The sequence below is a fragment of the Pleurodeles waltl genome, chromosome 11 (genome assembly GCF_031143425.1).
Source record: "Pleurodeles waltl isolate 20211129_DDA chromosome 11, aPleWal1.hap1.20221129, whole genome shotgun sequence".
Taxonomy (NCBI): Eukaryota; Metazoa; Chordata; class Amphibia; order Caudata; family Salamandridae; genus Pleurodeles; species Pleurodeles waltl.
In genome coordinates this window covers 849,781,814-849,925,992 of record NC_090450.1, presented here as the reverse complement: position 1 = coordinate 849,925,992, position 144,179 = coordinate 849,781,814, and positions in this window count along the sequence as shown.

Below are 144,179 nucleotides of genomic sequence, written 5' to 3'. Positions count from 1 at the left end.
TTCATATGTTCAACTTTTATGAGATAGGTACTTGCCTAGAAAGACCATCAGCCCCAGAGGATCCTGCATGCTACATCACGCACAACTGGAGATTGGAATAGTCTTCACAATCAACTACAGGAGGCTGTACAGGACAACAAGATCCATTGCCCAGGTTGAACTTAAAGCAATGAACAAATAGAAGCTCATATGCAAATCAACCTCTGACCCACTAGAGAAATGGACCCAGCTCCTTTTGGCTGAATAAAGACAACCCCCCTGGAAACTTAAGCCTTCTCTAAGTGTCTCTACTGGGAGGCCTACAGCCCAACTTATTGCAGCAAAAATGAAACCGAATCGCGAGCTGCAGCTACTCCAAACCTCCTCAAGTGCCCCAATGTGGAGGTTTACCCTTTTCAAGTTGAGATCTTTATATAAAAGAGAAACTCAGGAGTGAGCTAAGTCAGAAACAGACTGATATTGGCATAAACTTCCCATAGCCCCTAAAAGAAAGGATGCTGGAGAATTCTAGAGGCTGATGAAACACAGTACAGGTTCTTGGCTATCCCCTGCATCATTTAACATCTCAAAAGTATCATAGATTGTTTATCCCTAGAAAATGTTTGGCGGCACAAAGACAGTATGGGTGAATCATGAAAGGAAGTTGACTAACTTGAACGTCATGATGCCATTCTTCTGGATGATGTGGAAAAAATAATTGCTTTAGGGCATTGTGATGGGGTCCCTAGCCCCAACAGTCATCCGCAGGCAATTTTTAAAGAGAATCCAGAATACTGGGCCAAACATCTGTGCCACCTTGACAACTACGCTCTTTTCTACCAGGCTATCCCTGACAGCTGGCGGGAGTCGATCATAGCCCTGAACTACAAAGCTGGTAAGAAATAATTACCATCAAATTACCAGCTAATCCTTTTGTTAAACGGAGAAGCAAAACAACTCACCAAGCTCTTGTTGGCTGAGATAATGAAATGGGCAGCAGAAGACACCCTGGTTCTGGTGAACCAATCAGGGTTCGTCAAAAATACAGTTACAGTTACCAACATCCTAAAGCTTACCTTCCTAATTGATCAATCAGGTCATACTTCGCTCTCTCAATTTACATCTCTGTTTTGTGGATTTCTGCTCTGCCTATGACACAGCACAGTGTAATACCCTGTTTTGCAAGCTATTGAGTTGAGGAATCTCCCCATTACTCCTCAGAGCCATCCAACTACTTTGCACCATCAGGTGGACAAGGGTAAGGTTGGGCACAGGTACATTAGTTTCAAGGAAAATATACGTGGACTCAAACAAGGATATATTCTAGCCCCATTCATGTTTAATCTGTTTTTGGCAGAGCTGACAACTACCCTTAATAACGTAAATTTGCAAACCCCTACATTATCTGGATTTAAAGCCTCTCACATGCTGTATGCTGACAATTTCGTTCTGATCAGCAACACAAAGGCCCGCCTGCAATGGCTAATCAATGCAACTACAACGTACGGGGGAACGCATGGCCTTCATGTTAACCTTAACAAAGGAAAGTCTATGTTAGTCAGCACAAGAAGAAACTCACCACCAACATTTCATCTGGAAGGCTCAACCCTGGAATCAGTGACAAGATGTAGGTACCTAGGGGTATTTTTCTACTGAGGAGGCACATTTAACAAGCAGTGTTACTCAAGCCAAAGGAAAAACAATACCCTAATATCTGCTTTTTGTACTTTAAGGAACACTCTAAAAGGCTTGTCTATTCCACCTCTACTACAAGTCATGGCTTCAAAACATGTTCCTTCCATAGCAGATGGAGCTGAGGCTCTCAGGGGCAGAGCAGACAAAGTAATTGATGCTATAACCGGCACTTACCGGCAGATGTTCAACCTTCCATGCCACACTTCACCAGCTCAAATATGACTTGAATTTGGACCACGGAGGCAGAACTTAAATGGCCTTGGTGCCTATATAAAAGAATACTTGCTACAAGCTAAAAAAAAGTAATGAGACACATTAAGCAGTGCCCTGTGGAAGGCCCTATTCATGACCCAGGAAACACCAGGGCACATGAATACTTGAACCTGGCGCTTACAACATTCCAGACGGTAACTCTAGACCTTAACTGCCCTGTTTTTAATAGAGCCAATAACTCAGCAGCCAAGAAGCTCTCCTCACTTAATGACAAAGCCCTGTTGTCAAAGAGATCACACACCATATCTACGTAAACTGTTTGAGTTAAGGGCAAAACTTAAGCTGCTGAGCTTCAGGCTAGGCAGGTTTCCCACACTCTCCCATCTGGCTGAGAAAAACCACTGTGTCCGCATATCCGCTGTGTCAATATAGAAAGGGGATCTGGCATATAGTTTGCACCTGCCCTGCTTTAAAAACAACTAAATGTTTGTGATAGGCAGGCTCTAAGCCCCTTTAATTCTTATTTTAATTACAATAGATTTCACAAGCACATCACAAGCACTGTGCTGGAGAAACCTAAATAGGAGGAAGGTGCAGGCACAACCTAGTTACAATAGTGTGCATGTTTCTGAAGATAACAAGAGTCATTTTCCCATATGTCAGGCCACCAGACGCTATAAGTGAAGGCTGGCCTGTCCAAAAATACCATTACAATCTAAGATAAAGGCAAAGATACTCTTTTTGTACCATTCAGTTTCATCCCCTAAAACAGAATTAGCCCTTGTAAAATGTACTAACTATTTAATTAAGGTAGCTTCTATAGCTCAAAAGGAGTCTCTTGGCACATACCTTAGCTTAGATAGACTTTTCTGTGGAAAGAGTGCTTTTTTCTTCTTCAAATTATTTTCTGAACTTTAGCATTGCTGTCTGGTGTCTAATTTCTAGAGAATTTTGGTTCCATAGCTCACCTCCCTGACATCTGGAAACCTAGCCACCCCATTTTTAGTACTTTAATTTTTTTCATAGCAATGCTCTCAAATTTATGTCTGGTATATGTAAGAATAATGGGCCAGATGTAGAATATTTTTAAGAGGTCACAAATGGTCTGATTTGCAGAATTGGGCCTTTTGCAACACTTTAATAGCATTTTTGTATGTACAAAGGTACTATTTGCAATTCAGTAACCTATTAACAAATCACAAATAGAGTTTGTGATTTGGTACTAAGAAGAGGCGTGTTTAGGGCGTCTCTTCCTAATACCGAATCACACTGGTATGAGTGAATGTTTTGCAACCAAAATGCGGTCGCAAAAAATTTGCCTTTTACCACCTAGTTCAAGTAGGCAGTAACACATTTGCAAATGGAAAGAGGCTCCAAAGGGAACCTATTTCTCTTTGAGAAAGGATGTAAAAACATTTTTAAGAGCAGGAACATGGATGTGTCAAAAAATAAGATTTTTTTTTCATTCCAAGGGACTTCTGCATACTCTTACAAAATGAAAAAAAGAAACTTTTCATTTTTATTTTTGAAACACATCCCTGTTCCCTTTAGAAAAACGGGTTGCATTGAAAAAAAATGATTGCTTTATTTAAAAGCAATCACAGACATGGTGGTCTGCTGACCTCAGCATCTGCTGATCCCAGCAGGCCACTATCTCTGTGATGTTTGCCATTCCCAATGGGTCGCACATTGCAACCTACCTCATAAATGTTAATGAGATGGGTCTACTTGCGACCCACTGGGAATCAAAAAACATGTTAAACACACTTTTGTACATATATGTTTACCATTACCAATTAGCTAATTGGAAAAAAAAATCTTTGGTAATCACAAATACTAACATTTGTACATCTGGCCAAATATGCCTTCAAGAAACCCCCACTCATCCCAAATTCATGTCTGTGATTCCCTGCTTTTGTTAAGGGAGTGGAGATTTCTGCATGGAATGTTATTCTTAAAATTACCAGACAGGAATTACAGGGTGATACCATGAAAAAATTAAGTAATAAGCAGACTGAGTTAAAGAAAATGCGTTTCCTCTGGGGACACCAGTGTAGTTATGATAAGTAGTATGAGACTGAATCAGATTTTTTTCTGGTTAAGTATGGCTCTTACAGTGGAGTTTCGGATTTTTTGTAACCTGTTCAGAGATTTTGGAGGAAGGCCTCAATATACAGAGTTACATAATCCAGTTGTGCTTGGACAAAAGCATTAACTATAATAATTTTGTGTGGAAAGTTAAGAAAGGGCATAATGAGTCGCATTATAAGCAGCTATAAAATGACCAAGATTTGATGACATTTTTAATGTACTTCTCCAAGTTTATTTTAGTTTGGAGTCAATGACGACCCCCAAGTTGCTGAGTGAAGATGTTTCAATTCGGCAATCAGCTAAATGAAGGCATATGTTCATTAAAGTTTGACACCGGATAAAGTAAATGAAAAGCATCAGTCGAACTACAGAATGCTTCGGCTGTGATCAAGTATGGGCCATGGTAAAGGACACTGGGCCTGATTACAACTTTGGAGGTGTTAACCCGTCCCAAAAGTGACGGATATACCACCAGCCGTATTACGAGTTCCATAGGATATAATGGACTCATAATATGGCTGGTGGTATATCCGTCACTTTACCGTCACTTTTGGGACGGATTAACACCTCCTCCAAAGTTGTAATCAGGCCCACTGTGTTTTGTAATGTTTTGTGACTTCCCTGTGCATTATACTCAGGGAGTGTATTTGATGGATTTAATTTTTAAAAATAAAATTGCTTTGTTTGGTGGGGCAACTCTTTCTTATGGTGAATTGTGTTATTTGCAATGGTGGAACATTTCAAGGAATATCGATCACTTTTTAGGTTTGGCCTTGTCTTGCCAGACTATTGATTTGCAAGAAAACATACATAATATACATACATGGAGTGCCTTTTTGTCAGTGGGCTTCAGCCATTGGTCTCTTGAAATGTAATTCACATTTTGATTGCCCCTATCATATCATATAGCACGGGGCAATAGGTCAACCCACTTTAGCCTTATGATGTCTTCAGTTTCATTGACTGCACAACACTTGGGCAAAAACTTTATATTTGCATAAAATAGTTCCTTTCTCTTCAATGACAAAGTTCTTTCAAATTGTGCTTTTTAATTTGTAGTTCTCTATATAGTCTTTAGTAAACAGCTATTTATTTTGCGTGTACATCAGATGACAAGTTAGATGGTAATTTATTTCGTGTCTGCCTGTAAAGTTGCTGTTATAAAAGGTTTAAGTGACATTCTGACATTATAGCTGCCTGCAGTGAGCACTTAGGGGCATATTTATAGTGCCCTAGCGCCACCTTGCGCCACATGAATATAACTATTTTTGACGTTAATGTGTCCCAACAATCTGAAATCCGCGCGCCCTATTTACAGGGTGGCGCACAGCATGAGTTGTGCCTCTCTGTAACACTTTGCGCTACATTATGCCTGCACCAGACATAGGTGGTCATTCCAACCTCGGCGGTAAAAGGCGCTTACCGCCAGACAGAAGACCGCCATAACACCGCCACGGTCGTGGTAAACCGCCACGGTCATTCTGACCCACAACAGGCAAACCGCCAAAATACCGACATCCACAAAAGTCCGCCACACCAAAGGTCAACGATAAACTGGCGATGACAAAACCTCCACCGTCACGCCAACAGAAATACGCCCATGCCATTACGACCCACGAATCCACGCAGCGGTCTTTCAACCGCGGTATTCTATTGGCGGTACACACCGCCGCGGTCGAAATACACATACTCGTACAAAACACTATCACATTGGACAATTCGAAATACCCACACCTGATACACATACACACACCACTCCCACACACCCAATCCAATATAAAACACACACCCACATCACCCACAAACTTCCACTCCTAGAGATTCGTGAACACACACCGAGAAAAGACATCCGAGCACTCAGACGCCCAATTCACTGTCACCCTGCAATATTAGTACGCACTTCACACAACACAACAATACACATCACCACACCTAGCACCACACAATCCATCCCACACACCACCCACACCACCCCATGGCACCTCAAAGACACCCCAGGTTCTCAGATGATGAACTCAGGGTCATGGTGGAGGAAATTGTACGAGTAGAGCCACAGCTGTTCGGGACACAGGTGCAGCACACCACCATTGCCAGGAAGATGGAGCTATGGAGCAGAATAGTCGACAGGGTCAACACTGTGGGACAGCACCCAAGAAATCGGGACGACATCAGGAAGAGGTGGAACGACCTACGGGGGAAGGTGCGTTCTATAGTATCAAGGCACAACATCGCGGTGCAGAGGACTGGCGGCGGACCCCCAACTCCTCCCCCAGAATTTACAACATGGGAGGAACAGGTCTTGAACATCCTGCATCCTGAGGGCCTCGCAGGAGTAGGTGGAGGAATGGACTCCGGTAAGTCTCATCTTCACTACTTCATCCCCCCCACCCAACCTGCATGCCAACTCATACCCCCACCCTCACCCCCACCCCCATCACAACTACCCCTTGCAAATGTCTCACCATCACAACCCACCCATCCCAAAACTTAGCCCTGCATGCGACCCCAAAGCATGGACACCCATCACCAAAGCATGCCCAATGCACATCCCCATCACCCCCCCAAAACACTGTCACAACAGCCCCCAAAAAGGAATGCCAGCACTGGGGTACACGGGCACCCACCCATTGCACGCCATTGGCACACACAGAAGCAATAACCATACTTTTATACCCCTGCAGGATCCGAACGCCAGGTCACTGCGCAGGAGGGTCCACAAATGTCCACTCCACCCCCAGAAGAGGCCCACAGTGATGACAGCAGCTCTGTCTCACTGCATCTAGATGACCAGCCCGGTCCATCGGGGACCTCGGGACAGTCGGTTCCCCTCAGACAGTCACAGGCCACAGCAGACCTTCCCCCTCTGGGAACACCAGCACAGCACCCACCCAGCGGGCCCATACCTCTGTCCCCAGGACACGTCAATCAGCGGTGTGTCCACCACTACAGGGAACCCAGGCTAACCCACCACCCCAACAACAACAGGGACCTTGGGGCAGTGGTAGTGGGCACACGGTCCAGGGGACAGAGGCCCAGGGAAACAGGGGAACTGGGAGGGCTGCTGTGCGACAGGGGGGGGACAGGCCAAGGGAACACACTCTCCACGAGGCCCTCTCCTCCATCATGGGAGCATACCACCGCTCCCAGGAGACGATGGTGACGGTCCTGGCCAGGTTTCAGGAGATCCAGCTTCTGCAGGAGCAACAGTATGTGGGGTTCAGGGAGGAACTAAGAAACATCAGTTCCGCCATGGGTACCATCGTAGTGGCCCTGAATGAGTTAATCATCACATTGCGGAACACTGTGGCACCTCAAAGGGCCCCTGTCACTAGCATGGACCAAGAACTGGCTACCACCTCCGCCGGCGCTAGTGGACAGGAGGCCCCGACACAAGACCAACAGGCCACCAGAACCCCACCCCCTGCAGAAGGAGAACCACCCCGCAAGCGGGCCCTGAGATCCAGGAAGAAGACAGAGTAACATGTCAAGACCCCCGCCAGCAAAGGATACCGCCCTGATTATCATCCCACTGTCCCACATTGTCACCCTGTCCAACCTTAAACTGCCCCTGCTCCACTTCCCACAGGCTTTTGGACAATGCACCTGTGAACCTGATAGTCTGGACTCTGCCATGGACAATCCTCCACCATCACCCCTCACCGATTTGCAACCACCCATCCAAATTAGAGCACTTGAATAAACACACTTATTGCACATAAACAATCTGGAGTCTGTCTGTGATTTTAACAAATGTATTAGACATGACAGTGCCAAAATTTATATTCACATTGTGATGCCAACAAACCGCTGTCACACAGCTGTAGTCCATGGGGAAACAAAGCAGATGTCACGCAGTGGGGCCCACAGCTCTGAAAACGGAAGGGAAAGTCACAACACTGTTACCATACACTGGGGGAAAAAGTCAGACAGTAGAGAGGAAGGAGTCTTTAAGTAAATGTAATATGCCGGTGTGTACTCTTACCTGTGTGTCACTGAAAATATTGCTCTATTACTGTGTTCCTGTTGTCTATGTCGTCCTCTTCAGCTTCCTCTTCTTCACTCTCCACAGGCTCCACAGCTGCTACAACACCACCATCTGGACCATCCTCCTGCAGAAAAGGCACCTGGCGGCGCAAAGCCAGGTTGTGAAGCATACAGCAGGCCACGATGATCTGGCACACCTTCTTTGGTGAGTACATTAGGGATCTACCTGTCATATGGAGGCACCTGAACCTGGCCTTCAGGAGGCCAAAGGTGCGTTTGATTACCCTCCTAGTCCGCCCATGGGCCTCATTGTAGCGTTCCTCTGCCCTGGTCCTGGGATTCTTCACTGGGGTCAGTAGCCAGGACAGGTTGGGGTAACCAGAATCCCCTAATAGCCACACATGGTGCCTCTGGAGTAGACCCATCAAATACCGGATGCTGCTATTCCGCAGGATGTAGGAATCATGCACTGAGCCAGGGAACTTGGCATTAACATGGGAGATGTACTGGTCTGCCAAACAGACCATCTGTACATTCATTGAATGATAACTTTTCCTGTTCCTGTACACCTGTTCACTCCTGCTGGGGGGGACCAAAGCCACATGTGTCCCATCAATGGCACCTATGATGTTGGGGATATGTCCAAGGGCATAGAAATCACCCTTCACTGTAGGCAAATCCCCCACCTCAGGGAAAACGATGTAGCTCCGCATGTGTTTGAGCAGGGCAGACAACACTCTGGACAACACCTTGGAAAACATAGGTTGAGACATCCCTGATGATATTGCCACTATTGTTTGAAATGACCCACTTGCTAAGAAATGGAGTACTGACAGCACCTGCACTAGAGGGGGGATCCCTGTGGGTTGGCGGATGGGTGACATCAGGTCTGCCTCCATCTGGGCACACAGTTCATGTATAGTGGCTCGGTCAAGCCTGTATGTCAGAATGACATGTCGTTCCTCCATTGTCGACAGGTCCACCAGCGCTCTGTACACGGGAAGATTCCTCCATCTCCTTGCATTGCCCAGCGGACGGTGCCTAGGAAGGACAACAGCGAGCACAGAGTCAATCAACCCACAGGTACGTTCCCACAGCTTGCACACAACACGATTCACTATTGTAGGAAGTTGGCTCTGTATGCACTATTTCAAAGTAAGGAATAGTATGCACAGAGTCCAAGGGTTCCCCTTAGAGGTAAGATAGTGGCAAAAAGAGATAATACTAATGCTCTATTTTGTGGAAGTGTGGTCGAGCAGTAGGCTTATCAAAGGAGTAGTGTTAAGCATTTGTTGTACATACACACAGGCAATAAATGAGGAACACACACTCAGAGACAAATCCAGCCAATAGGTTTTGTTATAGAAAAATATCTTTTCTTAGTTTATTTTAAGAACCACAGGTTCAAATTCTACATGTAATATCTCATTTGAAAGGTATTGCAGGTAAGTACTTTAGGAACTTTGAATCATTTCATTAGCATGTATACTTTTCACATAAAACACAATAAGCTGTTTTAAAAGTGGACACAGTGCAATTTTCACAGTTCCTGGGGGAGGTAAAGTAATGTTAGTTTTAACAGGTAAGTAAGTCACTTACAGGTTTCAGTTTTTGGTCCAAGTTAGCCCACCGTTGGGGGTTCAGAGCAACCCCAAAGTTATCACACCAGCAGCTCAGGGCCGGTCAGGTGCAAAGGTCAAAGAGGTGCCCAAAACACATAGGCTATAATGGAGAGAAAGGGGGTACCCCGGTTCCAGTCTGCCAGCAGGTAAGTACCCGCGTCTTCGGAGGGCAGACCAGGGGGGGTTTTGTAGGGCACCGGGGGGGACACAAGTCCACACAGAAAGTACACCCTCAGCAGCGCGGGGGCGGCCGGGTGCAGTGTGCAAACAAGCGTCGGGTTTCCTTTAGTTTTCAATGGGAGACCAAGGGGTCTCTTCAGCGATGCAGGCAGGCAAGGGGGGGGGTCCGCGGGGTAGCCACCACCTGGGCAAGGGAGAGGGCCTCCTGGGGGTCACTCCTGCACAGAAGTTCCGTTTCTTTAGGGGCTGGGGGCTGCGGGTGCAGGGTCTTTTCCAGCCGTCGGGAAATGGAGTTCAGACAGTCGCGGTCAGGGGGAGCCTGGGGATTCCCTCTGCAGGCGTCGCTGTGGGGGCTCAGGGGGGGGCAACTTTGGTTACTCACAGTCTTGGAGTCGCCGGAGGGTCCTCCCTGAGTTGGTTGTTCTTCACCAGTCGAGTCGGGGTCGCCGGGTGCAGTGTTGCAAGTCTCACGCTTCTTGCGGGGAGTTGCAGGGGTCTTTAAATCTGCTCCTTGTAACAAAGTTGCAGTTCTCTTGGAGCAGTGCCACTGTCCTCGGGAGTTTCTAGTCTTTCTTGAAGCTGCGCAGTCCTCAGAGGATTCAGAGGTCGCTGGTCCCTTGGAAAGCGTCGCTGGAGCAGGTTTCTTTGGAAGGCAGGAGACAGGCCGGTAAGTCTGGAGCCAAAGCAGTTGGTGTCTTCTGTTCTTCCTCTGCAGGGGTTTTTCAGCTCAGCAGTCCTTCTTCTTCAGGTAAGTTGCAGGAATCTAAATTCTTAGGTTCAGGGAAGCCCTTAAATACTAAATTTAAGGGCGTGTTTTGGTCTGGGGGTTAGTAGCCAATGGCTACTAGCCCTGAGGGTGAGTACACCCTTTTTGTGCCTCCTCCCAAGGGGAGGGGGTGACATCCCTAATCCTATTGGGGGAATCCTCCATCTGCAAGATGGAGGATTTCTAAAAGTTAGAGTCACTTCAGCTCAGGACACCTTAGGGGCTGTCCTGACTGGCCAGTGACTCCTCCTTGTTGTTTTCTTTGTTTCCTCCAGCCTTGCCGCCAAAAGTGGGGACCGTGGCCGGAGGGGGCGGGCAACTCCACTAAGCTGGAGTGTCCTGCGGTGCTGTGACAAAGGGGTGAGCCTTTGAGGCTCACCGCCAGGTGTTACAGCTCCTGCCTGGGGGAGGTGTTAGCATCTCCACCCAGTGCAGGCTTTGTTACTGGCCTCAGAGTGACAAAGGCACTCTCCCCATGGGGCCAGCAACATGTCTCTAGTGTGGCAGGCTGCTGGAACCAGTCAGCCTTCACAGATAGTCGGTTAAGTTTCAGGGGGCACCTCTAAGGTGCCCTCTGTGGTGTATTTTACAATAAAATGTACACTGGCATCAGTGTGCATTTATTGTGCTGAGAAGTTTGATACCAAACTTCCCAGTTTTCAGTGTAGCCATTATGGTGCTGTGGAGTTCGTGTAAAACAGACTCCCAGACCATATACTCTTATGGCTACCCTGCACTTACAATGTCTAAGGTATTGCTTAGGCACTGTAGGGGCACAGTGCTCATGCACTGGTGCCCTCACCTATGGTATAGTGCACCCTGCCTTAGGGCTGTAAGGCCTACTAGAGGGGTGACTTATCTATACCTGCATAGGCAGTGAGAGGCTGGCATGGCACCCTGAGGGGAGTGCCATGTCGACTTACTCGTTTTGTTCTCACCAGCACACACAAGCTGGCAAGCAGTGTGTCTGTGCTGAGTGAGGGGTCTCCAGGGTGGCATAAGACATGCTGCAGCCCTTAGAGACCTTCCTTGGCATCAGGGCCCTTGGTACCAGGGGTACCACTTACAAGAGACTTATCTGGATGCCAGGGTGTGCCAATTGTGGAATCAAAAGAACAGGTTAGGGAAAGAACACTGGTGCTGGGGCCTGGTTAGCAGGCCTCAGCAAACTTTAAATTCAAAACATAGCATCAGCAAAGGCAAAAAGTAAGGGGGTAACCATGCCAAGGAGGCATTTCCTTACACAACCCCCCCCCAAACGAAAGAGGATGAGACTAACCTTTCCCAAGAGAGTCTTCATTTTCTAAGTGGAAGAACCTGGAAAGGCCATCTGCATTGGCATGGGCAGTCCCAGGTCTGTGTTCCACTATAAAGTCCATTCCCTGTAGGGAGATGGACCACCTCAACAGTTTTGGATTTTCACCTTTCATTTGCATCAGCCATCTGAGAGGTCTGTGGTCAGTCTGAACTAGGAAGTGAGTACCAAAGAGGTATGGTCTCAACTTCTTCAGGGACCAAACCACAGCAAAGGCCTCCCTCTCAATGGCACTCCAACGCTGCTCCCTGGGGAGTAACCTCCTGCTAATGAAAGCAACAGGCTGGTCAAGGCCATCATCATTTGTTTGGGACAAAACTGCCCCTATCCCATGTTCAGAGGCATCTGTTTGCTCAATGAATTGCTTGGAGTAATCTGGAGCTTTTAGAACTGGTGCTGTGCACATAGCTTGCTTCAGGGTGTCAAAGGCCTGTTGGCATTCTACTGTCCAGTTTACTTTCTTGGGCATTTTCTTGGAGGTGAGTTCTGTGAGGGCTGCCACAATGGATCCATATCCCTTCACAAACCTCCTATAGTACCCAGTCAAGCCAAGGAATGCCCTGACTTGAGTCTGGGTTTTTGGAGCTGCCCAGTCCAGAATAGTCTGGATCTTAGGCTGGAGTGGCTGAACTTGGCCTCCACCTACAAGGTGTCCCAAGTAAACCACAGTTCCCTGCCCTATCTGGCATTTGGATGCCTTGATAGAGAGGCCTGCAGATTGCAGAGCCTTCAAAACCTTCTTCAGGTGGACCAGGTGATCCTGCCAGGTGGAGCTGAAGACAGCAATATCATCAAGATAAGCTGCACTAAAGGATTCCAACCCAGCAAGGACTTGATTCACCAACCTTTGGAAGGTGGCAGGGGCATTCTTTAAACCAAAGGGCATAACAGTGAACTGATAATGCCCATCAGGTGTGGAGAATGCTGTCTTTTCTTTTGCTCCAGGGGCCATTTTGATTTGCCAGTACCCTGCTGTTAAGTCAAAGGTACTTAAGAATTTGGCAGCCCCTAATTTGTCTATTAGCTCATCAGCTCTAGGAATGGGATGAGCATCTGTCTTGGTGACAGAGTTGAGACCTCTGTAGTCCACACAAAACCTCATCTCTCTCTTTCCTTCTTTGGTGTGAGGTTTGGGGACTAAGACCACTGGGCTAGCCCAGGGGCTGTCAGAGTACTCAATTACTCCCAATTCCAGCATCTTGTGGACTTCCACCTTGATGCTTTCCTTAACTTGGTCAGACTGTCTAAATATTTTGTTTTTGACAGGCATGCTGTCTCCTGTGTCCACATCATGGGTACACAGCTGTGTCTGACCAGGGGTTAGGGAAAAGAGTTCAGCAAACTGCTGCAGGACCTTCCTACAGTCAGACTGCTGTTGGCTAGAGAGGGTGTCTGAGTAGATCACTCCATCCACTGAGCCATCTTTAGGGTCTGATGAGAGGAGATCAGGGAGAGGTTCACTCTCAGCTTCCTGGTCCTCATCTGTCACCATCAACAGATTTACATCAGCCCTGTCATGGAAGAGCTTAAGGCGGTTCACATGGATCACCCTCTTGGGGCTCCTGCTTGTGCCCAGGTCCACCAGGTAGGTGACCTGACTCTTCCTTTCTAGTACTGGGTAAGGGCCACTCCATTTGTCCTGGAGTGCCCTGGGAGCCACAGGCTCCAGAACCCAGACTTTCTGCCCTGGTTGAAATTCAACCAGTGCAGCCTTTTGGTCATACCACAACTTCTGGAGTTGTTGGCTGGCCTCAAGGTTTTTACTTGCCTTTTCCATGTACTCTGCCATCCTTGAGCGAAGGCCAAGTACATAGTCCACTATGTCTTGTTTAGGCTCATGAAGAGGTCTCTCCCAGCCTTCTTTAACAAGAGCAAGTGGTCCCCTTACAGGGTGGCCAAACAGAAGTTCAAAGGGTGAGAATCCTACTCCCTTCTGAGGCACCTCTCTGTAAGCGAAAAGCAGACATGGCAGGAGGACATCCCATCTCCTTTTGAGTTTTTCTGGGAGCCCCATGATCATGCCCTTTAATGTCTTGTTGAATCTCTCAACAAGGCCATTAGTTTGTGGATGATATGGTGTAGTGAATTTATAAGTCACCCCACACTCATTCCACATGTGTTTTAGGTATGCTGACATGAAGTTGGTACCTCTGTCAGACACCACCTCCTTAGGGAAACCCACTCTGGTAAAGATACCAATGAGGGCCTTGGCTACTGCAGGGGCAGTAGTCGACCTAAGGGGAATAGCTTCAGGATACCTAGAAGCATGATCCACTACTACTAGGATGTACATATTTCCTGAGGCTGTGGGAGGTTCTAGTGGACCAACTATGTCCACACCCACTCTTTCAAAGGGGACCCCCACCACTGGAAGTGGAATGAGGGGGGCCTTTGGATGCCCACCTGTCTTACCACTGGCTTGACAGGTGGGGCAGGAGAGGCAAAACTCCTTAACTTTCTGGGACATGTTGGGCCAGTAGAAGTGGTTGACTAACCTCTCCCACGTCTTGGTTTGTCCCAAATGCCCAGCAAGGGGAATATCATGGGCTAAGGTCAGAATAAACTCTCTGAAACCGTGAGGCACTACCACTCTCCTAGTGGCACCAGGTTTGGGATCTCTTGCCTCAGTGTACAGGAGTCCATCTTCCCAATAGACCCTATGTGTTCCATTTTTCTTGCCATTGGACTCTTCAGCAGCTTGCTGCCTAAGGCCTTCAAGAGAGGGACAGGTTTCTTGTCCCTTACACAACTCTTCCCTTGAGGGTCCCCCTGGGCCTAAGAGCTCAACCTGATAAGGTCCCAGCTCCATAGGCTCAGTTCCCTCAGAGGGCAGAACTTCTTCCTGAGAAGAGAGGTTCTCTTTTTCTTGCTGTGTTGCAGCTGGTTTCCCAGCTGACTTTCCTTTCCTCTTGGTAGGCTGGGCCTTTCTTCCAGACTCCAGCTCTACTTTATCACCCTGAGCCTTGCACTGTGCCCTTGTCTTGACACACACCAGTTCAGGGATACCCAGCATGGCTGCATGGGTTTTCAGTTCTACCTCAGCCCATGGTGAGGACTCCAGGTCATTTCCAAGCAAACAGTCTACTGGGATATTTGAGGAGACCACCACCTGTTTCAGGCCATTGACCCCTCCCCACTCTAAAGTTACCATAGCCATGGGATGTACTTTAGTCTGATTGTCAGCGTTGGTGACTGGATAAGTTTGTTCAGCCAGGTATTGGCCAGGGGAAACCAGTTTCTCTGTCACCATAGTGACACTGGCACCTGTATCCCTCAGGCCCTCTACACTTGTCCCATTAATTAAGAGCTGCTGCCTGTATTTTTGCATGTTAGGGGGCCAGGCAGCCAGTGTGGCTAAATCCACCCCATCCTCAGAGACTAATGTAGCTTCAGTGTGACACCTGATTTGCTCTGGGCACACTGTTGATCCCACTTGGAGACTGGCCATTCCAGTTTTAGCTGGATGGGAGTTAGAAGTGGTATCTTTCTTGGGAAAGGCCTTGTCTCCAGTTTGGTGTCCAGACTGACTACAGCTACGACACCAGGCCTTTTTGGGATCAAAGTTTTTACCCTTGTACCCAGAATTGTTTTGTGAATAGGCTCTGGGCCCACCCTCCAGTGCAGGTTTTTGGGGGCCTATAGAAGACTCTTTACCATTTTTGTTTTTGGCTGTCTCACCACCCTTCCCCTGGGGAGGTTTTGTGACCCCTTTCTTTTGGTCACCCCCTGTGGAAGTTTTGGACACCCTAGTCTTGACCCAATGGTCCGCCTTCTTTCCCAATTCTTGGGGAGAAATTGGTCCTAGGTCTACCAGATGCTGATGCAGTTTATCATTGAAACAATTACTTAATAGGTGTTCTTTCACAAATAAATTGTACAGCCCATCATAATTACTTACACCACTGCCTTGAATCCAACCATCTAGTGTTTTTACTGAGTAGTCTACAAAGTCAACCCAGGTCTGGCTCGAGGATTTTTGAGCCCCCCTGAATCTAATCCTATACTCCTCAGTGGAGAATCCAAAGCCCTCAATCAGGGTACCCTTCATGAGGTCATAAGATTCTGCATCTTTTCCAGAGAGTGTGAGGAGTCTATCCCTACACTATCCATTGAACATTTCCCAAAGGAGAGCACCCCAGTGAGATTTGTTCACTTTTCTGGTTACACAAGCCCTCTCAAAAGCTGTGAACCATTTGGTGATGTCATCACCATCTTCATATTTAGTTACAATCCCTTTAGGGATTTTCAACATGTCAGGAGAATCTCTGACCCTATTTATGTTGCTGCCACCATTGATGGGTCCTAGGCCCATCTCTTGTCTTTCCCTTTCTATGGCTAGGATCTGTCTTTCCAAAGCCAATCTTTTGGCCATCCTGGCTAACTGGATGTCCTCTTCACTGGAGTTATCCTCAGTGATTTCAGAGAAGTTGGTCCCTCCTGTGAGGGAACTAGCATCTCTGACTAGTATTTGTGGAGTCAGGGCTTGAGAGGCCCTGTCCTCCCTAGATAGGACTGGTAGGGGGGAATCTTCCTCCAAGCCACTATCCTCCTCCTCTGTGTTGCCATCCTCAGAGGGGTTGGCTCTTTCATACTCTGCCAACAGCTCCTGGAGCTGTTGTTTGGTAGGTCTAGAGCCCATTGTTATTTTCTTGATTTTACAGAGTGACGTTAGCTCTCTCATCTGTAGATGGAGGTAAGGTGTGGTGTCGAGTTCCACCACATTCACATCTGTATTAGACATTATGCTTCTAAAAGTTGGAATATTTTTTAAGAAACTAAAACTAGTTCTAGAATCTAATTCAAACTTTTAACAAACTTTTAAACTCTAAAAGAAATGCTAACAGGGACTAACACAAGGCCCTAGCAGGACTTTAAAGAATTTAGAAAAATTTCAAATTGCAAAAACAATTTCTAATGACAATTTTTGGAATTTGTTGTGTGATCAGGTATTGGCTGAGTAGTCCAGCAAATGCAAAGTCTTGTACCCCACCGCTGATCCACCAATGTAGGAAGTTGGCTCTGTATGCACTATTTCAAAGTAAGGAATAGTATGCACAGAGTCCAAGGGTTCCCCTTAGAGGTAAGATAGTGGCAAAAAGAGATAATACTAATGCTCTATTTTGTGGTAGTGTGGTCGAGCAGTAGGCTTATCAAAGGAGTAGTGTTAAGCATTTGTTGTACATACACACAGGCAATAAATGAGGAACACACACTCAGAGACAAATCCAGGCAATAGGTTTTGTTATAGAAAAATATCTTTTCTTAGTTTATTTTAAGAACCACAGGTTCAAATTCTACATGTAATATCTCATTTGAAAGGTATTGCAGGTAAGTACTTTAGGAACTTTGAATCATTTCATTAGCATGTATACTTTTCACATAAAACACAATAAGCTGTTTTAAAAGTGGACACAGTGCAATTTTCACAGTTCCTGGGGGAGGTAAAGTAATGTTAGTTTTAACAGGTAAGTAAGTCACTTACAGGTTTCAGTTTTTGGTCCAAGGTAGCCCACCGTTGGGGGTTCAGAGCAACCCCAAAGTTATCACACCAGCAGCTCAGGGCCGGTCAGGTGCAAAGGTCAAAGAGGTACCCAAAACACATAGGCTATAATGGAGAGAAGGGGGGTGCCCCGGTTCCAGTATGCCAGCAGGTAAGTACCCGCGTCTTCGGAGGGCAGACCAGGGGGGGTTTTGTAGGGCACAGTGGGGGACACAAGTCCACACAGAAAGTACACCCTCAGCAGCGCGGGGGCGGCCGGGTGCAGTGTGCAAACAAGCGTCGGGTTTCCTTTAGTTTTCAATGGGAGACCAAGGGGTCTCTTCAGCGATGCAGGCAGGCAAGGGGGGGCTCCTCGGGGTAGCCACCTCCTGGGCAAGGGAGAGGGCCTACTGGGGGTCACTCCTGCACAGAAGTTCAGTTTCTTTAGGGGCTGGGGGCTGCGGGTGCAGGGTCTTTTCCAGCCTTCGGAAAATGGAGTTCAGACAGTCGCGGTCAGGGGGAGCCTGGGGATTCCCTCTGCAGGCGTCGCTGTGGGGGCTCAGGGGGGGCAACTTTGGTTACTCACAGTCTTGGAGTCGCCGGAGGGTCCTCCCTGAGTTGGTTGTTCTTCACCAGTCGAGTCGGGGTCGCCGGGTGCAGTGTTGCAAGTCTCAAGCTTCTTGCGGGGAGTTGCAGGGGTCTTTAAATCTGCTCCTTGTAACAAAGTTGCAGTTCTCTTGGAGCAGTGCCGCTGTCCTCGGGAGTTTCTAGTCTTTCTTGAAGCTGCGCAGTCCTCAGAGGATTCAGAGGTCGCTGGTCCCTTGGAAAGCGTCGCTGGAGCAGGTTTCTTTGGAAGGCAGGAGACAGGCCGGTAAGTCTGGAGCCAAAGCAGTTGGTGTCTTCTGTTCTTTCTCTGCAGGGTTTTTTCAGCTCAGCAGTCCTTCTTCTTCAGGTAAGTTGCAGGAATCTAAATTCTTAGGTTCAGGGAAGCCCTTAAATACTAAATTTAAGGGCGTGTTTTGGTCTGGGGGGTTAGTAGCCAATGGCTACTAGCCCTGAGGGTGAGTACACCCTTTTTGTGCCTCCTCCCAAGGGAAGGGGGTCACATCCCTAATCCTATTGGGGGAATCCTCCATCTGCAAGATGGAGGATTTCTAAAAGTTAGAGTCACTTCAGCTCAGGACACCTTAGGGGCTGTCCTGACTGGCCAGTGACTCCTCCTTGTTGTTTTCTTTGTTTCCTCCAGCCTTGCCGCCAAAAGTGGGGGCCGTGGCCGGAGGGGGCGGGCAACTCCACTAAGCTGGAGTGTCCTGCGGTGCTGTGACAAAGGGGTGAGCCTTTGAGGCTCACCGCCAGGTGTTACAGCTCCTGCCTGGGGGAGGTGTTAGCATCTCCACCCAGTGCAGGCTTTGTTACTGGCCTCAGAGTGACAAAGGCACTCTCCCCATGGGGCCAGCAACATGTCTCTAGTGTGGCAGGCTGCTGGAACCAGTCAGCCTTCACAGATAGTCGGTTAAGTTTCAGGGGGCACCTCTAAGGTGCCCTCTGTGGTGTATTTTACAATAAAATGTACACTGGCATCAGTGTGCATGTATTGTGCTGAGAAGTTTGATACCAAACTTCCCAGTTTTCAGTGTAGCCATTATGGTGCTGTGGAGTTCGTGTAAAACAGACTCCCAGACCATATACTCTTATGGCTACCCTGCACTTACAATGTCTAAGGTATTGCTTAGACACTGCAGGGGCACAGTGCTCATGCACTGGTGCCCTCACCTATGGTATAGTGCACCCTGCCTTAGGGCTGTAAGGCCTACTAGAGGGGTGACTTATCTATACTTGCATAGGCAGTGAGAGGCTGGCATGACACCCTGAGGGGAGTGCCATGTCGACTTACTCGTTTTGTTCTCACCAGCACACACAAGCTGGCAAGCAGTGTGTCTGTGCTGAGTGAGGGGTCTCCAGGGTGGCATAAGACATGCTGCAGCCCTTAGAGACCTTCCTTGGCATCAGGGCCCTTGGTACCAGGGGTACCACTTACAAGGGACTTATCTGGATGCCAGGGTGTGCCAATTGTGGAATCAAAAGTACAGGTTAGGGAAAGAACACTGGTGCTGGGGCCTGGTTAGCAGGCCTCAGCAAACTTTCAATTCAAAACATAGCATCAGCAAAGGCAAAAAGTAAGGGGGTAACCATGCCAAGGAGGCATTTCCTTACACAACCCCCCCCCCAAACGAAAGAGGATGAGACTAACCTTTCCCAAGAGAGTCTTCATTTTCTAAGTGGAAGAACCTGGAAAGGCCATCTGCATTGGCATGGGCAGTCCCAGGTCTGTGTTCCACTATAAAGTCCATTCCCTGTAGGGAGATGGACCACCTCAACAGTTTTGGATTTTCACCTTTCATTTGCATCAGCCATCTGAGAGGTCTGTGGTCAGTCTGAACTAGGAAGTGAGTACCAAAGAGGTATGGTCTCAACTTCTTCAGGGACCAAACCACAGCAAAGGCCTCCCTCTCAATGGCACTCCAACGCTGCTCCCTGGGGAGTAACCTCCTGCTAATGAAAGCAACAGTCTGGTCAAGGCCATCATCATTTGTTTGGGACAAAACTGCCCCTATCCCATGTTCAGAGGCATCTGTTTGCACAATGAATTGCTTGGAGTAATCTGGAGCTTTTAGAACTGGTGCTGTGCACATAGCTTGCTTCAGGGTGTCAAAGGCCTGTTGGCATTCTACTGTCCAGTTTACTTTCTTGGGCATTTTCTTGGAGGTGAGTTCTGTGAGGGCTGCCACAATGGATCCATATCCCTTCACAAACCTCCTATAGTACCCAGTCAAGCCAAGGAATGCCCTGACTTGAGTCTGGGTTTTTGGAGCTGCCCAGTCCTGAATAGTCTGGATCTTAGGCTGGAGTGGCTGAACTTGGCCTCCACCTACAAGGTGTCCCAAGTAAACCACAGTTCCCTGCCCTATCTGGCATTTGGATGCCTTGATAGAGAGGCCTGCAGATTGCAGAGCCTTCAAAACCTTCTTCAGGTGGACCAGGTGATCCTGCCAGGTGGAGCTGAAGACAGCAATATCATCAAGATAAGCTGCACTAAAGGATTCCAACCCAGCAAGGACTTGATTCACCAACCTTTGGAAGGTGGCAGGGGCATTCTTTAAACCAAAGGGCATAACAGTGAACTGATAATGCCCATCAGGTGTGGAGAATGCTGTCTTTTCTTTTGCTCCAGGGGCCATTTTGATTTGCCAGTACCCTGCTGTTAAGTCAAAGGTACTTAAGAATTTGGCAGCCCCTAATTTGTCTATTAGCTCATCAGCTCTAGGAATGGGATGAGCATCTGTCTTGGTGACAGAGTTGAGACCTCTGTAGTCCACACAAAACCTCATCTCTCTCTTTCCTTCTTTGGTGTGAGGTTTGGGGACTAAGACCACTGGGCTAGCCCAGGGGCTGTCAGAGTACTCAATTACTCCCAATTCCAGCATCTTGTGGACTTCCACCTTGATGCTTTCCTTAACTTGGTCAGACTGTCTAAATATTTTGTTTTTGACAGGCATGCTGTCTCCTGTGTCCACATCATGGGTACACAGCTGTGTCTGACCAGGGGTTAGGGAAAAGAGTTCAGCAAACTGCTGCAGGACCTTCCTACAGTCAGACTGCTGTTGGCTAGAGAGGGTGTCTGAGTAGATCACTCCATCCACTGAGCCATCTTTAGGGTCTGATGAGAGGAGATCAGGGAGAGGTTCACTCTCAGCTTCCTGGTCCTCATCTGTCACCATCAACAGATTTACATCAGCCCTGTCATGGAAGAGCTTAAGGCGGTTCACATGGATCACCCTCTTGGGGCTCCTGCTTGTGCCCAGGTCCACCAGGTAGGTGACCTGACTCTTCCTTTCTAGTACTGGGTAAGGGCCACTCCATTTGTCCTGGAGTGCCCTGGGAGCCACAGGCTCCAGAACCCAGACTTTCTGCCCTGGTTGAAATTCAACCAGTGCAGCCTTTTGGTCATACCACAACTTCTGGAGTTGTTGGCTGGCCTCAAGGTTTTTACTTGCCTTTTCCATGTACTCTGCCATCCTTGAGCGAAGGCCAAGTACATAGTCCACTATGTCTTGTTTAGGCTCATGAAGAGGTCTCTCCCAGCCTTCTTTAACAAGAGCAAGTGGTCCCCTTACAGGGTGGCCAAACAGAAGTTCAAAGGGTGAGAATCCTACTCCCTTCTGAGGCACCTCTCTGTAAGCGAAAAGCAGACATGGCAGGAGGACATCCCATCTCCTTTTGAGTTTTTCTGGGAGCCCCATGATCATGCCCTTTAATGTCTTGTTGAATCTCTCAACAAGGCCATTAGTTTGTGGATGATATGGTGTAGTGAATTTATAAGTCACCCCACACTCATTCCACATGTGTTTTAGGTATGCTGACATGAAGTTGGTACCTCTGTCAGACACCACCTCCTTAGGGAAACCCACTCTGGTAAAGATACCAATGAGGGCCTTGGCTACTGCAGGGGCAGTAGTCGACCTAAGGGGAATAGCTTCAGGATACCTAGTAGCATGATCCACTACTACTAGGATGTACATATTTCCTGAGGCTGTGGGAGGTTCTAGTGGACCAACTATGTCCACACCCACTCCTTCAAAGGGGACCCCCACCACTGGAAGTGGAATGAGGGGGGCCTTTGGATGCCCACCTGTCTTACCACTGGCTTGACAGGTGGGGCAGGAGAGGCAAAACTCCTTAACCTTCTGGGACATGTTGGGCCAGTAGAAGTGGTTGACTAACCTCTCCCACGTCTTGGTTTGTCCCAAATGCCCAGCAAGGGGAATATCATGGGCTAAGGTCAGAATAAACTCTCTGAAACCCTGAGGCACTACCACTCTCCTAGTGGCACCAGGTTTGGGATCTCTTGCCTCAGTGTACAGGAGTCCATCTTCCCAATAGACCCTATGTGTTCCATTTTTCTTGCCATTGGACTCTTCAGCAGCTTGCTGCCTAAGGCCTTCAAGAGAGGGACAGGTTTCTTGTCCCTTACACAACTCTTCCCTTGAGGGTCCCCCTGGGCCTAAGAGCTCAACCTGATAAGGTCCCAGCTCCATAGGCTCAGTTCCCTCAGAGGGCAGAACTTCTTCCTGAGAAGAGAGGTTCTCTTTTTCTTGCTGTGTTGCAGCTGGTTTCCCAGCTGACTTTCCTTTCCTCTTGGTAGGCTGGGCCTTTCTTCCAGACTCCAGCTCTACTTTATCACCCTGAGCCTTGCACTGTGCCCTTGTCTTGACACACACCAGTCCAGGGATACCCAGCATGGCTGCATGGGTTTTCAGTTCTACCTCAGCCCATGCTGAGGACTCCAGGTCATTTCCAAGCAAACAGTCTACTGGGATATTTGAGGAGACCACCACCTGTTTCAGGCCATTGACCCCTCCCCACTCTAAAGTTACCATAGCCATGGGATGTACTTTAGTCTGATTGTCAGCGTTGGTGACTGGATAAGTTTGTCCAGCCAGGTATTGGCCAGGGGAAACCAGTTTCTCTGTCACCATAGTGACACTGGCACCTGTATCCCTCAGGCCCTCTACACTTGTCCCATTAATTAAGAGCTGCTGCCTGTATTTTTGCATGTTAGGGGGGCAGGCAGCCAGTGTGGCTAAATCAACCCCATACTCAGAGACTAATGTAGCTTCAGTGTGACACCTGATTTGCTCTGGGCACACTGTTGATCCCACTTGGAGACTGGCCATTCCAGTTTTAGCTGGATGGGAGTTAGAAGTGGTATCTTTCTTGGGACAGGCCTTGTCTCCAGTTTGGTGTCCAGACTGACTACAGCTACGACACCAGGCCTTTTTGGGATCAAAGTTTTTACCCTTGTACCCAGAATTGTTTTGTGAATAGGCTCTGGGCCCACCCTCCAGTGCAGGTTTTTGGGGGCCTGTAGAAGACTCTTTACTATTTTTGTTTTTGGCTGTCTCACCACCCTTCCCCTGGGGAGGTTTTGTGACCCCTTTCTTTTGGTCACCCCCTGTGGAAGTTTTGGACACCCTAGTCTTGACCCAATGGTCCGCCTTCTTTCCCAATTCTTGGGGAGAAATTGGTCCTAGGTCTACCAGATGCTGATGCAGTTTATCATTGAAACAATTACTTAATAGGTGTTCTTTCACAAATAAATTGTACAGCCCATCATAATTACTTACACCACTGCCTTGAATCCAACCATCTAGTGTTTTTACTGAGTAGTCTACAAAGTCAACCCAGGTCTGGCTCGAGGATTTTTGAGCCCCCCTGAATCTAATCCTATACTCCTCAGTGGAGAATCCAAAGCCCTCAATCAGGGTACCCTTCATGAGGTCATAAGATTCTGCATCTTTTCCAGAGAGTGTGAGGAGTCTATCCCTACACTTTCCAGTGAACATTTCCCAAAGGAGAGCACCCCAGTGAGATTTGTTCACTTTTCTGGTTACACAAGCCATCTCAAAAGCTGTGAACCATTTGGTGATGTCATCACCATCTTCATATTTAGTTACAATCCCTTTAGGGATTTTCAACATGTCAGGAGAATCTCTGACCCTATTTATGTTGCTGCCACCATTGATGGGTCCTAGGCCCATCTCTTGTCTTTCCCTTTCTATGGCTAGGATCTGTCTTTCCAAAGCCAATCTTTTGGCCATCTTGGCTAACTGGATGTCCTCTTCACTGGAGTTATCCTCAGTGATTTCAGAGAAGTTGGTCCCTCCTGTGAGGGAACTAGCATCTCTGACTAGTATTTGTGGAGTCAGGGCTTGAGAGGCCCTGTCCTCCCTAGATAGGACTGGTAGGGGGGAATCTTCCTCCAAGTCACTATCCTCATCCTCTGTGTTGCCATCCTCAGAGGGGTTGGCTCTTTCATACTCTGCCAACAGCTCCTGGAGCTGTTGTTTGGTAGGTCTAGAGCCCATTGTTATTTTCTTGATTTTACAGAGTGACCTTAGCTCTCTCATCTGTAGATGGAGGTAAGGTGTGGTGTCGAGTTCCACCACATTCACATCTGTATTAGACATTATGCTTCTAAAAGTTTGAATATTTTTTAAGAAACTAAAACTAGTTCTAGAATCTAATTCAAACTTTTAACAAACTTTTAAACTCTAAAAGAAATGCTAACAGGGACTAACACAAGGCCCTAGCAGGACTTTAAAGAATTTAGAAAAATTGCAAATTGCAAAAACAATTTCTAATGACAATTTTTGGAATTTGTCGTGTGATCAGGTATTGGCTGAGTAGTCCAGCAAATGCAAAGTCTTGTACCCCACCGCTGATCCACCAATGTAGGAAGTTGGCTCTGTATGCACTATTTCAAAGTAAGGAATAGTATGCACAGAGTCCAAGGGTTCCCCTTAGAGGTAAGATAGTGGCAAAAAGAGATAATACTAATGCTCTATTTTGTGGTAGTGTGGTCGAGCAGTAGGCTTATCAAAGGAGTAGTGTTAAGCATTTGTTGTACATACACACAGGCAATAAATGAGGAACACACACTCAGAGACAAATCCAGCCAATAGGTTTTGTTATTGAAAAATATCTTTTCTTAGTTTATTTTAAGAACCACAGGTTCAAATTCTACATGTAATATCTCATTTGAAAGGTATTGCAGGTAAGTACTTTAGGAACTTTGAATCATTTCATTAGCATGTATACTTTTCACATAAAACACAATAAGCTGTTTTAAAAGTGGACACAGTGCAATTTTCACAGTTCCTGGGGGAGGTAAAGTAATGTTAGTTTTAACAGGTAAGTAAGTCACTTACAGGTTTCAGTTTTTGGTCCAAGGTAGCCCACCGTTGGGGGTTCAGAGCAACCCCAAAGTTATCACACCCGCAGCTCAGCTCCGGTCAGGTGCAAAGGTCAAAGAGGTGCCCAAAACACATAGGCTATAATGGAGAGAAGGGGGGTGCCCCGGTTCCAGTCTGCCAGCAGGTAAGTACCCGCGTCTTCGGAGGGCAGACCAGGGGGGGTTTTGTAGGGCACCGGGGGGGGACACAAGTCCACACAGAAAGTACACCCTCAGCAGCGCGGGGGCGGCCGGGTGCAGTGTGCAAACAAGCGTCGGGTTTCCTTTAGTTTTCAATGGGAGACCAAGGGGTCTCTTCAGCGATGCAGGCAGGCAAGGGGGGGCTCCTCGGGGTAGCCACCACCTGGGCAAGGGAGAGGGCCTCCTGGGGGTCACTCCTGCACAGAAGTTCCGTTTCTTTAGGGGCTGGGGGCTGCGGGTGCAGGGTCTTTTCCAGCCGTCGGGAAATGGAGTTCAGACAGTCGAGGTCAGGGGGAGCCTGGGGATTCCCTCTGCAGGCGTCGCTGTGGGGGCTCAGGGGGGCAACTTTGGTTACTCACAGTCTTGGAGTCGCCGGAGGGTCCTCCCTGAGTTGGTTGTTCTTCACCAGTCGAGTCGGGGTCGCTGGGTGCAGTGTTGCAAGTCTCACGCTTCTTGCGGGGAGTTGCAGGGGTCTTTAAATCTGCTCCTTGTAACAAAGTTGCAGTTCTCTTGGAGCAGTGCCGCTGTCCTCGGGAGTTTCTAGTCTTTCTTGAAGCTGGGCAGTCCTCAGAGGATTCAGAGGTCGCTGGTCCCTTAGACAGCGTCGCTGGAGCAGGTTTCTTTGGAAGGCAGGAGACAGGCCGGTAAGTCTGGAGCCAAAGCAGTTGGTGTGTTCTGTTCTTCCTCTGCAGGGGTTTTTCAGCTCAGCAGTCCTTCTTCTTCAGGTAAGTTGCAGAAATCTAAATTCTTAGGTTCAGGGAAGCCCTTAAATACTACATTTAAGGGCGTGTTTTGGTCTGGGGGGTTAGTAGCCAATGGCTACTAGCCCTGAGGGTGAGTACACCCTTTTTGTGCCTCCTCCCAAGGGGAGGGGGTCACATCCCTAATCCTATTGGGGGAATCCTCCATCTGCAAGATGGAGGATTTCTAAAAGTTAGAGTCACTTCAGCTCAGGACACCTTAGGGGCTGTCCTGACTGGCCAGTGACTCCTCCTTGTTGTTTTCTTTGTTTCCTCCAGCCTTGCCGCCAAAAGTGGGGGCCGTGGCCGGAGGGGGCGGGCAACTCCACTAAGCTGGAGTGTCCTGCGGTGCTGTGACAAAGGGGTGAGCCTTTGAGGCTCACCGCCAGGTGTTACAGCTCCTGCCTGGGGGAGGTGTTAGCATCTCCACCCAGTGCAGGCTTTGTTACTGGCCTCAGAGTGACAAAGGCACTCTCCCCATGGGGCCAGCAACATGTCTCTAGTGTGGCAGGCTGCTGGAACCAGTCAGCCTTCACAGATAGTCGGTTAAGTTTCAGGGGGCACCTCTAAGGTGCCCTCTGTGGTGTATTTTACAACAAAATGTACACTGGCATCAGTGTGCATTTATTGTGCTGAGAAGTTTGATACCAAACTTCCCAGTTTTCAGTGTAGCCATTATGGTGCTGTGGAGTTTGTGTAAAACAGACTCCCAGACCATATACTCTTATGGCTACCCTGCACTTACAATGTCTAAGGTATTGCTTAGACACTGTAGGGGCACAGTGCTCATGCACTGGTGCCCTCACCTATGGTATAGTGCACCCTGCCTTAGGGCTGTAAGGCCTACTAGAGGGGTGACTTATCTATACCTGCATAGGCAGTGAGAGGCTGGCATGGCACCCTGAGGGGAGTGCCATGTCGACTTACTCGTTTTGTTCTCACCAGCACACACAAGCTGGCAAGCAGTGTGTCTGTGCTGAGTGAGGGGTCTCCAGGGTGGCATAAGACATGCTGCAGCCCTTAGAGACCTTCCTTGGCATCAGGGCCCTTGGTACCAGGGGTACCACTTACAAGGGACTTATCTGGATGCCAGGGTGTGCCAATTGTGGAATCAAAAGTACAGGTTAGGGAAAGAACACTGTGCTGGGGCCTGGTTAGCAGGCCTCAGCAAACTTTCAATTCAAAACATAGCATCAGCAAAGGCAAAAAGTCAGGGGGTAACCATGCCAAGGAGGCATTTCCTTTCAACTATGCATTGAATGGTTTGTATGAGTGTTGAGGAAAGGCCTAGGTATGTGTGACGCAGTAGAAATTAAGCCATGTGGGCCCTTGAAATGGCGGCTGCCTGACCTGTGAAGTGTGACAATGGGATGTGAGGTCAATGCGCTGGCGTGGCACACCGTGGCGGTAGGCGGTCGAAGACCGCGGCGCAAAGACGCTTTGGTTAACATTGAACCCTATGGGTTTCACGAGCCAATGACGATGTGCGCCGGCGGTCGCGGTACGCACCGCCGCGGTACGCACTGCCGCGGGCGTGACCGCCATTTTCTATCTACTTAATCACTCGATACCTGATCTTCCACAGGAGAGGACCTACACTGCAAGTGCTGCTGTGACCTCGGTCTGGAAGAGACAATGGCTGCTGCAACTGGGGAAAGGGCCCCTGCCTTCACTTCTGAAGAATTGGAGAAACTCGTGGATGGGGTCCTCCCCCAGTATGCACTACTCTACGGTCCTCCAGACCAACAGGTAAGTACACTGGGACCATGCTTTGTGGGCAATGCCTGGGTTGAGTTGGGTGGATGAAAGATGGTGGGGAGGGGAGCAATTGAGGCATGCATCAGACGACAGATGAGAGCATTGGCCACATGGCAAGGGTGGGGATGGGGGGCCACTCACATCGAGCATGCAGAAGGTGATGATTTATTTTCTCCCCCTGTACATGTCACATAGGTCAGCGCCCACCAGAAAGTCGCTATTTGGCGTGCCATTGCCAAGGACGTCCGGACCCTGGGGGTCCACAACAGACGGGGCGCCCACTGCCGGAAGAGGTGGGAGGACATCCGACGCTGGAGCAGGAAGACGGCGGAGGCTCAGCTGGGGATGGCCTCCCAATGTAGGAGGGGTGCCAGTCGTACTTTGACCCCCCTGATGTCCCGGATCCTGGCGGTGGCCTACCCCGATTTGGATGGGCGCATGAGGACATCACAGCAGACACAAGGGGGTGAGTACACTCTCATTCTGGTGACTTTGCGCGCAGTGGAGGTGTCTGGGTGGGGGAGGTGGGCTGTGGGTATCCCTAGGCCAGGGCGATTTCTGTAGGCTAGGCCCCTCCGTAAGGCATGGCCCTGTGCCCCCGCCCCCCAACTCTGTAGAGTGCCAAGTACAGCTAATCATGGCCCTGTGTCATCTATGTGTGCAGTTGTCGTCCATAGGCTTGTAGGCCATGTCCCACTGATTGAGTAGTGGACCCCAAGTGCGCAGCGTAGTGCAGGGGGCTTCTGTGTCTGTCCGCCAACTGTGTCGCCTATGCATGCACTCAACATGTCTTTCTTTCTCCCCCCCCTTTTTTTTGGTCTTCCTGTTCATGTGTGCATTAGCATCATCAGGCGGAGGAGAAGTGGCATCGGAGCACGAGGGAGCTGCATCCCACATGTCCCTGGAGGGCCATGCAACGGACTCTGAGTACACCAGTGGGACGGAAGGCGAGGGGAGCTCCACAGCGGGGACTCGTGCTGATGTCAGTGGCAGCGACTCGTCCTCTGAAGGGAGCTCCCTTGTGGTGGCGGCAACATCCGTGCTCCCCGCAACAACAGGTACAGCCGCCACCCAGCGCACCAGCACCGCCCTCTGAGCAGACCCTCAGCGTTTGCCCCGTGCCCGCTCACCCAGGAAGGTGGGCATCTCCTTCGCCCCAAGCACCTCAGGCCCTGCCCCTGTCACCCCTGCTGCCCTCAGTGAGGAGGTCATTGACCTCCTGAGGACCATCATTGTTGGGCAGTCTACCCTTTTGAATGCCATCCAGGGTGTAGAAAGGGAGGTGCACCGGAGTAATGCATACCAGGAGGGCATTCATTCGGGTCAGGCTGCCCATCAGCGATCGTTCAACGCTCTGGCCTCAGCACTGACAGCAGCAATTGTCCCTGTCTCTAGCCTCCCCCCACCAACTTCCTCCACCCAGACCCAATCCCCTGTACCTCTACCTATCCCAGACACACCTACAGACCAGCCTGCACACACCTCAACACCCAAGGGAAGCTCATCCAGACATAAGCACCACACATCACACAAGCAACATCCACATGCAGACACACCAACACCCACTGCCTCCACTGTGTCCCCCTCCTCCTCGTCTCCCTCCTCCCTCCCTGTGACGTCTCCACTCACACTTGCATGCACAACATCTTCAGCCACTACGTCCATCTCCAGCACACCCACCAGAACACTCCGCACACGTGGAGTCACCACCCCCACTACCATTTACACGTCCCCTGTGTCCTCTCCCAGTGTGTCTGTCACCCCCTCTTCCAAACCACACAAACGCAGGTAGCCACCCACCCAACAGCCATCCACCTCACGACAGCCTCCAGCCCAAGCACCTGCACCCAAAGACACCAGACTTCACACTCCTACAACCACATCCTCTTCCTCCACTCCCATACCCACTACACCTACCCGTCCCTCTCTTTCCAAATTGATTTTCCTTTCCAAACTTGACCTCTTTCCAACAACTCCCCCACCCCGTCCATCTCATAAGACTGCAATCAGCACCTCAGCCACCACCAAACCAGGACCTATCAAGACTGTTGTCCAAGGACTGTGGAGTCCCCCACCCTCAAGGGCAACTAGTTCTGCTAGGAGCCAAGGCACGGCCAGCCCACCCCCGGAAAAGCACCCAAAGATTACCAGTGCCCGGCGCCAGAGGCCAAGGACACCAGGGACCAAAATCCCTACCCTGGCTCCGGCTGGAAGTGGGGTGCCACCTGGCACACCGCCAAAGGTGGGAAAGGGCCACAGACGACCAGGGAAGGGTGGGAAGGGCAGCACGCCCGACAAGTCCGGCAGCAGGCCAGCTGCCCAGGAGCCCCACCAGCCTCATCCCAGGTGTGCAGGAGGACACCCAGAGGCCCGGTACGGCAGCCCAGGAGGGCCCCGCAAGCCAACAGACAGATGGGCAGGAAGGACCCGCCAGCCACATGTCAGGTGGCGAGTGACATCCATGCCTGGGCCGGAACCGCTGCACTGGACACTCATCTCAAGCACCGCTGAACTGGGCCCTTTCACTCAAGCACCGCTGCACTGGGCCCTTCATCTCAAGCACCGCTGAACAGGGCACCGCCGTCTCAAGCACCGCTGCACAGGGCACCGCCGTCTCAAGCACCGCTGCACTGGGCCCTTCATCTCAAGCACCGCTGAACAGGGCACCGCCGTCTCAAGCACCGCTGAACAGGGCACCGCCGTCTCAAGCACCGCTGAACTGGGCCCTTCATCTCAAGCACCGCTCCGCTGGGCACCGCCGTCTCAAGCACCGCTGAACAGGGCCCTTCATCTCAAGCACCGCTCCGCTGGGCACTGCCGTCTCAAGCACTGCTGAACAGGGCACCGCCGTCTCAAGCACCGCTGAACTGGGCCCTTCATCTCAAGCACCGCTGCACTGGGCACCGCCGTCTCAAGCACCGCTGAACAGGGCACCGCCGTCTCAAGCACCGCTGCACTGGGCCCTTCATCTCAAGCACCGCTGAACTGGGCCCTTCATCTCAAGGACCGCTCCGCTGGGCACTGCCGTCTCAAGCACTGCTGAACAGGGCACCGCCGTCTCAAGCACCGCTGCACTGGGCCCTTCATCTCAAGCACCGCTGAACAGGGCACCGCCGTCTCAAGCACCGCTGAACAGGGCACCGCCGTCTCAAGCACCGCTGAACTGGGCCCTTCATCTCAAGCACCGCTCCGCTGGGCACCGCCGTCTCAAGCACCGCTGAACAGGGCCCTTCATCTCAAGCACCGCTCCGCTGGGCACTGCCGTCTCAAGCACTGCTGAACAGGGCACCGCCGTCTCAAGCACCGCTGAACTGGGCCCTTCATCTCAAGCACCGCTGCACTGGGCACCGCCGTCTCAAGCACCGCTGAACAGGGCACCGCCGTCTCAAGCACCGCTGCACTGGGCCCTTCATCTCAAGCACCGCTGAACTGGGCCCTTCATCTCAAGGACCGCTCCGCTGGGCACCGCCGTCTCAAGCACCGCTGCACTGGGCCCTTCATCTCAAGCACCGCTGGCCCATTGGCGGAAGGGGCAGTGCCGCATCTGTGTCGGGCAGGGCTGCACGAAGCACTCTGGGCACCAGTCCCCCTCCAGAACCAGTGGACACTGTCATCCACTTGAGAGACTGTGGCTTTGCACTCCCCAGGATGGTACAGTGGGCAAACCACCCACTGTATGGACTTGAGAGACTGTGGCTTTGCACTCCCCAGGATGGTACAGTGGGTAAACCACCCACTGTATGGACTTGAGAGACTGTGGCTTTCCACTCCCCAGGATGGGACAGTGGCCATGGAGGCCCCTCGTGGATCTGGCATCGTGTACTCATGTGGCTGAGGTGCCCCCCCTTCCCTTCCCCCTGAGGTGCCTGTAGTTTTTCTATCTGATGCCCCTGCAGTGTTCTCTCCGTTGGTGTCAGGTATCCTGTGTGGGCCTTGCCCATGTGATTTGGGCCCAGTGGTCCACGGACAATGACTGCTAAAAGTATCTGACTTATAATATATATGTATATATTAGTTTTAAATGTGTGATATTTTTATATGCCAATAACACAATATATTCGACTGTTTATGATCATTTCATTTTGTCTTTGCATTCTTCCGGGGGGTTTGGGGGTTGTAACAGTGATGTATTGCTATTCATTGATGTGTGTGTTGTAGTGGGTGAGGGTGGTGGTGGGTGTGTAGCGTATGTGTGCCCGTAATATTTTCTCCTCCCCCCTCCCCTGTGTCGTAGGTGCAGTACTCACTGTAGTCTTCTGCGCCGGCGTTCGTGCTCCTGGTAGAGGAGCAGGAATACAATAGCTGGTAGGATGTGTAGTTCGGGTTCCATGCTGTCCAGATTCCTCGTGGAGTGTATGGAGGTGAGCGTTTTCTGTTTGAAATGTCTGTTTCCGCCGTGTTTTTATCGGCAGGGCTACCGCCCCGGAAAAGGTGGCGGATTGGTGGGTTGTGATAGGGTAGGTGGTACATTGACTCCCGCCTGTCTGTTGGCGGAGACCGCTGCGCTGTTTGTTTGTCCCGCCGTGGCGGTCGGAGTGTTAATGTGGCGGTCTCTGTTGGCGGTTTCCGCCAGGGTCAGAATTCCATTTTTTTTAACCGCCAGCCTGTTGGCGGTTAGCCTCCGCTTTAACACCAACCGCCAGGGTTGGAATGACCCCCATAATGTATGCAACGGGGGCGTTCCCCGTTAGGGGAGCCAGAAAAATGGTGTTAGGAAATCTATCTCAAGAGCAGGCGTTAAAAGGGGGCTTCCATTCTTTAGAATGGGGCCCTGTGTACTCTGCAGGAGTAGCGCCAATATTTTGGCACTGCTCCTGCAGAGTACATCACTAGAGTCATGAGAAATGACACTATTGCCCCCTTTCCTGCACCATGGTGCACCGAATTTAAATACGGTGCACACATTGTGGCGGTAGGGGGTGCTGAGGTGCTAAGGGGCGCAGGGAAGGTGGCGCTGCACACAGTGCAGCGCCACTTTCCATAAATCTGCCCCTTAGTTGGGTGATGATTTCTTCTTGCCAGTTTCATAAAATATGCTATTATAAAAATATGGGACACATTTAGGTGGCAGTCTCCTTTATTTGTAATGCATATGCTTCAAATTACAAATGTAAAAAGAACTTGACTATTGCATCAGCCTTTCCAATGCTTGTCTGGATATGAGATTCTTTTTTGAAACAACTAGCTTTTTTCAATTTGTTAATCTTATTGTGGTATATTGTTTTCTTTTGCCTTTTCCTTTACTCGTTGCGATTTTTTGGGCAGAAATAAACACATTTACTGATTGCTGTGCAGCGAATTCAAGCCCCATATTTTTCCAATTCACTTCTCGTGGAAAAAATCAACGAACCCTTGCAGAGGAATTTCATTGTATAATTCACCCTGTATGCTGAAGTGCATAAACAAGGAAAAAAGGCTGTTCCTGGAAAGCACACACACTACCTAGGACAGACATCTGAAATGTATCCCCTTGGATTACTGCAAACTGCATTCTTCCATAATTAAAACAGCTCCTTGTCCATCTGCTACACTGGCCGACTGCCATCTCACAGGTTTCATGGCTGTTTACAGGAGGCATGGGTGACAACCCAACTTAAACTCACACTGAGATCATGGGAAATATAGAAAATCAAAGTGAACACCCTTTTGAGCAGAAAAGTCACTTGGCATTAGTAACATGCCATTAATAATACATGATTCATTTATAATGGCAACACTCTAGTTGCCAATTACTGGTTGAGCAGCAAACTGTCCCTTAGGCGTGTATCTGCCTGCCTTAGTTTTGTGAAATTTATGTCTAGAGAAGCACAGCACAGCATCACTTTTCTTTGAGACTTAATTAGCAGATACCTTTTATTTTCTACCGATCAGGAAATATTGAAAAATGTCTTTCTACAGCCACTGTGTGCAAACATTTCTTACATTGATGGAAGGTTACATTATAATAGGATTAAACTGCAAGCAACCCAATTAAAACGGAAGTGAGATTTGCTGTGCTTGCAATCTCGCGGTGTTCATATTCAGAAAATTTAAGAGGGAGAAACACTGACTTCTTGATATCTATCTCTTTGGTAAGTTCCAAACCAGATGAAATGACTGTTGGCCTTCACTACTAGAATGGAAAAGTAGTATTTGTGTGAATGATACGACGAGTAGACGTAAAATACTTGAAATCCTCTCATTTAGGACAAAAATATTTAATAGTCAAACATACAATTTGCAAATATGCTTCTCAAAAGATACTGCAAGACCCTAAATTACACCATTATCTTCTATTCTGTGAACTGGCAAGTGTAAGCCACATTTTTGTGGTTTCCTTAGAGTTGTCATTTTAAGGATTTTGAGTGTCGTAGACAAGTAATATTTTAGGGCCCCTTTACATAAAAAATTATTACAGATATCTTGATCATTTTAGAATATATGATGTCAAACAATACTAATGTTATGTTAAACTTTAATTTAACAAGGTCACTATTAGAAATTGGGTTACTGTTTGACCGGGTGTGACCCCTGGTCAGGCAGCAACCACAATCTTAGTCAGGGTAAGGCACAAGCAAATTAAGCTGCACTCACCCTCTGGAAACTTGGCAAAGAGTAGGCAGGCTTGATTTAGAGGCAATGTGTAAAGTATTTGTGCACTATTTGAAACAATAAGAGTGAAAACACCACACAAAAAGATTTCATATCATGTTAGAAAAATAGATCTGAATTTAATAAATAAAACAAGACCAACTTGGAAAAAATCCAATAAGTAGAACTGAATACATTGAATTTCAAGCTTTAAGTAAAAATAGTGTCAAGAAGAAAGAAGCTCTATTGGGGCTATCTGGTCATTCTGGACCAGGACAAAGGCAAAAGTTCTGACTGACTGGATGGAGTTCGGGCAAGCTACAGAGGCCCACTGAACCAAAGTACCCAGAATCACGGTTGTGGAGCATTGAGTGGACCTGTGTTTAAGAAGCATCGTGCAGCCAAGGCTATGCATTGGTTCCAAGATGCTGCAAGGCAGTGGGCTGTGGTGCAAGGTCCTGTTGCATCAACTCCAGGAGCCTGTTGAATGGACTTGTGATGCAAAAGCCAGTGTCAAGGATGCGTTGCGCAGTCAAGTCAGTCAGTTTCTATCAGGATGAAGCTGTGATGCAGAGGTTTGGCCTCATCCTCAAGGCTGCCGTCAACAGGTGACAGGATAGGTGTCGCACAGTGGTGGCTTAAAAGGTGATGCATCAAACCCAATTTGCAGGATAGGGAACAATGCAAGTCTTTTACGATGGATCCAATCCACACAACAGTGAATATGCATCGTTTCTGCTCCAGGATGCGCCGTATAGCAAAGTAGATGTATCAGTTCTGCTCGAGTATGCATAGTTCAGCAAAGGATGCATTGGTTCTGCTGAGAAAACACCTGAAGTCCACTTCCAAGGGTCCAGGATTGGGGTGGCACCACTTGGCAGGGTAGACCCACAGATCTTTTGTGTCCCTGAGCTTTCAGATCAGGAGGTCAGCCAACTAGTCTTTGGAGTCACTTTTGGTTCTGTGAAGAAGCCCAGCAGAGTGCAGTCTAGCAGAGGGGCAGTACTTGCGCAGCACAGCAGAGTATCCACAGGTCCAGAAGTGTACTGAACTGGTGGGGTCTGTGGTCCATTTCCTATACCCAATGGTTCCTTTGAAGTGGGTGAGACTTCAACGAAGTGCACAGAGGTCCTCCCTTCCTGCCCTGGCTCCAAACTCACTACAGGGGGCTATGCAGTGCATTGTGTGGGGACAGGATACTGCCTATTTGGTGTAAGTGAGGCTGGGTATAGCTCCCCCTCTCATCCTGCCACACTGTCCCATCAAGTTATACCAAAGCTCCCATTGTGGGTAGCTGTCTGGAAGAAATACATAAAGCTCAGCTGTCACCCACCCCAGAAATGTGATCATAGACAGAAGAAAATGCCAACTTTCTAAATATATAAAAAAAAGTGATGGACTGAAAGCTTGAATTAGTCTGAGCCACTGGTAATTTATCGGGCTATATCCCAGTACATCGTTATTTTGCATACCATACCATCTCTGTTTGGATCTAGCCATAGGCAAATCAGTCTTGACCCTGCTCCAATGGGAACAGTAGTGCCAAACTGCCAAGCCAGTTCCTCATTAAACAAGAACACAAGCAATGCAGGACTGTGCTCATCATCTGTGTATATATTAGTTTCAATGACACAGTGTGCACGGGCCCCACGTCTGGGAATACCCATCCCAATAGTGAGTGGGCATGCATGAATATTATTTAGTGAATATGTTTAAATTTCAAAGTTCACTCTGGCTTGTAATCAGATTTACAGCCTAAAGAACTTGGCTTTGGATATCCAATTCTGTCACAAATTGTTTCTTTTTTCCTGGTTGCCATAGACTCTTGTTCTGTCATATGGGTTTTGCTAGGAATGGATTTCTGACTTATTTTAGCTCTACTGGACTTTTTTGCTTTGGACCATCCAGCTTTTAAAACCTCTTATGTGAGTGAGTCCAACTCACTCCACCTGTAGTAAAGTACGTAATGTGCCTGCTTTGTAAGGTAAGGTCCACTGGAGCGCAAGCCCATGGGCTGGTTGCAGATGATCATGTGTTTAAATGCATGTGCACATATGTTATGCTTTATTATATTTACATGGTATGCACTTCTGCAACAAACTAACAGCCTCACATTGGCTGGACTTATAAAAAGTTAACATATGCATCCCTTGATAAAAATATACCAAGTGAAAATATAATATTTAGTTGACCATATTTGTACTCCTTTATATACATTGAGTTTGGATGTATTTCTCTAACTCAGCCTTTAATTTTATTCAGACTTTTGAACTACCAAGCTGGGTAAATTTAATTATTCTACTAACCAGCAAGTACATCCATGTCTTCCCCATAAAAAGACCCATTTGGAGGTGATTAAGCCTGTTACTAAGATATAGTGAGGGTTGGTGCAGAACACGTATGGTTAATTGCATTGACACTGACTGGAAAGTCAGCCTCCTCCTCTTTGTCCCACCCATGCTCTTACTGGCAAGCCTTGACATGTCTGCAAACAAAGGGCGGCAACCAGACTTCAGTATCACTGAGAAGAGGGGCTCTCATTTTAAGTTTTGGTGGGAAGAAGTTAGACTGTTTTGTCAGTTAAGAACAGATATGAAGACCCTCTGAAACTGTGACTATTGCCTAATTGCAATCTCAATTTTGAAAAGTCTCAAAATGTTGTGCAGCAGAGATGGGACAGAAGTGGAAAGTTAATGTGTCATTTTTAGATTAGGAAGCGTTTCCCACTTTCTGGAATTTACAATGCCTACTTTAAAGCCCTTGCACTAGAGAGAGACTTTGAAAAGTACTGGAGTCTGCTAGTCCCAAGGTCCTTGTGCACAAACCACTGCCTGGTATTTTGGGACAATCTGGACCTGTACTGACTTGGATTCTGTGGATCTGTGTCTTAAGGACTGTCTGACTGGCCATGCTTCTTCCTGTGCTGGACAGTAAACAGGTGGTCTTCCAGGAACCTCTGAACACTTGTCCTGTAAGAAAAAAAAACTCCTAAGAGTCATTCCTTGACTCTTCCTGGACAAACAAGAGCTCTGAATGACGCCAGGAGTCTGTGGAGGTTGGAGAGTACAGGTAGAGTAGGTGATCTGCCTTCAGAGTTGCAGGATGCCACTGAAGAATACCCCAGGTGAAGGGGAAGTACCAGGAATGCAGACAGAGGATCGATCCTAGGTCTGGTATAGCCACTGATGCTGCAGAGAGGCTGCTGGTTGTTGGAGTGGCAGGAGAAGTCTGAACAAAGATGAAATGAGCTAAAGATTAGGATTTCAGGTCCTAGGCTTTTCCTCAATGGAGGGAGAGCAGTGGATTAAGCAGGCTACTAGAAGATACATACATTTTAGAGGGCAGTAGGACAAAACTCAGCACTCTTCCTTTATTGAAGGAGGCCCATTGTGACCAGAGAAAACAGCATTGGCTGCTTACCCTCTCAGATCCAGCTACTGAGCAGGTTCCCAGTGACACAGGTCTACCAGGAAGGCCAGCAACCCAGAAGAATTGTTGCTTGGTGGGAGCGCATGTTTTACTAACCTTGTTGTGAGTGCTATGCTCCTGAAGCAGGACTGGGGCACCAGGGAGATGACTGCTAGATGGCACATATGGTACTCACACCCATATGCTGCTTCACCCTTAATGAAGGCTAGTACTCTAGAAGTCACATGTATAACCATGCTCCTTTAAAGAGCTGGCTGGCTCACTTGCTCCCCATGTCAGTGATTGAGGGAACCTGGGAGCCAGTGCTTAACTTGTTTTGGGGGTTTCCAGTGCTGGGCACCAGCACTTATTTTTGAGGGATGACACTTATTTTTCTGCCTCAAGCATTTACTGTGAGCACAAGACAAATATGGGAAATAAGGAGTAATAGAAAAACAAAAAAAGTGTCACACAGGGAGAAAGCAGAAAGGTGCAGGATGGAGCTAAAGGGCAGGGAGTGGCTGTAAATAGATTAAAGAGGCCCAAGTTGGCTTCAGGTTTATGCTACCTCAGTATTCCGTGCTCGCACATTCAATTGTAGCAGCTGTGTGTTTCAGAGGGTAGCTTTGGAGAGCTTTGGACACCGGCACGTTTTTATTTACAAATTAAGCACCTTGCTATGAAGACTCAGGCCCTCATTACGAGTGTGGCAGTCTTAAGACTGCCACACTCACGTTGCCCGTCTTACCACTGCGGTTACGTGGGTAAAGACCACCGCATTACATGTTCGACAGTTTGGCCAAAGCCAAACTGCCACAATGCCCCCCCGTCCCACCAGTGCAGTCAGACCCGCTTGGCTGACAGTGAGCTTGTCCTGGCCGGCGGATGTATTTTGAGGCTGAAAACTGCCAGGGTTTTCATGGCAGTGCGACCCCATCCCCATTCCTGTTGACGGCACACCCCCCAGATGTCCATACACTTGCATACACCCCCCACATGCCCACACACTCCCTGACGTACACTCCCACCCAACCACACGCATATGAACAAACACCCCCACACAGCAACACACTCCCTGACATACACCCCCACCCAATCGCACAAATACAAACACCCCCACTCCACATCCATACTCACCCCCACTTCGCATCCATACACTAACCCACCTAACCCCACACTTGCAAACACACACCCCCACCTGACCACACACTTGCAAACACTCCCACCTGACAGTACGCATACATACAAACACCCCACTTTCTCACAGACTGACAAACACCCTCACTCACTCACATACTGACATATAAACACCCCACTCATCTGCACACCTTTATACACACACCCCCACTCATCCACACACCTTCATACACGCACCCCCATTTATCAGCCCACCCCCTGACATACACCCCCACTCTCTTGCATGCACCCATACAAACACCCCTACTCGCATGAATCCCAATCCGCACACCTACACACTCCTACCCTGACAGCTCCCTCCCCTCTGCTTCCATTCAGACACACACACCCTCCAGATGCACATACATACACACACAATCACTGTAGGAGGCTGGCCTGGTTTGTAGTGGGTACCTTGGGTATTTACACCTTACACCAGGTCCAGGTTTAGGGTCCCTTGCTTCAGTATAGAGGAGATTATTCTCACAGTAAACTCTGTGGCTGTCATTGACATCCCCATTCTGCTGTTTGATAGCTTGCTGTCTGAGACACTCTAGTGTGGGACTAGTCTGCTGTGCCACACTCAGTTCCTCCCTGGCAGCCCCCCTGCACCCAAAAGCTCAGCTGCATCAGCTTCAAGCTCCTCTGTTGTAGCTTCTGCACAGGGATAAGACTCCTCCTCATCAAAAGGGGAATCATCTGGAGTGGGAGTGATAGTGGACAAGGGTTTGCCCTTTCTACCCCTAGTTTTTGGGAGCAGTTGGTCCATTGTTCCAGGATCCATGTTTCCCTGTCCTCTTTGCTTCTTGGCCTGAGCCCTAGTTAGAGCAAAGATATGCCCAGGAATGCTCAGCATTGCTACATGGGCCTCCAACTCCACCTCAGCCCAAGCTGAAGTCTCTAAATCCTTGCCTAGCAGATATTCTATAGGTAAGTCAGTGGCTACCACAACTTTCTTTGGACCAGTAACCCCCCCAGTTGAGATTCACAACAGCCATGGGGTGGCTAACAGTGTTGCTATGGGCATCTGTCACTTGGTACTGATGAGCAAGTAGCTGCTGCTCAGGGGCAACCAGTTTCTCCATCACCATATTGACACTGGCACCTGTGTCCCTGAACACAATTTATTAGGGGTAATTGCTTGTACTTATCCATATTAAGGGACAAGCAACTAAAGCGGCAAGGTCAATGCCACCATTAGAAACTAAAACAGCCTCCGTGGTCTCCCTAAGTAGACTAACCCACACTACATTGCCAATGATGGGCCCAGCTACTCCTTTTGACTGGCTATTAGTAGTGCTTTTCCCACCACCGCTGCTATTACTAGGGACACTAGTGGAATCAGTGGGGGTTATGGTGGTGGGAGGTTTGGTGTTTCTTTTTGGACAAGTGGGATCACTTGCCCAATGACCTTTGTCTTTACAGAGATTATTCTATGGCTTTTTACTAATGTGAAAAGAGGATTTGTGCCCACCACCCCCAGGGGAGTTTTGTGGGCTTGATAAAGACTCAGAAGATTTTTTAACTTTGTCCCAATCCTTGTCATGAGACTTACCATCCTTCTTCTTGCTGTCCTTGTCACCCCCCTGTAGGAACGTTTCTGTTCACCTTTGTTCTGACCCATTTGTCTGCCTTCTTCCCCAATTCTTGGGGAGAAGTCAGATCTGAGTCCATAAGACACTGATGCAACCAGTCAGACACACAATTATTCAATTTATGCTCTCTCAGAATTAAGTTATATTGGCATTCATAGTCAGTCACCTACCTGCCATTTAACCAACCTTCTAGGGCCTTCACTTAACAGTCTACAAAGTCTGTGCAATCTTGTGATGACTCCTTTCTGGTCTCTCTGAACTTTATCCTGTATTGTTCAGTGGTTAAACCCAGAGCATCTAAGAGTACACTTTTAAGAAAGTGGTGGGCATCTGCATCATCTTTCCTGACAATAAGGAGTCTGTCTCTCCCCTTGCCAGAGAACGATAGCCACAGGATAGCAGCCAACTGAACTTGAGGGGCCCTCTGAACTTTACAGGCCCTCTCAAGTGCAGCAAACCACTTGTATATGTCATCTCCATCCTTGTAAGGAGGGACAACTTTATGCAGATTTCTGGAATCATGTGAGGGTTTCCTATCATTAGAATTCCTGAAACTGCTGCTGTCACCATTGGGAACTAACCCCAAACCCTGCCTTTCCTTTTCCACAGCCAGAGATTCCCTGTCTAAGGCCAACTGTTGCTGCTGTAGCCTAGACTGGCCTCCTCTAACCTCAGCTTTCTGAGTTCCCTGCCTAAGGACTGGTCCTCAGGGTTAGAATTGTGAGATACTTCTGAGACAGAAGTAATATTGTAATTTGCAGATGCTGATCTGTCTCTAACTTGAGCCACCCTAGTGGCTTGGCCTCTACGTGTGAAGGGAGCCATACCCAGTTGCACTAAGGGGCCTATTAACAGACAGATCAGTGGAAGGACCCTCCTCGGGATTATCAGTGTGCTCCTCTGATCGTAGTTATATCACAATGATTAGAACACCTACTTGGTTACCAATAGATCCAAAGGGATTTTTTTTGTATGTCATGAATGTAACATCTGCAGCTTTGGTGTAGATAAGATTAAAAACTTTTGCTATAATACCGGCAAAAGATATGAAATTAGACATTTCATTAGTTGCAAAACAAAGTATTCTTTCTATATTGTTGGCTGAAATTGTGGTAAAATCTATGTTTGCAGTACAATCAGGCCCCTTAATCTTCGGATACAGGAGCATATTCATGCTATAAAAAAACAAGGATATTAGATATCCATTGGCACTCCACATGATGGAACTACACCCCGAGGATGGTGAGATCTGGTTTCATGGGGTGGACCAGGCATCACCCAACTTGAGAGGGGGTGATAGAGAATTGGCCCTACGGCGTAAAGAGGCGGCGTGGATATGCCGCCTATGGGCCGTTGATATGGGTCATAATACTGATGAGGAATTTTATTGTTTTCTTTAGTTTATAGTATTTTTTTTGTAGTTTAAGTATTATAGTTACTCAATTCCTGTTGCTTTCTATAGATATGGTGGTTTTGGTACATCATTTTTGGTTGATATTGGGGTTTTTAGTTAATAAGTATTAGTGCAGTTTTTCTTTTCTGGAGTGCCGCTTGATGGCAGGTCTAGTGATTGCAGAAAGATTGGGATCTAACGATTTTGTTACCACATGTTTTCTAGTTGTTATTAGTATGCATAACAGAATATAGTTTTGACCATTTTTAAATGGCCGCTCTGTTATGCATATCTGGTATCCTGATACACTGGCTCATTGTTGATGGTAAGATTACATATGTGGTTTTGGCTATTATAGTTATCGCAGTGTTGTCAAACATATATCCTACTCTTGGAATACTTCTTTGACAACTGCATAATACTATTTGTATTGTTAGTTTGGCAATTTTTCTTGTTCTCTTGTATATTAGTATTCGGTATTTTTCATTTTTTAAATTATTATTTTGTTTATTGCCCTGTCTTTGATGGTTTATGTATATATGGGATTAGTTATACTTGTTATGCGAAGCGCTATTCTTATATTCTATTTTCAATTGGTACGCATTTTTTCTTTGCTATTATAAGATGGCCGCCACTTTTGTGTTTTGTTTTCCGCACGCTGACAAGCCGTCTGGTCATCATGGGAACATGCGTACACATCGGACCTATTGGAAAGGGAGGTTCTGTTTAAAACCGCAGCATTGATGATTGCGCAGTTTCACTTTCTGCTTTAACAGCGGGGAACATTATGGTCGCACTTACATGCAGTCATATTCAAATCTGGAGAGGTAAGCAGTTTTCATACGGCATTTGAGGTGAGGTAATTAATATAACAACATGAGCAAAATGACCTGTAATTTATGGTCTTTTTCCCATAGCATTTGAAATATAAAAACTAAATATACCATTGATGTGTAATAACTGTGGCTATCGCATGCTTTTTTGTAGTATTAAACATTTTTCTTATTTCTTGGGTGGTTGGTCTTGGTGTGATTTGTTGTTTTCTTTGCTTTTCCTTTTGGTAGGATTGGCCCTTAATTAGGCCATATCGTATGGACATGAGGGATCCTAACATCTATTTTGGTGATTGCCATAAAAGTTATAAACATACAAGGTATGAACTTCCCACATCGTTAGCTGGCTACTATAATCTATGCCAAATATATTGTCACTGTAATTACCAGCTATTTACATCATTGATATACATTTGTACATATTCTGGTGGGTTCATTCAGTTTTATGTAACTAGTATTATTGTGGATGGCAATGAATGATATAGTAAGGAGCATTGGTGGTTTTAGTTGTATTTAATTGTAGATAAATGTTGAAACTAACTTCTTTCTGTTATTTATGGAGTTAGTTTTTAAGAAATTTTATATGTTTGTTATTATATGTATGAATATATATTTCTTGTTTTTTCATGGATTATGTTTTTGTGTCTATTTCTTCTTTTTGTGGTGCATGCATGTGCATATATATGTTTTCATTTGTAATTACATGTAAGGGGAAGCAATAATTGCTGTTCTTTGTTATATATTTATTGTGTTTATTTTTCTGTATTTTGTAATATTGGATGTGAGTGTCCCTTGCCTTTTCTTTTTCTTGTTCCTTTATTTGAGGATTAAGTTGATTTTTGCACTGTTAAGGATGGTTTGACTTATTTTCATCTTTTTAAAAGAACACTTTTTTTCTTTATTAGTATTTACCTAATGTATTTCTGTTCTCTATTATATTGAGGATGTTATTTCTATTGTATTACAGCCCTGAAGAAGTCCTGTGTTGAAGACGAAATGCGTTGGCTGATGTTTTTATGATTATGTTTCAAGAAAAGTTTAATAAAATGAAGACAACAATGTGACGTTATATAATGTCTGGACTTTTGTGACACATCTAAATAAGTGGTGCACTATTAAAATATTGTTCATTTGTTATCCCCTAGGTTGGCACTTTGGCGGCAGGTGCTATTATAAGTGCACACATGGAATGACTAAATTTTGTCTTGTATTTGTTGTGGGGTTTATATTTTAACAAGTGATAGGGGTAGGTGCAGTGTCCATTTGGACCCACTGCCAATCACATATCAGGTTGCTCCTCTGAGCCTGCCTGCTAGGAATCTTCCTCTACTCTCCCCTCTGTGTGATCCTGACCAGTGCTAAGTCCCTGATCATCTTTCAGGAGAAGATTTAAGAGGAACTCCTTATTGGGGTTCTTCCCTATCCCTAAACTTAAAGTGTAGATTCTCATAGGTAGTTTTTACAACTCTAAGGGTGGCTTCTACAGAAGACATATTGAAAGAGAAAAAGTTTAGGAAAGTGAGTAAAAAGTTAGTAAACTAACAAAGCTATCTTTTTAGAGAAAAAAATAAAACTTTTCAGAAACTTTGTAAAACGTTTGCAAAGTTTAAAGCATTTTTTAGAAAGTTAGAAATTAATTCTAGGCATATAGTATGTGTAGCTCTAAGCATTGAATCAAGCTTTTCTTGTGAAAAGCACCAGTAACAAAGTGGTAAAGCAATTGCGAGTACTTACCCCATCACTGCTACCAATGTAGAAGGCTGGCCTGGTTTGTAGTGGGTAACTTTGATACATACACCTTACACCAGGTCCAGTTATCCCTTATTAGTGAAATGTAATAGTGTTCTAGCAGCTTAGGCTGATAAAGGTAGCTATAGCAGAGCACCTTAGGCTGAACTAGGAGACATGCAAAGTTCTTGCAATACCACTGATAATTACACAGTACTTATACACAAGTAAAGACAATACTCAGTGTTACCAAAAATAAAGGTAGTTTATTTGGGTGACACAAGGCCACAAATATCTTAGAGGCAATACTCCTTCTGGAGGTAAGTATTATACACAATATATACACTAGACACCAAAATAAGGTAAGTAATTAGACATAGGATAGTGCAAACAATAGGAAATGCTATAGAATGCAATGGGAGAAAGTAGGTCTAGCGGCAACACAAACCATATACTAAGAAAGTGGAATACGAACTCCCCCTAGACAAGTGTAGTGTGTAGAGAATCACTGGGAGAGTAAGAATACACTAAAGGTAAGTAAATTACCCCACCCGAGCCCAGAAAATCAGGAGTAAAGTACAGCAAGTTTCCTTAGGACACACTACAAGTCATGATTAGAGTTATTGCAAGAACCAAGCAAGACTGCAAACAACAAAGGGTGGGTTCCTGGACCTGAAGACCTGCAAAGGAAGGACACCAAGTCAAGAAGTCGAAAGAACTTCCAGGAAGGAAAGGAGCCCCTGCCAACCCAGAAGAGGGTGCAAAAGAAGATTCCCTGCTTGGACGAAGACTGCAGAAATGCACCCAAAGAAGATGTCAGCAGGTTCCTGCATGACGCACTGGATGTGCCACGCTGAGAAGTTGATTGCAGTTGAGTTTTGGCACTGGATTCCTCCAACAAGCCTTGGTTCTGGCAAAGTCGTGTTTTGGGTCAAAGAGGTGCTGTCTGGACCCAGGAGGGACCTGGGGCCTCAATTCTGTGTGGGGAGAAAGAGGAGGCTCTCAGCTCTTCAAAGAGCCCTCAGAAGATCAGACAGCACCCATGAGAGTCCCAGGACATGGGGCCAAAGGAGGTGCAAAATAACGTTGTTGGAGCACTACAAAGGAGGGTCCCACACCGCTGGAGATCAACTCAGTGAGTTGAGCATCGCAGGATACAGTGCTGGGGACCTGGGCCAGGCTGTGCATGAAGGAAATTTGCAAAAAGTGCACAGAGACCTCAGGAGGTGAAGAAGACGCCGTGCTCCAGGGTACTATTGTTCTTGGGGAAGGCAAGGACTTACCTCCTCCAAATTGGGACAGCAGGACCTCATGACAGTCTGTGTCAAAGGGGTCCACCATCTGTGCTCCAAGGAGCATGCTCGTTGCCAGGAGAGGAGTCAAAGAGAACCGGTTGTCGACATAGAAGGTGCCTGCTTGAGCAGGGAAGTGACTCCATCCCTCCACGGGAAAATTCTTCCGTCTTTCTGGTGCAGGGTGAAGATAGGGAGTCCCCAGAGTGGGCACACCATTGAAACTTTTGCAGTTGCTAGCTAGAGCTGAAATTGCAGAGGAAAAGTACCCTTTCTGGATACTTTGTTGCTGTTACAGCGATTCCTGGAGCAGTCTGCAGTCGATCCGAGGTCAGAGGATGAAGTAGTGGTTGCAGAGGATTCCTGATGGAAACTTGCAAGAAGAATCTGAAGAGAAACAGACAGGAGAGTCCCTAAATAGCCCTGAGAGGGGGATTGGCTACCTAATCAGGTATGGACCTATCAGGAGGGGTCTCTAACGTCACCTGCTGGCACTGGCCACTCAGGTGCCTCCAGAGTGTCCCCACACCTTGGAAGACAAGATGGCTGAAGTCTGGGACACACTGGAGGAGCTCTGGGCACCACCCCTGGGGTGGTGATGGACAGGGGAGTGGTCACTCCCCTTTCTTTTGTCCAGTTTTGCGCCAGAACAGGGACTGGGGGTCGCTGAACTGATGTAGACTGGCTTATGCAAGGAGGGCACCATCTGTGCCCTTCAAAGCATTTCCAGAGGCTGGGGGAGGCTACCCCTCCCCAGCCTGTAACACCTATTTCCAAAGGGAGAGGGTGTAACACCCTCCTCCCAAAGGAAATGCTTTGTTCTGCCTTTGTGGTACTGAGCTGCTCAGACCTCAGGAGGGCAGAACCCTGTCTGTGAGGTGGCAGCAGCTGTAGCTGCATGGCAAGCCTCAGAGAGCTGGTTTGGCAGTAGTGAGGGTCCATGGTTGTGCCCCCAGGATGCATGGAATTGGCTCCCCAATACCAGATTTGGAATGGGGGGACAATTCCATGATTTTAGACACCTTACTTGGCCATATTCGGAGTTACCATTGTGAAGCTACATATAGGTGTTGACCTATATGTAGTGCACACATGTAATGACATCCCCACACTCACAAAGTCCCGGGAATTGGCCCTGAGCTATGTGGGGGCACCTTTGCTAGTGGAAGGGTGTCCTCACACTTAGTTACTTTGCACCTAGCCTTCATTAAATGAAGGTTAGATATATAGATGACTTATAAGTTACTTATGTGCAGTGAAAATGGCTGTGAAATATTGTGTGCACTATTTCACTCAGGCTGCAGTGGCAGTCCTGTGAAAGTGTTTGTCTGAGTTGCTTATGGGTGGCAAAATAAATCCTGCAGCCCATAAGGATTTCCTGAAACCCTAATGCCCTGGGTACCTAAGTACAGTATACTAGGGACTTATAAGGGGGGTCCAGTGTGCCAATTGAAATTGGTAAATGACAACACTAGCCTATAGTGACAAATTTAAAAGCAGAGAGAGCATAAGCGCTGAGGTTCTGGTTAGCAGAGCCTCAGTGACACAATTAAGCACTATACTTACACACACATTAGGCCATAAACTATGAGCACTGGGGTCCTGACCAGCAGGATCCCAGTGAGACAGGCAAAAACATACTGACATACAGGTAAAAATGGGGGTAACATGCCAAGAAAGATGGTACTTGACTACACTGACGCACGTCCATACCGCTACACATACACACACACCACACATGCACACAACACCCTCCCTTCCTGGGTGAGGTGGTTGTCTAGGAGGGGTGGGTGTTGGCATTTCCACAAGCAGCGCCTCAGCGCCATGCAGGAACCACTGTGTCCTATTACTTTTTGGTGTGGCGGTGCTGGCGGTGGAACTGCTTCTCACCCGCCATTGGTCAGTCCGATGGTGTGGGATTTCTGCCCTTAAATGTGTAGAAATTCTTGGGTGATTCCAAATACGTCAGTCTTTGGACTGCCAACACTGGTGGTCTTTGGGTGCCGGGACTCCTTCCAAAAGACCGCCAAAGTCGTAATGAGGGCCTCAGTTCATGCTGAGCATGGGCAGGACAAAGAGGAGGAGGTTGGCTTGTACACCAGTTTAGCAAATATGTGCCAGGTGCAGGAGAGACCAGGACTATGAGGATTGGGGCCCTTATTACAAGTGTGGTGGACTTAAGATGTCTCACTGGCCATGGCATTCATACCATCATGGTCCCGGCGGTAATGACCGTCACATTACATGTTCTGCAGTTTGGCCAAAGCTAACACAGTGCGCCCTTCCCGTGGGTGCGTTCAGACCAGTGATGCCAGCGGTGAGCTCCTCCTGGCCGGTGGCATGTCTAGTGCCGGAGGCCGTATTTCGAGGCTGAAAACTGTCAGGCTTTTTGTGGCAGTTGCCCTGCCACACAAACCCTGGGGGTAACACACCCGTTGATGGGAATCCCTGTCCCTGTCTCCGGGACAGCCCCCCAGACGTCCACACACTTGCATACACCTCCCACCTGCCCGCACACTCCCTGACATACACCCTACCCAACGGCACACATACGAACAAACACCCCCACACGCCTGCACTCTTCCTGACATATACCCCTACCCAACTGCATGCATATAAACAAACACCCCCGCACAGTCCCTGACATACACCCCCACTTGCACGTACCTGTACAAACACCTCTACTCACATGCCTTCCAATACACACGCCCACTCACTTGCATCCTGACACACACCCTCCCCTCTGCTTCCATTCAGACCCACACCCTCCATGCACACTTCTATACACATACCCACACACGCACACCCACACCGCTATACATACACGCACACACCACCCACATGCACACAACACCCCCCCCTCCCCTTCCCCCTTCTGGATGGTCCACCTACCTGTCTATGCAAGGTGGTTGTCCAGGAGGGGATGGATGTCAGCGTTTCCACCATCAGTGTCGCACTGCCATGAAGGAACCTCCATGCTGTATTACGTCTCATAATACATCGGGCAGAGTTCTTTTGGTGTGGTGGTGCTGGCAGTGGAAACTCCTCTCAGCCGCCATCGGTCAGGCCAATGGTGTCGGATTTCCACCCTTAAATGGGTGGAAATCCTTGGTTGACTCCAAATACAGCAGTCTTTGGCCCGCCAATGCAGGCGGTCTTTGGGTGCTGTGACTTCGGTGGTCTTTCCAAAAGACCACCAAAGTCATAATGAGGGCCCCAGTTTATGCTGTGCATGGGCAGGAGAAAGAGGAGTAGCTTAGCTCATACGTGCCGGGTGCAGGAGAGACCAGGAATATGAGGACTGGGGCCCTCATTACGAGTGTGGTGGTCTTAAGATGCCATACTGTTGGTGGCATTTTTACCATCACTGTCCCGGAGATAATGACCGCCGCATTACATGTTCTGCAGTTTGGCCAAAGCCAAACTGTCTCAACGCGGCCTGTCCCACCAGTCGGCGTAATCCCCTCCTAATGGCAGCAGCTGTATTTTGAGGCTGAAAACTGCCCGGATTTTCGTGGCGGTTGCCCCGCCATGAAAGCCCTGGCAGTAACGCACATGGTGATAGGAATCCCTGTTACTGTCACCGACACACACACCCCAAGATGTCCACACACTTGCATTCATCCCCCACCTACATGCCCTCACACTCCTTGACATACACCCTACCCAACCGTACACATACAAAGAAACACACCCACAAGCCTGCACACTCCTTGACATACACCCCTACCCAACTACATGCATAGGAACAAACACCCCAGCACAGTCCCTGACATACACCCCCACTCACACCTACCCGTACAAACACCCCTACTCACATGCCTCCCAATACATACACCTACTCACTTGCAAACTGACACACCCTCCCCCCTCCGCTTCCATTCAGACCCAGACCCTCCACGTACACATACATACACACACACACACAATCATGCACACCCATACCGCTACACATACACCACACACCACATACATGCACAGAACAACCCCCACCCCTCCTACCCATTTCAGATGGTCCACCTACTTGTCTGTGTGGGGTGGTCGTCTGGGAGAGGATGGGGTCGGCGTTTCCACCGCCAGTGCATGCTGGAACAGGAGTTCTTTTGGAGTGGCTGTGCTGGCGGTGGAACCACCTCTTACCCGCCATCGGTCAGGCCACCCGTGTTGGATTTTCATTCTTAAATGAGCAGAAATCCTTGAGTGGCTCCAAATACGGCGGTCTTCTGACCACCAACACTGGTGGTCTTTAGGGGCTTGCGACTTCGGCGGTCTTTCCAAAAGACCACCAAAGTCATAATGAGGGCCTGGGTGTATCCCTTGCTTCCTCCCCTATTAGACAATAGTGAGGCTGGACACCTGTGCCTTGGAACAAACTGCCTAAGAGCACTTCTTTCAAAACAAAAATAAAATAATGTAGGAATGAGTCTCCAGGACAAAGGCATGCCCCATAAGGAATAGGATGCCACCTTTTCAAAAACTTCCGCATGTCCCAGAAAGACAGCAGCACTGTCTGAAGAGTGCTTTAGCATTGAGTCACCCAGGAGCAGTTATGCACCTCCAGCATAAGCACACTAAATAATAATTTTGATTGCCATCTTAAGACTTACAAGTATACAGGGAAGTGGCCTGTGGAGACTGTTTCTCTTATTTCAAGTACTCCTAGATTTGGATTTGTAATCATATTGCTCTGGTGGGGGTGGAGACCTTTGTCACCAAAGGCATTTCCACCTGCCTTTCAGTATATATTTATACATTTGTATTTAATATGTGTGCAATTCAGTACATTCTGTTTTATGTAGAAAGCACTGACTGGGCACTGATTTAGTGAAAGCTGTTTGTTGGGTTTCAGGAAGGTGAGTCTCTAAACCAATGCACCTTTCTTGAGTATATCTGAGATTTATTGCCTCACTGCTCTGAAAGTCAAGTGCTAAAAAGGGGTACTTTGTTCATATTAAAGGGCTCCTAAGTGAGATGCACTCAAGATATCGGTGGTGAAAGATCCCAGCTGTTACAACTGGGGCCCAGTACCCCATTGTGTCTGGGTGGATTGCAGAATAATACTCCTGCAATAACACCTTAGAGATAGGTGATCTGTCATGTAGAGAAAACTATATTTAACCCTTAGCTAAGTTCCACCTGTGAGTGCCCCACAAGCTCAATGCCTGATATATAAAAGTGTGATCATAAAATAAAGTATGTTCCCATGGTGAAATGTTATTAACCACTGTTTATAACTGTATAACTAAAGTTATATATTCCTATGCCAGTAACTGATTGTGAATATAATTCTAGCTTTACAATTTTGCCTGGGAAAATCACAGACATTTTCTTGAAAAATTATTTTTACAGATTTATCATAAATCTAGTACAGAGGACAAATAAAATAAATAAATAAAATGTGTGCTCTCTGAAAACCAAAAATAAAATTCAGTTCTGCTTGTTTGCCTTTTCCCCAGCTTCTACAATTAGAATTTTATTCAGGCATGCAGCATTGCACTTCAGAAGAAAGGAAGATAAAGTTCACTGATCATTTAGCCGGTATTTTCCATTTAGGAGGGGTCAGGAACTGATGGCAATCTAAAGGAGCACAATAACAACCTTGCTTTCACCTGAATATGCCCCAAAAAGACCAAAGTGACAAACACCTTTCATAGAGAAAGGTCTCTCAGACAATCATCTATGCCCACAGCAGGAGGTGAAGGTGTTTGTAGATCAAGAAGAGGGGTGATTCCTCATTTTCAAAACAGAGCTCTTGAGTGGTGAGCATGACTCATTCCATCATACATTGTTGACTGAGAAGCTTTACACTCAAGTGTAAGAGGATGTGCTGTAAAAAGGGGTTGAATGTTGAAGAAAGTTCATAGATTGCGTCCATGAAACCTCCAATTGATGGATAATGACGCCTCAGTACTAACTCATAGAATATTCCTGGACCAGGAAAAAACATATGAAGAAAGTAGAACTCTGCCAACACCAGTCCTCTCACAGTCTGAAGGATGTCTTCTCACTGACTGTCCCCAGGAATTGTAACATCAATCCAAAGTTTCAGATATCTAGCCTCCAGTTTTATGCCTCAGTGATACAAAAGTCTGAGGAAAAGCTTTATCTTGTGTAGAAGAACCGGCTGCATAGTTGGAAGCGGGCTACACTGGAGCCACTAGGAACTCAGCTTGTAGGAACCATAGGAGATATCAGTACTGACTTTCCCAGCATCAAGATATGTTAGGAATTAGACATTTTTATGACTTTTTGAAGACTCAAGCAAGGCACCAAATCTCCCCGAAAAGAGTGTGACTTAGAAGATTGCCTATTTGTTCCTCTTGCAGATCTTTCAGTCCGTATTTGAGTCTTCTGTAAGTCTGCTGAAATAACTATCTGACCTTGTGGAGCCCTCATCAGCCACAGAATTCTGCCTTAGAACCAAAAAATTACTACATTTGAACATAGAAGTGGTGACCAGGGTGAGGTGAATAATTCATCCTAATGGAAAAGTAAAGGCTTCAAAGTCCAAGTTTATTTTATAATTTGTTCTAGAGCTTTTTCTTAGCTAGAGAAACACTAGACAGAAGGGAATTAGGTTGATTTAGGTTAAAAATATGCCTGAACATAATACTAGTGTAAGAAATTGGGTTATCCGTGGGTGAAAGATGTGAGGCCCGCACAAATAGTATGTCCACCGTTTTCCACAGTTTTCCCCCTTACTGGTAATATAGCACCCCATTGTAAGACTTGACTCTCTCAGCTCATGGTAGCAGAACAAAGCAGTTCAAGGTATACTTGGGAGTAGTGGCATGGCCTAAAGAGCTCAATTTGCAAATATGCCTGAACATAAAACTAGTGTAAGTAATTGGGTCATAAGCTTTACAGAATGTGAGGCTTGCACAAGCAATAGGTCCATAGTTTTTCCCTTACTGAGAATCTAGCACCTCACTGTAGCACTTGCCGCTCTCAGGGTAGCAGAGCACAGCAGTCCAAAACATACTCTGGAGCAGTGGAGTGGGCTAGTGATCTCCATTCACAATAACAACACTAAATGAATGCTGTCCAGTAAGTGCTTTTAATTTAAAGAACTAAAAGTAAATTTATTGCAAACATACTACTAAATACTATTCATAAAATTGCAAATATCTCATTAAGATAGATTAAGATATCTTTAGTGACAACGTGAAATCACATTTGATCCCTAGTAGGTCGTGACCTCCATATTCACAATACCCCCTACCTGTCCCAGATGCAAAATCACAACATAAGTGGAGTTGTTTTGAATACAGTTGGCCTATTGGTTTTGTCAATGGGTCACCACATCATTATAAATCAATCCGATTGGCTTTGTCAAGGGGTCACAACATTAAAATATAAGACAAGCAAGCCTATTGGCTTTTATTCATAACCATATTAAACATGTGCTAGTGTCTCTCCTTTACCATTCAGGCCACATAAAAAGCAGTCATGGGCCTAACCACTAGAGGTCCCTGCACTCCCACGTTTTAAAGCAAAAACCTCTAATATCAGGAGTGCTTGGATCAAAAACCAATTTTCTTGGGGGCAGAGTATGGATTCATCACCTCTGGGCAACTCTACAAACGTTCCAAGGGGCTGCAGTGGCTCCTGCAGCCCCCCACAATGCTTAAACAGTACATTGGTGGGGCCCTGCCCCTTTATGGGGCACCACAAGCAGTGAAACAGTATGTAAATAAACATTTGCAGGGAATTATGGGACACTTGAGTTGGAGAAGTGAATATTTTAGCAGCAGGCTCTTCTGCAGTACTGGGGAAGCGTTTTTTTCAGCAGGCATGAGCAACACGTCTTTGTTTTCCTTTTTGATTTAATTTTCAAATGGGTGCCCCAGTCCTCTCCTTGCTCCTAGTGACTCTTTCCAATGAGAACGGGACTCTAGACACAAAACATGAGAAGGTAAAATTTCAGTGAGTCTAATTTCGAATTATATAAGATTCTACGCTCCACTGCAGACATCCTGAACCTTTGACTTTGACTTGGTCAGCATGGCCAGATATCCAAAACTGGAGCTTTATGCTTTTAGGTGCAATTTTACAGTTTATTCTTTAAAATTTCACAACTTCAGTTCAGCTAATTGGATTTTTAGCGCTTTGGTTTTGCTTTATATATTATAAGAAGCTCTATTTGTCTAACCTGGTGTGGAATTTGTTGAGGGATGTTTTAACTGTTTTACTGCTTGAAGTGTTGCACAACTACTTTATACATTGCCTTTGAGTCAAGCCTGGCTGTTCTGTGTAAAGTTACCAGTGGTTGAGCGCAGTTTAAGTTGGTATTTGCTTGTGCCTTACTCTGACAAGGATTGTGGTTGCTGCTTGACCAGGGCTCACACCGCAGTCATCCAACAGCCCAATTTCATTTCTTCACTGGGTTTGGAAGCAAGTTGGCTAGCAGGATAATTTAAATGTTAGGTCCAGGTATCAGCTACATCTGCCTGTGATAAGGAGACCTCTTTGCAGTTGATTACATTACTGGGAACAGCTTCCATGCCATCCGGTCAAGGATGAAACTCCCACCCTACACGTGGGCCCTTTGTCCATTGTCTGGGAGCAAAACATAGCTCACTACAGCGGAGCCGTTAGCAATCACGTGACCATGAGCTCTAGCAGAAAGGCATTTTGGTTTTGGACAGAAAACCAACTTTTTAACAGTGTAATTTCCAAAATAATAAGCTAAAATCTGACTGAATCATTAATTTGGGATTTTAAATCATTATTAAAATAAGATTAATTCTCTAGCTGCTACCAATCTAAATTAAGCAAAATAGCCCAATATTCCGATATGAATGCAGCCACTTTTGTTACTGTGAATATAGCTTTTGGGAATATTTCGGTGCAAGGACATGTTAGTTTTGAGATTCATTTCGACATGACCTATTTTAAAAAAGAATGTATCCTGCATTTATGGGCAATAAAACACACTTATGGGTGACTGAATAATATTTAAACAGATGGTTTAGGCCTTTCAACAGGGGTATTTTGACAGGTTGAATGTGCAGCTTGAAAACTGACACAGGTATTTTATCTGTGTGCATCTGCCAGGCTGCTCACAAAGGTGGTCTCTTACTCATTGCTCACACACGCATAGATACTCATGTGCACATATGTTCACATGAAACCTGCCTAATGCTCTTAACTCTAGTTGTTCTGCATCAGCCTTAGTTTATAAGATGAACACTGGTGGTAAAAACGCTCAATCAAGTCACCAAGAAATTACTGTATATGAGACTGAAGTAGTGAATCTTGCCTACAGTAAAGGTCCAAAAACTGAGTGATCAAAAACAAAAAAACCTGAAGGACTAAATGGTTAGAACCCGCTATCAACAACTGGTCATTCAGTGTCTTTCTTCTCAATGTAATTGTTTTTAATCTTTTACACTGTTGTTAGGTTCATCCAGAAGGTGTGGCAGTTGATGGTTTAACCCCTTTCCCCCCATGAACATAATGGTTACGTCTGGTGGCACGCTGCTGAGGGGCCACGGATGTAACCATTACGTCCTGGTATAGACCCTCAGGGGAAGCGCTGGCGCTGCCCCTGAGGGCCTCCCCCCACCTTCCCAGGGAAGGGCTGGAATGGGATTTGCTTCCCCTTCTGTTGTAGTTTAGCAGTGATTAGATTAAGCATTAGCAGAAGACATCTTGTATTTAGCAACTATTGTGAACATTTCGCGGAATCCATTTTGTATTCATGGCAGCCATTTTCTCTGCCACATGCTGCCATGTGCTCACCATGTGCTCTGTCCTACCTTTCTGTTAACTACTCTTGACAATCTGCCTAGTGACAAGTTATATTTAGTATCTCCCACTTTCGCACATGCCCAGTAAGGTCTGCAGCTGTTAGTCCTTGAAAACTGTTAGCCCCTCCTACCTGTCGACTGTGCATTTCCATATGACCTTACATGTATTTAAGTCTTGCTTCTATAATTGTACCACCTCCTTTTAGCCCCTGCGTGGGTATAAAAGGACCATGCTCTCTCAGTTCAGTGTGCTACTTCAAACATTACCGAAGGGTGCTGTTTGAACTGTAGTACCACCTCATGAGGTTTCATAAACTTTGTCTTTTATTTCAGTTTCTGTGCCAACTTCTTCCTATATGGTCTGAGGACTTTGTGTAGAGAAGGGTGAACCCCTTGCACTAGTAGGCCTTGCTGAGGCTTACTTCAACAAATTGGCGCCCGAACAGGGACTCATCGGCGACTTGGACGCCCAATGGATTGGTCACGACGAAGGATTGGGATCTCGCTGCGGACGATCAGTGCCTGAGGAGACCCGAGTCTTGGCAACCATGGCATTTTTCCCTTCTTTCTGATTTGACCATCCAGGTGGCGCCGGTCCTCGACTGAGATCTTTTTTGTTCATTCGTCATGCAGTGACCATTTGGTCGATTTTAGAACTTGGCAGTTGGAACCTGGACACCCTGTGATTGGTAAGAGTCGTTTTATGGCCCTTGCTGTGGGTTTTGATGCCTTTGTTTGGTAATGAAGTTTAGCACTACTTACTGTGGCTCTCGTGTTTTGGGTGACTAGTCAATTTGTGTCCTTTGAATTGATATATAAATTGCAATTCATATAGGCAGGTAATGAGGAGAATTTTCTCCAATTTAATTTTGATTTGAACGGCACCTTAAGTGCTACTTTGATTATAATATTGCATATTCTGCACTATTTTTGGCATGCCTGTTTTTAGCGCACTTCGTAGGATGTGTTGCTTTTGTAATGGTACCAATTTGAGACTGGAAGAATCGCAACCGGCACCCCCAGAGGGGACGCCCAATAGAGATATGTATGTTAAACATGGTCTTTCTTCTATAATGTACAGCATATTATGGAATAAATACACTCATGCGGATCCTGAGTTACGTTGGCCTATGCATGGGTTATTTGATTTGCGAAAGATTGAGTATGTGGAACAATGTATGTGTAAGCGAAAGTCTAGGTAAGATATGTTTGACTGTGTACGAATGTGGGAGAAAGAAGTGCGTGGACGAGTGAAGCGTGAGCAAGCCTTGCTTGAGAAAGAGCAGCGGAAGAATGTATATGTGAAAGCATTGGAAATGAGAAAGAAAGAAATAAATGACTTAAAGGAGCTAGAAGAGAAAGAACGTAAATTTCAGGTAACTGGCCAATACACCGTTAGGCAACCTCTCCATCCTATCCTTAATAAACCACACAATGATTTTTTGTTACTAGATCGCCCTCCACCTCCGTATGTCGTTCCTTCTGCCCCTCATGAGTTAGCTAAGACCTCCGGTTCGGAGCAACAGAAGATACGAGACAGTCGCTCTATGTTGCCTGCTGACCGTGCGTCTGAGCTTAGATCTATTGCTCATAAAACAATTTGTAGCGTTGTCTCTGCTTCTGAACTTTTAGACAACATGAAAGGGTGGACGGAAAAGGAGCAGCTATATTTTACTGAGGCATTTGGCACAGAAGTTATTGAACTATATAGGAAATATTCTGATGAGTTAGAGCCCAATAATGTAGCATCTGATCATAAGCAAATGCATGATGGTCTTTTTGTTTTCTCCCAGGTGGCTGATGCAATCAGGCATTTGATGAAATTATGTTTTGTGGCAGTCCGTTTGCAAGAGGAGAAAAGGGCTGTGGACGTAGTTGCACGGACATCTCAGACCGGCGGGGTGCAAGCTTCCATCTTTGGAACAGATAAGACTATGATAGTTCACGCGAAACCAATGCGGGAGGCCGCGCCTTTGTATGTTCCTCCTAAAGGATTGTGTACAAGTGATGATAAAACTTCTGTTGATGCTAAGGGTTATTTTATTTATAATTGGGTGTATACTCCTTGGAATAGGGCAGACGTAATGGCACTTAAAACAGCATTACCTGAGCCACGGAAAAATCCAGCCGCCTTTTATGAGGAAGTTGAGGGAGCAATTAGTTCTTGTACTATGACTTTGGCTGACATTGATTTATTTTTCGGATTGATATTACTGCCAGATATGTGGAGAACTGTTCATAAAATTGATGATCGTGTAATTTTTGGGGCGTCATGGAAAGAATTAGAACAGATGGACGGGGATAGGGAACCTGCGAAAAAGCCATATCAGTTGATTCTAGATCTTCCCGCAGCCATATTAGTTAAGTTAAAAACGATTATTCCCCCTAAAAAGATAGATTGGACTGTTTTAGCGTCTTGTAAGCAAAAGGCAGATGAATCGGTCTCTGATTTCTCTACACGCTTTGAAGAAGCATTTCATGATTTTAGCGGCCAGTTATTGTCAGATGATACGGGCAGACATTTGTTTGTCGATAAATATGTCGCAAATCTGTTAAGAGGAATAGCTAGTCGTCTAAAAGCTAGTGAAAGTTCATGGACTACCTCTACTCCGGTTTCTCTTTTGACTATGGCTCAGTATTATGAACGTCAGGAATTAGAAGCAAAAGGTAGCGAGGATAAAAAGATGAAAGATTTAAAGACGAAGGTTATGTTGGCTCAAGCTTATGGTCCGCCTTTTAGAGGTAGTGATAGAGGTGGACATGGATCTTATGGTTCTTCTTACACTCGTTCGAATTTGTCTGTTGATCAGTGTGCGTATTGTAAGAAATTTGGGCATTGGGCTGCTGATTGTCCAGCACTACGTGTTCAGCAGTGTTCACGTGGTCGGGGACAAATGAGAAATCGCTCAGGATATTCAGGACCTAGAAGAAGCACGAATGATCATGCTAGGGTTAATGCTAATGTACGAGGGCAGGATGGGTTTAACACTTTTGATAGACGCAACCAATACCAGATGTCTAACTATGTGCAGCCTGATTTCCACGATTCTGCTTATGCATAGGATTGCCTAGGATGGGGTAAGGAATCAGTTGAAGTTCCAGTAGATCAGAGGGGTCCCTATGTTACAGCACATGTTTTGGGCTCTACTGATCAGTTTCTGGTTGATACAGGAGCTACTCGTAGCGCCTTGTCTAAACAATTGATTCCAAGGGCTCCCATGTCTGGCTTAACCATTACATCGATAGGTTTTGATGGAACACCTTCCCCTAGCCCATTGTCACAACCACTTGCATTCCATGTTGATAAATTTACAGCTCCATGTCCGTTTTTGCTTTCTCCAAATACACCAGACAATATTATGGGTCTTGATATGCTCAAGTATTTCAGGGCTACAATACGATGCTCTCCTGAAGGGGTGCGTGTTATTTTGAATGATAATCATCCTGTGATGGAAAGATTTTGTCTTGTTAAAGAGGATATTGCATTAGCTTCACTCCCTAGTACTTTGTGAGCTACTTCAGATACTGATGTGGGACAAATTATTATTCCACTGGTACATATTAGTGTCAAGGAGGGAGCTGCATTGCCACGTTTGCCTCAATACAAAATTTCACAGGAGGGCGAAGAAGCACTCACACGAATTGTGTATGATCTTATTGCAGTTGGACTTGTTGAGGAAGTTCTGTATAATGTTTGTAACAGTCCGATTCTTCCTATTCTGAAAAAGGATACTGATACTAGGATTTACCGATTCATTATTGATTTACGAGAAGTCAATAAGATTGTGATACCACAATATCCTGTGGTATCTGACATCACAACACTTCTTACTTTGGTTCCCCGACAGCAACTACGTTCTCTGTGATAGACTTGAAGAATGCTTTCTTTTCGATCCCTATTCATCCTGACAGCCGATATTTGTTTGGTTTTACTTTGAATAAACGATCATGTAGATTTTGCAGAGTTCCTCAAGGCTATACTGAGAGTCCAAGTATTTATAGTCAAGCGTTAAAACAACAACTTGATTCATTTGTTTTGCCTGAAGGTGTGGCTCTCATACAATATGTCGATGATATTTTGTTGGCAGCTGATACCCCTGAGCAATTTGAAAAGTGCGCTTTGTCCTTACTTTCTTTTCTTGCTTCGCACCATCATAAAGTGTCACGAAAGAAATTGCAATATTGTAGACCAAAGGTAACCTATTTAGGTCACCTTTTGTCTAAGGAGGGCCGTGCACTTACATCAGATCGTATTCAAGCAATTTTAGACACACCAGTACCCTCTGCTCAGAAAGATGTTCGTGCATTCCTTGGTCTTACTTCTTTTTGTAGGCAATGGATATTAGGGTTTTCACACATTGTCAAACATTTGCTAGAACTTTTGACTAAAGATACTCCAATGCCCCTCCCATGGACAGATGAATGTGAGACTGCTTTCCGGCAGCTATGACAAGCCCTTTGTTCAGCACCAGTGTTAGGTACTCCAGATTACATGAAGCCTTTTGCACTTTACGTACATGAGAAAGATGAATGTGCATTGTCAGTTTTAGTACAGACACATGGCGATAAGCAGCGTCCCTGTGCATATTTTTCAGCAGTACTTGACCCTGTCGCTCGAGCGTTGCCTGGGTGTTTTCGTTCAGTTGCCGCAACAGCTGTGTCAATACGTCAGAGAGAAGAGATAGTTTTGTCACATAAGCTGTTGGTGTTAGTACCCCATGCGGTTGATGCTCTTTTAAATCAAACAAAGACACAAAATTTAACTAGCGCTCGCATGACAGGATATGAATTGACAGTGCTGGCTCCTCACATTACACTGAAGAGATGTGCAACACTAAATCCAGCCACTTTGTTGCCATATCCGGTGACTCAGCCTCAGTCACAAGAAACACATGATTGTATATTCCTTACCAAAGAACAGACAAAGGGTCGTATTGATTTACAAGATACGCCCCTTCCAGATGTATACGGGGAATTGTGGGTTGATGGGTCTTGTTTGAAGTTGCCAGACGGTACGACCTCAGATGCATATGCAATCACCACAATACAAACGGTAGTGGAGACAGCTCGTATACCACAGAAGTCAGCTCAAGCAGCTGAACTAATACCTTTGACAGGAGCATGTGAGCTTAGTACTGATTTATGTGTGAACATTTATACAGACAGCCGCTATGCTTTTGGAGTGGCTCATGAATTTGGTTTGCTTTGGAAGGATAGAGGCTTTCTCACATCCCACGGGATGCAGATAATGCACGGGGAATTAGTGCATAACCTCTTGAATGCATTGACATATCCAAAGAAACTAGCTATTGTGAAATGTAGTGCACATAAGAAAGTGACCGATAAGATAGGGCAAGGTAATGCTCTTGCGGACCACGTAGCACGTGAGACTGCGATGCAGCAAAGTAGTACTTCTATGTATGTAGTGAAGTCACAAGCTGAACGTTGGCATAATGCTAGACAAGACGTATTAGATATACAGAAATCTGCTTCTGTGAAAGAACGTGAGCAATGGTCTGAAGAAGGAGAATTGGATGATGAGGGCTGTTGGCGGAATAAGCAGATGGATAAATGGAAATTGCCTATAGCTTTTGTACAACCTATGGTTCAGATGGCACATGGGCTGGCACATGTTGGAGCTTCAACAATAATGAAGTTGCTTACGCAAGTTTGGGAGCATCCAGAAATTTCCAGTACAGCTAAGAGAGTAGTACAGTCTTGTTTGATCTGTTTACAATACAATCCTGGAAAAGGGACACGTACTCCTGCGGGAGGGTTTGCTACACCAACTGCACCTTTAGAAGTTCTACAAATGGATTATATTCAGCTTGAACGCTGCAACAATTTAAAGTATGTCTTGGTGGTGGTATGTGCCTTCAGTAAATGGATAGAGGCGTACCCCACAAAGGATAATACTGCCATTATCATAGCGAAGGTGCTTTTGAAAGAATTTTTCCCTAGGTTTGGTGTTTGCAGACTTTTATGGAATGATAACGGACCTCATTTTGTTGGGGAAGTTATTAAGTATGTCCTTAAGGATTAGGGATCAAACAGAAGTTCCATGCGGTTTTCCACCCACAATCAGCAGGGTTGGTGGAAAGATATAATGCTACTTTGAAGCTGAAGTTAGCGAAGATACAGACTTCCACATCCTTAACTTGGCTGGATGCATTACCGTTGGCATTATTGTCTATTAGGTCAGTGCCACACTCTCGAATCGGCCTTAGTTCTTATGAAGTGGTGTTTGGAAGGCCAATGAACATTTGGGGAGTTCCTAAGCCAAATTCTGTACATGATGTACCTTGTGTCCTGATGAATGATTATTTGGCACAGTTAACCGACAATTTGGTTTCTATTCATCAACAGGTTCGAGAAGCACTTCCTGACAGATCTACAGGTGAAGGCCATGAACTCCGACCTGGTGACCAGGTGATGATTAAGTCCTTTGAAAGATCAAGCAGCTTGGAACCAAGGTGGCGAGGCCCAGAACAGGTGCTCCTTGCGACAAGGACAGCAGTTCGAGTGACGAACCGAAAGAATTGGGTCCATAGTACTCACTGCAAGAGAGTGCTACCTACCTTGGTGGAACCTGCTGTGCTGACCGATCATCGAGAGATTTTGACTACGGAGAAAGGCCGTGCTATATCACCTGACGAATCTGCAGAGGTCTTCCCGGACCATACGACTTCTGGAGTGTCGCGATATAATTTGAGACTGAGGAAAGAATCTGATTTTTTTTTTTTAAACTGGTTGAGCTACCGCTCTTGTTTAGTGAAACGGAGAGCCAATGTGGCAATGGGGGGGCATCAGCCATGCATTAGAGTAGCGACACCCGTCTTGGCCCGTGGTGAAGAAATCAGCGGCTGCCCAGGGATAAGAGCTCCAACGATTGTTTTTAGTTAATTTCTGAAAGGGTCGATTATCACTGTTGCTAAAATGAATAACAAACTGATCATTAGTACTATGGGGTTTGTTGTTGTTTTGGTGGTTATAGCAATAATCACCTGGTTTGTTGAAAAGAAGGCTCCTGCTCGTGAGTTTTTTGTTGGCACTACTCCAGTACCAGAGGATCACTATTACTTTACACTTCCCTATCATGAGCAGAAGCACCGTCAATCGTACTTCAATAATACTTTCATTCAGATGTTGCATCATACTCACAATGCTACAAATACTACTAACTGTTGGGTATGTGGAATGATACCTGCGCATCAAAAGAAAGGAGGAACACCTTTCATTCCTCTTCCTTTTTCACACAATGGTTCTTGTCAAACTTGGTACACGCTTTTGTTTGCATCTGGAAAACGTACAGAGGGCGGACTTCTTTTTCGCCTTAATAAAGTATGGATCCAAGACAAAGATGGGTATCCCCAAGCCAAAGGAACTAAATGGGAATGAGAAGAGTATCAACCGGACAATGTTTCAATACCATATGTCTTCACAAATATAAGAGACTCTGACAAGAAAGAACAATTTGTGATTTCTGTTACAAAAACTAAAGCAGATTTATGGGTACGTAGCATTGGGTGAATTCCAGTAGGGATAAGCGATTGTACCTTGATTTTAACTATTGAGGGTGTAAATAATAGTAGTTTTACAGCTTCACAAAATACATATTTTGTTTGTGGTAACTATGTATATTACCAACTACCTGTTGGGTGGTCAGGTGTGTGTTATGTATCTTTTCTATTACCCCCTGTGTTTTTGGCCCCTGCATCATATCACCGAGATTTTAAACTGTTCAATTACATCATTAAAAATAGATATAAAAGGACAATAAGTACAAATGAGGTAGACCAAACGGACACTAGCCTGCAACAATATGTTGATTTTAATTTAGGGTTGTTCTCCTTTGTGGGTGCTGCGTTAAACAGTAGGAAAGTGAGACGATTGACTAGGGTTGTGGAAGCTGGTACCAATCAGGCAGCTCTGGCACTTGAGAATATTACTGAGGAGCTCCAAATTGCGAGGATTGTAGCACTCCAAAATCGTATGGTACTAGATGTGATATTAGCTGATCGAGGTGGTGCATGTCACATAATTGGTAGTAGGTGCTGTGTTTTTATTCCAGATCACTCACCTTCAGTATATGATGCAATATCTAAATTGCATAAAATTGCTGCAGAAATCCACACAGAGACTGGCATTTGGACTTTTTCTGGATGGTTTTGGGCTCTTGTTTCCGCTTGGGGCTGGAAACTACTGACTATCCTGTGTGTAATAATTGCAATATTTTTCACATGCTGTATCTGTATTCAGTGTGGTCCAATGTTCTGCTCCATGTGTATTACTGGTTGTATGCCTACCAAAAGAAATATTACAGAAATTAAAGCACAACACATGTTAGATAAGGAAATAGCTGAAATGATGAGCATAAATATACAAGATGAATATTTAGATTATCCCAGAAAGACGAATGTCTTCAGCTAATGCTGAAAGGGTCGTCTGTTGTAGTTTAGCAGCGATTAGATTAAGCATTAGCAGAAGACATCTTGTATTTAGCAACTATTGTGAACATTTCGCGGAATCCATTTTGTATTCATGGCAGCCATTTTCTCTGCCACATGCTGCCATGTCCTCACCATGTGCTCTGTCCTACCTTTCTGTTAACTACTCTTGAAAATCTGCCTAGTGAGAAGTTATATTTAGCATCTCCCACTTTCGCACATGCCCAGTAAGGTCTGCAGCTGTTAGTCCTTGAAAAGTGTTAGCCCCTCCTACCTGTCGACTGTGCATTTCCATATGACCTTACATGTATGTAAGTCTTGCTTCTATAATTGTACCAACTCCTTTTAGCCCCTGCGTGGGTATAAAAGGACAATGCTCTCTCAGTTCAGTGTGCTATTTCAAACATTACTGAAGGGTGCTGTTTGAACTGTAGTACCACCTCATGAGGTTTAATAAACTTTGTCTTTTATTTCAGTTTCTGTGCCAACTTCTTCCTATATGGTCTGAGGACTTTGTGCAGAGAAGGGCGAACCCCTTGCACTAGTAGGCCTTGCTGAGGCTTACTTCAACACTTCCACCCCCAACCCCCATCCCCTAATTGACATCTGATGACGTCAGCGCACTAAAGCGCGCTGACCTCATTAGAGGTCAACTCCCGTCACGCTGGATTAGTTTCTCCTCGGTACGGGGGGCAGGCGAAGCAGAGAGGCATGAAAAGGGAAGGAAAGGCTTTTCATGTGCATTCCTGTAGCACGATGAGATAGCTATTGTGCTGCAGGATTGGCCACTAGACACCAGGGAGTTTTTTACTTTAGGTAAACAAAAAAGGGGAGCGGCTCCTTGGGCAAGGGGCGCTCCCCAAGGGGGGCAATTTATTATAAGGCCATTTCAGCCCCCCTGGGGGCAGATCAACCTATATTAATTAGGCCGATCTGCCCACAGGGGGGCAGAAGCCACTAGACAGCAGCGATTTTTTTTTATATTCATTTATATTGATAAGGGGAGCGACCCCTTAGGCAAGGGTCGATCCCCGGTGGGGGAATTGTTTTTAGGCCATTTCTGCCCCCCTTGGGGGCAGATCAGCCAGTTCTATTTGGCCGATCTGCCCCTGGGGGCAAAATCCACTTAGGCACCAGGGATGGGTGTGTGTGTGTGTTTTGTTGTGGGAGGCAGCCGCTTCGGCAATGGTCGCTCCCCATGGGGGCACATTACTGTTGGCCAAGGGCAGATAAGCCTATTTTTGGAAGGCCCATCTGCCCCCAATGGGGGCAGAAAGCCCACCAGAGAAGTTTTTTTTTCAAAATAGCAGGGTGGGGGTGTGGCCATACCCCCACCCCAAATAAATGGGGCCAAAGTTGTTCAGCCCACCAGTGGGCAGATGGGGCAGTTACCCTCGTTTCACACCCGGGGGGGAAGCTGGAAGTCTACTAGATGCCAGGGAATTAAAAAAATATATATATAGTGTGGTGGTGGCTACCAACCAGTATGGGCATGGTTATGCCCCAGCTCCAACTGAAGGGGGCAATAGTCTTTCAGCTCTCCCCCGCACACTAAAACATCTTATCCCACAGCAAGCAAGAGGATATTTGATTTTTGGGGGGTTTTGGTTTTATATCTGGGCCATGAGAGCTTGGCTAACTCTCAAAATCGTCCCACTTGAAATGGTGATGGCTGCACCTTTTGGACTTTGGGATGCTGCCATGTAGAAAAATCCACAAGACCTAGACATATCTGAAAAATAAACATCTAGGTGAGTCCAGGGTGGTGTGCTTCACATCCACCCGGCACCATTTTCTTACTTAGAATGCCCTGCAAACCTTCAACTTTGCTGGAAATCACAAATCTTTTCCACATTTTTGTGATGGAACCTTCCGGAATCTGCAGGAATCCACAAAATTCCTACCTCCCAGCATTGTCTCATCTATACCGATATAAATTCTGCCCCATTTGTCAGCCTACATTTTTTTTTTCAAACTGCCCTTTTGGACCCGCTTTGGTTCCCCCTCAATTTTGACAACTTTTTGGCGCTTCCCTGTCACAGGCACTTAGCCCACCTACACAAGTGAGGTATCATTTTTACTGAGAGACTGAGGGAAACGTTGGGTGGTAGGAAATTTGTCCTGGTGCGGTGATCACACACCGAAATGTGGGGAAAATGTGATTTGTTTTGCTAAATTTGAGGTTTGTTGAGGATTCTGTGTAAGAAAAAACTGGAGGATCCACTCAAGTCACACCTCCCTGGATTCCCTTGGGTGTCTAGTTTTCCGAAATGTTTGGGTTTGGTAGGTTTCCCTATATGGCTGCTGAGCCCAGGACCATAAACGCAGGTGCCCCCGCAAAAACGGGTAGTTTAGTGTTTGATAATCTTGATGTGTCCACATAGGCCCTCATTATGACCTTGGCGGGCGGCGGGCGGCCGCCAATGCGGCCGCACCCCCGCCGCGGTCATTATGAGATCCCCGCTGGGCCGGCGGGCGGAACAGCGGGGATCTCAGCCGCAACATAGGAGCCGGCGGTGTTGTGGCCGTGCGACGGGTGCTGTTGCACCCGTGGCGCTTTTCACTGTCTGCTATGCAGACAGTAAAAAGCTGCATGGGGCCCTCTCAGGGGGCCCCTGCACTGCCCATGCTAGTGGCATGGGCAGTGCAGGGGCCCCCAGGGGCCCCGCGACTCCCCCTACTGCCAGCCTTTTCCTGGCGGTTCAAACCACCAGAAAAAGGCTGGCGGTAGGGGGACTCGTAATCCCCTGGGCAGCACTGCTAGCAGATTACTACCGCGGGGGCCATTGTGGCGGGAAACCGCCGGCCCCGGCGGTGCGACCGCCGCGCTTCCGCCGCGGTCGTAATGACCAGGGAAGCACCATCAGCCTGTTGGCGGTGCTTCCGTCATAATGACCCCCATAGTGTTTTGGGTAATTTCCTTTCAGGGGCACTAGGCCTACCCACACAAGTGAGGCACCATTTTTATCAGGAGACTTGGGGGAACACTGGGTGGAAGGAAATTTGTGGCTCCTCTCAGATTCCATGACTTTCTGTCACCGAAATCTGAAGGAAGAGTATTTTTTGCCCTGATTTTGAGGTTTGCAAAGGATTCTTGGTAACAGAACCTGTTGAGAGCCCCACAAGTCACCCCATCTTGGATTCCCCTAGGTGTCTAGGTTTAAAAAATGGACAGGTTTGGTAGGTTTCCCTAGGTGCCGGCTGAGCTCTGTTTTCTTTGGCAAAATGTGATGTGTCCACATTGCGTTTTGGGGCATTTTGTGTCACGGGCGCTAGGCCTACCCACACAAGTGAGGTACCATTTTTATCATGAGACTTTGGAGAACGCTGGGTGTAAGGCAATTTGTGGCTCCTCTCAGATTCCAGAACTTTCTGTTACCGAAATATGAGGAAAAATAGTTTGTTTGGCCAAATTTTGAGGTTTGCAAAGGATTTTGGATAACAGAACCTGGTGAGAGCCCCACAGGTAACCCCATCTTGGATTTCCCTATGTGTCTAGTTTTCACAAATGTGCAGGTTTGGTAGGTTTCCCTAGGTGCCGGCTGAGCTAGAGGCCAAAATCCACACCTAGGCACTTTCAGATTTCAATGTAAAAATGTGATCTGTCTATGATGCGTTTCCTGTCGCGAGCATTAGGCCTACCCACGCAAGTGAGGTACCATCTTTATCAGGAGACTTGTGGGAACAGAGAATAGCACAACAAGTGATATTGCCCCTTGTCTTTCTCTACACTTTTTCCTTCCTAATGTAAGACAGTGTGTAAAAAAGACATCTATTTGAGAAATGTCCTGTAATTCAGATGCTAGTATGGGCACCCCTGAATTCAGAGATGTGCAAATAACCACTGCTTTTAAACACCTTCTCTTGTGACCATTTTGGAATTACAAAGGTTTTCTTGATATCTATTTTTCACTCTTTATATTTCAGCAAATGAATTGCGGTATTGAATGAAAACCCATTGTAAGGTGCAGCTCATTTATTGGCTCTGGGTACCTAGGGTTCTTGATGAACCTACAAGCCCTATATATCCCCGCAACCAGAAGAGTCCAGCAGACGTAACAGTATATTGCTTTCAAAAATCTGACATTGCAGGAAAAAGTTACAGAGTAAAACGCTGAGATAAATGGCTGTTTTTTTCACCTCAATTTCAATACTTTTTTATTTCAGTTGTTATTTTCTGTAGGAAAACTTTGTAGGAACTTCACAAATTACCCCTTGCTAACTTCAAAAGTTTGTCTACATTTCAGAAACGTTTAGTTTTCTGGGATCCAGCATTAGTTTCACCCCCATTTCTGTCACTAACTGTAAGGAGGCTGAAAGCACAACAAATTGTAAAAATGGGGTATGTCCCAATAAAATGCCAGAATTGTGTTGAAAAATTGGGTATTCTGATTCAAGTTTGCCTGTTCCCGAAAACTGGGAAGCTGGTGATTTTAGCACCACATACCCTTTGTTGATGCCATTTTCAGGGAACAAATCACAAGTCTTCTTATGCCGCCCTTTGTTCCCATTTGTTTGAAAAAAACTAAATCTTCACTGTATTTTGGCTAATTTCTTAGTCTCCTTCAGGGGAACCCACAAAGTCTGGGTACCTCTAGAATCCCTAAGATGTTGCAAAAAAAGGACGCAGATTTGGCGTGGGTAACTTATGTGGACAAAAAGTTATGAGGGCCTAAGTGCAAACTGCCCCAAATAGCCAAACAAAGGCTTGGCACCTGAGGGGGAAAAGACCTGACAGTGAAGGGGTTAACCTTATGTTTGCATAGGGCAACAAAAAACCTGGATGTTCAAGCAATGTAGGGCTACATAAAATTAAATGAATCTAAAATGAAAGTAAGAAGACACATTCACATCAGAAAGCATGATGAGAACTGGCAAAAAAACAGAAACATATCTCAGAATAGATCAGTGTGTTATCAGAAACTTCGGAGCATCTCGTTGTCAATTGATAAATGAACCAGGCATGTATAATTAAGTAATGATTTATCAGCATACAATTAGAAATACTAAGAGGAGAGAGCGAGATCACATCAGCATAAATGAAGCAACCAAAATACAAAAGGCATATTTACAAGCCCCTTGCACCACCTTGTGCTGCCCTACCATCACTTTTTTTACGCTAAAGCTTTGTTAAGGAGGCCTTTCTCTTGCTCTGTAGTTACAAAGTGGTGCAATGCTTTTATTGCACCACCTTGTAAACCCCTGTGCCACATTATGCCTGTGACAGGCATAATGTATGCAAGGGGGGCATTCTGGCGCAAGGAGGCACAAAATATGGCTCAGTGAAATTTACAAAATTTCACTGTGCCATTTTTTCCATAATTCTTTAAGCCTGCTCAGAGCACATGCTAAAATGATGCACCCATTTTAGGCAATGGTCCTCCCTGTGCTTTGCTGCACTAACGTCAACATTTTTTACGCCATTGCAGCAAAGCACCAGAGTAGCATCAAAAATGTTGACACTATTGTCCTAACGACTGCCATGGTGTGCCGTATTGCAAATAGGGTGCAACCATGGTGTTGTTCGGTGGGGCAGGGGCGGCGCAAAAAAAGAGGCGCATTGGGACCCAGGCAGCACTTTCTTGTAATTATGCCCCAAAGTTCGAAAGTTAACAAAAACAATGTGAACTATGTCTCACGAGGCAACGCCAAGCAGGGGTAGGCGCTACGACCTCTACAGCTGTTTCGTTGTTTTCCAGAGAAATCAGGCTGCAAAACATTTATTCGAAGTACTTACAATCCTGCTGTGGCTGCGTGGAAAATGTTATTAGAGTGATTTACTATTCAAAGAGAACAACATGCATAGAGTAATTTACTCTTCACACTTCTCTCTTTCGACTGTTTTCGCGTTGCGTCATTTAAAGTGACATGCTCTGGCAGCCCACTGCTGTTTCTCTGAGATCTTAAAAGGGGACCCACTGACAAGCAAAATGGCTCTTTTGAGTCATGGTTTATTTCTGTTTCTGATGTGGAAGTAAAGCAAAGAGGTAAAATTAAATGCTTTTGTGGGATGGTATTTTGTCTATACGTGCTCGAGTTGGAATTAGATTTTTTTCCTGAGATAATTAAGCAAATTATAAACATTGATATTCATGATATTACTATCACTCTTTAACTTTCTTTACCATTAAAATTAAACAACAGTTTTTGTGTTATAGGGTAGCAAGCAGTTATGTAGGGTTCAACTGAAGGTAATAATACATTTGGGTATTTTAAATTCCTTTCTTTGGATCAATTTAATTTGCAAAAGAGAGAATATCAAACCCGAGACTAATGGTACTTGGTGCCCAAGGTCTCCATTAGAAGCCCAGTTTGAGCATATCCGGTAGCAGTAATGATGTCTCTGTGATTAATCCTTTGGTTGGGGTACTTGTGCATTGCATGGAAGTTCATCCTTGGTGTTACAAAGTTGTACTGGGAAACTCACGCCCATGGATAGCCTTGAGTTTCAAATTAACTCCAGCTTATGCATGGTAGTGCAAGAGAAACCTCTGAGGATTTCCCAGAAACTGGTGGTCACAACTAGCCACTGTTTAAGCCAGGGGACTCTTAGAGCTACCAAGCAAACAGGGAAATCAGCATGGTGATACCTATTCTGCCACGCTTGTACCTGCCACTGTCTCCTCATTCTGTCATCACACCTTGGCATCAATGTAAGCATGGGCCATCATCGTAGGTGGCCTGGGGTGGGGGACTGCACGGGCCTTAAGTTCTCCACCAGGTGCTGTGTCAGAAGGGTGGAACATGGACATTAGTATAGGGTGCCTCCGCCAATGTCAAAATTATGACCGAAGTGAGAAGGCTACCTAGAGCTCAAGAATGAAAGTGGGAGAGTCTAGAGAAAGTGGATTTGAATAGTGGTTGTTGGAATTCACGTATTTCATTTCTCTAGTTGGCTGTCATTTACGTACAGTTGTTTCAGAAAATCAACGGCTTCAGATTTCTGAGCATCGACCCTTACTGGCTAAATCTGAATTTTCGCACTGGCCAGCTCAGATACCATTAGGTTTCAGTTAATTAATTTCACTAATTTGGTTGAGATTATAATGCGACAAATAAGGAACATTGTTTGCAGCTGCTTTCAAACTACGATACAGCAGGTATGCTGGGACCTTGCCAAATAAAGTATGCATATATCTATGATAAATTCCAATCATATATTGAATGCAAGTGGTGATGTGAAGATGCACAGTACTGTTTCCAAACTCTTTGTCTCAGGTATTCTATTAGTGTGAGTTGCTCCTGCAAGAGTGGAAGGACCCCCCTTCTGGCCTACTTTAAGGATATTAAAAATATAAAAAACATGTGTTTCGCTTGTGATTTATAATAGGGTGTTACCAATACAGCATGACACATACATTTGTGATATTCTGTTTCTGATTTCTTTCAAACCATCCTGTGTTGAACTGGGATCAGTGCCCAGTGATCACATTTTCTTGAATTACTCACTAGGAATTTCCAAAATAAGTTTCAGGTTCAATGCAATTTTCGAATAAGACATACCTATGAGTTCCATATAACCATTACAAAATCATTAGATTATTCAGAAGGAAAAAAATATGAAAGTTGTCCAGACTTCCGCGGAGAGCCGCTTTAATCTAGTCAGAGTCTGACAGGTTCTAAAACTTTCTTGTGGGCCAAAGTTGTTGAATTTCAGCAGCGCGATCCAAGGCATTAAAGAGGACTAAGTGGCTTATGCCCTGGCACTGAAATACAATGCGTGTGCACAACTTGTATCATACCAGTACGCAAGTATGACATTACTAGCTCTCCCATAGCAAATTTGGAACAAGCAAGGGCAACTATTGAACTATAACCATAAAATTAGAGACACTACCAAGGTAAAAGCTCCCTATATTGTGACAACATCACGTTGCAGTCTGCAGCACTGAAACCGACAAAATGAAAGTCTTTGAAGAAGAAAAGTGACTATGGAATTTAAATCTTCTCTTCCTGCGCATGTGCATATTCCACTTATTTCCGGCAACCTATTCGATAGAAAGATGCTGCCAAGATATTTCAACAAAGCTATCTCCCGAATTCAGTGAACTGTGAATAATTTGTGGCCAAACGTTAAACATTCAGGGGTACGTAAATCATGGATGGATTATGCATTAACTCCAATAATCTACCAAAACCTTCTACATGATATCCCTTGCAAACAACGGCGACATGTACATAGGTTTCATTTTGCGAGTGCCTAATAGCAAATGTTTGCTATTTTCTTTTAGGAAATTGCAAATACCTATGTACTAAAGTGTCCTTGACACATTTAGGCCCTGATTTATATTTTTTGCACCGCATTACCGTCATTTATTGGCTCAAAAGCGGCGCAAACTTACAAAATACAAGTGACGCAAAAGCAGCACAAACTTACAAAATACAATTGTATTTTCTACGTTTGCGCCGCTTTTGCGTCAAAAAATTACAGTAATGTGGCACAACAAAAGTATAAATCAGGGACTTAGTGATTCCTAATGGGGTCTCAATTGACCTACCTCATTAATTTTCACGAGGTACGTCACAATTTGTAACCCATTGGGAACCGCTAAAAATATAGGGATGGTGGCCTGCTGGGGACAGTAGATCACCATGTATGCGTTTGCTTTTAAACAAAGCAACATTTTTTTTTCAATGAAGCCTGTTTTCCTTAAAAGAAAATGGGATTCATTTTAAAAAGAAAAATGAAATGTTTCAGTTTCATTTTTTAAGACTATGCAGTAGTCCATGGGTCGGACCACTGTGAGAAAGTAGCCTCTTTCTAGCCTTGTTACCCCCACTTTTGGCCTGTTTGTGAGTGTATGTCAGGATGTTTGTCACTGTTTTCACTGTCTCACTGGGATCCTGATGGCTAGGCCCCAGTGCTCATAGTGAAAACACTATGTTTTCAGTATGTTTGTTATGTGTCACTGGGGCCCTGCTAGTCAGGACCCCAGTGCTCATAAGGTTGTGGCCTATATGTATGTGTCACTGGGACCCTGTCACACAGGGCCCCAGTGCTCATAGGTGTGCATGTATGTGTTCCCTGTGTGGTGCCTAACTGTCTCACTGAGGCTCTGCTAACCAGAACCTCAGGGGTTATGCTCTCTCATTACTTTTAAATTGTCACTAACAGGCTAGTGACCAATTTTACCAATTCACATTGGCTTACTGGAACACCCTTATAATTCCCTAGTATATGGTACTAAGGTACCCAGGGTATTGGGGTTCCAGGAGATCCCTATGAGCTGCAGCATTTCTTTTGCCACCCATAGGGAGCTCTGACAATTCTTACACAGGCCTGCCACTGCAGCCTGAGTGAAATAACGTCCACGTTATTTCACAGCCATTTTACACTGCACTTAAGTAACTTATAAGTCACCTATATGTCTAACCTTTACCTGGTAAAGGTTAGGTGCAAAGTTACTTAGTGTGTGGGCACCCTGGCACTAGCCAAGGTGCCCCCACATTGTTCAGAGCCAATTCACTGAACTTTGTGAGTGCGGGGACACCATTACACGCGTGCACTACATATAGGTCACTACCTATATGTAGCTTCACAATGGTAACTCCTAAAATGGCCATGTAACATGTCTATGATCATGGAATTGCCCCCTCTATGCCATCCTGGCATAGTTGGCACAATCCCATGACCCCAGTGGTCTGTAGCACAGACCCTGGTACTGCCAAACTGCCCTTCCTGGGGTTTCACTGCAGCTGCTGCTGCTGCCAACCCCTCAGACAGGCATCTGCCCTCCTGGGGTCCAGCCAGGCCTGGCCCAGGATGGCAGAACAAAGAACTTCCTCTGAGAGAGGGTGTGACACCCTCTCCCTTTGGAAAATGGTGTGAAGGCAGGGGAGGAGTAGCCTCCCCCAGCCTCTGGAAATGCTTTCTTGGGCACAGATGTGCCCAATTCTGCATAAGCCAGTCTACACCGGTTCAGGGACCCCTTAGCCCCTGCTCTGGTGCGAAACTGGACAAAGGAAAGGGGAGTGACCACTCCCCTGACCTGCACCTCCCCTGGGAGGTGTCCAGAGCTCCTCCAGTGTGCTCCAGACCTCTGCCATCTTGGAAACAGAGGTGCTGCTGGCACACTGGACTGCTCTGAGTGGCCAGTGCCACCAGGTGACGTCAGAGACTCCGGCTGATAGGCTCCTTCAGGTGTTAGTAGCCTATCCTCTCTCCTAGGTAGCCAAACCCTCTTTTCTGGCTATTTAGGGTCTCTGTCTCTGGGGAAACTTCAGATAACGAATGCAAGAGCTCATCCGAGTTCCTCTGCATCTCTCTCTTCACCTTCTGATAAGGAATCGACTGCTGACCGCGCTGGAAGCCTGCAAACCTGCAACATAGTAGCAAAGACGACTACTGCAACTCTGTAACGCTGATCCTGCCGCCTTCTCGACTGTTTTCCTGCTTGTGCATGCTGTGGGGGTAGCCTACCTCCTCTCTGCACCAGAAGCTCCGAAGAAATCTCCCGTGGGTTGACGGAATCTTCCCCCTGCAACCGCAGGCACCTAAAAGCTGCATCACTGGTCCCTTGGGTCTCCTCTCAGCACGACGAGCGAGGTCCCTCGAATCCAGCGACTCTGTCCAAGTGACCCCCACAGTCCAGTGACTCTTCAGCCCAAGTTTGGTGGAGGTAAGTCCTTGCCTCACCTCGCTGGGCTGCATTGCTGGGAACCGCGACTTTGCAGCTACTCCGGCCCCTGTGCACTTCCGGCAGAAATCCTTTGTGCACAGCCAAGCCTGGGTCCACGGCACTCTAACCTGCATGCACGACTTTCTAAGTTGGTCTCCCGCGACGTGGGACTCCTTTGTGCAACTTCGGCGAGCACCGTTTCACGCATCCTTGTAGTGCCTGTTTCTGGCACTTTTCCGGATGCTATCTGCTTCAGTGAGGGCTCTTTGTCTTGATCTACGTCCCCTCTCTCTTCAGGTCCAATTTGCGACCTCCTGGTCCCTTCTGGGCCCCAGCAGCGTCCAAAAACGCCAAACGCACGATTTGCGACTAGCAAGGCTTGTTGGCGTCCTGTTGGTGGGAAAACACTTCTGCACGACTCTACAAGGCGAGAGAGATCCGTCCACCAAAGGGGAAGTCTCTAGCCCTTTTCGTTCCTGCAGAAACCTCAGCTTCTTCTGTCCAGTAGAAGCTTCTTTGCACCCGCAGCTGGCATTTCCTGGGCATCTGCCCATCTCCGACTTGCTTGTGACTTTTGGACTTGGTCCCCTTGTTCCACAGGTACCCTAGATTGGAAATCCACAGTTGTTGCATTGCTGGTTTGTGTCTTTCCTGCATTATTCCTCTAACACGACTTCTTTGTCCTTAGGGGAACTTTAGTGCACTTTGCACTCACTTTTCAGGGTCTTGGGGAGGGTTATTTTGCTAACTCTCACTATTTTCTAATAGTCCCAGCGACCCTCTACAAGGTCACATAGGTTTGGGGTCCATTCGTGGTTCGCATTCCACTTTTGGAGTATATGGTTTGTGTTGCCCCTATCCCTATGTTTCCCCATTGCATCCTATTGTAACTATACATTGTTTGCACTGTTTTCTAAGACTATACTGCATATTTTTGCTATTGTGTATATATATCTTGTGTATATTTCCTATCCTCTCACTGAGGGTACACTCTAAGATACTTTGGCATATTGTCATAAAAATAAAGTACCTTTATTTTTAGTATAACTGTGTATTGTGTTTTCTTATGATATGGTGCATATGACACTAAGTGGTACTGTAGTAGCTTCACACGTCTCCTAGTTCAGCCTAAGCTGCTCTGCTAAGCTACCATTATCTATCAGCCTAAGCTGCTAGACACCCTATACACTAATAAGGGATAACTGGGCCTGGTGCAAGGTGCAAGGTGCAAGTACCCCTTGGTACTCACTACAAGCCAGTCCAGCCTCCTACAACCACCGCCTGCCCTTAAAAAACATTTTATCATGATCCACAAAGAGAAATAGGTCCCTTGGGGGTGTTTGCAAATGGGTTACCCCCAAACTGAATTTGGTGGTAAAAAGCAAATGTTTTGCGACTGCATTTCAGTCACAAAACATTCATATATACCACTGCGAGACGCAATTAGGAAGAGACACCCATAACAACCCCTTCCTAATACCGAATCGATAACCTATTTTGTTGTTCAGTATTAGGCTACCAAATAGCAAATAGGTTTTAGTACATTAGGAAATGATTTTTTCCCATCACAAACAGCCCAGTGGTGCAAATCTTGCCATTTGCGACCTGTAGAAGGCTTCAAACATGTGGCTCGAAGAATTTGTTAACACGTTGTATTCTATGGATGCGTGTGTATCCAAAATACTCATCAAACAGTAATTCTATGTTAGTGTGGGAAAACTGAGCTGATTGCAGAAGCCCCCTAATTTTTTGCTCCCATTTTGCACTCATACTGTTATTTTCCTTACTCTGAAGGTGCTCTGGGCACTGCTAAATAGTCCCATGGCCTGTGGTTAATTATAAGTGGCTGTACCAACTTACCTATAAGTCCCTAGTATATGGTAGGACATGTAGGTTTAGTTTAGTTTAGTTTTAAGGATTTATAAAGCGCGTAGTGACCCGAAGGCATCCCAGCGCTAAACCTAACCTGACCAGTGCTAGCAATAGTAGAATTCAGAGAGCTACCTACAGAAAAGAATGGTCTTAAGTTTTTTTCTAAAAAGCAGTTCTGAGTGTTCATGACGGAGTTCAGAGGGAAGATCATTCCAGAGACGAGCGGCCTTGGTGGAGAAGGAGTTGGCCCCCCAGGCTCTCTTAGACCGCAAGATGGTCACAAGTCGAGAGGAGGAGGACCTTAGACTTCGAGAGGGGACATAAAGATATTGCTGCTTTCTAAAGAACATTGGACCCTTATCTTGCAGGGCTCTGTGAACAATGCATAGGGTCTTGAAATAAATACGCTGCTTAATAGGGAGCCAGTGAAGTATGGAAAATGCAGGCTTAGCGGATAAATGTCTGGGAAGATTGACAAGAAGCCTGGCAGCTGCGTTCTGGACTGTTTGCAGCCTTTTTATGACATAAGCCGGGGCGCTGAGAAAAAGTGAGTTCCCATAGTCCAGACGGGAAAGGATCAGAGTTTGAACAAGGATTCTTCTGGCCATAGGGGGAAGAAGATTAAAGATTTTCCTAAGGACTCTTAAAATGCCAAAGCATGTAGAGGAAACTCTTTTTGCTTGATAATCCATGGTCAGGCGAGAATCCACCCAAAAACCAAGGCTTTTTACCTGGTCCTTGGGAGGAGGAAGATTGTTGAAGGCCTCAGAGTATAGTGAAAGGGGAGGGGCTGGGGGGGCATTGCCTAGTACAATGACTTCTGACTTTCCATCATTAAATTTAAGCTTAGACTGGATCATCCAAACTCCAATGTCTTTCATACAACACGAAAGGTTGGCCGCCGACGAATCCCCAGAACTAGATAGTGACACCACAAGTTGAGTATCGTCGGCATAGGTGACCAAAGACAGATTGTAGGGAGCGATCACTTTAGCCAGCGGGGATAGATAAACATTAAAAAGAGTTGGACTCAGGGAGGAGCCCTGAGGAACTCCACAAGTCAATGGAAAGATATCAGAGAAGTAGGCTCGGCCCAGGACTTGAAAAGATCTACCTTTGACGAAAGCGGACAGCCAGGACAATGCTAGGCCTCCTATCCCTAATTCAGAGAGCCTACAGCAGAGAAGGTTGTGATCCACCGTATCAAAAGCTGCGCTGAGATCAAGTAGAATCATGGCTACATGAGACCCTTGGTCCAGAAGTTGCCGGGCTGACTCCGCCACTGTAAGGAGGGCTGACTCCGTGCTATGATGGGCTCTGAAACCCATTTGAGTGGGGTGAAGGAGTTCATGGCTCTCTAAGTAGCTGGTTAATTGGTGGTTAACATGTTTCTCCAGAATTTTTGTTGAAATGGGAAGGAGAGCAATGGGTCTATAATTCTCTAACAGAGATGGGTTCAATTTCGTTTTTTTTAAAAGAGGCTTAATGATGGCATGCTTAAAAAGAGGGGGGAGGAAACCTAAGGATAGGGAATGATTCAGTATTTTTGTAAGGGGAGGTACAATAATATCTGAAACTCGCGAGAAGATGGATGGAGGGGCGGGGTCTAGGGGGGAGCCCGATTTAATTTGAAGAAGAAGGTTGGTAGTAGCGGTGTCAGTGAGAGGTACAAAAGCGGTTAATGTGCTTCCGGAGAGGGAGGGATCCATCGTTTGGTACTCTACTGTACCTGGGGGAGGAGAAGAAGGGAACCCAGAGTATATCTTGATGACTTTGTCATTAAAGTGAGATGCCAGAAGATTACTGTATTCAGTGGAGGGCTCTGTGGGAGGAGAGGGCATAGGGGTTATGGTTAATTCCTTAAAAATCTGAAAAATTTCCTTTTGTGAACAGGAGGAGTTTTCTATTCTTATTCCGTAGTAAGAGGACTGGGCGGCTTTAATGTTTTGGTGGTAGAGTCTGACAGATTGCCTATATATTTCTCTTTCGGTGGGACTGTAATTCTTTCTCCAAGATCTTTCTAACCTTTTGCACTTTTTTCCTAATTCTAACAGACAAGGTGAGAACCAAGGTTTAGCCTTCTGGGGGGGCTTGTTAGATCTTAACCCCAGCATAGACAGTACACCCATAGGTGCACTGCTGTTCTGCCCAGTGTTGTTTAAAAAGGAGGCCTGCCTTGCTGGTTGCTTTTAAGTTCAAGTTAACCCCAAATTAGTCTTTGGAATTAAAAGCACTTCCCAAGTCCTAAGCAGCCTTATTTTTACATATAATTCACCCCTAATGTCTGTACAAAGTGTCCCCAGGGCTGGGTGGAGTGTAACTATAGGCAGGGACTTCATAAATTATGTTTTATATGCCCTGGTGAGGGAAAAATAGCCACATTTATTTTCCCCATTGTAGTGAATGAGCTCCATAGGCTAAATTGGAGAGACTTTATTTTAAAAAAAAATAAAGTCTTATTTTCCATAGGAAGGAGCTAAATATAGCAAGTTGAGTACCAAATTAAAAGTTATAATCAATCCAGCAACTTGCCACTGTTGCATTTAATATAACTTGAACACGGAAAGAGTTTCAGGACTCTTGTTAAAGATACATGCTTCAGCCTGAAGTGCCCTTCTCTGATTGAACACCCTCTGGCATCCTGAGCCAGGCTGCCTTGATGAGTTGTGAAGTGGCCTGGGCTGAAACAAGGGAAGCATCTGGTGGGAAGAGATCTGCTTCAGCAGATGGTAGAACAGGATGAGGGGTGAGCAGCCAAACTGGACTTCAAAGGTGGGAAGAACATTTGGGACAGCAACTGGACCTCCCCCATTTCCTGCAGCCCCAGACAACCAGGTGCCTCTTGATTAGATTAAGAGAGGGCTGGAAAGGGGTGTGTTAATGGAAATGTAGCCACACCAGTGGGTGGGCTCAGCCAGACCTTAACTAGGGGTGGGTGGTGAACTTTGCTCCACTCTTGAAGTTTGCAGAGTTTTTCCTCATACGAGGAAAATCACCACCTCCCAGTGAGATTTCTCAACATTTCTCAACATGGGCGGTCGTAGATGGTCACTACCACCCACATTCAGAAATTTCAATTTGCGTTGAGGAAGTTGTCGCTCGAGTAAAAAATCTACTTCAGTGGCAGAAAAGAAGCAGCACCCTCTTGCGCTGCACATGGTGCGGTTTGTGCTGTTTTTTGAGCTGGGGACAAACATCAGGCACTAAAAAAAGTTTGGTGGGCGGCAAAACTCAAAATGACGGCCTGAGTGTTGTTGTAGCTTTCCTGACAAAAAATAAACCATATAATTGCAGGCAGAACATTCCTGGCCTCCGTCATAGCCTGGTCACAGAGAAAGACTGAACATCAGAAAACTGCAGCAAAGAGGCGTGAAGGCGGTGGTCGTTGTGGTGGCTGCCAGTCCATGGATCAAGGGGTAGCAGGCACAACAGAGTTGTAAAAGCCAACGGAAGGTCACTTTGGTGGTGTCCTGTCTGTCTACATACACCTCAATCAGCACACCTGTCACCAATAAGCAATCAGGGAAAGGCCTAAAAATAGACACTACCTTAGAAGGGCCATGACTCAGCAACTTCTTTAGTACACAACAATGCAAATTGCTGCTTCTGTTTACCAGACTTCCTACTCCACTCCTGCCTTGCCTGATTTGGTATTTAGAGTGTGTACTGTTCTTGTACCAGTTTGTGACTTGCTCTCTTGTTTTTCCTTGCTTTGAACCCCTTTTACCCCTCCAACTTTGTCACATTTCATTGCCGATCCAATAACGCTATTATAAAGAGTGCATTTATGAAAATTACCCGTGGGCAGTGATGATCAAGGGTGAAGCCTTGTGTAGAAAACATAACTGCATGGTGTTCAGCTTTGTCCTCACTGCAATAAAGTTCAGTGAATTTCAAGGTCTATAAATATTTATGATTAGAGTCTTGCACCCTGGATTATATTCTCTGACCTGTTAAAGAGCATAACTTTTGAGGCAAAAGTGATTGCCCCACAGGCCATGTTATTTAGCTGTGCGATCAAGGTGATTTTAGAAGTAAAATATACTCATCCCATGTAAGTACTCATAAATAATGCAGCGGTGGTCATATCTTTTCCTGCACAGGTAACCAGAGAAGGGCGTTCCTTGTCCGTATGATATGTTCTCTTCGAGAAAGTAACCCTACTGGATAAACTCCAGCATTCTGTGCATGTTAGATTTGAAGAATACACTGCTTACTTCAATCCACAAACAGGAATTTACCATAATCCAATTTTGGGTAATTTGTCTATTTGAAGTTGGCACAAAGTTTCTGAGAATATCTTAATGAATACTCTGGAAAGAGCCAACAGAATAACCTCTCTTTTTCTTGTATTTAGTTAAAATCAGTTTTCCTCCAAGCAGACATCAATGTAATAATTTACCTTAAGGGCTAGTCGTAACATATCAGGTAGTTATCACATTCGAACATGGCTTTACTATGGTGAGAATTCACAATTGAAGTAAAGGAGAAAGGAAGTTCTTAAAAGAGCATCTAATAGCCTGGTATACGAGGATGGTTGTCATGAACGTGGGCAAAATGACATTCAGTGGTCAATGATTCACCCACAAATAAGAGACATATCCAATGTTACATGGCACACACAAAGAAGAAGAACCACACATTGACATTTACTTGCCACCTGCTAGAGCACCGTCATCTAGTCAGTCCTGATCTACTCGCACACAGGAATAGTGAAATCAGCAGTGACTAACAACTTCCTCAGATATATGTTAAAACTCTGAAGTAAACTGTTCTCTATAAAAGGAAAGTCTCAAGTAAAATGCCTAATTTATAGTTTGTCTGGTAGATTGTCCATTCACCACAAGCACAAATTTAAAGTTTGACAAAGCTGCAATAGAAAATCTAATTTATTTAGTGCTGTCTGACACATTGGAGGAGGTCCCTTCTCCACCAAAGTACATCTACCCTCAGTGGAAGAAACTTTGGCAGCAATACATTTTTAAGAATTTTGCCAAGAATTAACGTGACCTTTCATTGGCTGTATAATGGTTTCCATAATATGGGGTTATAGTGAACATTTTAGTGACAGCATACTTTCCTTGAAGTCTTCAATCATTTCCGGTTGGTGTTTCACAGAGCAAACTGCCAGACATGCTAGATGACTTATCCCCATAGATTCAACTTTTCTTCCTTCATCGTATCTGGTGGAGTCAAATCCGAGCTTGATTACAGCTGTGCAAAATTTCAGTACACCAGTGTAATCTTGTGTAATTTCCAGGATTTTGAGTTATGCTTGTTTTCACAAATTGTCTGAGATTATGCCATTGCAGAATGGAGTGTAACTAAATTTGAGTTGCGTCAAAGTCCTATTGTGAGAGAAAGTGAACAACATGAGCGAGCAGAACCTGAGTGGCTGGTGTTCATGTAACCTGCTATGGTGCACTTGTATTCAGTGAAAAATGTGTCCTTACATCAGAAATTGACACAAGAGTCAACAGAACCAGATTGTGGAAAATATGGTGCAGAATTCCACCATGCTTTTTGAAACTGGTAATCCAACTACAAAATGACTCATGGGCTCAGATTCAATTAGTTAACAACGGAGCCTTGCCTAAAAAGAAATAAACCCCAAATGGATTAACGCAAGGATGTATCTTGTATCCTCTGATATACTCGAGCTTGACAGTGAATCTATACAGTGAATGCCCCCCATATGCTAAACTCTATCAACTAATTTCCACTGAAACTGGGTGAGGAACCTATTTCAATCTTCAAACCTGTTTTATGCAGACAATACTGATTTAATAGACCTTACACCCATAGTCTTGCAGAGACAGCTGAATGAATATGCTAAGTATTCTAAAGTAAAATAATTAATCCACAGTGTATCTAAAATGCAAGTTATTTTTTTTTACAAAAATAATGGGGCATATTTATACTCCGTTTGCGCCGAATTTGCGTCGTTTTTTTCGACGCAAATTCGACGCAAAACTAACTCCATATTTATACTTTGGCGTTAGACGCGTCTAGCGCCAAAGTTCATGGAGTTAGCGTCATTTTTTTGCGTGAACACCTTCCTTGCGTTAATGATATGCAAGGTAGGCGTTCCCGTCTTAAAAAATGACTCCGATGCATATGCGTCGTATTTATACTCCCGGGCAAAAATGACGCCCGGGAGTGGCCGGGTCTAAAAAACCCGCATTAGCGCCGGATTTTTGCGCCTGGGTCAGGGCAGGTGTAAAGGGACCTGTGGGCTCAGAATGAGCCCAGAGGTGCCCTCCCCTGCCCCCAGGGACACCCCCTGCCACCCTTGCCCACCCCAGGAGGACACCCAAGGATGGAGGGACCACCCCAGGGACATTAAGGTAAGTCCAGGTAAGTATTTTTTTTCATTTTTTTTTGTGGCATAGGGGGGCCTGATTTGTGCCCCCCTACATGCCACTATGCCCAATGACCATGCCCAGGGGACAGAAGTCCCCTGGGCATGGCCATAGGGCAAGGGGGCATGACTCCTGTCTTTGCTAAGACAGGAGTCATTTCAATGGGGGATGGGCGTCGTAAAAAAATGGCTCAAATCGGGTTGTGGCGATTTTTGTGCCTCAGCCTGACTTGCACCATTTGTGGACGCCCATACGCCATTTTCCCCCTACGCCGGCGCTGCCTGGTGTACGTCGTTTTTTTTAACGCACACCAGACAGCGCCGGCGGCTAACGCCGGCTAACGTCATTAAATAAATACGGCGCCCGCATGGCGCTTCAGAATGGCGTTAGCCTGCGCTAATTTTTTTGGCGCAAAACTGCGTTAGCGCAGTTTTGCGTCAAAAAGTATAAATATGGCCCAATGTGTCTAAAAAGGAAGAGGTGGATTTTGAATGGTCAACAGTTGGAGACTGCTAATGATTATACTTATCTAGGAGTTACCTAAATTGACACATTGAGGTACTCGAACATAAAGAAAACAATCATTGGTAGGTGCACTGAAAAGAACTGATTATGAATTGGGTTTTAAATCTCTAAAGGTACTGGAAGAAACATGTAATAGGAACATTGTCAATTTATTGCTTCATGGCAGTGATATTAGAGAAAAAAGAGATACGGTGACTGCTATTATTTGAAATGAGTTTATGGAAGAGCTAGTTGGGTCTCCCAAGGGGTGAAGTATATAGTGTATTAGCGTTGGGATTGGGCTTGACAAATATTATATTTCAAATTCAAGTTTCAAATTCAAAATAGCTTTATGCAGCTTAAGTATACAAACCATACAAGCAAACACAGTAAATCAAGGCATTCAATAAAATCAACCATAAATAGAGGTAAATAAAATATATACAAACTTTAAGCATGAAACACCCAAAAATCGAGTCTGGGTGTGCAAAATCAATTGTGCAGTACCTCATGACAGATCTTAAACATCCTAGAGCATTTCAAGGCCACAATTCCTATTATTCCACAGCCTCACAGCAACTTTTAGGAAACTGAGTACAGTCAGAATGGCATCTCCTGATAGCATCTGTAAATACATAAGTGCGGGCCTAACTTGCGAGAAATGTACCCTTTCAGAACAGGTACAAGCTAAGCCTTTCAGGGCATTGCATAAAACTGGCAAAACATAGTAAAGTGCAACGTATCCTACGGAGACCTATCGTCACAGCCGCAGGATGTTAATTTATGCCCTCTATTCTTGCCCAGGGGATAAACCAGCAGAAAGGGCAAAAAATCAAATTGACATCTAATTAGCAGAAAATGATCACGCTTGCTCTTAATTCAGAGAAGGTAGGGTTCAATACTTGGCACTGTCTTCAACATAATATGTTGTTGAGAAAAAGGCTTTGCAAGTGCCATCCCCTTTCTATCCATGAACTTTTGTCTGAAAAAGCACTCTTTGACCCAAGTAAAATCAGCCTCACAAATAACCGATGGTGAGATGAAAAAGTCACCATTACCTAAAATGTTGAAGGCGCCCCTAATATACTTGAGCCAAGGAACATAAAGTGCATGGTTAAGGGACAAGCAATCATTCAAAATGTCCTTACTTAATTTAATTCCCGGCCCTATCAAGATATTCAGCCAAAGTGCAACAGGACAGAAAGCCATCGGATATGAAATATAGCCTACAACTAATTCCTTGTGCACTGAGAAAGTGGGGCAGCATTGTGAGAGGTATAGTATCCACTGTAAAAACTTTTTTCCACCACTTGCAACTCAGCATGGTTAACGTGACCCCAAATTTCACTGCCATAGGTAACTTTAGATAAACATTTAGCCCTGTAAATCTGCAAGAGGGCCATGACTGGCAAAACAAAAAAACTGCAGCATTAGCACATATGAGATCCTCTTGTTTCCTATTTATTAAAGAATGCCAACTTAATTCTGAGTCAAAAAGAGTAGACCCAAATATAAAAATACCCTGGCCTTGTAGAGAGCCCAAGATCCTAAGATAAACCTTGAAGATTTGGTAGTACGGGGACCGACTAGCATCACAAAGGATTTTTTTCTCATTAATCGATAAGTGCAGCTCTTCCATAAACTCAGGAAAGGAGTGCAACAGGGCCTGAAAGCCTCTGTCAGTTTTAGTCATTAGGACCGCATCATTGACCTATAATAAAACTGGTAAACTACACAGACCCACTAGCAGACAATCTGTTTTCACATCCTCCAGAACCTGCTCTAAATGGTTAACATATAAATGAAACAAAAAAGGAACAAGAATAAAACCCTGTTGCACTCCGCTATTAATACATAAACTACAGGAATACTTTAAATCTTTGGAGTAGCGAACTGAAGCCTCAGTGTCCATGTGAAGGTCTCTTAGGAACAGAACAATATCCCGCTCGCACCCATAAACAACATAATCTGGCAGAATTGTGATTGGTTAACCTGATCAAATGCGGAAGAGAGATTCATGAACCCCAGATATATGGAGTCAGGGCGAGCGACTGTGTATTTTCCTAGAACCAGACAGAAGTTCAAACACTGATCCACAGTAGATCTACCAGCACTAAACTCATACTGGGCTTCTGATAACAATGTATTTTCCTCAGCCCACACCGAAAGTCTCTCCAGAGGATACAGCCTACATCCTTGACTACTGCATAAAGATAGGGATATGTGACTGTAACATAAAGGGCTATCTCTATCCCTTTGGCACAATGATGGACATGGCCCATGACTTTGGAGAACCTCACACCGCACCACCACATTAATAAAGGCTGTCAAAATAGGCACCCAAATACCTACGTCATTTATGTAAGTATTTGACGGTATACCATCGGGGCCTGGGGCCTTATTAAAGGATAAGCTATAATGCCCTTTTTTACTTTTTCACAAGAGATGGTCAACACAGCCACCCCTGTCAGCTAATGACCCTTCTCCCATAAATCCAGCGATTCTGATCAATAAATGACTTTAAATTGAGCCACCCCAGAGTCTTCAGTAATGTCTGCCTGAAGGGATTCCGCCAGCTCTGGGGCAAATAAACCTCCATTAATAATGCCCCAGAAATTAGAGCTACTATTCAAAGTGCTTTTGTCAGTTAGGTCTGCCCAGGCCTCCACCCTTAAATCATTTTTAAACCTGGCCTGTTCCCTTTTATACACACAATACCATTTGACCAGGGCAGGATCCCTAGGCTTGTGACTCAAAACACACTGAAGCTCCCCCAAAGCCTTTGAACAGTCAGAGTCAAACCATCTGGGGAACGTATTACAATGTGGTATCATGGGTACTTCCAGGAGATCAGACAATACTTTAGAGATCTCTGAGAAGGACCTCAGATTGTCAAATGGACTACTTGCAGTGGTTACACAAGTAGCAAACTCCTTTTCACATCTAAGTTACAGGGACTTATAAAAGTCCTCAGGGGTTATCTGGGGTTACTTAAGCCTCTTCCCCTGGCTTGTAGCCTTAATGACCCCTGTAGCTTCAACTCTACGGTGTTTAATCAAGGGAGACCAGCAGAGGGAGAAACACACTGGGTTATGATTGCTAAAAGGGCTTATTTAGATCCAGAATTTAGAATATACAACAGCAGAGCTGTGGGAACAAAAATAAAATCAATTAAAAACTCATATCCTCTTTCTGTTGGGGTTAATGTCCCTTCTGGACAGTGCCATCTAATCCATTGTGAGGACTAGGCTGAACTGGTTCAGCAAGGTATTTAAGCTAGCACCCTGTTGGCTGTGTTGTAGATGAGCTCCAGACATAAGGGGGCAGACAACACCTTTAGCTCCTTTACCTCTCAACTCCACACACAAATGGATATTAAAATCTCCTGCCACCTTGATGAATTACAAAAAAGCCCAAAATTTGAACATTGCAGCCTTCCTGCCGGGGTGATTTAGCGTTATCACAGTTTAGCAGTGCAGCTTATTAGTGCCAGAGGAAAATAACAAAGCCTGCAGCATGGTAACACCAGTTGATTTGATTGCCAGTGAGACAAAAATAATCAATCCCCCTTTTGGACACCCAGACGTAGATTCTTACACCAGTAAAACGTTTTATACCCTTGTAAAATATAGCAGTTCCCAACTTCCCAAATCTCTTGAAGACACATTATTTCAAACCCTCTAATAAAATCCATCCATTTTGGGTCATCAAATTTGCCTGCAATGCCATTCCAACTCATAAGTTTACATACGTTCCTAAGGGTACAGTTCATCAGCACCAAAGTGTGCAGGGTGAGGAAACCATCAGGGAGACCATCCCCAGCATTGCTGGAGGGGCAGGCACCTCACCAATCTCCTGGATGTTCTGCTCGGCATCCCCCAGCCATTAGTCACATGCTTCTAGACTGGACAAAGGGGTAAACCTATTGGAGAGAGCCAACTCTGGTAAAGTCATGGGCGAATGTTCCTTCACCTGTGCCTGCCATCTCGGAGTCTGTCAGGGACTGGGTATAGGAGCACAAAGAGGCAGTTTATAACAGAAACCAAATGGAAGTACCATGAAGGGAGAAACAAGACCATGGAGAGGAGCACACCTAAAGCAATCTAAAACCATCCCTGCCACGTGAGGTCTGTTAAAGTTAATAACCACACAATCGTTATTCAGGGTTTTCTCTCCTTTCCCCAGCCAACTGGCCCAGCACACTCACCCGAAGAGGTGTTCAAACCAAGCAAATTCACAACTTTATTCCTCAGTTGGTAAAAGGGCTCCTGAGTATCAGCAATGAGCAGGGAAACATTAGCCAAAATGGCAACATAGAAGGTTACTTGAGTGCGTAAGACAAAAAGCACAGATTTAGACAGGGAGGGTCTCCTGGACTGACTTCTGGAAATAGCTATTGGCATGGCACTTGACCTTGGACTATGTAACCGTGCAAGATCCCCTCCCACTGCACCATCCCCATAGGTACAGGGCGTACCGCGGTAAAGTGTTAGCCCCCCCTGTGACCGCCAGCCCGTCAGCCTTCTGTGGCTCAGCAACTGTAGGGCTGTGTGTGCCCCCTGCCCTGCAAACAGGCTGATTAGAGCAAGGCAAGTTGGTGATAGGGGGGCAAACACGAGCAAGGGTGGATGGAAGGGCTCCCATATGGTGCATTAAGCAAGTATTTTTAGAAATTTTGAGTTCCGACCCATTTGACGACAGATGTTGGCAAATGGGCTCAAGCTTAGCACTCATGAGCTGTAACAATGATAAACTGAAGAGAGTCCATTAAAATTTCCATGTTCACTTGACCCGCAGCCTCAAGGATGTCGGTCCTCCATAGCTGGCCCGAGTTAACCATAGTGCACCTAGATTTTCCACATGGCTTTTATGTATTCCTCTTTCCAACTGCTCTTGGACTTCCCTCCAAGGCTACTATGGCAGCTGCTGCTCCTATGCAGCTACCAGAGTCACAAGGCCCCAAAATGGAGAGACACCCTAGTCCGGGGGTATGAATGAAGAAGGCTCCCATCTGAAGCACATTCTGGGTGGGGGAGGAATCATGCCAAGCATCCATAGTTGGTACTGGGTTAATTAGAGTCTTACGCTTCCCCTTATCGGCCTCCCAAGATAATGCTATCAGTCAGGTAGCTGAGAGGTAATCCAGCAAGACAACCAGGCAAGCGAGGTACATAGTCCAAAATTAAATTTAGAGCAAAAAGGCACTATTAAGAAATTAGAGGACTCCCACTGGCTCCAATAGAGACACACACAACTTGGCCCCAAGTCAGAATCCTTCTGGACCTACTGCCACCCTGTAGCGCCATCAGGCTGATGAAAAGATTAGCTGGCGGGTCGACAAACAGCTTCTCCATCTCGCCGTCAGATCATCAAACCAAGGAGGTGGGCAGTTCAATCTCTGTCGGACTCTGATGGGCGTGGATGGATGGGTCCACCCTTGGCCTGGGCTTTGCACAGGTGCAGCCCACATGTGACCCGTGCAGCAGGGCACTAGAACAGGCTATATAGCGCTCCTCAAATAAAGTCAAGTGTAATAGTAAAGGGCTACCTCTCAGCCTCACAGCCCGTTGGGAAATGCAGTCTTCCTCAGTCCAGAGCCACAAGCAGCACAACAAACGTCCTCATTTAATACTATCAAAGAACACATAATTATTGCCAGGGTATCACTGGAGCAACAAGGAGCTCAATGAAGCACACAAGACAAACCTATTTGCAGTCTACCTCTAATGTTCCAAGGGAAGAAAATCTTAATGAAATCCTGTGAATAGTTTCCCCACTATAGTTTGTGAAACAAATCTTCTCCAATACAAGATTGGCCTTACACTGGCCCTATCTGCAAATGCTTCTTACCCCAGATCTAACCTCAGGAGAAGTAGTGGTATACTGATGGGAAGGACCATCAATTGATGCATGATGCCGCTTTCAACTGCAACCATAGAGGGCATTTCCCTATGGCTCCATAGCTCTATACCATACAAGGCAGTTCTGAGGGCTTTGCTATAATAAATTTGGAGTGTTGGTGAAATTTGGCAAACATGGGAGACTTTGTGCATATTCCCTATACCCCCAGATGTCCGCTATTATTTGAGCTTGCACTTTGCAATATTGATTTGCCAGTCAAAATGCTCAGTTAGGGTAATGCTCAGATAGTCGAAGGTGTGTATGTGCAACAAATAAGACTCTCTTAGGGTGGGATTGGAGCGAGCAGAGTGGCATGGGTTAAAGCCAATACATTTGGATTTCTCGATATTAATATCTAGGCCTCTTAACTTATAAAAGTGGTCAAATCAGTCAAGGATTCTCTGCAACCCCACAGGTGTTTTTGAAAGTTACAGCGAGTTATCTGAGCACCCTGATGTTTGCTAGAGATGGGGTGTCAGAGTTGCAATGATCCACAAAGGCAACCAGATCATTAATAAATATAGTAAATAGGGCAGGAGCAAGTACGGGGCCCTGCCTAACCTCTCTATTGACTGGGATTGATCAGTCATTTCTCCTGATGGCCCACATCTTACTTGTGCAAAGTTATTGTTGTGGAGTCTCTTGACCATATCTAATAGGAGTTATGGGACCTCTATGTCAGCCAAAATCTGCCAGAGGATGGGTGAGGAATGAGGCCAAATGAAGACCTTAGGTCTACGAAGACAATATAGAGGCATCCACCCCTTAATAGACCAGACTTCCAGTAAAAAAACAGAAGTTGAAACACCTGGTCAACTGTATGGGTACGTTCTCTAAAACCAACTTGTAGAGGGGTCAATATCTGTTGTAGTCACCCAATCTTGCAATCTTCCCAAAAAAAAGATCCCCTGTACAATGCCAAGCCCCTGGTGCTTTATGAGGATTATTTTTACAAATGGCTTGTCTAATTTCCTCAGGGCTTAAGCCTACTTCATTCAATTGATCACTTGGCAAAGGAGAAGGGTCTAGCCACAATTGGGTATCATTAGGGCTACAGAAGCATGAGCATCTGCACAGGGGCTTCACTCCATTCAGAAGTAGAATACAATTTAAAAAAATGAACAACCCAATCGGACATTGTAATGTGATTTTTAACAGGGCTAAAACCTCTAACACTGCCTGTGGAGACAGTGTTCCAAAAAGAGTGAACAACAAGCCCTTCCATTTCCTGAGTGCCCACTCTCTCTTTGCTTCCTGGAGGGAGTTTTTGAACACCCTTCTTTTTTATTGTATCAACAACCTGTCTTGCTGTTTTGATGGCTTCAGTAAGAGCTACTGTTGCTCTGCTGTACTGACAGTTGTCCCAGGTGAGTGGAGTGTGTCTCCTAACTGACCATCTAATTTCCCCATAGAACAAATGTCTTAGTTTTCTGAAATAACTGATTGTGGAGAATACTAATGTTGGTAAAAACCTCCCATCTCTACAATGGCATTTCTAGTAATGGCATCAGCCCCCTTCTATCATCAACAACTAATCAGCATAGTTCTTCAACTGATTCCTTGGATTGGGACAAAGCACCCCATTTAATCCTGTGCCTATTAGTGCACATGGTTAACATTTTATCGATGTGTCCATCACAATTAACCAGAGCAATAGGGAATAATAACGTCATCTCAAGAGCTAGTGCATTATGGCTGCTGTCTTGTTGGCCATATCAATTCGTTTTGGCCAGAAAATCAGCTTAACAGAAGAGGCAGAATATGCACTGTCTAGGCACCCACCATCCCAGGGAGAGTCACAGTGAGGATCAGATCCAGCAGCAGGTCAATCTATATCTACCGGGGCTGGAAACGTCTTAAACAATGCAGCCCAAGCCACATGGATGTTTACTAAGCAAGCGGAACAATGCTTGCCTAAACCACAACTGCCTTTTTTTCTGCCTTAACCATGCATGTGCCTAAACCACGCATATGCGCGGTGAAGGCAGTGATAAGGCAATGAGTGATCTAGTGAGGCGGCGATATGAGCAGAAAGGATTGGGAGAGGATGCGATGAAGTAAGCTGGACAGGGTTGGGGTAGTTTTCAGAGGTGGGGGTAGAATAAGGGCTGAGGGTGGGTAGAGGGTCAGGGTACTTTATTTTTTAGGGACGGGGTGGGGTGTCAGTATATTATATTTATTAGGTGTCAGGGTAGTTCACTGTTTTGGGGTGGCGGGAGGTTTTAGGGCTCAGGGTGGGGTGGTCCAAGGTAGTTTTTTATGTATACAGGGGCCAGAGTTTTTTGCGGGGAGGATTTTAGGGGTGGGGGTAGTTTTGAGCCTCAGGGGGGGTTGTATAACACAGCCACGCATGCCGTTTCCACATATTCCTTTGCTAAGCAAACTTTTACAACAAAAGGAATGCATAGTAAAAAAGACATGTGTGGAAAAGACACAATAGTGGTTCCGACCGCATTGTTAAGGCATGTGTGGTTCCGGCATGTGTGGTTGTGTCATACAACCAACAAGGCTTCAAGTGGTTAAATGTTGCAGTCCCTGGGGAGTCAGGAGCGCCTGTGTTAATGGCACTGCCCGAGATGAGTGCTGGTATCTTTTAAGCCTCCTTCTGCACCCTGTTACCATCTTGACTGGCACAAAGGCCCTGCTTAAAAAAATAACATAAAGGTAGTAGTTTAATGTTACTCTTGCCTTTATGGTAATTCAAGTGCCCGAAGACTAAACTCTGCAGTCTGCACTAGCAGGGGCAATCTTCAATAACTGTCACACATTCACCTTGCAGATCCACTGGCCCTGCACCAATCTCACCCACCTTTTCTTGTCAACAAAATATTATTGGCCATGGAAAATCTCTGTGCCATCCTAGCCAATTCAGGATTTTGTTAAATAATTATTCCGGGGATTCTATTGGTCCATTCACAGAGGCGGTACTCTGGATAAAAGAACCACATTGAGGCAAGAAGAGGGGGCAGATTTATCACAGTCTGAGATGCCATTTGGGCACAGTTATGAGGACCCAGTCTTCCTAGTTCCTGGGCAATATAAGGAGTATGAATGGAATGTGTCTCTTACTGAGAATAACTTTTGTGCGGTGAGGAAAGACAGCAACTGCTTTGCTTAGGATTTGAAGTGTTGAAATTAGGGTGAAGGGGCCTGAAGCGGGGCTCTGGGTTGAAACACCCTTGGGAAGATTGTTTAATAGCTCACTTTGGCCAATCCTCTGGCAAGGGTTTGCAACAGAACTTAAACTAGAGCCTTGATTGGGTGGAGCCAGTGACTATTTAATGTCCGCTGTCATACGCTTAATATAATCCAAGCGTGCAAGGGCAGGAGCTGGCCCCACCAACAGGGACTCCTTTACTTTAGCAAAACAACCCTCTATCAGACTCCTTTCCCACTCAGAATGGGATAGGGAGTCTCCCTCCTCATTCTCCATCATTAATGCACTTGCCTGTGCTGTGGCTGGGATCGGAAAGAAGTAGTGTGTTTGCACTGCGACTTCTACTGTTCTATTTCTAGTTGCCCACTTCAGGTGCACAGCCATGAAAGAGGGCTTTGGGCTAATGAATAAGCATGCTGCTTCTACAGGGGGTGCAAGGCAAGGATTTGGTGCAGGTGAAAGCAATTGTAGATAGCCAGTTGTGTTAGGTGTAGTGGTTGTAGGGGAGGGAGCAGGGGATTTACTTTTAGGGACCAATGGATTAGCAGAGCTGAGGCAGAATCTCCTTTCTGTTAAGTCAATCTCATTTTTAATGACACTCACAGCTCATTAAATCATTCGATCAATTGAGGTAGTTGTGGCTATGGATGTAAAGAGGTTCAAGCTTCCTCCCACCTTTCTTTTCCTCACTTGGGATAGTGTTCTCTGTGGCAGTCTAAATTACTTGTGCTAAATGTTATGGGTGCTGAAGTCCTGCAACAAGGATTTGAGGAAATGCCAAAAAGGATCTCAGCCCGAAAAGTGCCACAAATGGGGTCCCTCATGGTGGGAGGCTGGGGTGCACTATAAGCACAATGGTGTTCTGGTCTAGACCCCTCCTCTACACTGGTGGGAGCGCCTCCAGGTGTTAAACATTATGGGTGCGGTAGTCCAGCAGCAAGGGCTTGAGAAAATGCCCTGCACTGCGGGAGGCTGGGGGGTGCTGTAAGCATGATGTTGTTCTGGCCCCAGCACCTCCACCACACTCATAGCAGCACCTCTGGACTTTAAAGGTTATAGGCACTGCAGTTCTGAAGCTAGGGTTCGAGGAAATGCATTGACAAAAGCGATCTCAGCCCTAAAAGTGCCACAAACAGGGCTTGCAATTCATCTCTTCACTAATAATGAGGACACGATCATAGATATTTGATTGCTGTATTGCACATAAATTAAAAAGAGGATGAAGGATGAGGCATGACTATTTCTAGTTGTATTAATCTAAAGTCAAAATGCAATTGTGAGCATTAATCATTTGTTTGGCCTTGATTGATACATCAAACATAAACAAAATTTGAATTTGAGATACGAATGAATTTTACAATTTCTTTTTTTGAATTTCACAAAATTTTCAGAAATTTTCAGAAAGGAAATTACACAAAGGTCATCTGGGCACTATTCTTGTTGGAGCTGATGGTTGACCTGGAAAAGGCTGAAAATTGGTGGTTATGTTGCAGGAGGTGTTGATATGAATTCCGCCTTTGTCTGTCACATTCTATGATACAGCCTTCCTCACAATAAGGCTTAATTCTGTCTTATAACATCCAGATTTTGGTCTCACAGTGACAAGCAATGAAACCACTCTGGCAGGCATAATGGCCCTCATTACGAGTATGGCGTTCTTATGACTGCCACAGTCCCAGTGGGGGTCTTGACCACCGTGGATGTGGCGGTCCGACGGCCACATAACGACCCTGGCGTTATGACCACCAGTGAAACGCCAGCTCCGCTGGGATCATGGATCCCTGTGATGTGGCGGTGATGGAGACCCTAATCTTCCAGCAGCACTGCCCTGTGAATTATGACCTGTTTTTCTGCCAGCCTTTTCATTGTGGTAACACTGCCATGAAAAGGCAGGTGGAGAACAGGTGCAGGGGACCACAGGGGAGCCCCTGCACTGCCCATGCACTTGGCATGGGCAGTGCAGGATACCTCCTGCCCAGCACTGTCACAATGTTCACTGACTGCTTTGCAGTCAGTGAATATTGCAAGGGTGCTGGCGCACCCTGCTGCCGGAGACAATGCTGTAGCCTGTTTCCTGCTAGGTCAGCGGGTGGAAACTTAGGTTTCCGCCCACTGACCTAACTGGAAACTCTTAATGACTCTGATGAGGAGGTTGCAGCGTAGGCAGCAGCCACCCTGTCAGAAATTAGGCAGATGGAGTTTTCCGTCCGCCAAACTTGAAATGAGGCCAAATGACATTACTCCTTCCTGCCCTAAAAAAATTGAGCCACACATGAGTTTGGGTTCTTCTTGACGTCTTTGTAGCATATGACAGTATTGACCACAAATGCTTCAAACTCAGCTCTTAACAGCTCTCACAATTATGTGGTAAAGGGAGCATCTTTTCAATCTTTCACTTGCTTTATTACTGCTAGGTCTCTTCAAATAAAACTGACCTTCATTCCATTCTGAATGAAAAATACCCTTACAGGTCAGCTTGTTGTGGTAAATTTGATCACCTGAAGATGCAAATGAATATCTATTATCTACATCAATCTTGTGTGGTGTGGACGATATGTAAAATGAATCTGCTCTACACATTTTACATACTGAATTGACTGTATTATCAATTTGCTCCATAGCTTTTTTATCATGCATTAGTGGGAATTAACATTTCAAGTAGCAGTATTCCTTTCCTGATTATTTGTTTTAGAGGCTGACTAGATTTCACGTAAATACACAGGAGTCAATCACAGCAGCACTAATTGGATAAGTAGGTGCACACAAGCTATTTATATTCCCCTTGTTTCCTTTTAAGCCAAGTGTTTGTCATAATTAAGTCCTGAGAGAAAACAACAGCTTTATGTTTCACAGAGAAGGAAAATAAGTCTGTAATGGATATTCCCAAGCCTCCTTATTTTCTTTCAATTTTCAGTTGATATAACATGCATTTTTAAGGAACTTTAGCTGATATAGACATTATGCTACACAGCATTGTCTGCACAATGTTGTACTCATAAAACATACTGCATGATTCTTCGTGATTTCGTTGACACATACCACACAATACTTTCGGTCAGATTTAACAAGGTTTTTCCTCGCCCCTTTACCACACCAGGTTAGCCCAGCTTTCATGACCTTGCATGGTTTCCTAAATCTACAGTATTGGAACGCAGCACAAATCGTTGCCTTGCATTACTCTACAGCAGGGAGGCATTCCACAGGTGGAATATGGGTGTTCCCATGCATCCCCCCATGCATTCTGACACATTCCCACTTTTACCAATACTGGTAGATGTGGCAATGCATCAGAGATGTATGCCAACCCACCAAAGCCACAACTAGGCGAAATGCCTTTATTCCTCCTCATTGTTTCCCCTTTTAAGTGTGCTGGATTCTGCAACACACATAGAAAGAGGAACATGCCTCTAAGGATTGTTTTTGTGCAGGGAGGTGTTCCTTCCTCCACAAAAAAAATCTTGCCTACAACCCAGGCACCCTTGTTACATGACTCAAGGGTGCCTGCATTGATGCTAAGCAGCTAAAAGTGTGCCAGTCCCAAGAAATGACAGAAGTGCACTGTAAAATGTTAAATAGTGTATTCCTGCACTTTCCCTTTCATGCAGCGCAGCAAGATGGCTACTGTGCTGCCCTGCATGAACCATTGTTAAATAGTAAATATGCCACTTCATACTTTTGTGACTGATGCTGCTTGGGCTGTATTGCAAGCTCCATTTAAATCCTCAGTTGAATGTAAATGGATGTCTGTGCCCCATTTAGGATTTCCATCTTTGTGAGATTTAGAGCAGACCCGAGGTCCTATTAGTATAGGATGCACTGTCCCTCTTCATGCCACGCTCATCTTCAAACAGGTGCATGATGCACAAACAGGGAAAATGCGCCCTATCATATTAAATGACTGCCATCTGGTCAGCCATGAACACGTGTTGCATAGGGGGTAGCACATTCAAGTGAAATACAGAGTGTCTTTGAAGCAGTCTCTCCATGCTTCACTGTGCTGGTGGCAACCTGCCGGCACTTTTAGGAGGATAGAGAGATTCCCTGGAAGACTGGAAGGGGGGTGTAGTGAGTGACTGTACCTGCCTGCAGGAGGATTTCTGTGGGGTCAATAGGACCCTCTTTGCCCCCCTCTTAAGGGCTGTCATCAGGGGGTGTAAGGACAGTGCGCCTCCTGGCAGTTTATTTGCCTTAGTGCCCACATCTATAATACAGCACAGGCACAGAGGCAAAGAAATTCTCTCATTTGCATGGGGCCACACCCCCATGCAAATGAGGGAATGTTCTCCGAAGATAGCACTGGTACTACGTGTGCCACACAAGCTCTTACGACCGTTTCTGTAATACGAAAGTGACCTAGGGGGACACAAAGCAGGCACACATGGTTGTTGCGCGCCAGGGGCACTTGGTGTAATATGGCCCCCGAAACGTTTTGCTTACACCTTTTGCCAAGAAAGACCTGATAAAGTGTAAAATAAGAAACTGCTTGAGAGGTAGGAACATCTGCCTTAAATGGTGCACAAAACTTTGGTAGTTAAGGTTTTCTATAGTTCTGAGTAGAAATAGTTGGACTCCGAAGGAAATACCACCAACACCTTCTAAATACTGTAAAAGCAGTTTCAGTATTTAATGGATGCAAAATTACTGCACCAAAATTTGGGGAATTCGTAATGTTACCTTTAATAGTTAAATGCATGCATGCATGTTGGGCTGCCCTGATATTTGCAAAGGCAACATATTCTCAAATTTTTCCTTAGTTAGCCAGAAGCAAATCTCTTTAAAATCGAAAGTGTTTTATGTAATCTTATCTGTAATTACACGTTGCTAAATTAGATGCAATGTAGCTGATGCCTGAACAATATTACAAACCTAAACTTGACTCTAACTTCATAAGTACAATGCTTTCTGCATGATCACAACACCGGTGATCGTTGCCGGGTAAGTCAAACCTTTGTTCATATTTTATTCGTATTAAAAACACGTTAAACTTGTCTATGAACAACACAGGGACTGCATTTATTCCCTGCTGTACCCTCTTATCAATTATCACAGGTTAGCTGTGGCACCCGAAGTGAAGGTACAATTTCTTGATTTGATTTGATGAGCTTAGGCTGTATTTTTCCTGATGGTCACTTCTTTGACCTCAAACATCTCTAGGCCTCTCCATGCTGCATCTTGTGTTTTTGTACTTTAGGCTTAGGGCCCGTGGGGAGCTTCATTATGTTACTCTCTTCATCTACTAATAAGCACATTGTTTCCCGTTATATAAGGCCCCAGTGATGCTTCCAATGTCGCAAGATAAGTTGGAGCTTGGGGGCGCACGACATATGGACCTCAGGCATTGGCCGCATTGGCCGTCCTCCCCCTGTGCTACTGTATTAGATATTTGCTAATTTCTAGACTATTCTTTACTTGAGCTCCATGATTATTTGCATGCTGCATGTTACTTATGGCTGTTGTTTCATTTTAAAGTTCCCCGAAATATTTGGCACTGCAGGAGTGCTGTTTAAAAAGATTTAAAAAATGAAATCTGTTACTCTTTATCTGGTGCACTATAGACATTATGTAGAAAAGTATGAAGAAAAGCCAGGATCTAGGCCTTTACAGTGCTTACCCAGATGATTTGACGCTTCAAATTATCCCTGACCCATGCTTTTGATTTTTCGCCGTTGAAGTGTGACTTTTCTGTTCTTTTAAAGCATTGATAATACAACTAGAATGTCAGGGCTGCAAGGCAACATCTATTGCTAGGTTTCCTGAAATTAAGGCCCACATTTATAATTTTTTACCGTCGCATTTGCGTCATTTTTTGACGCAAAAGCGGCTCAAACCCACAAAATATAATTGTATTTTGTACGTTTGCGCTGCTTTAGCATAAAAAAATGACGCAAATGCGGTGCTAAAAAATCTAAATATGGGCCTAAATATTTTCAGCCATTAGGGGCCAGATTTAAGAAACCCGGTGCTGCATTCAGTGCAGGGCCACATTTCTTGCACCCTTTAGCGACCCCCAACGCCACCATGGGCGCGCTGTATGCATTATACGGTGCACGATGGCAGTAGTTAGGGAACTAGAATCAAAGTTTTAGATGCTAGTTTGGCATTTTGCATGATTAGTGTAAAACATTTTGACACTAGTCCTGCAAAGCATATCGAGGCCAGCTATAAATAATGGTATGCCTCCTTTTAACACCTGCTCTGTGCAGGCATTAAAAATGCTGCATAAAACGGTGCAAAGAAATATTTTAGATTTTTTGCCCTTCCACCCAACAGGGAAATGCCCCCCTTCAGTACATACATTAGGCATAATGTGACACAAGGGGTTACAAAGTGGCACAATGCATGCATAGTGGCATTTTGTAAATATGGCACTGTGTTTTTGCCAAAGTATTGCCACATTTGCATAAGAACAATGATGTTAATGTGGAGATATATGGTGCTAGGCCCTCTTAAATCAGAGCCTAAATTTTGCAATGTTTTAAGTTAGGGCAAACAATTCTTTTACTACAGTTTTATATTTAAAAAGAAATACAGGAATGTTTACTTAATTCACGGTTTTTACAGGCAGCATGTCGGACTATGAATAGGTAACAAAGTGCTTTATGTAGAATACAGCACACAGGTTAGGAGATAAAAGAAACAGTATAAACAACACAAATAAAAAACAGACCATAGTGTAAAAGTAAACAGGTTAAAACAAATATGTACACAAGCACTAGCAAAGCAATCCAGGTGGGCATGCACCCATGGCTGGTTTGTGGAGAGGTATGGCACTGGTAGATATAACATCCTGTTCTCAGAAGTTAAAGTTAATGATGCTTTAAAAACTGACTTGAGTGCTTGAGGTAGAGTTTTGGGGTCAGGTTAATCCATCACAAACATGAGGATATCTCTTCCGCCTTATTACAAGTGCCATAGGATATAATTGCCCTTGTATTAAGGTGCCCAGGATATTCTTCATGTCAGTGACGGAATAACCCATCTGCCAAACCCTAAATTGGACCCTAAGGCTGTTCCGCTCTGTAGCATCCTCTCCAATATTACACATCTTTATTCTTCTGCATGTGACTGTAAACTCAACATTCTAAGACAAGCTTTTTTTGTATTCCACTCTAACAACTATGTCACACTGCTACGGAGTCTGTTTGGAGCCAAAAGGATTCTGCATAAAACTCAGTCATTACATCTTCCCCTTTATTAAATAAAAAAAAAAAACGTTTTTACAAAGTCTGTATACATATAAGAGCATGCACCAATTTATCTCTTCGATCAACCTTCTTGACACTTTGAACAGTCAACCTGTGTCAGAGATTTTAAAAGATGGTGAAGAGGGAACAGCAGTCACTGAGTTCTCAAATTCAATCTTTTCTTCACCATCTCCATTTGAAGGCCGATGAATCACTTAGTGGACACCACGTGGAAAGTTTCAGCATCATATTGAGCATCAGATTTCCTTCTTCGCATCTGTCCAGGGATCACTAAATCGTCTCTCTTATAAGTGATATTCTTTGCATGTTGTCTTTTGAAGTCCCTTGTATGAATGGTATTGTCATTGATTTCTCTCTACTTGATCCATTGAGGCAACTTGGTTGACACTGCTCTCCCAAAAATCAGATTTGCAGGACTTTTGCCTGTGGTCGAGTGAGGCATTGAAGGAAAGGCTCACAGGCAAGAATTCAATATGATCTTCAAACTGAGTTTCTCAAGAGTTGACTACTGTACTGCTTTCTTTAGTGTACGCAGAAAAGGCTCAATTAGTCCGTTAGCCTGCAGCAACAAAAGTGTACTCTTTTGATGCTTCATGTTCAGATGGTACAGGAATTCTTCGATTTCTCAACTGTTAAAAGGTAAGCCATTATCAGACTTTAAAAGGGATGGATTGCACCATCTCCCTAAGATGCCATCTAGTCTCTCAATGGCTCATTCGTGCATTGTAGATGAGAGATCTTCAACTAATGAAAATGTGAATATTCATCCACGATCACCATCAGGTACTGTTTATTATTGAGCGGACTGAAGAATTAGATGGTTATTCTCTCCCGTGCATTTGCTTGGGGAGTTGTAACATGTGAGGAGTATATTGAGTAACATTTGTAGAAAGACAGTTGCATAGATGACAGGCCTTGAGTTCCTTTTTAACCTTTCATCTGAATACGGAATCTAAACTCAAGCTTGGAGAGCTCTTTTTGTGGTATTGATACCACACTGTCCTTTGTGAGCCATTTCAATTACTCTTTGCACAGACTCTCCTCAATCAGGATTCTCGACCCTCATAGTACAACTACATCCTGAGTTATGATTAGTTCATCTTTGACATTTCTGTATTTCTGATATTCACTGTAAGTTGTGAGAGGTCAAGAGTGTGGGTTCCATGACTGATGTGTAATTATGTATTTTAACTTCAGCATGTCACTATCATGGTTTGTGGCAGTAATGATCTGGGCTAACGAGATAGCAGTTGGCGTATTTGATTTTACAATGAAATTAATGCAGGCTTCAGCCATCTTGGAAGGAGCACCTAGATCTTATATTGCACTCTGGAAAAACAGCAGGGTTTTGATCATTCTTTGGATGATGTACAATGCTATAATCACACTCTTGCAGGCTTTTGGATTGTCAAAAATGGTCAGTAAAGCTTGATGATCAGTTACAAGAGTAGAAGGCTTTCTGTACAGGAATACATGGAAATGTTCACAAGTCCACACAACAGCCAAGCTTTCTTTTTCAGGTTGTGAGCAAGCATGTTCTGTTTGGGACAAACCTTTACTAGCTTATGCCACAATATGTGTAGGAGGCTGGCCTGGCTTATAGTGGGTACCTGATGGTACTCACACCTTGTGCCAGGTCCAGTTATCCCTTATTAGTAGATTAGTAGTGTTCTATCAGCTTAGGCTGATAGAGGTAGCTATAGCAGAGCAGCTTAGGCTGAACTAAGAGACATGCAAAGCTCCTACTATACCACTTATGTCATACAGCACTATGTCATAAGAAACACAATACTAAGAGTTACTAAAAATAAAGGTACTTTATTTTAGTGACAATGTGTCAGAAATATCTCAGAGGATAAACTCCCTTAGGAGGTAAGTAAAATACACAAAATATGCACACAAACCAAAATCAGGTAAGTAACCAGTTAGAAAAGTAGTGCAAACACTGTAGAATACAATAGGATGCAATAGGCCTAGGGGCAACACAAACCACATACTCACATATAAAAGTGGAATGCGAACCACAAATGGACCCCAGGGCTTGTGTAGTGTGTAGAGGGTAGCTGGAAGTGTAAGAAAACACTAGGGGTGTCCAAGATACCCCACCCCAAGACCCTGAAAAGTAGGAGTAAAGTTACCCTACTTCCCCAGAAGCAAAAAGTCGTGATAGGAGATTCTGCAAAGGCAACAACTGACTGCAAAGCACTGAAGACAGATTCCTGGACCTGAGAACCTGTAAAGGAAGGGGCCAAGAGTCACATAAGTGTCCACGGGAGCAGAAGCCCACTCAACCCTGGATGTAGGTACAAAATGGCTGCCTCTGGGTGGAAGATGCTAAAGATTTTGCAACAACCGAAGATGCCAGGAACTTCTGCTTTGCACAGAAGATGTCCCACGGCGTGCTGGAGGATGCAGAGTTGTTTCCATGCAGAAAAACCTCAAACAAGCCTTGCTAGCTGCAAGAGTCACATTTGAAGAAAATGGGTGCTGTCTTGGCCCAGGAAGGACCAGGAGGTCGCCCCTTGGAGGAGGAAACAGAGGGGCCACTCAGCAGCACAGAAAGCCCACGCAGAAGCAGGCAGCCCATGCAGAAGTACTTGAACAGGCATTCAAGAAATATGAGCACGGCGGTCATCTCAACATTACAAAAGAGGGTCCCGCGAAGCCGATGGTCAACTCAGCAAGCTGAGCAATGCAGGACGGAGTGCTGGGGACCTGGGCTACGCTGTGCATGAAGGATTCCTTGCAAAAGTGCACAAAATCCCTAGCAGCTGCAGATCACGCAATACACAGGATTACTGTCTGGCGTGGGGAATCAAGGACTTACCTCCACCAAATTTGGACAGATGGACCACTGGACTGTCGGGGTCACTTGGATCTAGCTCCTGTGTTCCAGGGACCACGTTCGTCAAGATGAGAGGGGACCCAGAGGACGGTGACGCAGAGGTTTGGTGCCTGCGTTAGCAGGGGGAAGATTCCGTCAACCCACAGGAGATTTCTTCTTGGCTTCCAGTGCAGGGTGAAGGCAGACAGCCCTCAGAGCATGCACCACCAGAAAACAGTCGAGAAAGCCAGCAGGAGTAGGTGCTACAATGTTGCTGGCAGTCGTCTTGCTACTTTGTTGCGGTTTTGCAGGCGTCCTGGAGCAGCCAGTTGTCGACCCACAGGAGAGACCCTAAATAGCCCTCAGAGGAGGATTGCCACCTAACCAGGTAAGCAACAATCAGGAGGGGTCTCTGACGTCACCTGCTGGCACTGGCCACTCAGAAGCTTCCACTGTGCCCTCACACCTCTGCATTCAAGATAGCAGAGGTCTGGGACACACTGGAGGAGCTCTGGGCACCATCCCTGGGGTGATGATGGACAGGGGAGTGGTCACTCCCCTTTCCTTTGCCCAGTTTCACCCCAGAGCAGGGGCTGGGGGATCCCTGAACCGGTGTTGACTGGCTTATGCCATCTACACCATCTGTGCCGTTCAAAGCATTTCCAGAGGCTGGGGGAGGCTACTCCTCACCAGCCCTTAACACCTATTTCCAAAGGGAGAGGGTGTAACACCCTCTCTCAGAGGAAATCCTTTGTTCTGCCTTCCTGGGACTGGACTGCCCAGACCCCATGAGGGCAGAAGCCTGCCTATGGGTTGGCAGCAGCGGTAGCTGCAGTGAAAACCCCAGAGAGCTAGTTTGGCAGTACCCAGGGTCCATGCTGGAGCCTTAGGGATGCATGGGATTGGCACCCCAATACCAGATTTGGCTTGGGGGGACAATTCCATGATCTTAGACATGTTACATGGACATATTCGGAGTTACCATTGTGAAGCTACATATAGGTATTGACCTATATGGAGTGCACGTGTGTAATGGTGTCCCTACTCTCACAAAGTCCGGGGAAGTTGCCCTGAAAAATGTGGGGGCACCTTGGCTAGTGCCAGGGAGCCCTCACACTTAGTAACTTTGCACTTAACCTTCACCAAGTGAGGGTTAGACATATAGGTGATTTATAAGTTACTTAAGTGCGGTGTAAAATGGCTGTGAAATAACGTGGACGTTATTTCACTCAGGCTGCAGTGGCAGTCCTGTGTAAGAATTGTCTGAGCTCCCTATGGGTGGCAAAAGAAATGCTGCAGTCCATACGGATCTCATGGAACCCCAATACCCTGGGTACCTAGGTACCATATACTAGGGAATTATGAGGGTGTTCCAGTGTGCCAATCAGAATTGGTAAAAGTGTTCACTAGCCTGCAGTGACAATTTTAAAAGCAGAGAGAGCATAAGCACTGAGATTCTGGCTAGCAGAGTCTCAGTGACACAGTTAGGCACCACACAGGGAACACATATAGGACACATACTATGAGCACTGGTGTCCTGGCTAGCAGGATCCCAGTGACACAGGCAAAAACAAACTGACACACAAGTAAAAATGGGGGTAACATGCCAGGCAAGATGGTATTTTTCTACAATATGCCTTCGAGGATTTGGGTACTCACTGTGCAGTGCAGGAAAAGCACCTAACTGACTGGGCTAGCGCCAACAATAACCTCTGTTCTGCAGCATTTTAATGGCATGTTTGATTCTCTTGAAATATCAGTCCAATATGTGGGCATTTTTCTGAGATAAACATCAGCATAGCACAACCATCTTCCTCACTTTCACTCAACATTGAGGTGAAAGAACTGTTTGACAATGCTTTAGATGACAATCAACTTCGTTCAGTGCTGATTTGCCTCAACTGATGTTGCAGCTTGACCATGTGGGTGTGTACGAGCATTGCATCTGGAACATTCTGACAGCTTTTTTTCTTTGTGCAATGGTCCACTTACCTTTTCCTTCACTTTACAAACCGCCACCAAATGGTTCTCTTACCCACAGCCTTTACATGTCTGTCCAGTAGGGGACATTTACCTTTGTCTGGACATGAAAATCCACATCTAAAACATAACTTATTTTTACATGTAAACATCAATTTGTGTCCTTCATTCTTTTGCTTTGGCTTACATTTCCCACTCATGACTGATTCATTCTGAGCACCTCTGGCCTCCATGTCAGCAGCTTGCTTTTCAGCACACCCTTCAGCTCTGGCAGTAATTAACACAACCAGGCTAAGAGTTTCCTTCAGCATTCATCATCTGAATGAATCTGATAAGCATGCTTCAATAACTCTGAGATGTCTAGCTTCTTCATCATGAAATGTATTGAACTTACAGTGTTTGAGTGTATCGAGTCTCTTCAAAAATTAATTGCTGGTTTCACCAGGTCTTTGGTGTTCTTGAGTGAAAATGTTTCTTTCTTAATCAATGTTGGGTATCGGACTGAATCTGAGATTCAATTGATCTTTAATCTGCCAGTTCTCAGCATTTTCTTTATGACTTCTTTCACACCATCACCAGCAACATTTTTGAGATACTTGACAAGCTTTCTGTTACCAGTCTCTTCAAGTGCATCAATGAAATTATCAAATGTTCCTATCCAAGCAGTCCATCTATTTGCTTTGCATTGGTATCAAAAGGTGGCTGTGGTTTCAGGAAGTCAGTAGCATTGTAGACCTAATAGAACTTACCGACACTGAGGGTAGCATGCTCTCTGACACTGTTTTGGTGATCATTGTTTTTTTGTGTTTTTTTTATTGAAAGAAGCATCAAAGAGGAAAAAACATTGGGGTGATGAACATGAGACATCAGGAGAACAGTAGCAAAATCATTACATATCCATAAGGCATATATAGTGCAATAGGAATACACAGCCCGATCATCTGATAACACTAAGGAAAAAACTTAGAGACTGAGGCTCAAGTCCGTGAGGGTAGCCCCAAGGATGTTGGATGGATGTCAGGGGATGGATCATACTGGGGGCATGCAAGCATATCCTGGGGTACAGGGGTTGGGGGATCAATTGGTGTCCAGGTCTGGGTATTCATATCTGCCTTCACAAGCAAGTGAGGGGGGTATTGGGAGGGAGTGATAGAAGGAAAAAGAAATCGGGAGGAAGAAGGAAGTAAAGAGAGGGATGTGAGGAGGGAAGTGGGAGGGAGGATGCTGTTGAGTACGATCCTTAGATGAATCAAGAAGGTAAAGTGTATGGAGGATTTAGGATTAGTGAGTATCATCATGGAGGAAGGATGCCCAAGTTTGAATGCAAGGTCTCAGTCTTATCCTGCAGGGTGTAGATGATTCACTCATGAGAGGCCCAATGATGCATTGCCGAAAGCCATTCATCATGAAAGGAGGGTGTGGGGGATTGTCAGTGGTGGAGTATACTTATCTTGGTTGTGGCAAGCGCTCTGTGTAAGAGATGGGTCTGCGGGTGAGAGAGGTCTGGAGATTCCGAACCAGAAAGATTAGGGGAAGGGGAAGAGGGTTTGCTATAAGTAAGGTTCACATAACATGTTCCCAACTGCATCCCAATAAGATCGAATAGAGGGACAGTATCACAGAATGTGCAAAAGGTCACAATGGACATGGGGGCAGTGCCAGCAATTTGCATAGGATAGTAAGCCCTCTGCCCTCAGTTTCACAGGTGTCCAATGCGAATCATGCAGAGTTTCAAAAAGGCAGCCCAGTCCTTCATTTCATATTACACCTGCAATCTTGTCTGCCATTTAGTGCAAAGGTTGTTTAGAAGAGGTAGGGAGGATATTTGGCGGTTCAAAAGGCTATAGAAGCCTGTCAGTACCCCATGGAAACAGCCTCATGTCCTAAAACAGGACACCACAGGGGAGGGCTGGAGAACCCAAGGGTGCACTCCCATGCAGTGATTGAGACAGTGTTGCAACTGTAGGTACCTTGCGGTGGGAGGAGTTGATGACTTGATGACTCCCCATACAAGATCTGGCCGAGGCTGCCAATGCCCGCCGAGCCTCATCCCTCCCAGTCCAACATCTCTCCTCCATTTCGAGGCTGGCGTTGCCACAATTGATGCATGCCTGTGAATGTGGGGGTCTACCCCAAATAGGCGATGAGCTTACCACCATGACTTCAGCATGGCTTTCACTATCGGGTTAACAGGGTGCAATATTGACACTCTGTTACCCTGGAGTGGGCTCAGTCCTTGGGAGCACATTACTAGAGTGTTTTACTAGTATCTATGGTGGCAGGTTCTGTGTCTCGGGGAGCATATAGCCACTCTGAGAGAGGTGGAGGGCTAAAGCGTAGTGCTCTACTGAGAGCAGGCCCAATCTGCTGCTTGAGTGATAGGTCATGAGCTTCGCACTGGCCAGGCAGGGTCGGTAAGTTCCCCAGATGAAAGAACATATTCACTTATCCACAGAACATAACAGAGACAAGATGGCAGCCGCAAGAGCTGCTGATACGGACCCGCACTCACCCCTAGCTGTCTGTAACAGAAATGTGAAGTGCTGAGTTTATAACCAAGGACCCCCATGGGATGAGGGATTGTGTGACCATCATCCTGTTCGTTTAGGTCTGCCTGCACCACGGGTCATGGAGCAGCAGAGGAGGGGCAGCTGGGTGTCCCAAGCGTGCTGGTGCAGAGGTCTGTGGCTATCGGCCTGTCGCGTGGGCTCTCATTATCCTAAATGAGACTACTGGATTTCTATGCAGCAGGATCGTTCACGGTGTGGGGGACTGAGTCGGACCCACTTGGAATAACCTCTTTCACCCTAAACCCGGTTTTGCTCCGGCTAACTAGCAGTGCCTCATTTCTCCAAAAGGGAAGAGATGATTGGGCAGCCGAGCGCATGACATCTTTGGAACTTCTCAGGGAAGTCGTGGTCACACAGATCCAAACCAACTCTCTCATTTACAATATGATCTCATATACAAATGACAAAGGCAGTATAAGTTTTATATAATGTTTTAATAAAACGACTGCATTTTAGATATTAAGGCGTGAGCCGCAATAACCAGAACCATACAACACAGTAGGATTGAAATAGTCACAAGGAGAGTGAAACATAAGAATAACGCTATCATGGTGTTTAACAATTTCTACTCTCTCTCAGCTAGTTCTATTTCGAGTACAGCATGTTAAGCTTCTAACTTGCTGTGAGAAAACAGGGCTGATTGCAGAGGCCCCATAACTTTTTGCCCCCATTTTCCACTTTATGCTGGTGTTTTCCTGACTCTGATGGTGCCCTGGGTACTGCTAACCAGTCCCAGGGCCTGTGCTCTGTGTAAAATGGATATGCAAATTAGGCTAATTATAATTGGCTAAGTTAACCTACCTATAAGTCCCTAGTATATGGTAGGGCATGTAGGTTTAGGGACCACAGCATAGGTGGTGCACACCTAGGTGCATTGCTGAGGTGCCCAGTGTCATTTTAAAAGCAAGACTGCTTTCCTGGCTGCTTTTAAATTAAAGTTATATGCAAATTCGACTTTGGAATTAAAGGTACTTCCAAAGTCTTAAACTACCTTATTTTTACATATAAGTCACCCCTAAGGTGAGCCCTATGTGCCCCTAGGGCTGGGTGCCATGTAACTATAAGCAGGGACTTTATAAAAATAGATTTATAAGCCCTGGTGAGGTAAAAACAGCCAAATTCGTTTTTCCCTCATTGAAGTAAATGGCCTTCATAGGCTAGAATGGGCAGACTTTATTTAAAATGTTTAAGTCTCCTTAAATGTTGTATACCAAGAATTTGGTATCAAATTAATTGTTGTAATAAATCCTACAACTTCCAGTTGTTGGATTTAATATAACTTGTCCAGGTAAAAAGTTTAGACTTTACCTAAAAAGTTGCCAATTTCAGCTCTGCATTGTTTTTGCTGCTGTGCTCTGATTGGCCAGCCTGCAGCAGCTTCTGCCAGGCTACCTTGATGAGGTGTGAAGTGGCCTGACTTCACACAAAGGAATGTGCTTGGGGGAGAGAATCTCCCCTCAGCAGATGGTGAGGCAGGAAGGGGGAGGGCTGCCAAACTGGTCTTCAAAGGCAGAGAAGGACATTTGCAGCACCCAGCAACACCCCCACATCCTGCAACCCCAGACAGCTAGGTGCCCCCTTGATTAGATTAGGAGAGGGCAGGAGAGGGGTGTGTTTATGATTTTTAGCCACACCAGTGGGTGGGCTCAGCCAGATGTAACCTCCAAAAATCAGATTCATCCATGTTGGATTTTTAGAGACTGTTGCCTTCTGGGATGGATTTTTGCCACACATCCCAGGAAGTGGTCATCACAGGGGGACGACCCTGTCCCTGATTGGAGAACCAGGGCCCCCCTGCTTTTCACCCAGGAGCAAGGATAAAACTGGCAGACCTGCACCCACACCTCAGATCCCCTCCAGAATCCAACAAGAAAGGAACTAAAGAAGAAGAAGGACTGCCCTGCTGGACCCCTGGCCTGCACCTGGACCCTGCACTCAGAAGGACTGCACCAGCTGCACACTTGGGCTTCACCACAAGAAGGACTTTGCCTGGCTTCAACTGGTTCAAGGAGGGACTCCCTGTTTGCTACAGGTGAAAAATTGCTAAACCAGAGTCCCCTGCACCAACTCCTGAAGAAAGCGACCAGCTGACCACTGTCCAGTGGCCAAAAAGGAGTTTGCGCCAGGTGCATTCTGGGAGTTGAAGTCCGCACTTCCCAAGGACCATCACAGAACTTCTGGACCCTTGGGGTGAGCTGTGGACCCCAAAAGAACCTTGAAAGAACATCTGGGTGAAGCCCCAGAAGTTTGGAAAAGATTGGAGAATTTTTTAAAAAAAGCTCCATAAAGTGACCGACCCGACGCGGAAATTCTAGCCGGCTTGCCTCAACCGCGACCCGGCCTGACTTCGTGGTTCGTCCCGGTAAAGAAAAACATCCAAAAAAGAGACTAAGTCCGAACGTAAAAAGTTGACCGGGACCTCCCAGCCATCGTATCCGAGAAGGGCTCCATGGACGTCGGATCAAGATCCAGGTTTACCCCGGTCGAAGGATTTTCATCTCGAAAAAACAACTAAGTCCGAAGGTAAAAGTCTCCACCGAGGAAACCCACATTGCGTATCCGGACAAGGGCTCCAGGAGGTCAGATTCAACTGGCAGGTTCATTCCGGTGAAGAAAAACTTCAAAATAAAGACTAAGTCAGAAGGTAACTTTTTAACCGAGGCCTCCCGCGACCTGTAGCCGAGCAGGGCTCCATCGCGGTCGGCCTGAAACTTTGACTTTGCCCCGGTCGAGGTGCAACCAGATGACCCGATTGGCGCTTTTTGTTTCTAAGCGCTAGAAAATAATAATACTTTAAAAATTCATATCTCCGGTTCCCCTGAACCGATTTTAATCGTTTTTGTGTCATTTTAAAGATAAAAATATAAGCTATTTTTATAAATTGGTTTTGGATTTTTAAACTGTTTCCTGTGTTTTATTTAATTACTGTTTTGTGATATTTGAATGCTTTACACTTTGTCTCCTAAGTTAAGCCTTGACGCTCGATGCCAAGCTACCAAGGGTAGAGCTGGGATTAATTTACTGAGACCTAACTGTACCTATGTGGAGGTTAGTGGCTTGTTGCTAGGTGTAGGTACCTACCTGCCCTACCAATAACCCATTTTCCAACACTTGCCTTTCTGAATCCCCGGGGAGACATCAGCCCTCATACCTGAGCAAAGACCTGTGATCTGGTTCAGCATCTGCAACGAGGCAGTCAGCGTCTAGTTGTGGTTCCCTGGTCGGAATCTCCCTCTTGCGTGTATTGGGACAAGGAAGAGTTTTTATAACTAACATGTCAGCGTGATCACAAAATGTCCCTACGCAAGAATGCCAAAGACTAAACTCCTACCACGTCTGTCGGCAATGTACCAGACTGTATCCTTGACTGAAGCACAGAGTGAACAGGAATGTGTTATTGAGAACTCCAGTGCTGAAGTAGGCTAAACAGTGTGATATAAAAAATAAAACAAGACCGTAGAACTGGCTATTTGAAAAATAACAGTATGAAGCCGAATAAAAGCATTTAGAGCAAAGTGCACAGAGGCGCTAAGCTGCAAGCAAAGTAATAAAATACATCCAGGGCAAAATGCACAAAGGCCTAATGCCTGAAGCTAATGAGCAAAGGATACGTAAAACTGACCACACTACAGGCCGGGGAATTGCTTGGCATTCCTGGGGGCCGTGAAGCACTGGCGCATAGATTGCTGAAAGAGTGCTGGCTCATCATGGCGTCGAAGGCGTAAAAGGTGCTCCGATGCTCACAGGGGAAACCCCATGTTGGCGCTGGCTTCAACAGGAGGGAGCTAAACGAATGGAAGGAGCCCCCTCCTCTCCAAGGGATAGCTGCCAGTGCTTGTGCTAGGACCAGCGGGAACCAAGTGAGAAAGCTTAGCAGCCCCCGCTCCGAGAAAGGGCTGCTACAGGTGCCGGGCACCCGTCAGGAAGATGGTTGCAAGGACGCTGGATAATCTGAGGGGGGACCAATGATACCTGACATTTTTAAATGTGCATCTCAGGTGAGACGTCTGGCTTCACCATTATATGAAAAGGAGGTGGCTCAAGAGGTCCCGACTTCTGTGCATAACGCGGCCAAGAGTGATGATGATGCAAAGCAGGTGGTGGGAGCAGGTAAAGATCAGCTAGCCTTTGAATTAGCTGGACCCATGGCCAGAGACTGTGATTCCCCTCAGGTCAGTTTTGTTGTTCATGACACTCAGATTGGTTGAAGTAGAGGAGCCGGCTTTGGGGGGTAGGTGTGGTTTGATGCATTCAAATACTCGGAACATATTTCAGGAAGCTAAAAATGGGGAAGTACTGAACCCGTAGCTGGTAATGATTCTATACCCACTGTTAATCGGGAGAATGATGGTGGTGAGTAGTCGGTCACTTCAGGGACACAAGGACGAGATCCTTGGCTGCAAAGGTGATCAGAGGTGGGGAGGTGGGCAAGCAGAGATGGTGGAGAACTTTTTCTTGCTATCTGATCAGTCAAGAGATACAGATGAGTGTATACATCATCGTCAGAAACAGACACAGACACTGACGGGAGCTATGGTGACTATATAGTTGATTCAAATTTGTCAACTTGTAGAAAAAAACATCCAGAGGAAACTAGCTTCAGGAAAGCAGGCAAGAGGGAGGAGGAACTGAGCAGAGGGACAGAGGGAATGCTATGGGATTGCACAGCAACTCAACATATATATATACGAACTCTGACATCCTCCCTGTAAGCCCAGCGGCTAGCACACCAGAAAATGTAGCGTCCCCTTCTCTTGATTTAATTTATCGCGCAATGATACAGCACCATGAGCAGTCACAAAGTGACAGCAGGAAAGCCAGGACCGCTTATAAGCAACTTCAAGCTTCTGTTAGGAGGGTTGCAAAGACCTGTCTAGAAATCCGGGAGCGCATAACCATAAATGAGACTTGCACCAAAGTACTCGAAGCAGGAATTGCCGCAGCAGTAAAACAGTCAGCCATGCGAGAGTCACAGATTTCAGATATTCAGTGGAAGCTGGAAGACTCAGAAAATCATCAACATTGCAACAATCAACAGATTCTCGGCATTAAAGAAGAGGTGGAAGGTCAAGATATGAGGACATATATAGCAAAACTATTTAAGAGCACCTTTTCTGATCTAGAGGGTTGGAACTGGGACCTGGAGATACAGAGAGCACATCAGTTCCCACTCTACAGAAAGAAACAAGAGGAAGGAAATATTGACAGTCATAGGCACCCTAGGGCTATTCTTGTATATTTCGGCAATTACTTATTGCGGTAAGCAGTGTTTGAAAAAGCCTGTCCTGATTTGAAGATAAATCTTGAGGGTGTTTCTTTGTTTTGACATCCAGATTATGCCCATGCTACAGTGTAAAGAAAGTGGTGGCTGAGACAATTGATTAACCCTTTTCAGGAGAAAGGAGCAGAGACATATCTATTGAGCCCTGCGGATGTTTACCTCAGAAATAAAAGCCAGGAAATATTTGGAACAAATTAATCTGAGCACTACCTGTGGAGGGCTAAAATGAAAAATAATATGAATCCACTAGGCCTACTGGGGGTCCCTTCATGACCAGGGCTGATTTGTATGATTATCAGCATCAGTGCTTTATAGGGATTAAGGGTGTAAAGGTTGATGCACAGGTGAGCTGGATGTGAGGCAAGGGGACGGCTTCCATCTCACAGGCCTAGTGGTCTGGCTATCTCTTGTAGCAGGATGGTGGGGCTACAGTGGGTCACAGTGTGGGGTGTGGCAAGGCTATTGGGTTGGCTAAGGCTGGTGGGGGGGCACAGTAGGTTGAGGGTTTAAACCTGGGGATTTAATACTGAGGACCTAATGATGGCAAAAAGCACTGTTTGGTGGCGGTTAAAGTCCTTATGGGCAGACATCATTTGCATGCAGGAGACACATATTCTAGCCTCACGGAAATGCCTGTTGGAACTTTCTGGTTATTATCTGTTGGCATATACTACCCAGGGTACAACAACTAAAGCGGTAGCGGTAGTGGCACACAATAGATCAGTGGGAGTTATAAAAAACTCACTGATAAACTAGGCCGCAGGGTGCTTTTAGAATGTTTAGTCAGGGCTCAAAGTTTACACTATGCTCAGTCTATGGTTCTAATGTAGATAATCAGGAGCTATTGGACTATATTAATATTGAGCTTGCGACCTGGCTAACATCAGCTATTGTTTGCGGGAACTTGAATATACATATAGATAATGACCAACCTATTCTGAATTCGGGATGGTATCGTTAGAAAACCTAAAGTTTTTCGGGCTTGGCAGACACTAGTAATGAACCACTGGCTAGTGGATATCTGGCAGCAATGTAAGGCTTCAGATCTAGGATTCACTTTTTTTTCCTTCCCTCATAAGAAACTAATGAGGCTAGACTATTTTTTGTGTCTACCAACTTGTGGGTAGGGCTATCGATCGAGAAGCACCCAGGAATTATGTTGGACCATAGCCCATTGGTCATGGAAATTCGACTGGGGCATGAGGAGCGACAGGCCAGGACTGATCATTTGATTTGGATCAGCTATATATTCAACATATGAGGTGTTGGATACCAGAGTGTTTGAGGAATAATCTTGGGACCATATAGTGTGGGATGCTCTTAAAGCAGACATCAGAGGAGAGACCCTCAGTTTCTGTGTGAGGAAGGAGAGAGTGAACTCTCAATGGCTGGAGACAACACATGCAGAGTTGGCTTCACATGAGTCACAGATGGTGGAGATGGTAAGAAATGATTCATCGGTAATGGGGATTTTAAACAAAATCACTGTGGTAAAGGCTAGAATTGCCAAATTTTATGTGGAAACGGTTGTGGCCAAATTCCAGGCACAACAACAGGAATGTCATGAATGAAGTGAAAGATTTAGTACATTACTGGCCCTAAAAGTAAGGTACAAGATAACTCATGGTTTCATTAGTGCACTTAAGGACGCAGAGGGACACTTGGTGAGTGGTAACTCAGATGGTTTGAGGGTGCTAAGAGAGTTTTATCAGAACCTATGTTCACAGGAGAACAACCCCCCAGAGGATGAGATAAATCAATATCTGGCTAATGTCTCGGTGGGGCAGCTGCATGAAGATGATAAGCAAAAGCTAGAGACCCTACTGACTGCTGGGGAAGAAACAGTAGCGGTTAGCTCCCTGTTGAGCGGCAAGGCTGCAGGGCCAGACAAGATTCCCTTAGAATTTTTTGTAAGTATTTTTTTCGGGAACTGGGGGAGGAGCTCCTTACCTTATTCACAAGCGTTCAAGCAGGATTTCAACCACCTGCATCATGGTTGGCGGAGAATATGATAGCCTTTCTTATGAAAGAAAAGGATCCTTGGTTACCTGGCTCATATTTCTCTAGTTAATAATGATGCTAAACTCTATGCTATTGTTCTTGCTACTAGATTGAGCTTAGTGATTAGCAAATTAGTCTATCTGTGGCAACACAGTTTTATCCTGGACTAGGGGGATGGTTGATCATATTAGACGGGCGATAGCACTATTGGATGCTGCACAGGTGGCTAAGGCTCCTATGGCATTCATCTTGCTGGATGCAGAGAAGGCCTTTGACTGGGTGAACTGGACATATTTGTGGGCTATCCTCTACAAGAATAATATAGGTGCTGGCTTTATTTGGGCTATCAAGAGCTTATATTGGAATCCCACAGCAAAACTACAAATAGCAGGCTCCGAGTCTGAGCCCATTTTAATCTCAAGGGCACAAGGCAGGGACGCTCATGCTAACCACTGCTTTTTGCATTATACATTGAACCACTCATCAAAATGTTGTTAAATAGCAGGGCAATTGAACCATTGAAAACTGTAGGAGGGAGCACTAAGATACTTGCCTATGCTGATGATATCTCTGTCATAACATCTGACCCAGCGACTGCAATAGCAAAGATATAACAAGAAACAAGATGCAGGAAGGTTTCTGGCTTTTTATTAAATAATTCCAAATGTCAGATAATGACTAATGATTGGATAACTATTGAGGATGAGTGCAAGACGGCACAAGTTAAGTACTTGGACAGATTGTCAGCCAATTTCGACAATATAGTAGATAATAATCTTGCTCCAGTATTAGCCAGCACTAAAAAGAACTGAGTTGCGTGAACAATCTGCATCTCTCAAAAATAGGGCGGTGTAATATGATTACAATGATTTTCCTTCCCAGGGTGCTGTACTTTTTTAGGACTATACCACTGGAAATTGGCCAAAACGGATTCAAGCAAATACACTAAGCTTTCAGGTATTTAGTACTACCAAGAGAAAAGTGGCGTTGGGCACTCCTCAGCTTTCGATTATACTATCTGGCTGCTGACTTGCAATATAGACATTTATTATTTACACCTGACTACCCTGGCAAAGTAGTAAAAGATGCCCTTCAATCTATATACACATTGATTTGGGGTAATATGGCCAACGCTACATTTTTAAGAATAGTCGAGCCTAGCTATTTTAAGAAATTTAAATTTAAAACTGTCAGGGCTGCATTCCAAGTCTGATTACAGGCTATGTGTAGGGCTGGTAGTGGACAGTATACCTACTATATGCCACTCTGGAACACCCCAATTGTCCCTGGGATTTTTAAGGATAATTTTTGTTTAAAATGAACCCATTGTGGAGTTCGCAAATTGGGAGATCTTTTTTGTGTAGGCAGACAAATAAAATTGTTCAATGAATTGAAAGAGGAATTTTCCTTGGATAGCAAGGTTTTTTAAAACTTTGGCTCTGTATGCACTATTTCAAAGTAAGGAATAGTATGCACAGTGTCCAAGGGTTCCCCTTAGAGGTAAGATAGTGGCAAAAAGATATAATACTAATGCTCTATTTTGTCACTATCTTACCTCTAAGGGGAACCCTTGGACTCTGTGCATACTATTCCTTACTTTGAAATAGTGCATACAGAGCCAACTTCCTACATTGGTGGCAGCGGTGGGATCTCTTTCCATCTTTGGTGTGAGGTTTGGGGACTAAGACCACTGGGCTAGCCCAGGGGCTGTCAGAGTGCTCAATTACTCCCAATTCCAGCATCTTGTGGACTTCCACCTTGATGCTTTCCCTAACTTGGTCAGACTGTCTGAAAATTTTGTTTTTGACAGGCATGCTGTCTCCTGTGTCCACATCATGGGTACACAGGTGTGTCTGACCAGGGGTTAGGGAAAAGAGCTCAGCAAACTGTTGCAGGACCTTCCTGCAGTCAGATTGCTGTTGGCCAGAGAGGGTGTCTGAATAGATCACTCCATCTACTGAACCATCTTTAGGGTTTGATGAGAGAAGATCAGGGAGAGGTTCACTCTCAGCTTCCTGATCCTCATCTGTTACCATCAACAGATTCACATCAGCCCTGTCATGGAAGAGCTTAAGGCGGTTCACATGGATCACCCTCTTGGGGCTCCTGCTAGTGCCCAGGTCCACCAGGTAGGTGACCTGACTCTTCCTCTCTAGCACTGGGTAAGGGCCACTCCATTTGTCCTGAAGTGCCCTGGGAGCCACAGGCTCCAGAACCCAGACTTTCTGCCCTGGTTGAAATTCAACCAGTGCAGCCTTTTGGTCATACCAAAACTTCTGGAGCTGTTGGCTGGCCTCAAGGTTTTTTCTTGCCTTTTCCATGTACTCTGCCATCCGTGAGCGAAGGCCAAGTACATAGTCCACTATTTCTTGTTTAGGCTCATGAAGAGGTCTCTCCCAGCCTTCTTTTACAAGAGCTAGTGGTCCCCTTACAGGGTGGCCAAACAGAAGTTCAAAGGGTGAGAATCCTACTCCCTTCTGAGGCACCTCTCTGTAAGCGAAGAGCAGACATGGCAAGAGGACATCCCATCTCCTTTTGAGTTTTTCTGGGAGCCCCATGATCATGCCCTTTAATGTCTTGTTGAATCTCTCAACAAGGCCATGAGTTTGTGGATGATAGGGTGTAGTGAATTTATAAGTCACTCCACACTCATTCCACATGTGTTTCAGGTATGCTGACATGAAGTTGGTACCTCTGTCAGACACCACCTCCTTAGGGAAGCCCACTCTGGTAAAGATACCAATGAGGGCCTTGGCTACTGCAGGGGCAGTAGTCGACCTAAGGGGAATAGCTTCAGGATACCTAGTAGCATAATCCACTACTACTAGGATGTACATATTTCCTGAGGCTGTGGGAGGTTCAAGTGGACCCACTATGTCCACACCCACTCTTTCTAAGGGGACCCCCACCACTGGAAGTGGAATGAGGGGGGCCTTTGGATGTCCACCTGTCTTGCCACTGGCTTGACAGGTGGTACAGGAGACACAAAACTCCTTAACTTTCTGGGACATGTTGGGCCAATAGAAGTGGTTGACTAGTCTCTCCCACGTCTTGGTTTATCCCAAATGCCCAGCAAGGGGAATATCATGGGCTAAGGTCAGTATGAACTCTCTGAACTCCTGAGGCACTACCACTCTCCTAGTGGCACCAGGTTTGGGATCTCTTGCCTCAGTGTACAGGAGCCCATCTTCCCAATAGACCCTATGTGTTCCAGTTTTCTTGCCATTGGACTCTTCAGCAGCTTGCTGCCTAAGGCCTTCAAGATAGGGACAGGTTTCTTGCCCCTTACACAACTCTTCCCTTGAGGGTCCCCCTGGGCCTAAGAGCTCAACCTGATAAGGTTCCAACTCCATAGGCTCAGTTCCCTCAGAGGGCAAAACTTCTTCCTGGGAAGAGAGGTTCTCTTTTTGCTGTTGTGTTGCAGCTGGTTTCCCAGCTGGCTTTCCTTTTCTCTTGGTAGGCTGGGCCCTTTTTCCAGACTCCAGCTCTACTTTTTCACCCTGAGCCTTGCACTGTGCCCTTGTCTTGACACACACCAGTTCAGGGATACCCAGCATGGCTGCATGGGTTTTCAGTTCTACCTCAGCCCATGCTGAGGACTCCAGGTCATTTCCAAGCAAACAGTCTACTGGGATATTTGAGGAGACCACCACCTGTTTCAGGCCATTGACCCCTCCCCACTCTAAAGTTACCATAGCCATGGGATGTACTTTAGTTTGATTGTCAGCATTGGTGACTGGATAAGTTTGTCCAGCCAGGTATTGACAAGGGGAAACCAGTTTCTCTGTCACCATAGTGACACTGGCACCTGTATCCCTCAGGCCTTCTACACTTGTCCCATTAATTAAGAGCTGCTGCCTGTATTTTTGCATGTTAGGAGGCCAGGCAGCCAGTGTGGCTAAATCCACCCCACCCTCAGAGACTAATGTAGCTTCAGTGTGACACCTGATTTGCTCTGGGCACACTGTTGATCCCACTTGGAGACTGGCCATTCCAGTGTTAGCTGGAGTGGAGTTAGAAGTGGTACTTTTCTTGGGACAGGCCTTGTCTCCAGTTTGGTGTCCAGGCTGATTACAGCGACGACACCAGGCCTTTTTGGGATCAAAGTTTTTACCCTTGTACCCAACATTGTTTTGTGAAGAGGCTCGGGGCCCACCCTCCTGTGCAGGTTTTTGGGGGCCTGAAGAAGACTCTTTACTATTTTTGTTTTTGGATGTCTCAACACTCTTCCCCTGGGGAGGCTTTGTGACCCCTTTCTTTTGGTCACCCCCTGTGGAAGTCTTGGTCACCCTAGTCTTGACCCAGTGGTCCGCCTTCTTTCCCAATTCTTGGGGATAAATTGGTCCTAGGTCTACCAGATGCTGATGCAGTTTATCATTTGAACAATTACTTAATAGGTGTTCTTTCACAAATAAATTGTACAGCCCATCATAATTATTTACACCACTGCCTTGAATCCAACCATCCAGTGTTTTCACTGAGTAGTCCACAAAATCAACCCAGGTCTGGCTCGAGGTTTTTTGAGCCCCCCTGAATCTAATCCTATACTCCTCAGTGGAGAATCCAAAGCCCTCAATCAGGGTTCCCTTCATGAGGTCATAATATTCTGCATCTTTTCCAGAGAGTGTGAGGAGTCTATCCCTACACTTTCCAGTGAACATTTCCCAAAGAAGAGCACCCCAGTGAGATTTGTTCACTTTTCTGGTTACACAAGCCCTCTCAAAAGCTGTGAACCATTTGGTGATGTCATCACCATCTTCATATTAAGTCACAATCCCTTTAGGGATTTTCAACATGTCAGGAGAATCTCTGACCCTAGTTATGTTGCTGCCACCATTGATGGGTCCTAGGCCCATCTCTTGTCTTTCCCTTTCTATGGCTAGGATCTGTCTTCACAAAGCCAATCTTTTGGCCATCCTGGCTAACTGGATGTCCTCTTCACTGGAGTTATCCTTAGTGATTTCAGATGTGCTGGTCCCTTCTGTGAGGGAAACAGCATCTCTGACTAGTATATTTGGAGTCAGGGCTTGAGCAGCCCTGTTCTCCCTAAGTAGGACTGGAGGGGGGGAATTTTCCTCCAAGTCACTATCTTCATCCTCTGTGTTGCCATCCTCAGAGGGGTTGGCCTTTTCAAACTCTGCCAAAAGCTCCTGGAGCTGTAGTTTGGAGGTCTGGTCCCCATTGTAATTTTCTTTATTTTGCAGAGTGACCTTAGCTCCCTCATCTTAAGATGGAGGTAAGGTGTGAGGTCGAGTTCCTCCACATTCATCTCTGCACTAGACATTATGGGGGTCATTCTAACTCTGGCGGGCGGCGGAGGCCGCCCGCCAGAGTTCCCCCAACAGAACACCGCTCCGCGGTCTGAGGACCGCCGCGGTGATTCTGTGTTTCCCGCTGGGCTGGCGGGCGACCGCCAGAAGGCCGCCCGCCAGCCCGGCGGGAAACCCCTTCCCACGAGGATGCCGGCTCCGAATGGAGCCGGAGGAGTGGGAAGGTGCAAGGGTGCAGTTGCACCCGTCTCGAATTTCAGTGTCTGCTAGGCAGACACTGAAATTCTTTGTGGGGCCCCCAGGGGCCCCACGACACCCCATACCGCCATCCTGTTCCTGGCGGGCGAACCGCCAGGAACAGGATGGCGGTATGGGGTGTCGGAATCCCCATGGCGGCGCAGCAAGCTGCGCCGCCATGGAGGATACCTGAGGGCAGCGGAAAACCGGCGGGAGACCGCCGGTTTTCCTGTTCTGACCGCGGCCAAAGCGCCGCGGTCAGAATGCCCTGCGGGGCACCTCCAGCCTGTTGGCGGTGCTCCCGCCGACCCCGGCCCCGGCGGTCGGAATGACCCCCTATGTTTCTAAAAGTTGGAATACTTTTTAAGAATCTAAAACTAGTTCTAGGTTCTAATTCAAACTTTCACAAAACTTTTAAACTCTAAAAGAAATGCTAACAGGGACTAACACAAGGCCCTAGCAGGACTTTTAAAAATTTAGAAAAATAGTTCAAATTGCAAAAATCAATTTCTAATGACAATTTTTGGAATTTGTCGTGTGATAAGGTATCGGCTGAGTAGTCCAGCAAATGCAAAGTCTTGTATCCCACCGCTGCCACCAATGTAGGAAGTTGGCTCTGTATGCACTATTTCAAAGTAAGGAATAGTATGCACAGAGTCCAAGGGTTCCCCTTAGAGGTAAGATAGTGGCAAAAAGAGATAATACTAATGCTCTATTTTATGGTAGTGTGGTCGAGCAGTAGGCTTATCAAAGGAGTAGTGTTAAGCATTTGTTGTACATACACACAGGCAATAAATGAGGAACACACACTCAGAGACAAATCCAGGCCAATAGGTTTTGTTATAGAAAAATATATTTTCTTAGTTTTTTTTAAGAACCACAGGTTCAAATTCTACATGTAATATCTCATTTGAAAGGTGTTGCAGGTAAGTACTTTAGGAACTTTGAATAATCACAATAGCATATATACTTTTTACATAAAACACATATAGCTATTTCAAAAGTGGACACAGTGCAATTTTCACAGTTCCTGGGGGAGGTAAAGTAATGTTAGTTCTTGCAGGTAAGTAAACCACCTACGGGGTTCAAATTGGGGTCCAAGGTAGCCCACCGTTGGGGGTTCAGAGCAACCCCAAAGTCACCACACCAGCAGCTCAGGGCCGGTCAGGTGCAGAGTTCAAAGTGGTGCCCAAAACGCATAGGCTTCAATGGAGAAGGGGGTGCCCCGGTTCCAGTCTGCCAGCAGGTAAGTACCCGCGTCTTCGGAGGGCAGACCAGGGGGGTTTTGTAGGGCACCGGGGGGGACACAAGTCCACACAGAAAGTACACCCTCAGCAGCGCGGGGGCGGCCGGGTGCAGTGTGCAAACAAGCGTCGGGTTTGTAATAGGAATCAATGGGAGACCAAGGGGTCTCTTCAGCGGTGCAGGCAGGCAAGGGGGGGGGGCTCCTCGGGGTAGCCACCACCTGGGCAAGGGAGAGGGCCTCCTGGGGGTCACTCCTGCACTGGAGTTCCGATCCTTCAGGTGCTGGGGGCTGCGGGTGCAGGGTCTTTTCCATCTGTCAGGATTTTAGAGTCAGGCAGTCGCGGTCAGGGGGAGCCTCGGGATTCCCTCTGCAGGCGTCTCTGTGGGGGGTCAGGGGGGACAATTAGGTTACTCACAGTCTTGGAGTCGCCTGGGGGTCCTCCCTGTAGCGTTGCTTCTTCACCAGTCGAGTCGGGGTCGCCGGGTGCAGTGTTGCAAGTCTCACGCTTTTTGCGGGGATTGCAGGGGTCTTTAAATCTGCTCCTCTGGAAACAAAGTTGCAGTCTTTGTTGAACAGGGCCGCTGTCCTCTGGAGTTTCTTGGTCTTTTGGAAGCAGGGCAGTCCTCTGAGGATTCAGAGGTCGCTGGTCCTTGGGAAAACGTTGCTGGAGCAGTTTTCTTCTGAAGGAGGGAGACAGGCCGGTATGGCTGGGGCCAAAGTAGTTGGTGTCTTCTTCTTCTCTGCAGGGGTTTTTCAGCTCAGCAGTCCTCTTCTTCATAAGTTGCAGGAATCTAAATTCTTAGGTTCAGGGAAGCCCTTAAATACTAAATTTAAGGGCGTGTTTAGGTCTGGGGGGTTACTAGCCAATGGCTACTAGCCCTGAGGGTGAGTACACCCTCTTTGTGCCTCCTCCCAAGGGGAGGGGGTCACATTCCTATCCCTATTGGGGGAATCCTCCATCTGCAAGATGGAGGATTTCTAAAAGTTAGAGTCACTTCAGCTCAGGACACCTTAGGGGCTGTCCTGACTGGCCAGTGACTCCTCCTTGTTATTCTCATTATTTCCTCCGGCCTTGCCGCCAAAAGTGGGGCCGTGGCCGGAGGGGGCAGGCAACTCCACTAGCTGGAGTGCCCTGCGGTGCTGGAACAAAGGGGGTGAGCCTTTGAGGCTCACCGCCAGGTGTTACAGCTCCTGCCTGGGGGAGGTGATCTCCACCCAGTGCAGGCTTTGTTACTGGCCACAGAGTGACAAAGGCACTCTCCCCATGTGGCCAGCAACATGTCTCGAGTGTGGCAGGCTGCTAAAACCAGTCAGCCTACACGGGTAGTTGGTTTAGGTTTCATGGGGCACCTCTAAGGTGCCCTCTGGGGTGTATTTTACAATAAAATGTACACTGGCATCAGTGTGCATTTATTGTGCTGAGAAGTTTGATACCAAGCTTCCCAGTTTTCAGTGTAGCCATTATTTCAATTCAAAACATAGCATCAGCAAAGGCAAAAAGTCAGGGGGTAACCATGCCAAGGAGGCATTTCCTTACACTGTACCATTAGGAATCTCTATCCGCAACTGTTAGATTTTATGCAAGGTGATCTGGGGAATCAAGCCAGAAACTGAACGGCATAGAGGGGCCCGCAAAACCACATTTTTAGCCTCTCTGGACATGGCTTAGTGTGTGTTACTGCAAACTGGACCACAAGCACAGCATTACAAATTTCTATTTCATCTATATTTTATGCCCGCCAAGTTAACTAGTTGGGGAAGAACAGAGGGTATCACTTGTCCACGTTGTAATAGTTCAAACGCTGAGTTAATTCATATATTTTATGGCTGTGAAAAGTTGTCAATATTTATTAAGGACATTATGAAATTCTTGTAAAATATGGTGTGTCAGGAAGTAGTTTTAACACCCGAAATAGTAATGCTAGGGATTGATGAAGGGATCTGCAAAGGCCAAGTGCAGCACTTTCTTTTTTTGGCCATGTCGGCTGTGCGTGGCTGTATTGCATCAGGCTGGCTGAAGCCTGACTCCCCCATCATACAATCAATGGCTGGCTCGGCTTCTCTCCATATAACACTAAGAAAATTGCTTGTATGCCTTTAAGGGTAATGCTGGTAGGAAAAGGGGAGCGAAAATATGGACCCCATTGTCATCATGGCTCCAGAATGTTTAAATTATAGTTTGTAATATGTGATTAACTCGATTTATGTTATTTGTATTATGTTTTTTTTTTTGTTGTAAAATGTTGTAGCTGCAGCAACACAACAGATGTGCATGATGTTTTTATGTACCCTACTGTGTACCAATTAATTATTTAATAAACCTGTAAAAAAAGAATGCAGCATGGATAGAGGGACTAGCAAGGGCAGCATGCCAAGGGTGTATGCATGCCGTGTAACGTCACCATTTGCACTGCATGCACTCTTTCCACAGGGAGAGGCCCAGGTGTGACCAATTTTCAAAATCTAGCTTCATCCAGGCTAAAAAGGGCTAAAGGTTGCCCGTGAGCTTCCGGTATGTGACATAGATACTTGAGACATGATGGTTTCCAGTGGAATGGAAAGTCAGAGATGGCTGCGCACGTGAACAGAAAAATGGTGGCTAGGCCAGATAGCGCAACACGTATGTGTAAAAAATGTGCCCCTTTTTTAATACCAGCTCAATGGGGGATGTGGTAGCCAACAGACACTACAAACTGAGGGTAGACACCCCTACAATATAAACTTAGATTCCCCTGAACTACTTTCTTGCACCGTGAAATTGGTAGCGGTCTAACAATAAATTGGTTATTAACAGATACATGAAAAATTCCAATATGTCGATAAGTTAACTTTTTTATTTCTCATCCTCAAAGTAGATCCAAACACATATCCATGTTATTCTCTTGAACTTCATACAAGTCATAAAGGTAGTTCTCTTGAATTCCACAAGATCACGTAGCCAACACATGTTTTGTCGTAAAGGCAGTGACCCGATGACTTCGTCAGGGCAAACCATATAACACAGTGCTATATAATGCACACATCTCACTCCAAAGCAGGAAGTCCATAGAAGCCAGAGATTTTAGCTAAATTCCATTGTTCCAGGTCCAAAGCTGATACAGTGTGTCATTCCTATTCGGGACTCTATGTCCCAAAGTATTTATACAGTACAATCTTCAGTCATGTCTGAACAAGGAGATTACTGCTTTCTCAAAGCAATTCGGTGGCATGTATGGTCTTGCATGATAGGGGTAATGCCTTGCTTTTGTCCCAGTTTGCTTTGTACCCCGAGAGTACTGTAAAGTCGGCGAGGATGTTCTGTAGATTTGGGAGGGATTGAGAAATATCTGTGAGGGCGAGTAGTACATCGTCTGCATAGAGATATGTTGTGGACAAGGGGCTACATGTACGAAGAAATGATTTGCGACTCGCAATTTGCGGGTCGCAAAACCGTATATTGAACAGTGTCAATGACACTGTATGTGATTCGCAAGGGGGTCACAAATGCCCTACCTCATGAATATTCATGAGGTAGGACGCAATTTGCGACCCCCGTGGGATTGGCCGCCCTCACAGGATGGTGGCCTGCTGGAGACAGCAGATCACCATGTCTGTGACTGCTTTTAAATAAAGCAGTTTTTTCTTTTAAATGAAGCCCGTTTTCCTTAGAGGAAAACGAGATGCATTTCAAAAATAAAACATGAAACGTTTTCGTTTCATTTTTTCAGAGCAGACAGTGGTCAGTAGGACCACTACCTGCTCTGAAAAAAAAGTTTTTGCTGCCATTCACAAAGGGGTAGGGGTGTTATGGGGACTCCTTCCCATTTGCGAATGGGTTAGCACCAGTTTGACACTGGTGCTAACTGCGATCGTTTTGCGACCGCATTTGCGCTCACAAAACAATCATACATGGGACTGCGGCTCACAATTAGGAAGGGAACGCCCCTTCCTAATTGCCACTTGCAATCCCTTTTTGCAATTTGGTAAAGAGTTTATGGAATTGCAAAAATGGGTTTGAACAAATCAAAGTGCATTTTGGATGTCGCAAATGGCCCGATTCGCTGTTTGCATGTGCAAAATGCTACGTACATGTAGCCCTTGTAGCCTAGGACAGGGATACCTGAAATGAGCGGCAAGTGTTGGATGGAGTCCACCAGGTGTTCCATGACCAAAAGGAACAGCAACAGTGAAAGTGGGCAGCCCTGTCCGGTCACTCTCCATATTGGGAATGGGTCAGAAAGAAAGCCTCTGCAGTTCACCTGGGCCATAGGTGAATCATAGAGCCAGCAAACTCTGGCCATGAAACCATCTCCCAGGCCAAAACATGGCAGGATTGTGAAAAGATACCACCACTCAATCTTGTCTAATGCCTTTTCAGTGTCAAGGGATTCATCCAGGCTCTGGCCGACCACAGAGATTGTGCGAGAGTGCGGAGATAGTTCCTTGAGGAGCGACCTGGGTCGAATCCCATCTGCGAGATGTGTAAAAGGGACAGGATCACCTTCTGGAGTTGGGCCACCAAGACTCATACTAGAATTTTAATATCCCCATTAAGCAGAAAAATAGGCCTGTAGCTCCCACAGAGTAAGGGGTCTTTCCCCTGCTTTGGTAGGACTGCTATCGCTTCCTTATTAGAGAGGGAGCCTGAGGAGCCCATGTGTTCAGTCTAGCGAGAAGCCTCACATAGGGAATCAAAAACATCCTCGCCAGCCCATTTATAGAATTCTGCAGGGAATCCATCTTCCCTAGGGACATTATGGTAGGGATGCCTAGAGACGACCAGCGCCGTCTCCTTCTTGATGACTTTCTCCTCAAGTAAATTCCTGCTGTCGTCATTGAGGCTAGGGATGTGAACGTTTCAAGAAAGGAAGCTAGGAGGGCATGGTCCTCCTTTGTCTTAGAGATGTAAAGGGCCTGGTAGAAATTCACAAATTTGCATATGATACCTTGTGGGTGGGTAAAAATAGCACCGCACATGACCTTAATAGCTGGAATGCTCGCACTGCCTCCCTTTGTCTAAGCTCGACTGCCAATAGATGAACTGCTTTCTTGTCCTGCTCATAATAAGGTCCCTTAAGCCACTGAAGTGCATACTCTGCCTTAGAGGTGAATAGGGCGTTTAGGACCATTCAGGCCATTCAGGCCCTTTCCAGGTGGTGGCAGATAGGAGGGGAGGGGTTCACGGTATATTGGTGGGTGACAGCCACAATCTCACCCTCTAGGTCCTTCTGTTGGGACAGTCTCCCAGTGTTAAGGGGAGCAGCATCTATCATGAGCTGACTACAGATGGTCGCCTTTGCAGCTGCCCACAGGACCCAAGGGAGGAAACCAAACTCTAGGTAAATGGAAACATGCCCAGGGATGTGCCACATCTTTTCCTAGTGGAGCTCTGTCGCCATTGTTACCTGTATAAAAGGGACAGGTACAGTCAAGCGTTAGAGACCATCCGGGTCAGATGCGGACTTAAGGATGGTGATGGGCAAGTATTTGCGCAGGAGGATTGCAACAACGCACCTCCTGGAAGATCCGGATCCCACTGTTGGTATTGTCAGACAGACACTATGTAGCACTTGTCCCACCAAGTTCCAATGCAGTTTCTGAGACTCCAGGTGGGAGAGGTGGGTTTCCTGCAATAGGGCCATGTCTGCTCATTTAGACTACAGGTAGCACAGTACTTTCCTTCATTGTATGTAGTGTGTCAGGCCAATAAAAATTCCAGGAGATGGTAAGCAGGGAAGAGGAGGGTATAGTATTCAGGGTGGCCATCAGGACCGTGGAGGGAGTAAACAGTGGGTGCGTATGCCGTGAAAGTCAAAACAGGGAAGGGTGGGGGGAAACAATGTGGGAGGAAGGGGCAAAAGGAGAGGGAAGAAACTTAGAGGTAGCGATAGAAAAACGAAGGATAGGAGAAAAGTGGGAAACGGAGAAAGGAAGCAGATGGTCTGCTGAAAGTCCCTCCGGCGAGGTGAAGAATGCTGTGAAAAGAGGTGCAGAGGTTGGGGGGGAGGGAGAAAAGTAATACCAATAAATTGGCACTGAGTCAAGGAGGAAGTCCTCAGCAAGGGCCGGGAGCAAGGGCTGGGAGTTATTAACCATGAGTCTAAACTTGCACGGCCAGCATGTTGGGTACCCCTAAGAGGGGGCAGGCAAGAGAATGGTCAGTGATAAACCAGGTTGACAGCGGAACCCAGGGAAAGGGAGGAGGGGGCAACAAGGATCAACTCATGGGGGGGGCAAGGATCCGAGGATCGTCCTAGGGTATGGGTGATAGGTACAGAGGGGTGCACTAGAGAACAAGTTTTAGCCATGCAGTGAACCGTAGCCATACTCGAGCAGGCGGGAGTCTTATATGCCACATAGGGGAGGGGGAGATGGTAATGGGACACAAAATAGCCAAGGGGATGTCGGTCATTGTCTACGGGGTTGTGGAGGGAGAGGGTTTAGAGGCCAAGGGGGACATGAAATAACCATGGGGATTCAGCATTTTCATCTAAATAACATTAAGTAATACAACAATGATCCAGCGGTCATTCTGGCACAGACAACGTTGCAATATGATAAAACAAAAAAGTGTGGGGCAATGACCCCCATAGCAATACACAGGCACTCTGTAACATAACAACAGGCTGTTGCGTAGGCTCTCATTATCCTAATGAGACTACTGGATTTTGAGCGGCAAGATCGTTCACAGTGTGGGGGACTAAGTCTGACCCACGGTGGAGGACCCTTGTCACTCTAAATCCGGGTTTTGCTGCGGCTAACTAGCAGTGCCTCATCTCTCCCGAATGGAAGAGACAATTGGGCAGCCGAGCGCATGACATCTTAGCACTTTCCAGGGAAGTTGTGGTCACTCAGGTCACAATCGGTTCTCTCATACACAGTACGGTCTCATATATAAATGACAAAGGCAGTTTAAGTTTTAAAGATTGGTTATATAAAACGACTGCATTTTAGATAGCAAAGCGTGAGCTGCAATAACCAGAACTACACAACACAGTAGGATTAAAATAGTAACGATGAGAGTTATATTTCGAGCACAGCATCTGAAGCTCTAAGCCTGCCTTTCAGGTTCCCCCAGGAGGACATCAACCCTCATACCTGAGCAAAGGCCTGTAATCTGCATCAGCATCTACAATGGGGCATTCAGCACCTAGTTGTAGGTTCCTGGCCGGAATCTCCCTCTTGACGTGTACTAGGACTAGGAAGTGTTTTTATAACTAACACGCAGATGTTCTAAGAAAATGTCCGTGTATTTTCTACGAATACTGGAGACTAAACTTCTACCATGTTTACTGGCAATGTACCAGACTGTAGCCTTGACTAAAGCACAGGGCGATCAAGAATGCATTATTTGAGAACACAGTGCTGAACTAAGCTAAACAGTGTGAGAGAAGAAATTAAAACAAGACCGTAAAACTGGTTATTGTAAAAGAACAGTGCGAAGCTGAATAAAATATATCTAGGGCAAACTGCACAGCGGCCTAGTATGCTAAACTAACGTGCATGAAGCTATATTAAAAATGGCTACACTACAATGCAATATCACAATGTGAGAACTTGAAAATAGAAAATATGGCAGCCACTTGTGAGTGATTAACAAGAGGTGTGGCAGTGGAAGCTGCAATCATATAGAGCAATGCATTACACTAAACTCTGGCCCAGATTTGAGAAAAGTGGCACTTCACATAGTGAAGCGATACTTTTCTTAAGCCACCGCTGCACCCACTAATGCCATCATGTGTGCAACATATTTAATATACAGCACACTATGGCAATATTAGAAACAATAGCATCAAAGTATTTTATTCTATTGTGCCGATTTGTTCCACTAGCATCAAAAATTCTGACCAGTGCCAGCTATGTTGTGATGAGTGAACTGTAATCACCGTCAGTGCTGTGTGCAGTACGATGCTCCAATTCTTCTCAACCTCCCACCATCCACAAGTCAATGGGCAGCCAGGCCAACCTGCTGTCGGAGAGCATAAAAAAAAAAAGAACTGAGATCCTGCATGCAATAGGGGTAGTGTCAGTGAGTGTGGGGGTGGGGTCAAAGGTGTGGCCAAAAACAAAATATTCTGCACGTTTTCTAGGTCTCTCACCGTTGGGTAGCTACATGTAAAATAACACACAGCTTAGAAGAAAATTAAATACAGAAATGTTGTTACTCATTGGGAAATGCAAAATAGTATGTTATGAAACCTCTGTTAATGAATGCATTGCAGTAGTCTGTGTGCAACCAGAGAGCCACGCAATTAAATCTTGGGTGGTGCAGTGGGAGAAAGTGACTTGTGCATTTTAAAATATACTAATACAAAACCAATTAAAAGTTTTATGAGGAAATGGTGCTTCCAAAATATAGATTTCAGCAATATCCAGGCTGTGTAATGCAATTTTACATAACTGCCCCTTCAACACCATCTTGGGGTAGTAAGAGCTACGTAAATACAATTACAATTAGAGCAGCTCACATCACAGCTCAGTGGTTAACTGCACTGCCACTCCAAATGAACAAAGTATTGTTATCAACAAGATTCAACAATTAAAGCCAGTACCAGCTCCCAAGCATCCTTTACATTTGCAGATTAACTCCAAGCGCACATTTGCATTTCTTTCATGCAGCAGGCATCCTGGCAGGAAGTGGATTATCTGTCTGCCTGGTTTTGGATTCACAGCGCAGGACACTCTGAGAATGACACTTTAGCTGAAGCATTTAGAATATTGGAATTAACTGTCCCTGTGATGATTGTTTTATGAAAAGTAGGAGAACAGTATTTCATAAATCCTTTGTGTGCTGACAGTATGGCTGGTGAATGCGTGACCCCTTCCGATGACTCCGCGCCCCCCCTGTGGGTTACGCTCTACAGGCTGAAGACCTCTGCCTTAAGGGGTCATTTGTGGTGGAGTCCAGCCGAATATTGTCATGGAGCATATGGTAGAATGTCTTTGTGTGACATAGATGAGTTGGCTGCAGGTTCCTCCACAGGACACAGGGTGCCAGGATAGTCTGTGATCTCACCCCCAGGGCGGCTGGCCAATTCCGAGTCCCATCCACCTTCCGTGGTTGGTACTTTGGATGAAAAATGAGGGTCCAGTCGAATATTGTCCACCCCTCTCTGGGGGAAAAGGGGGGCTCTGTAACAGATCCTACTATCAACGGACAAGGTTGGTGTGGGTACTAGGCATAGGTCGGGTTAGGGTGGCACAAGGGATGCAGTGAGGTCCTGACCGTCTGTTAGCAAAGTAATATATTGTTGTCACGTACTGCGCTGGACTTCTCACCTCTGGATTTCGGATTGGTGAATACACCAAGTCTTCTACAGGTCCTGGATGTTCCCAGATAAGAGCGACCCCTTCTAGTAGCCACGGTGCCGCTTGACAGGCTACGCCAAAGCTGACCGTATCCTCCAGAAGGAGTCCCAGAGGGAAAAAAAACCAACACTGGGGAAAAAACCTCTAACAGGAACTCCTGAAGGAAAACAAGAAAAAACAGGACTTGACAACGGGAAACAAAAATAGGCAATATCCAGGGTACAAGGCAGGAAAAAAGGAACAGGCAAAAATATCCAAGGCAAAAGCAGGAACAAAGAACAGGCAAAAATCTCCCAAGGCAAAAGCAGGAACAAAGAACAGGCAAAAATCTCCCAAGGCAAAAAAGCAGGAACAAAGAACAGGAGCGAACAGCACAACCAGAAGGAAGTGTTTGCAATGCAAGGAGGAACAAGACTGACTGACTTATATACTGAGAAAAGGGAAGTGACATCACAGGAGGGAAGTAACACCATCTTGGCTTGGGAAAAGTCCATAGACCAGTATAGGAAAAAGGAAGTAGTATAAAAGAAAAACAGAGCATGCTGGGACAAAAAAACGAAGAAGACAAGATGGACACAACATGGATAGAGACAGGCAAAAGGCCCAACAAAAAACCCACCACCAACAATAAAAGAAGAAAAAAGGCTACAAGTAAGTGTAGCGCGACCGGGAGCGAAATATATGCTTCCAAGAAAGCATAGTCAAAAAACGCGGAGAACGGCGCTCCGAATATCGGTAGCGTGTTCCACCCGCGAGGACAGAAAGAGACGCCGCGTCAGAGCGCTGCGTTACAATTGTATTCAAGGCCCCCAGGGTGGGAAGGGCCCCATACTAAAAAGCCAGCTTCGGAGCCCTCATCTGTTTGTGCTGCAGTCCTTGTTGGTGATGAAAATGAGCCCAGGATGGCCATGGGGTCCGCACTGTTTGGCCCAAATGGCAACATTGGTCACTTGTCAGGGCTGACCTGTGTGTGGGCTAAGCAGGTGGTCTTGATGACTCCATGAAGGATGTCAGTGGGGGAGGGTCAGGCCTCTGGGGCCTTCCTTGTGCCAATCGTGGTGGGAGGAGCAGTACTCACTGAGGCCATTGGTTCTTGGGGGCTAGAGATGACAATGTCAGCAGTATCCCATGAGAGTCTGAAGTTGGCCATGCAGCTGGAGAGAACAATTGAGTCCAAGGCTTTCCTTTCATCTGCAGGCCTGACTGCATTGCTTAGGCTGGTGTATCTGCATCTGGTTCTATGGTGTTGCGGGGGGCCATAAGCTGGAATCAGGCCCCCACCGTGGCCGCAGGGACAATGGGGGGGTTGAGTGTGAACATCCTCATTGTTCCTCAGACTCCGCCGCCTCTTCTGGGTGCACTCCAGCACGTGGAGCCCAATCAGCAAGTGGCCATCTTCACTAATGGCCAGACCACGCCCCAGTGATCATGTTTATGCAAATCTCTAAGGTCCTTTGACATGTGGGCCTCAGGTTCTTCTTTAGCCTTACTTGGAACTTTGACTTCTTTCTTAGCTGCCATCAGAAAAGTGTCATGATTCCGACAGTCCCTTTCAGTTCTTTATTCTTTGAAGACCTATGAAGTTATTCTGGGCCCCACTCAGGAACTTTGGAGCCACCTGCTTCAAGTAGGGATGGCCCTGTAAGCACAACCATGGGCACTTCTCCTTGAGCCAGTTCACTGAGTGCTGAAGTACACTGACTCTCTTTATCAGATTTGGTAAGTCATTTATTTCTTCTTTTCTAAATGTTAATTTGCACTTTCTGACACCTAATGGTTGTCCACCTTGTTGATTCTGTAATTTGACCAGTTGTAGCGTCCTCCCAGCCTGGGTACCTGCCAGTGACTATGCCACACACTGGTCAGAATATTACATGTCTTTATTCCTCTGCATTTACCTGTGAACTCAACGTTCCAAACCACGTTTTCATTACATTCTGCTCTAACAACTACATCACACTACTAAGGAGCTTGTTTGGAGCCAAAGTGTTTCCGCTCGCAAGACATTACAGGCTCCTTTTTATTTTTCATTGCATGATCTCCCTGAACAGCATTGTTGTTTATTTTTAAAATTAGGTCTAGCATAGAGATAGCTATACAGGTCTCGTCAGCCTCATGTTTTGTTTTTTAAATAATATAAAAAATAAATACATAGATATAGAAACAGAGGGGCTTTCAGTCAGTCCTCTACATTTATCTGTCTGTTCCAGTGCCATTCACATTTTACTTTCCCAGTCCAGAGCCTCCAGCATGGGGCAAAAGTTCAGAACAATTCAACCTGTGGCTCTGTTCACTGTTCATGCACATTTGCACATATAACTAGAAAGTTGTTAACTTCAGTGCCAGGGCAGGTACGGCTATTTCTGCTTTAATTTCATATATTTATTTTTGTGAGTTTTTACTTTTTAGCTCCTATTTTTAGCAAACAAATGAGTGCCACTTTTGGATTGCAGGGTTACACCTTAATGTTTATTGTATATGGTTATTAAAAATAAGTACATAGAAGAACACTGCAAGTTAGCCACGAACAAACATACTTGCTTTAGCAGTATGTGGTCTCAAAGTTTGCGTTTTCAAGCAGAAGTGGCCACAGCCTAGCTGTCAATTGGATCTGCCTGAAATGGTGATCATGTTGGTCTGCAATGTAGTAAACATGCAGGTCAGATTAAATATTCTCATAGTTTGAATGGGCAGCGACATGAATGGTTAATAATGCATCAGAATATTGCTCTCCCTCTCCCTTTTTTTGGCACTGAAAGACATGAATCATTACATTTATTTTCGCACACAGCGATATGAGTCCTTAAAGTGAAACTTTAAATTGTTTTTTTATTAGACATTTCTTAAAAATCTGCTGATTTCCAGAAGAAGGTTGTGTTTCACTATGCAACTATAATAAGTGTACATGATACACCACCCCATACACTGAATTGTTTATTCAGAAACTTGGAAATTCAGAAAATTGAGTTAACATATATGACATAAAAACACAAAGGCCCTGATTTAAGAAAAGTGGCACTGCACCCGGTGCAGCACCACTTTCTTGTGGCCTTTAGAGCCCCCATAGCGCCACCATGTGTGCGCCATATCTAAAATACGGCACACCATGTTCCTAGTTACAGAAACTAGCATCAAATTGTTTGATGACAGTTCGGAGCTTTGCAGGTTAGTGTGAAAAATTTTGACGCTAATCCTGCAAAGCCCAATGAGGCCCATTGTAATCAATGGTATGCCTCCGTTTAACACCTGCTCTGAGCAGGCATTAAAAGTGCTGAAATAAATGATGCAAAGAAATCTTTTAGATTTCTTTGTGCCATTTTATCAACCCCCCTAATGGGGGAATACACCCTTTGCATACATTATGCCTGGTGCAGGCATAATGTAGTGCAAAGGGTTACAAAGTGGGGCAATGCATGCCTTGTGCTACTTTGTAAATCTGGCACAGCAATTTTTGCCTTGTTGGACCACATTAGTGTGAAAACAATTATGCTAATGTGGCGCAAGACGGCGCTAGGGGGTCTTAAATCAGCCCTGAAATTAGATAACAGATCCTTAGCATGAAGCAAAGCCTGGTACCAGCTTTTGTGTTCAAGCATGCAGGGTGTATGGAAAATAATACTTGGACTGCCTGCTATTTTTTTCAGTGCTAACATGTTTTTTTTGTCCTGCAACCCCAGTTACTGTCCTTTCAATTATGTAAAATAATGCATAATTATAGTTCAGCCTGTGTGGTAATTTTGTGTGCTCAGTGTGTCTGTGTGAGTTTTTCTGCAGTTTGCACCATTTGCTGGAGGACATATTCTTCACAAGGAAGATATGGTTCCACAGGGAGAACTAATGAACACCAGAACTTTTCAGTGACAGCGATTATCATTCTGGGTGACACTTGTGTCTCCTGTGGGGATATCTGCCGCCAGTAACTTTTACCACAGGGATCATTCCCAAGAAAATGATTAAACAATCAACATGTTAGAACTGGGGGATAATGAAATTCTGTGTGGGTTGTTTGCTTAGAGTTAATCAGTTTTGCTTAGGCCGCATCATTTTAATGCAAGGAGCATTGAAAATGCCTTTTGCTCAATATCACATTAAAGGGGTTTCGTGATTCAGTATTGAAAGATTGCAACGGAAAGATGGATGGGTTCCTTGATAAGGTGATCAAACCAAAAAAATAATTATTTCAGCAGTCAGTGTACATCTTCCAGAACATATTCTCCTTAATATATGGGTTACCTCTTTTTAAATTGCAACATATGAGATGTTCACCCCCATTTTTTGCTGACATGTATTGTTAAGTTTTAGACTTTGCACATGGGGCACTGCTGTACAGTTCCCAGTGTATGTGTTCAGACTCCTAAAACTTACAAATTGGCTAACCTCTGATTGGCTTGATTAGCTTTTTTTTTTATAAGGACATACTAATGATAATTATGGTGTTTCAATACATCCATGGTATGAAAAGGTTGTGGATCACCTGTGGATTGCAGCCTTTATTGTGCTATTCCCTAGTGTGACAAAGGAAACCATGGCTTTAGGCCTGGCACTGTAGCCTGACTGCTGCAGTTTAAAACCTTCAACATGACCTGTTAACATAACTCGTTTAAAAACCTCCCTTTAAAAAAATAGTCAGTCCTATATATGCCTTGTAGGCCACAAATAGGATGCATAGTATTTCAAAGTGGAACATGTGGAACTTTAATGTTACTGTGTTCCCATATGTGACATGACCCCTCCAAAAGGTATTTCAGTCTGTTAGGCCCAGCTACCCTATGCAGAAAACCAGAGTACAAATAAAAATACAAATACTGTATCTGGTGAATTAATTCATACTTAGTAAATATCTAAGTCATTAGTGAAGTAGGAGGTTTAATAAATATTGAGGAAAAGTAACTTTTATGGAGTTACCCTTTATCTGCCTGAACGATCAAGAGGTTAATTAGCATATGCTTCTGTTAGCTCTCTGCTTGTCCTCCAATCCTCTGAATCATTGTGAAAGAGATGTGAAATCTTCCCAAGGTGTAAACAATGAGCTGAGCTGATTGGGTGGATATGACTCCTCTTGACTCCATGGAATATTCAGAATGCAAAATGTGGGTCTGAGAAACTGGGTTGTCGGTTGAATTGGATGTGAGTCCTGGTCAAGCAACAGCCACAATCTCTTGCAGAATGAATAAGAAAAATTCACTAAATTAACCTGGGCTTCACCCTGGATAGTTTGGCACAAAAGCTAGTCGGGCTCACCTTAGAAGCAATGTGAAAAGTACATATGAAGCACACAAATAGTAATAAAGTGTAAATACAACACATTAAAAATCCCAAACCACTCTAAAAAATATAGTAAATTTTAATAAATCGTTTGATACAAAAATTACAAAAGTCCATTCAGGAGAACCAGAGTTATGAGTTTTTCAAGTTTAAGGTTCAAAATAGCACTTAAAAGCAAAAAGCACAAACTGCAGACATCTTGTTTCCCTAGACTGGGGCAAAGTCAAAAGTTAAGGCCCACCACGATGGAGCATGTTTTGTATACACTAAGTTGATTGGACACTGTCAGCACTTACCTTCGAATTCTTGAAGAAAAAGTCTCTGAGAAGGTAGAAGCCCAGCAGGGCAAGGCTGCAGGAGTGTCAATGGATAGCCATGGAACCAAGATGCAGTAAAGATTTTTACCCTCAGGATGAAGCAGAAGGCTGTAGCTGAAGACAGTTCCACAAGGTTGGATTCCCCTTTGGTAAAAGACTGCTGAAATGGGATTGCTGCTGCAGAGAAGAACATAGCGGGAGAAACTGTAAAGTCAATCCAACTGGTGATGCACCTTAGCAAGATAGGCAGGCTGGTTCCAGTCTCCTCCTGAGTCTAAAAGCACTTTTTGGACACATTTTGCCAAAGTTCTCAGTTTTGAAAATTGGCCATCTGGGTACCTTTAGCACCACAACCAAGGGTCCAAGAGCGGATGGAGACCAGTTGAAGGTTCAGGACTCAGACTGGGTCCCGGTGCAGGTTCAAGTTGGTGGGAGCCACCAAAATACCAGTTCATAGATATCAAACATGAAATATCTATCTCTTCTAATTTGGGAAATACAAGCTTATTAAATGTAATAAGTAATCCCCAATGTCATACTAAGGGAGGGGTAGGCCTCACAGTACTGAAAAAATAATTTGAAAGTTTTTTCACTGCCAGGACATGTAAAACTTAAATGCACATGTCCTATCTTTAATTTACAGTGCATCCTGTCCTTTGGGCTACCTAGGGCCTACCTTAGGGGTGCTGAATATGTAATATAAGGGCCGTTAAATGATTGACAAGGGGTTTTAAATGCCAAGTCAACATGGCAGTGGGACTAATGTCATCTCCTTGCATTAGAGTCATGGGGTATCCGTTGTTATTTACTACTTCTTCCTGGACTTTTTGAGGCCCCTTGCTGCCCTGTTCTCCCTCTGTGTGCTCTTTGGTGTGCTCCCAGAAACACTGCCAGCTTGTGCTGACTCTGACTGTCGGGCTCTGGAAAGAAATCCTGGCCGACACCTGCCAATGTTTATACAGGTTCAGCACAGTATTCTTCCACACTGCCATCCTACTGCCACTGCTGCGTTCTCTTCCTGCCACCTCTCTACCAATCATAAGGAGAGAGAAGGAGCAAGGACCGAATATGCGCTCTTGTGCCAAGTAAAGGGAAGGTTCAGAAGTTACTGTACTTAGTACAGCTCACGCTCATACTGCAATGCCTACTGTTCGTACTAGAGGAGGAATGCTCAAGTCCAGCTATATCAGCTGGCTCCTATGTTCCCCAAGAAACCAGCAGAAGCAAGCACCCAGGCTGCAATAGTGTTAAAAATGAGATCTTAAGGCAAACCTTCAGTGCAACTGACAGGTGTTTTGGGGGGATTCAGGGAAAAGCAGGGGGAGCATTATTTTGAGCAATAATTCCTTAAGGTCAGAGACCAGAGACCCTTTCCACAACAGAACATGTCTTACAAAACTGGAGTTTAAGTAGTGCAACACACTGGAGTGCTTCTTGCATACCCAATGTTTGTGCAGTTCATACGAACTTTCAAAGGACTCTCAGCACCCTTTAACTCTGGCATCCAGGAACCACTTCAAACGATAAATATACTGGCCCCCTTGGAGGAGGAGGACTAAGGGCCTGATTTAGAATTTGGTGGATGGGGTTACTCTGTCACCAACATGACAGATATTCCATATGCCATATTGCGAACCTATAATAGCCTATAGAGATTATAATATGGTGTACAGGATATTTGTCACATTTGTGACGGAGTAACCTGTCTGCCAAACTCTAAATCAGTCCCTAAGTCTTTAGGAAGATCTACGATCACCCCATCCGTGAGATCTTTTTTAAAGTACAGGATAACAATCAGGCTATACCATTCCAGTGCTCCTTTCAAAATCTTATTGGTTATCCGCAAGAAAATAATTTTGGTGAGGAAGGGATAAGAGATGTTGCAATGGGAGAAGAGGTGGCTTTATCTACCAAAAGCAGGTTTCAGGTATCAACCGATAAGCCCCACCATGAGATCAGCATAAGGTCCCACAACCAGATTCTTTAGATGAGCAGGGGGAGCAAGAAATTGGGCTGTGGACTTGGGTGGAGAAAGTTTTAATGGCCATAATGATGGATATGAAAGCTAAATTTGTAACCTCAGGAAAAAAACAGGCAATTATACAAAGTGCGGAGGAAACCCTAGAGGGTAAGGTAGAGTCTCTAATGAAGTGGGTACATGTTTTACAGGCATCGCTGGAAGAACTTAAAGATGAGGTAGGAACAAAGAGTGAGAAAATTGAAACACTAAAGAGAGGGGAAAGAAACTTAGAGGAAAAAAATAGAACATCCAGAGAATAACACAAGGCGGAACAACATAAAAGTCCTCAATATCCGGAAGATAACCTTAAGGGTTGTAAGATTACTTTACTTAAGGAATTTTTCCATCAGTGGGCCCCAATAATTTGATGGTGGTTGTTTAAAGAATACACCGGGTTCCATTTCAAATATTTTCAAATAAGGAAAAGCCAAAATAAATCTAGGTTAACTTCAAATCCTACAAGAAAAAAGAACCAATCCGCTCTGTGGCTTTAAAAGCAGGCAGCTTTAGGATGGAAGAATGGCCCTTTTGCCTCAGACCAGATGTATCCATGGCCTCTCAAGACAGACAGTGGGAGCTAGGAAAGTATGTTCAGGAAATGAAAAAGGTAGGAGCTAGCACTCAATTAAAGTTTCCTGAAACATTTTAGAGTGATGTGGAATAATACAACGTGTAATAGAGGAGAGCCAGAGAAAGTAGAGAACTTACTTAAACAAATTAAAACACATCATGTATAAAGTGGGTCTCCAGAGGAGGTAAAACTCAAAAGGATTGATTAGCAATACCCATAAGAGATAAAGGGGGAGCTCCCCACAGCCAGGAGAAGGATGGAATCATGTTTAATGGGTGTGAGGAAGAGAAGACACAGAGCAAGGAGCATGTGAGAGAAACACAAATAAAAGGCCTTCGCAAACTAGAGAGAAAAATAGTGATATTACAAGAGACACACGTAATTAAAAAAGAATGTAGAGAAATTATGAAAAAGCAGAATTGGATTAAAGAATGTGCCTGAACTGACCAAGCTTACTGTGCTAAAGGAGTGTCTATTTTGCACATCTTGAGCAACTTTAGGAGAATGCATAATCAACCCCGGTGGATGACAGTTGATTTCAAATATAGTTGGCTCTTATGGTGCTGGATATCGATGAATTATCCCCTCTTTAGGATTTATACTGCAGGTTGCTAGAATCAACAGTCCCTGTAGTGATGGAGGGAGACTTTAATGTCCTGTGGGATCCTGCTCTTGATAAATCTACTAAAAGATGCACAGCTACCTCCCTCATGACACAAGTACGGGTGATGATGAAAGAGGTGGGTTTGAGTGATATCTGGAAACAGAAGGGGGGGCGAAATAAAAGATTTACATTCTATAACAAAAAATATGGACATGCTCCTGGAATAGACTTCTTCCTGATAGACATAAGGTTAGCAAGTAAAGTTAAGCAGGTAATACGTGTCCCTGAATACCTATCAGACCATGCTGCAGTGAGTCTAGACTTGCTTCTAGAGACAGTCTACCTCTGTTAGGTGGACCTTAGATAGATTACTACTGGACTAGGGGGTAGGTGATTGGTTAAATAAAGACAGACTTGTTCGAGGTAAATAAGAACTCAGCCTCTGCACATATAATCTGGGACACTTATAAATCATACACCAGAGGGAAGGTGATTAATCTATCAGCTCATAAATACAAAAAGACTAAGGGCCAGATGTATCAAGCTCCCAGTTTGCTTTTCTTAAATAGTGAAGTTTAAGAAATAACTATTTTAGAAATTCAAAATGGCATGTATGAAAACTGCAAGTTGGTAATAGCGATTTCTTAAAATGGAATTGCAAAAAATCGTGAATCGGTATTTACAAATCCAAATTGCAAAAACCGCAAGCCAGAACAGCCTGAGGACATCACAACCAGGAAGTGAGTCAGCCCATGCTGTTTCTAGAAGCCCCACCCACAGGAGCAGGCATAGAGACACAGACCAGGACCAGGGAGGCAGCCTTGAGAGCCTGCCAGGACCAAATTAGGAACATGGCTACTGATAGGAATGTGAAGGAGAAAGGTGACAGGAAGCGCAAGCTCAAATTCAGTGAGCAGGAATTGGAGGTGCTCACCCAGGCAGTGGTCAGGAACCACAACAAACTTTTTGGGAAGAACTCACTCTGGGTACCTGAAAGTGAGAAGAGGTAACTCTGGTCAGACATCCAGACCAAAATATGCGAAGTGATTTTTGCGCAGCGCTCCATCAAGGAGATACGTAGGCAGTGTTATGACTTGCATTCATGTGCCAAAGAGAGGGTAGCCAGCAGGCTAAAGGAGCACTGCAGGAGGACCACCCACCCAGACACTGTCCGCACCAATGGAAGACATGGTGGAGTTGACACAGCTTCCTGAAGCTGTCAGTGGTGACACTGACATCGACACCTCAGGCACACCCAGCACCAGCAAAGGTAAGGGCAGTAATGATGTCTCTCCCCATACGTGCATGTACAAATGCCCCTTAGAAAATAGCTATTGGCACTATGCAGTGTGATAATTAGTCCATGCCTCGTTTTACATACAAAACAACAATGCCTAATGGGAGTGGTAGTCCACACGCCTAAAGTGCTAATACCGCATAAACATCAAGAGAGTCTTAAACCAAAGAGAGAAACAACACACAAGACTCTTAGTGACACCATGTCAGTGTACATTTAATACCATTATGCAACTATTTGAGTATTAATCTAAAATGACATGCTGCACATTGTTGTTGCTGATGTACCGGGCTCTGACGCAGAAGAAGGTGGAAATGTTGTGGATAGAGAAACTCAGCCACAGTCCGACTCAAACACTGATGAGTCCTTCAGACATGCACCAACAGACGCAGAGCAAGAGTGCTTCCTCTCCCTGAGTATAACCTGGACTCTGATGAAATGCCAGATGAAGTACCCACACCAACCCTAAAGACTAGAAGCACTGACAGACAGCAGTCCCTGCCCCAGCATCAGTCCACTCCTCTCAGGAGGCATCGCGAAGCAGGCAGACAGTGCACAGAAGGAAGGTGTGAGCCCATCATTGTTTGGCGGCTTTGAGGCTTCCATGCTGAAAGTGCAGCACCTGTAATGTAAACACATGAGGTCAATGCACAGGCAGTTTGAGTCTCAAAATGACAACATGGGATCAATGCACAAGCAGGTGGATGCACTCAATGAAAACATGGGCTCAATGCACAAGCAGTTTGATTCTGTCAATGAAAACATGGGATCAGTGCACAAGCAGTTCGAGTCTATTAATGAAAACATGTGCAAGCTGCATGAGGGACAGCAAATAACAGCAGAAAACGCAAAGGAGATGACCAATGCCATTAGGGAACTCTGCACTGTGATGCAGCAGGAGCAAGTCAGCCACCGTAGGCGCCATCACCAATTGATGGGCAGGTTGGATGGGTTCTTCAGATCTGTCAATCGGCTCACTACCACAACTGCCTTGATATCGCGACGTGCTGTGGCATAAAAGTGGAGATGGCACATTTCAGTCGGGACGTTGCACACGGATTGGTGCAAATAACCAATGTTTTGGAGACAATGCAGACAGCAATGAGTGCTACAAACAGCAAACTGGGTGGTGGGGATAGTGAGGAGCTCTCTAGCCACAGCAGTCTCATAGCCCCTGTGATGGATCCTAGGCGTTGCAGTACCAGACACAGTACTGTCTTTGAACCCGCTACAAGAGGTGCCACCGAGGTCACTGAGCACTCAAGTAGATTGCGAGGATGTAGGAAGTAATGTTGAGGTTTACAGGGGACTAGCTTAACCTGTAGCAAAGCAGTTAAACTTTGACGCTAATGGTGTGACACTGTTACTCTCACCTGTTTGTGTGTAGTGCATAGCTATGTCCTAATCACACATATATTACCTGAAGTCAAGGCAAAAAAGATGCTACCTACAGCAATACATAAAATAGACATGGTATTTTCATTAGTTACATCAGAAATAGCTGCACGTGATCTCAGCACGTCTTTGTCTGTCCTCTGCTGCACTGCTCCTGTCTGCTGGGTGAAGGGGTGGCAAGGGATCATCATCTGACTCTGAGTCTGGCTTGGTGGGTTCTACAGGTATGGCCCTTGTTGTAGCAATGTTGTGCAACATAGCACATGTAGCCACGATTTTGCATGTTGTTTTGGGGCTGTATTGTAGTGCACCACCACCCTTGTGTATGCATCTGAAGCAGCTCTTCATTAGGCCAAAGGTCCTCTCCTCAACGCTGCTAGTTGTCCTGTGAGCAGCATTATACCTCCTTTTGGCTGGCATTGCAGGACTCAGATCGGGCGTCAGTATGAATGACCACACAGCGTAGGCACTGTCTCCTGGAATGACAGGAGAGTAAAATGAGTAATTGTTATCCGTGACATCACATTATCATCAATGCAACATTGTCAACTATTACATTACCCATTAGGTATCCTTCGCCAAACTCCTCAGCAAGTAGTCTTGTGTAATATCCACTGTGCTGAAAGATGTAGGAGTCATGTGTGCTACCTGGGTATCTGGCCACAAGATCGGTTATAATTTTGGAGGCATTGCTAACTACTTGTATGTTCATGGAATGTGTACTTTCATGGTTCCGATAAACATACTTTGTGGCTGATGGTGGACAGTTAGCTACATGTGTCCCATCGATGGTGCCTATTACATGTGGGAATTGGGCAATCTGTTAGAAACTGAATTTTGTCTGTTGTAATTCCTGTGGGGTGTTGGGGAATCTTATGTGCTGTTGAATTTTGCTCAGCATGGCATTGAGAAATGTATTGAAAAATCACGAGAGCACTCTGTGAGACCCTCTCCAGCTGTTGCTATGACCCCTTGATAGCTCCCTTAGGCTAATAGGTGCAGGGAGCATAATGCCTGCACATGGGTGGGTATGCTATTGGTCCTGTGTGTGTTGCGCTGTAGTATGGGTTGTAGATCAGCTATCAGGTCAAGTATCATGGCTGAGCTTAACCTGTACTTATCATATATCTCCTCCTCCGTCTGGTCAAAAAGGGTAATGCACATTCTAAAAATGTGCTCCAGTCTCCTCCTCCCTCTCCTCAAACCTGCCATGATCCTCATCCTCCTCACCATCACGTAGAGTGCAGCCCTTGAGGAACAGTGGCTGAGTCATTCTGGGCCTCTTAATATAGGTTGCACCTGTTTACTACCTGATTTCACTTCATGGTAAATTGCATGTGCAAAAGGCCATTATGCGACTATTTGCGAATTGTTGATGCAGTGCGTTGTGACCTGGATTTGCAAATCACATTCTGCATATCGCAAATAGCAACATGATTTTGCGATTCACATTTTGTGTTTAGAAACCCAGGGTGCAATTTGCGATTCGCAGAATGCGATTTGCTAATTCATGTAGCTATTTGCGATATGCAGAATGCAACCCGTAAATTCATGTCACAGTTGCAAGGAATCGCTATTTTAGCTATTCCTTATATTTGCACTGCAAATGCCTTTCATACATTGCGAAAGGCGATTTTGCATTCGCAAACGGTGAAATTGACCGATTTTCACTGTTTGCAAATGCAAAAACCTTTGATACATATGGCCCTAAGAGCTTAATTAAGGAATTAGAGAAGCATATCCTAGAACTAGTAAAGATTAGAGATATTCCTGGGAACCCCCAAGAGCTAACAAAAATAAATAATAAAATGAGATTGTAAAAATACAAATTATCACACTACCTATAAGGAAAACTGCATAATAAATTGGAAGCCAGTAAGCTTGCTCATTATGAATATGGGGACAGCTGCGGAAAATTGTTGGCCTGGAAGACAAAGGTGTAAAGAGTGAGAAACAGTGGGGACAGGTGAACAGCAGATACAGACATAGAGCAGGCTCTTGAAATCTCAGAGGATCAGATAAGAGAATGGCTCTGGAAGGAGCCACTTCCAAAGCTAGGATTAGCCCTATGCCAAGGATTGAACCAAGAGAGAAACAGGAAGGAAAGTGAGGCAGCAATAAAAGAGCTAAAAAAAGAAACGTGTCAGGCCTGGATGACCTGCCACATCAGCTGTACATACTGTTGGCTGAAGAACTAACTCCAGTACTTACTAACTTTTTAGTAGAGGTTTTCACATAAGGCCAAACTGCACCACAATCATCGGATGAATCCACAATTTGTGTGTTATTAAAATCCTAGCAAAGACCCAAATTCTGTGAGTCATCTAGCTGAATCTCACTACTAAACATTGATTATAAGGTACATACTTACATACTAGCTAGAA